Genomic DNA, 144,179 nt, shown 5'->3' on the forward strand with positions numbered 1-144,179 from the left:
TTAGTAAAAGGCTTCTAACTCACCCTTTTACAATGCTGCGCTATTGGCTGCCAGTGCGGTAATGCTCACACAGCCCATTCAAAGTGAATGGGCTGTCGTCGGCATTTGCAAAAGGGGGTGGGGGTGGGGGAGTTTGATGTTCTGTGCTGAAAATCAATGTCAAATGTCCTACTCTTTCTCCTTTACCCTACCTGTTATGCTGTACCCTGTAGTCAACCATATTGCGTAGCCCACTGTTCTCTCTGAAAAAGTACCCACAGATAATAACATTTATAATCCCAGAAAACTGACCAAGACCAACATGGGACTATAAACTCTCACTTAACATGACGAAAATAAAAACCATAAATTTGGAGCTCGTTCTACAGGTACTGAGCTTTCTATCATAGACAAAAATAACAATAATAAAATACATTATAAAAGAAGGGGTAGAGGCTTTCCGACTCTTTAATTTCCATTGTCTGAACAAAGTTAGCCATGGCATTAACAAAACCACAGAACTAAATTGTAATCCTGCCAGCTAAGTACACTTCGGCCACACTCAACATGGCTGCAGTGTGCTTCCGCCAACGTGAACGTGTGCTACAACTCCCTTACGAGCCTCCGTAGATCATTCTCTAGGAGTTGTGAGGTTGAGAGCGTGAACGGCGGTAATCATGAGTTTGTTCCGGAATACATTGCGTGTAACTGGATGGTTGTGCACCACTTTCACACAGCCTATCCGTATTGTGCCGAGCTTTGTTTTGGATGTGGGGACAGCGGCAGATCGGACCTCGAGACGACCCTGCAGCGCCAGCTTTCTGCCCCGTTTGGGAGATGCATTCCAGCAGCAACCGTTGCAGAGCTTCTTGAGTAGGTTGGAGGAAGCGGGGCCTCGGCTAGGGGGCGGTGGTGGCTCGCGCTTGCGGCTGCACGAACTGCTCTTGCTGGTGCAGCGGATGAGGGCTAGAGAGCGCGAGGTGCGCGAACTCGACGGACTGATGCAGACAGGTGAGAGCCTGGAAGTGGATGGTGCGTTCACCTACTTTCACCGCATGCGTTGTTTTCCTGTTTCTGTCTGTCTTGTGTTTGGTAGGAAGAGTACCTGCAGACAACTGCAGTAGCTGTCCTCTGTTTTGAAGAAAGTGATGAGTCGCTGCTGTGGCCGAGTTTTGGCTAAGATCAAAAGTACAATATAGGTTGAACGATGGTCTGTTCTTGACTGATACTGCTACTACTATTTAGCATTTCTATAGCGCTACAAGGCGTACGCAGCGCTGCACAAACATAGAAGAAAGACAGTCCCTGCTCAAAGAGCTTCCAATCTAATAGACAAAAAAAGAAAGTAATCAAATCAATTAATGTGTACAGGAAGGAGGAGAGGAGGGTAGGTGGAGGCGAGTGGTTACGAGTCAAAAGCAATGTTAAAGAGGTGGGCTTTCAGCCTAGATTTAAAGGTGACCAAGGATGGGGGCAAGACATAGGGGCTCAGGAAGTTTATTCCAGGCGTAGGGTGCAGCGAGACAGAAGGCACGAAGTCTGGAGTTGGCAGTAGTGGAGAAGGGAACAGATAAGAAGGATTTATTCATGGAGCGGAGTGCACGGGAAGGGGTGTAGGAAAGGACGAGTGTGGAGAGATACTGGGGAGCAGCAGAGTGAGGACATTTATAGGTTAGTAGAAGAAGTTTGAACAGGAGATCTGCAATTATTTTTTTTTATGGGGGTAGGCGAGGTTATGTTAAGTTAACCTGATCTCACACAGTGGGACAGTGTTTTTTTTTGTTTCTGAGGCAAAAGGTGCTGCTATTTTAAATGTCAGGCCATCCTTTGGGGGTAATCATTGAGGAACCCACTCCACAATAGCCAGGCCCCCTGCAACTAGCCACATAACCTATGAAAAGGCTGAATTGGTGTGCAGAGCCTGAACTTTTTCAATAATATTGGGACCAAGGGTCAATTTTAGCAGGCAAAGGTGCCAGTATTCAGTATCAGTACCCCTGAGCATCCTGAAGAAATTCCCTGCATTAACTTTAGGACATTGGCCAAAATGAGGGTTTTTAAACAGAAAAATGTAGCCTACTCCTCTAAAAATATTTGCATTCCTGCTTTTTCTTAATTGTAACATAATAAGTGATGGCTGTTCTGCCCCCATTGAATGGGGCAGCTTGTGATATATGTGTGTGACAGGTTGTAGGTTTGTATATTTACTAAGTTGTGTATATGAATGAGATCCCTGCTTTTTTGCACTCTATGATATATGAACACATGAGTTTTGCTCTCGCGGGAAGAGATGCTCAAAACTCCTGCGCTGTACAGAGAGCAGTGCCGAAAAATAACTACTTAATGCTTGATGCCAATAGTATGCAAACGATATGTGCTTTGTTAGCGTAGATCATTAGAAAGTTAAGGGAGAGGATTGTGCCTGGGGCGTGCGCAGAAGAGCAGTGTGGTAAGCAAAGTTATTGTGCTCATGCCCAGTCAAATGGGGGGAGACGCAGTGTGACCACAGAGCTTCAGTTCAAGTATTAAACATTAGAGATTTTTTATTGAGATCCTAGCCATGCAGTCAAGCTGTTATAATGGAAAGCTCTCTTCTTTATCCTAAGCTTTAAAAAAGGAGCAACTGCGAAAAGTGGCACGTTTCCTCTTGTGCAGATTCAACTTTCCTGCTTTTTATTTATCCGAGGTAGAGGTAGGAGAGAGAAAATGTGGCAGATTTCGAGCAAAAGAAAGGTGGGAATCCTTTCTTCAAAAACCCCAATGCCTTCTCTGAGCTGGCGCTAAGTTTTCTGCGGTAAGGGTGCCCTTCTTCAGGGCTATGTTTTCTGAGCATCGGAGGGAAAAGGAAAAGACCTCATTTAAATCCTTTTGTCTACATTAGTATGCTATTTGTGCTGCACTGTCCAGTCAGTCCAACGAGGCTGGAGCTGCACATGTCACTCCATGCAGGTTACACTCTTTCCTGATTAAATATTGGCAATACAAACAGGGCAGTCAGCAATTTGTTTATATATTCTATTTATTGATTTTTCATTACATTTACATCATAAACATAAATGGCATTACAAAAGTCTAATTTTCATAGACATATATCCAGAAAGGAAAAGAAAAGGAAAAAACAATATATTATATTAGACCACATATTATTGATCCAAGATATAGGTACATATTTAAACTCAAAAGAATAGGTTTTAACAGGAAAGGGCAAGAACTCAAGTCAGGGCAGCCGATAATTACAATTCAAGTTAGCGCCAAATTACTCCTTGCTAGCAATAAATATTTTAAGTTTTTCAGGTTCGAAAAAAATATAATTAGTAGATTGTAAGGAAATACAGCATTTACATGGAAACTTGAGATTAAAGGTCCCACCCAATTGTAGGACTCTTGCTTTTAATAATAAAAAGTCTTTCCTTTTTCTTTGTGTCTCTCGAGAGAGATCAGGAAATACCTGAATTTTCGAACCCAAAAAGGGTGTAGAAATATGGCGGAAAAACAACCTAAAGATATTATTGCGGTCCAGTTCCAGAGCAAAAGCTACCAGGAGTGTCGTCCTCTCTGTGATAACCTCCATTGAATTTTCGAGGAACTGAGTTAAATTTAGCTGACCCAGAGATGTAAAGAACTCGAGTTAATGGAGGAAAAGCTTCTGAGGGAATCCCCAGAATTTCAATGAAATACTTTTTCAACATCTCTTTGGCAGGGATTAATGGGGACTTGGGGAAATTCAAAAACCGAAGGTTATTTCTCCTCTGCTGGTTCTCCATATATTCAATTTTTTTCCTTTGAACATTATTGTCCTTCATTATAGCTTGAATAAAGTTCTTATTAGAGTTTACCTCAGTTTCAGTGGAGTCCACCCTAGATGTTTGCTCAGTCACCTTTCCGGATATCTCAATCTGAGCCTGTGACAACTTCTCCATAGAACCTGCTACCTGGAGTAGCGTGGCGTTTAACCCTTGAATTGCCTCCCAAATGGAGTCCATGGTGATAACCGCTGGTTTCACTATCTCCCGATTTCCCACAGAGGGTTCGTCCCGATTCCATACAGGCTGAGAGGCCTTCGGCATCAAGCCTGCCTGCAATGATGTTCCGATCGGAGACGAAGTAGCTACGGGGTCTCCACTGCCAACCAAAGGGGTCACACTTCCGGATACCACCTTCGGCTGGTTCTCCGTCTCCAACAAAATTCCTCCGGGTCTCAAGGGGGTTATCCTCAGAGGGGGGCTCAGTGACACTCCCTCTGTGCTAAGGTCCAAGATCTCCGTTTGACCGCTCGAAGCGCCAGCTTGAATCCTCTGAACAACCAGACCTGACTGCTCTAGCGTCGTTTGACGAGCGGCTGGGGGATTCGCCTGACCCGTGGAGCAGGGTATTCCAAGCTTCCCCTTTCTCTTACCCATTGTAAAATAGGTAAGTTATCCGCTTGAAATTTCGCAACGGGCAGCAGGAGCTGGCGTTCATGCGACCTTCACAAACGCCATCTTGGATCAGAGTCGCAGTCAGCAATTTGTCACTTGCCAGCCACATATAGCGACGATACTTACCTGTAGCAGGTATTCTCTGAGAACAGTAGGCTTCTTATTCTCACAGATGGGTAGACGCCGTTCCTGCGTTGGCCGGCAAAATTGCCACAGTAGAAGATAGAGCTTTGAGAAGCACGAGCTGTGCTCCAGTGTGCATGCACCAGTGCCTTCCCGCCCGTCGAGTGAACGCGCAGGTTCAGTTTAATACAAAAGCTAAAAAAAAACTAAATGAAAATGTCTAAAAGACAACTCCAAGGGGAGGTGGGCGGAATTGTGCAAATAAGAAGCCTGCTGTCCTCGGAGAATGCCTGCTACAGGTAAGTATCTTTGCTTTCTCCGATGACAAGCAGGATTGCTTATTCTCACAGATGGGGAATCCTTAGCATCCAGTCTCACCCAAATCAACAAATAGTGGTCAATTGGGTCTCGCAACGGCGAGGACTTAACACAAATTAACTTGAAACTTTATACAAACTAGATGAGAGTGCAGCCTGGAACAGAATAAAATGGGCATAGGAGGGTAGAGTTGGATTATAGACCGTCTACACTTCTGGGGTGCCGAATCCCTCGGTGCCCCAGAGCTCCCGGCACCATGCATTGAAGGAGATCATTGTTGGTGCTCCTTGGCCTTCGCCTGATGCACGTCACCCATGCTTCTCGGTGCCGATGAGGATGATGTTGAATCCTCCTGTTGCTTCGGGGTCGTGTCCAACAATGGGCAGTCCCAGGGGGCCTGCATAGCAGAAGGCCTTGAGACAGGTGGAGACCCACTCGGTGCCTCACTGCTCCCAGTGTTACAGGGCCTCAAAGCAGCCATCCCTACCTGGGCTCCTAATGTCGGTGCAACGCTCGACATTGATACCGACGCCTCCGACCTCAATTCCAATGCTGACGTTGAGAGATCGGACCAGGCTCCAAAAATCTTGATTCATTGAGCCTCTCGGGAAACCTGAGTCCTCTTTTTCATATGAAGGCAGAGGATACATTTGGCCAGGCTATGGTTGGGCCCCTGGCACTGAAGACACCAAGAATGGGTGATGTTCCCCGAGATGGTTTGGTTGTACCGAGTACAATGCTTGAAACCACTGGGAGTCTTCGCAGACATGGAAGGTAGTGATTGATGCCTGAAACTATTTGCCTGGTGGAAGTGGTGGAGTCAAAAACAGTTATGGAATTAAAAATAATGTGGGATAAGCACAAAGGATCTCTATGTAGAAAGAGGATGAAATCAAAGCAAAACTTAAATGGCCACAATTTAAACAGAGCACAGAGATGGGTAACCTGCACGAAACAGCAGGTACAAGTCTAACCACATCATTGGGCAGTCCAGGTGGACCATAGTCTTTACCAAAGCTCGTAATGAACACTACAGTGGTGGAAATAAGTATTTGATCCCTTGCTGATTTTGTAAGTTTGCCCACTGACAAAGACATGAGCAGCCCATAATTGAAGGGTAGGTTATTGGTAACAGTGAGAGATAGCACATCACAAATTAAATCCGGAAAATCACATTGTGGAAAGTATATGAATTTATTTGCATTCTGCAGAGGGAAATAAGTATTTAATCCCTCTGGCAAACAAGACCTAATACTTGGTGGCAAAACCCTTGTTGGCAAGCACAGCGGTCAGACGTCTTCTGTAGTTGATGATGAGGTTTGCACACATGTCAGGAGGAATTTTGGTCCACTCCTCTTTGCAGATCATCTCTAAATCATTAAGAGTTCTGGGCTGTCGCTTGGCAACTCGCAGCTTCAGCTCCCTCCATAAGTTTTCAATGGGATTAAGGTCTGGTGACTGGCTAGGCCACTCCATGACCCTAATGTGCTTCTTCCTGAGCCACTCCTTTGTTGCCTTGGCTGTATGTTTTGGGTCATTGTCGTGCTGGAAGACCCAGCCACGACCCATTTTTAAGGCCCTGGCGGAGGGAAGGAGGTTGTCACTCAGAATTGTACGGTACATGGCCCCATCCATTCTCCCATTGATGCGGTGAAGTAGTCCTGTGCCCTTAGCAGAGAAACACCCCCAAAACATAACATTTCCACCTCCATGCTTGACAGTGGGGACGGTGTTCTTTGGGTCATAGGCAGCATTTCTCTTCCTCCAAACACGGCGAGTTGAGTTCATGCCAAAGAGCTCAATTTTTGTCTCATCTGACCACAGCACCTTCTCCCAATCACTCTCGGCATCATCCAGGTGTTCACTGGCAAACTTCAGACGGGCCGTCACATGTGCCTTCCGGAGCAGGGGGACCTTGCGGGCACTGCAGGATTGCAATCCGTTATGTCGTAATGTGTTACCAATGGTTTTCGTGGTGACAGTGGTCCCAGCTGCCTTGAGATCATTGACACGTTCCCCCCTTGTAGTTGTAGGCTGATTTCTAACCTTCCTCATGATCAAGGATACCCCACGAGGTGAGATTTTGCGTGGAGCCCCAGATCTTTGTCGATTGACAGTCATTTTGTACTTCTTCCATTTTCTTACTATGGCACCAACAGTTGTCTCCTTCTCGCCCAGCGTCTTACTGATGGTTTTGTAGCCCATTCCAGCCTTGTGCAGGTGTATGATCTTGTCCCTGACATCCTTAGACAGCTCCTTGCTCTTGGCCATTTTGTAGAGGTTAGAGTCTGACTGATTCACTGAGTCTGTGGACAGGTGTCTTTCATACAGGTGACCATTGCCGACAGCTGTCTGTCATGCAGGTAACGAGTTGATTTGGAGCATCTACCTGGTCTGTAGGGGCCAGATCTCTTACTGGTTGGTGGGGGATCAAATACTTATTTCCCTCTGCAGAATGCAAATAAATTCATATACTTTCCACAATGTGATTTTCCGGATTTAATTTGTGATGTGCTATCTCTCACTGTTACCAATAACCTACCCTTCAATTATGGGCTGCTCATGTCTTTGTCAGTGGGCAAACTTACAAAATCAGCAAGGGATCAAATACTTATTTCCACCACTGTATATAACTCTTCTTCTTCTCTACGATTCCCTAATGTGTCTGTAACACATGAATTTCATTCGACCATAACATCACTTTGATTTGATTCATTACCGGAGGTGACTAACGCCTCACGGTACCATGTAAGCCACATTGAGCCTGCAAAAAGGTGGGAAAATGTGGGGTACAAATGTAACAAAATTTGCTGTCATTTACTATATTACTTCCTTGACACAAATAAGTTTGGGATCCTCTTTCCAAAAGTTGCGATAGCGTAGCAGGTGGCATGAAGTAGCTGATAAGTTAATAAACATTCTTTATGAGGAAATGTCAAATGCCACCCGGCATTGCAGTACAGAAAGCAGTGACGTGACTACCACATCCTTGCTCAAGATCTCACTGATATTTTCCCTTTCTAGCCTCCAGAATTGAACTATCCCAGGGCAGACTCACCACAAATTACTACTACTACTTAACATTTCTAGAGCGCTACTAGGGTTACGCAGCGCTGTACAATTTAACAAAGAGAGACAGTCCCTGCTCAAAGAGCTTACAATCTAATAGACAAGTGAACGGTCGGTCCGATAAGGGCAGTCAAATTGGGGCAGTCTGGATTCACTGAATGGTAAGGGTTAGGTGCCGAACGCAGCATTGAAGAGGTGGGCTTTAAGCAAAGACTTGAAGACGGGCAGGGAGCGGGCTTGGCGTAAGGGCTCAGGAAGGTTGTTCCAAGCATAGGATGAGGCGAGGCAGAAGGAGCGGAGCCTGGAGTTGGCGGTGGTGGAGAAGGGTACTGAGAGGAGGGATTTATCCTGTGAACGGAGGTTACGGGCGGGAACGTAAGGGGAGATGAGGGTAGAAAGATAGTGAGGGGCAGCAGACTGAGTGCATTTGTAGGTAAGAAGGAGAAGCTTGAATTGAATGCGGTATCTGATCGGAAGCCAGTGAAGTGACCTGAGGAGAGGGGTGATATGAGTATATCGGTTCAGGCGGAATATGAGACGTGCAGCAGAGTTCTGAACAGATTGAAGGGGGGATAGATGGCTAAGTGGGAGGCCGGTGAGGAGTAAGTTGCAGTAGTCAAGGCGAGAGGTAATGAGAGCGTGGACTAGAGTTCGGGTGGTGTGTTCAGAGAGAGGAAAGGGCGAATTTTGCTGATGTTAAAGAGGAAGAAGCGACAGGTCTTGGCTATGCTGGATATGCGCAGAGAAGGAGAGGGAGGAGTCAAAGATGACTCCGAGGTTGCGGGCAGATGAGACGGGGAGGATGAGGGTGTTATCAACTGAGATAGAAAGTGGAGGAAGAGGAGAAGTGGGTTTTGGTGGAAAGACGATAAGCTCGGTCTTGGACATGTCCAGTTTCAGGTGGCGGTTGGACATCCAGGCAGCAATGTCGGATAAGCAGGCCGATACCTTTGCCTGGGTCTCCGCGGGGATGTCTGGGTTGGAGAGATACAGTTGGGTGTCATCAGCATAGAGATGATACTGGAAACCATGAGATGAGATCAGGGAGCCCAGGGAAGAGGTGTAGATTGAGAAGAGAAGGGGTCCTAGGACAGATCCCTGGGGAACACCAACAGATAAGGGGATGGGGATGGAGGAAGATCCATGAGAGTGAACTTTGAAGGTGCGGTGTGAGAGATAGGAGGAGAACCAGGAGAGGACAGAGCCCTGGAACCCAAATGAAGACAGTGTGGCAAGAAGTAAGTCATGATTGACAGTGTCAAATGCGGCGGATAGGATGAGGATGGAGTAGTGGCCTCTGGATTTGGCAAGGAACAGGTCATTACAGACTTTAGAGAGTGTTGTTTCTGTCGAGTGAAGAGGGCAAAAACCGGATTGAAGCGGATCGAGGATGACATGAGAGGAGAGAAAATCAAGGCAGCGGCTGTGGACTGCGCGCTCAAGTATCTTGGAGAGGAAGGGTAGGAGGGAGATGGGGCGGTAGTTGGAGGGACAGGTAGGGTCTAGTGATGGTTTTTTGAGGAGTGGCGTGACTACGGCATGCTTGAAGGTGTCGGGGACAGTTGCAGTGGAGAGAGAGAGGTTGAGGATATGACAGATGGAGGGGGTGATAGTAGGAGAGATGGTGTTAAGTAAGTTGGTGGGATTGGGATCAGAGGAACAAGTGGTGCATTTCGAGGAGGAAAGAAGGCGGACGGTTTCCTCCTCGGTGATATCAGGAAAGGAGGAGAAAGACGCCTGGGTTGGTTGGTTGAGGGAGAGGGTTGAAGGGTGAAGGTGATTTCCAGGGAAACCACAGCCATGCCAACATAACCCCTTTTCTATAGAAGTATTTTTGAGAGTGTGACAAAACAATGGGTTTCTAAGCCTGTGAGCTATAGTAAATCAACCTATGCATCCAGTTTCTCCTATTTAGGCACACAAATGTGGACTGCACTACCAAAGACTGTGAAAACAATTTATGACCATCTTAACTTCAGGAGATCATTAAAGACTTACCTGTTTTGCAAGGCCTATCCCACTGACCCTACTTAAATGCATCAACTCTGCAACACAACATAACCTTAGATCGTATTGGACATTATATATTCCTTATTATCGTTGACCCTTATTGTACCTTATACCCTAACCTTACCTGACCCCTATTTCAATCTATATTTGTTTACCCTACCGTACTTGGCATTCGCCTTTACAGTATTTTGTAAGCCACACTGAGCCTGCTAATGGGTGAGAAAATGTGGGATACAAATGTTACAAATAAATATTATCTCTATATATAAAAGGCACCACCAACGTTCTAAATGAAGCCTCCAGCCGGAAGTGTGAAGGGGGAGAGAGATCCGGTTTCCCCATGAATGTCTGCCCCGCCCTCGCTCTCTCTCTAACACAAACAGTGAAGGAAAACACAGCAAAGCACGAAATCAAATCGCTCTCTCTGTAACAGTGAAGGACTCAGAGGGGGGGGGGGGGGAAAGAAGGCAGAAGCCCTCACTATCTCTGTAACACAAACACATCAGGAAACTTAACACTGAAGGACTTGACGACTCCGAGGGGGGAGGGGACAGAGAGCACAGGGGAAGGGAGAGAGGGCAGGGACACACACACTCCCACATGCACACAGAAGAAAACCTTGCTAGCCCCCGTTTCATTTGCATCAGAAACGGGGCTTTTTTACTAGTTATTATTATTAGCATTTGTATAGCGCTACCAGACACATGCAGCGCTGAACACCTTAATAAATATTAATTATTTTATGAAGCATATTTCTCCTAATTGGCCAGCAAATGGTGTTTGTTTTGTGTTTTAAAGCTGTTATTTTCCTGAAATTCCCCAGGTGCTACCCAGTTTTTAATATTGATCCTTATTCAGTTACCTGCTATTGCTTATTTTTCCACCTGGTTTTCAAGCATTCACTGTTCTATAAATCTGTTAGTTTATTGGCTCTGTTGTTCTGGACTAAGAATCCTGGTAGTTTGTGTGTTGAGTCAGTTGGTGCTTTCCAGGAACTGTGGGGACCCCTATGGGTATAGCCCCAGTAACCTAGAAATCACTGGGAAATAACTTGAAAGTGGGAGACTTGCCTAGAGGCAAGTGGAACCCAGTTGGTGGGAGGAGGGGGCTAGTATAGAGCATGTGCCCAAGTTCAGGTGGGCTTGAGCAGTGCTGGGGACAAACCCTCTAAGTGACCACAGGGATAGCCCCAGGTGGGTGCTAGGCATTTCGTGACAGGGAAATAGACTTGGTATGTTTGTTTCATGGTTGAGCAGTTCGAAACCGGGGAATTGAATCCGCATAGTAACTACCCTTTTACTAAATGCTTGTTAAAATGCAGAGATTGGGCTCCTCTAAGGTTGCTGGAAGAATCCATTCATAAGGGCCATATTTTTGAATAGAGAACTCTTCCTCTGACAGCTGTTTTAATAACTACAGTTTCCCAGTTGGATTCTCCAGTCTGAAGTTTCTGGATACAATATTAATTGTATTAAAAAGGAGGGGATTTTGAATGCAGATATTGTAATAGTAATAATTCTTTAGTAGGTTCAGTTGAATTCCTAAATAATTGTCTTCGGCTTTGCCATTTGCTTGGCTTTTCCACAGTTTTTGTGGGTGACTGACTTTTTCCCCCTTATGCAGTTGTACATTTAGGGGGTACTTTAATACAGATGTTTTCTTTGATCATCTATTAACATTATGGACTCATCTTTTTCTAGATGAAAGTGAAGATCTAAGAAAACTTGCAGAAGATGAAAAAGTATCTTGCCAAGAAGAGATAATCAAACTGAAAGAGCAAGTAAGAGTGTTACATATATTGGGAAGGAACAAGTGTGGGTTTTCCTGCTGCTGTGTCCACTGTAAACAGCACCACCTTTTCTGTAATTCTGGGGATTGGAAGTTTTGAACGTGCCATGCTTTCTGTTTTTTTCTGATTAGATAAGAAATGAACCAACACAATAAAGCAAACTAACAAGTTTTTTTAGGTTAAAAGAAAAGCACTGTTAAACAATTTTTATACCCCAGACCCTACAATATAATCTGAAAGCATAAGATCATTACTAAAACTGCATTGCCCTCTGATAAGGTTCTGTCTTTTTGACCAGTTTAAGCTTTTAGAGGACAATTTTGTAACAGGACCCCCTAGGTTAGAAGGACAAATATGCTCCTGTGTTAAACCTATTTTTTAAAGACAGGTCTATTACATCACCAAAGGATCAGTCCAGACTAATGGGTTATGCCCATCTGCCAGCAGGCAGAGATAGAGAGCATCAATTATTTGTGCTGCAACCAGCCTTAGCCAGTATTCTCTATCTCCAGCTGGCAGATAGGCACTCCTGTTCAGCTCTGTGACTGATTCTGTGGTGGGTCCTTCTGGAAATGTTTTGGATCTTGAGGTCTGAGTTGCTGAAAAGCTAGGGTTTAAACCTGGTGGTCCAGGTCCCTCCCTTCTCCCCCTTCACCGCATAGCTGCTGCCTTCCTCTGTCTTCAGTCTCATGCCTCCTCTGCAAAAAAAAAAAAAAAAAAATTATTAATTCCACTTGGCGTTTCTGGAGGATAAAGTATGGAGTTAAGGGAGCTCTTCCCTTGTGCCTTGGACTTTTCAGCTCAGCAGTTTGCTCTTGATCTGTGAGTAGCAGCTTGCTGGGGGGTGTTTTTGTTACCTTGATCCCGTTGGCAGCAGAACATGTGAAATAATGTTCCCGGTGTGGGAGTCAGAGAACTGCTTCAGGGGAGTGTTCCATATGTGCAACCCCTGCGGAACCGGAGTCGGGTCCTAACTCAGTGCAAACGGCGTAGGCCGACACGGCAGTTTTGGCGGGCTCTCTTGCAGCAGCCGTGACTCGCAATGCTGCTGTGACCATTTTGAATACCATGGTAGTGTCTTCACTCACTCCATCTGGTTCGGGGGGATTCTCCTCCTTTGCTGGTGCCTAATCTCTCTTCGTGGGGAGATCCCATTTTTCTCCCCTAAGTTTGTGGTATTACTTCATCAGAGTTTTTGCTCAAAAGGCAACAACTGACTGACCGGCTCCTTCCCTTTCAGGAGGTACAGCAACCTAAGAGGAGGAGAGTGGACCCACTTAGGCAGCTGGAGGACTTTTCCCCTCCTTCTCATGGATTGGAGGGTCCTGTGGGGTTCCCGTGGAAGTGCAGGCAAGCCTTCCCTTTCACCTCCCTGCCTCAGGGCGTCCTCGTCGCCTCAGGGCGCCCACCCTGAACGTATCTCAATGCACCCTGGTGGTCTAGTGGCCTCTTTGCGGCAGGAAAGATCCCCCCCTCTTTCCTGCCCACTGCTGCTGATCCGTTTGCTGCTGCGACTTCATCAAAATGGTTGCTGAAACTTCAAGCGGCGGCCTCACGAGACTTCCCGGAAATCTTTCGAGGCCACAGCTTGAAGTCTCGGCAGCCATTTTGATGAAGTGGCGGCAGCAAACGGATCAGCAGCAGTGGGCAGGAAAGAGGGGGGATCTTTCCTGCCCCAAAGAGGCGGGCTCATTCTACGAGGCATATAGTAACATCCTGGGTGGAGACTACCTTACTGCTTTGCGGATATTTGCAAGATGGCAATATGGTCGATACTGCATACCTTTGCCAAGCACTACAGGGTGGATATTGCGGCGCACTCAGAAACTAGTTTTGGGGCATTGATTCTTAGGGCGGCGGCGGCGACAGGATCCCACCCACCCTAGGGATTGCTTTTAAACATCCCACAGGTTCTGGAATAGTGGGAAGCTATGTAATAGAAGGAGAAAGTATGGTGTTTTGGCTATGGGCTTATTAGGGCCCTACCATTAAGAGTCGCTGCTTTGGTATTTTCCAAATGTCTGGATCGGTTTGGAGGGATGATAAGGAAGGAGAAATTAAGTTTTACCTTACCTGCTAATTTTCTTTCCTTTAGTCCCTCCAGACTACCACCCATCATCCAAGGGCAGGTTCTGGACCAGTCTGTGTAATTCTTAGTTTGGGGAAGAGAGTGACAGTAAATGTGGCAGAAGATTTTAGAACTAATAACATATTTTGAGAATTCAAGGATTGTTTTCTTTACCTGTTGCCAATGTCCAAATGTTAAAAAAATAAATAAAAAAAACGACAACGAACTCAGAGAAAACACAGAGGTACAAAGGGAGAAACAGGTTTAGTTCTTTTCATTTGACTTTGGAACAGATATACAACTGCACAGGGTGCCTATAGGATTGTCAGAAGTCAAAGGTTATCAATCTCCTTCTGCTGGTGAGAATGCATAACCCAAGCATCTGGACTGGTCTGGAGGGACTGAAGGAAAGAAAATTAGCAGGTAAGACCTAATTCATCACTCATCTGAGAAGTGGTGCCCTCAAAAACTGCTTTAAAAAGCATATTGGTTTAGGCACAAGTGTGGAAGAAATTTGCAATATGAGCTTCTCTACCTCCTGTAGACTTTTTCCAGTACATAACAAGTGAAGCGTACATAACAAGTGAAGCTACTTGTTACATTGTCATATGATTGATTTCTCTAGAGAAAAGGGAAAGGGGGAAATGGGACTTGATATACCGCCTTTCTGAGGTTTTTGCAACTACATTCAAAGCGGTTTACATATATTCAGGTACTTATTTTGTACCAGGGGCAATGGAGGGTTAAGTGACTTGCCCAGAGTCACAAGGAGCTGCAGTGAGAATCGAACTCAGTTCCCCAGGATCAAAGTCCACTGCACTAACCATAGGCTACTCCTCCACTCTAACAGTTCTAACAGCTTAGAAATGAATTCTGTGATTCTGCAAGACTATTCCAGATATTGTGCCACCTTTCTAGCAGATGATGATAGAGAACCACAATGTTTCCACCGATGATATCACTGCTGTAAGAAGCTGTGCAGCTTGTAAGTTAGTATCATCTGTTTCCAGCAGATAGTGGCATGTTCTTGAATGTTGCACCAAGATTTCAGACTAGACTACGAGGAAACAGCTTGAGAGCTGTTTGGTGGAGTTCAAGCAGAGGTCAAATATAGCCCAGAGGACTAGATGGTGGGGCTCAAATCACCAAATCACCAGCTGTCTCACCTCCCTTTCGTAAATAAGAAGCAGGAAACTTAATTTAAACTATTGAAAGCTTGAGAGAGCCAGTCAAATGGCAGGTTTTAAACCAGGGGGAGGGGGGTATATAAAGGAGAGGCAGCCGCAGTAGCTGTCTAGAGACCATGGTTCTAAAGCATCTGTGTACTCCCTCCTCCTCCCCCCCCCCCCCCCCCCCCACACCACAGGCCAGTGAGGTAATGTCTTGAGTGTTGCAGGCTGGCTCATTTTGGCCAAAATGTGATGGCCTCTTCTGCAGTTCATGAAGATATTCCTGAACAAATGCAGGTACTGTGGGGGGGGAAGTCTGTGTGGCAGACAGGTTTGTAGAAGATCTGGTCACACTATCCTGTTAGGAACAGAAACCAGAGCAGACCAGGAGTCCAGAGAAACCTTTTTTGAAAAAGACCCGACGTGGCCACATTTTGCCAAATAGGCTGCATCAGGGGTTTTACAACACACTATTAAATTAAGCGTACATATAAAATAAAATATTTTTTAAATACTATAAAAATAGTTAAAATATAAAATTAAAATACATGTGCATATATGCAAAAAAACTCAGAAACATGCAACAATAATGCATAAAATCATAATAACTAAAAGGTGTATAAAACCAAAACTTAAAAAGCAGCAAAGCATATACAAATGGGTGCCAAACAAGTGAAGATACACCAAATATACGAGCAGCAAATCAATATGAAAGCACTACCTATTGTAAACATTATTAGTATTTATAACATAACATGGTGTGGATAATATGAGTGAGAAAATCTATGTTTAAACACCTTAGTGAGTACTTGTAAATCGAAGCTGATTATCAACCCAAAAGGACACATACCTAACTAGGGGTTAAGACAGTGCCTCCCCTATAACAACACTGGTAGATTTCAGAAACACCCACGCCCCTCCTATGGCCAATATGCGACTTAGAATTTAAGCGCACCATGTTACAAAACAAGCACTTCCTCATCCTAGCAGGTTAGTCCAGAGTACAGCAGGAGAATACAGAACTGAAGCTGCATACTTCATAAGTCACACATACATGCGTACTTTTCTGTAGACCTGCACATAGGGGGCAATTCTATAAGTTGGCACCTCCATGTAGGTACCCAGTGCTGCGTGGTGAGAGCCTATTCTATAACAGCATCTGGGCACTTGGATTTTGTTAGATACTAGAGTAATCTGGCATTTAAATGTCTGCAGTTAACATCAGTCATAGACCCGTGTGTTTTATTGTAATCTACCTAGGTATAGGTGGACTATAAATGATAAATTTAATAAAATAAACACAGCAAGGATTTGCGTAAGATTACCTGCAAAAAAGTGCTAATATACTGTAATTTTACACATGCAGATAAATGTAGGCACCTTGTTATAGAATTGCTTTCATAAATACCCCCACCCGACACACACCCATATACATAGGATCCGTATACTACATCAAGCCCCACCTTGTGCCCTACACATACTCACTTTCCCCCTTACGTAAATACACACAGTCACTAATTCCCCCTTCTCATCTTCAGCAGAGGGTAGTGATAGAGAATTTGTAGTAGGTTGTACATTTCTCTTCTGCCAGTCTTGTGGATAAGGGGGTGTAACAGGCTCTGAGATGAGAAGGAGGAGGAGTGATTGTGAATAAATAATTTTCAATGTTGTTTTCCTAATTGCTGTTCTTCAAATAAATACCAAGCCATTACTGTACTTAACTGCTCCCTGTATGAAAATCATGTTTCTTGTCCTTTGAAATTTAGTTGTACTGAAGATTTGTTTTTATTTTGTTTAAAACAAAAATAATTATTTATTCTGTCGTAATGTAGGGCATGCATGGTATGGGCAGGATACATCTTTTTTTTTTTTTTTTAATTTTCTGTGAATTCTGCTCTAGAGAGTTGCACGGGAACAGAAATTTCACCCATCCCCACTGGAGCCTCCTCCATCCCCGCCCATCTCCTATGCTAAAATAACCCAACTTAACAGTAGCCCATGTTGATAACTTCCCCTTTTGGTGCTTATGGGGATTTCAATGCTATCGATCATTTCCATTAATTTTTTTAGTGCTATAATTGCCATGGCACAAGGAAAGGATAGGTAATTTGCCATGCAGCTCTCTATTCTACTCCTTTTAAGAGCTCCAATGGGCCAAGACCATATAAAAATGTCACATTGCTTCTTGGATTGAATATCCTCTGAGATTATCTATCAATTTCAAAACAAATTTTAAACTGTAGCTCTTTTGACTATTTATATCACAAGATTTGTATTCTTCACTGTCTCTGTCATTCTAGGCAGAGAACAATCCAACATGTGTAATTCCAGTGTTATATGACCTATACTAGTAAAAACAAAAATAAAATAACAATATTATGACACATTTAAAACAATAAAAAACAATCAAACCATAAAATACATGCATAAGACAAATAACCTAAGCTGCCAGTATATGGACTGATACTTCTGTTACTGTACACCATACCAGATAACATTCAAGCCAGCTGGTAAGCTTGGTGAAATAAAGTAAGGCAGTCTTAAAATCTTTCAGCTCTCTTAATGATCATACGTTGGGAGGCAACACATTCCAAAGTGTTGGGCCCACTATGTAAAATATTGAGGACCTGTATTCTTCAAGATGTATCATTTTATAAGAAGGCACGTCCAGTAAATTAGCTGTAGAAGACTGCAGTGAATGGGAGGGCTGGTGCAGGTGCAAGGAGACAGGAACCACTGAAGCAACAGTGTTGATCAGTACTTTAAATACCATCATTAAAATTTTGTAGTGGATCCAGTAGTCAATTGGCAACCAGTGCAATGTTACTAGAGTCGCAGTTATATGATCATACCTAGATAGCCCTAAATCACACGTGACAGCATTTTGGGCGATCTGTAAGGATCTTAAGTAGCACTTTGGAGTACCTATCAATAAACCGTTACAATAATCAAAATAAGGCATGATGGTACTTTGCACTACCATTGTAGTTAAAAAAAAAATATTTCAATTACCTAACAACTTTCAGTTTGTAAAATACAGTCCTAATTATTTTACTGACCTGGTCAGGCATAGTTAGAGCTGAGTCAAGCATAGCACCTTAACATCTAATCTTGTGCACAAACCAAATTTCCACACCAGCAATCATACAAGACTTTGGAAAAGCCAACACTGGGTAGCTAGAAAAAAATCGTGATTTCAGTCTTACTCATATTCAACTTTAAACATTAACCTTCATCCATTGGTTTACTATCCAGTGACATTCAAATGCTACTTAATTCAACAGAAACAGCTTCTAAAGTCTACAAAATTATACGAGATGCAGAGCCTCACTCCAGTAGCACACTTGAAGTCAACCTGGACTTCATGTGAACAAAACCTGGACATTTCCCCCAACTCAATAAATTGGTAGGAATTATGGTTCAAAACACTTAGACCAACTTTATCAGTGGCTTTCACACAATCATCATTCTTCACTATGCATAAAGCTTACTGGACACCCACAAAACTGTCCAGGCTTCCTAATGTAACGTAAGAATGTTCTATTCCTGTACATTGTTTAATTTGTTGTAATTTTAAAATTTCTGATTATAAAGATTTTAAAAAAAAAATCTAAGGACTTAGAGTAAGGGTGCCCCAACCTAAAAAAGAACTGAATGTCTTTTTAGTATAAATTCTATAGTCTAATCCCACAGTACTCAGTAAACCACATAGAGGCATATTTTCAAAGCACTTAGCCTTCCAAAGTTCCATAGAAACCTATGGAACTTTGGAAGGCTAAGTGCTTTGAAAATATGCCTCACAGGCTTTTAAAAGATATTAAACAATATATCCTACAGGGCAGACCTGAGAGACTTTCCATCAGTGCAGAATGGTCTCATCCTCTCATAACACAGAATTGTCTTATGGATAGAAAAGAAGCAAACCAGTGGAGTATGGTCTGGGTAATCCCTATGCCTGGAGACGTCACAGTCAGATGTTATGATTAATAGTGTCTAAAGCAGCCGAAATATTTAAAGATACCAACAAAAAACTGGAACCTTCATCAAAACCAGCACAAACTAAATCCAGCATCTAGATCAACAAAGTTTCAGTATTGTGTTCTGAATGAAAACCATATTGGAATTTATCCAATCAAGAAAATCAGTCAATTAGTCATGTACAATCTCTTCAATAATTAGAAATCGACTGATAATTATTTGGTAAGCTAGCATCTAATGTGGAATTTTGTAATAATGCTCTTACTGATGTCTTTTTTTTAAAGTAGAGGACAACATGCCTTCAGATAATTCCTTTCACATGGGGAATAGTTGGCAACCTGTTAATATTGTGTAAACATTTCTACAGTTAAGTGAGATTATAGGGAACAAAAAGTCTTGTTACTTAAATGTTTCATGAAAGACATTTCTATAATTAGGCTCTTACGGGTACATGTCCCTATGCGCATGGAAATGTAGAAAAAATGAGCACTTCTGCGCTTAAGTGCCATTCTATGAGAGTGCATGCAAGTGCTATAGTGTACAATTACAAGGCATGCATACACGGAGGAGCGTGGGCAAGGCTTCCAGAAATGCGTGTAACTTACAAAATGCATATACATGGTATAGCTGCAGGTACTATGGTGCATCGGTGCCCGTTTATGCTCGTATTCTATAATGGAGTCTGGCAGTCCAGATGCTGTTATAGAATAGACCGTCACCATGTGGCATCAGAGTGCTTAAAAGGAGGCACCCACTTGTAGAATTGCCACCATAATGCATAAAAATGCCATATTTTTGTTATGCAAAGACTCTTTAAAGGTTCTGCCCTGTCACTTTGTGCATGCCTAGATCCTCTCGCTTTTGATCCCTCCTAATGAAGCTGATGACAGTGATTTGATCTTGGAGTTGACAGCTGGAGTGGGAGGACAGGAAGCCATGCTCTTCACTGCAGAGATGTTCACCATGTATGAGCAATATGCTGCCTACAGAAACTGGAACTTTGAAATCCTGGAGTATTTTCCCAGTGAACTAGGTCAGTAAATCAGGATTAGCTTCATTTAAAGTTGGGAGTGCAAGGTGGACTCAAGCAGGCGCTGGGTAACAGGTGAGTCAAACATGCATAACTTGAGCTTGCTGATGTGTTCCAAAGTAAAGGTAAAATTAGTTCTTACCTGATAATTTTCTTTCCATTAGTCCCAACAGATCAATCCAGAGACTTGTCATTATGTCCCTCTGCCAGCAGGTGGAGAAAGAGAGAACTTCAGAGGTTCGGCATATATGTTTATGTGCAGCCAGCTTAACCTCAATATGGTCGATACTAAAGCAGTGGAAGAAAAGAAATCCAACCATCAACCCTTTCCTGCCTCCAGAAATCCAAGTGAACATCTCAACTGCTCTCGCGGGAGATAACACACCAGCATTGCACTCTGTAAGAAGTATATCCCAACTTGGAGCTGTGTGTTTGTTTTTTTTGAAACACAGACCAAATGAAGGGACCTGTCTGAAACCAAAACCCCAAATCATAAACCATTCCTAACAATAAAACAGGGTAGCATGGAATGAAGGGTGGGCCTCTGGATCGATCTGTTGGGACTAATGGAAAGAAAATTATTTGTAAGGACTAATTTTACCTTCCACAGCATCCTACAGATCAATCCAGAGACTTGTGGGATGTACCAAAGCAGCCCTCAAGAAGGGCGGGACTGTGCCACCCCCAAAGTGAGGACTGAGGCTCCAAAGGCTGCATCCTGATGTGCTACCATGTCCAATCTGTAGTGTTTGGTAAAGGTATGACCCAAAGCCCATGTGGTTGCTCTGCAAATGTCCTCCAATGACATCAAGTGACACTCAGCAGCAGAAGTAGCTTGTGCTCGTGTAGAATGTGCCTGCACCCACAAGGGGGAGACTGACCCATGGCAATGTAAGCCGAACTAACTGCATCCCAAAGCCACCAAGCTACCATGGCCTTTGATACCATCTCTCCCTATTTTTGTTCTGCAAAGAGGACAAAAAGGTGATCCGAATGACAGAAGTTATTTGTGAACTCTAAGTAACAAAGGAGAACTCGGTGCTCGGAAGTTGGAAGATAGTCTTCCCGACGAAATGCTGGTAGGACCAGAGACTGATTAAGATGAAAACGCGACACTACCTTGAGTAAAAAGGATGGAACCATCTGAATGGAAACACCCACCTCCTTAAAATGGAGAAAAGGATCCCTGCAGGACAAAGCCTGCGACACCCTCCTGGCGGAGGCGATTGCAACCAAGAAAACTGTCTTCACTGTAAGGTTCTTAGGGACAAACGACCCAAAGGCTCAAACGGAGGCCTTTGCAGCCCTTGCATTACCAGCTTCATGTTCTAAGATGGAAGAACAGGCAACCGTGGGGGCTACAGATGGTTCACCCCCCCCCCAAAGAAAACTTACAATATCTGGGTACGCAGCAATCGAGGAGCCCTGAAGGTGGCCCCCAAAAGGCAAGGATGGATGCTGAAACACCCGCCGAAGAACACCAAGATTCAAAGGTGTGCCAAACTCGAGCGTACACAACAGAATTAGAGTGTTTCTGCGCCTGCAGCATAGTAGTAGTAACTTTGTCAGGGTACTTCGTCCTCCTTAAATGTGCCCTCTCAAGGGCCAAGCCATAAGACCAAAGGGGGAGGGATCTTCAATTATGATGGATCCCTGACTGAGAAGACCGTGCTACAGAGACGGGCGCAGCGGTCAATTGTCCAGGAGCCTGACGAGATCTGCGTACCACGGACACCGGGGCCAGTCCAGAGCCACCAGAATCACAAGACCTGGATGCCTGGCACTCCGCCCCACTACTCTCTCTATCATGGGCTACGGGAGAAAACATATACAGGAGACCCGGGGGCCACATGTGGAGAAGGGCATCGATCCCGACTGACCTGAACTCCCTGCCTCTGTTGAAAAAGCAAGGAACTTCCGCGTTGGCCCTTCTGGCCATCAGATCGAACACCGGAACTCCCCAGCATTCCATAGTCTGAGCAAACACCTTGCTGCGAGAGCTCCTACTCTCCCGGATCCAGCTGGGTCCGACTGAGGAAATCTACGTGCACATTGGAATCTCCCACAATGTGCGCTTCTGAGAGCAGGGACAAGTGGTTCTCCGCCCAAAGACAGAGCAGAGCTGCCTCCGCCAGAGGAGCACTCCTTTTGCCCCCTTGTCTGTTGACCACCACCATTGCATTGTCCGAAAGGACCCATAGGGGACAACTGCAAGATGAGAAGAAAATTCCCAATCGCCAAGGGAATCACTCGCAACTCCAAGCAGTTAATTGACCAGGACGCCTCCACTGTGGACCAAGTCCCTTGGATTGTCTGACTGAGGCAATGCGCTCCCCAACTGGAGAGGCTGGTGTCCGTGGTAACAACCATCCAATCCTGCACCGCAAGGGGAGCACCCCTTGCCAGGTTCTGAGAGGTCAACCACCAGCACATGGCCAAATGGGCATGTGAAGTCCACGGAATCTGAAACTGGTAATCCTCCAACAGAGGAGACCAATGGCTGAGTAGAAGCGCCTTCAGGGGCTGCATATGGGACCTGGTCCAGAGCACCACGTCCAACGTGGCTGCCATGGAGCACAATACCTGCACAAAATCCCATGCCCAGGGGCCAGAACTCGCAGTTGCCTCTCCAGCTGACTTTGGAGCCACAGCCAGCTCGCTGCTGAAAGGGACACCGCCCTTGTGTGTCAAAAGTCACTCCCAGGTATTCCAAAGACTGCGAGGGAGACAGGTGACATTTGTTCAGGTTGATCACCCAACCGAGGGAGTGCAGCAGCCCAACCACTCTGTTGTCCATTTACTCTCCTCATAAGATGGCGCCCGAATGAGCCAGTCATCGAGATAAGGATGGACCTGAACGCCCTCCTTTCTGAGGAAGGCTGCCACGACCACGATGACCCTGGAGAATGTCCTGGATGCCAAAGAGGACATAGCCTAGAACTGGAAGTGCTGACTGAGCACTGCAAAATGAAGAAAACGCTGATGAGGAGGCCAAATAGGATTATGCAAATACACCTCCTTGAGATTGAGGGTGGTCAAGAACTCTCTCGGCTGAAACGCCGTAATGACCAACTGCAACGTTTCCATCTGAAAGTGGCGAACCCACAAGGCTTTGTTTACGCCCTTGACATCGAGGATCAGACGAGAGAAGCCGGCCTTCTTGGGCACCATGAAGTAAATGGAATAATGACTGAGGCCTAACTCCGATTGTGGTACAGGCTGAAATGCTCCTAGATGCAGCAAGTTGGCAAGGGTCTCCCTGATTGCCACCCCTTTGACGGCAGTCTTGCAGGGCGACACCAAAAAAAAAATCCACCAGAGGATGGGCAAACTAGAGTTTGTAGCTATCTCGGATGACCTCCAAGACTCGGTCGTCTGAAATTACCCTGATCCATTCCCCCAGAAAACGGAACAGCTATCCCCCATTTATTAACTGAGGATGGACCAGGGCCCCATCATTGGAAAGCTCTAGAAGTCGGCTGTGCTGTAGATCCGGAGGTAGTCAAGTGGCTTTCTCTTCAAAAGGACTGTGACTTTGGCGCAAAACGAGGCCTCTGGAAGGCTCCAGAATGGCCAGGCTGGTACTTTTCCAAATCTTCTCCGAAGTGCAGCTTCCTCCAAAAAGTCAATCTCGCAAGGCATGATTTAGAAGCCACATCAGCCGCCTAATGTCTCAGCCAGATCCAGTAGCGAGCTGTGAGAGCTCGAAGCAGATCATAAAGCAGATCTGCCAAGTAAGCCAAGCCCAACTCCAGGGCCGGCAAGAAACTAACAAGTTCCTCTGCGGAAGAAGCCTTTTGAACCCATGAAAGGCAGGCATGTGCGGCATACGACCCACATACGGATGCCTGGAGACTGAGCACCACCACCTCAAAACACACTTTGAAGGAAGACTACAACTTATGGTCCTTCGGGTCTTTAAGAGCCATGTTAAATAGTAGTAGTAGTATGTCCCCCTCCACTGGAAGCGTGGTTTTTTTTAGTGACCACAGTGATCAGGGAATCCACCATGGGGAATCTCAGGGACTCCAAATCCGATTCAGGAAGAGCGTAAAGGCGCGATGTCGTGCGTGCCACCCTCAGGCCACATCCTGACATGTCCCACTGTGTTGAAATGAGGACTTTCATAGCCTCATGAACGTGGAACAACTTAGGGAGGCTTTTGGTTCCTGACATGATAGAAGTGGTGCATGGGGGACTGACCGCAGAAACTGGGGAAGAAATATTTAAAACTTCAAGCACTTGGACAATAAGGGCAGGAAGCTCGTCTTTCCGAAAAAGAGACACCGCTGTGGGGGTCATCCCCCTCCGGCGGTACTTCACCCTCTTCCAAGACATCTGAGGTCTCAGTAGTGGAATTCCCAGAGAGAAGTCCGTCATATGCATCTAAGACAATGGAAACCACATCCAAATCGCAGTCTCTTGAGCAAAGGGGGCTGCTGAAAAGGCAGTGCTTCTGGCACAGGAGAAAAATCAGAAAGCTGGGGAGCCCCTGAGCGCTTCAACAACAAGGCTTTGTGCATTAGAAGCACAAATTCTGGGGAAACCGGGACCCCCATCTCCCCCTGCACACTCAGATGGCTCCCCCTGCACTCTGGACTCTTCCAGGGCAGGAAAGTGCTCACCCTGTGGCTGCTCTGCTGCCACGTGCGAAGCCAGCATAGGCAGGGGGAAAATGGTGTGTGCTGAAGTAAGGGCCAAGGCTCCCGCCAAAACGGGACCTGATGCTGCTGATTGATCACCCGAACTCGGGCTTCCCCCCACCGCTGATCATGGCAAATCCACCACGGCTTGGTTTGCACAAGGCTCGCACCCTCCAGATGCTGCTCTCCGGCTCCCACACCGGGAGCAGCACTTCACTTCTGATGCTGACATGAGAAGCGTTGAAGAGAAAACAACCCCCCCCCCCCCCCCCCACGCCGATCCTAACGCCAAACAGTGCTGCCTTGCTTGGTCCCCCCTTTTTTTTTTTTTTTAAATACACTACTTTGAGTTTGCCAATCTCTACAGTCGCTTACCTGTTTTTATGGGGATACAGGAGGCAGGAGAGCCGGCTGGAGACAGAAATCCATTGGCAGGGCATGAAAGAAACTCAAGAAGAGCTAAGGGAGATCGAGGGGGTCGGTTGGGGTAGGAAAGGAGGGACCTGGCCCCATCAGGTATACCCTGAACACCCAAGACAGGGAACCTGAACTCCAATCCAGGCTCTACTGAACCTGAGAGATGAGCCAGGAGCCAAATCAAACCAGAGCTGCACATTATATACCCTCCACCTGTTAGAGAGAATACTGAGGTTAAGCTGGCTGCACATTACCATATATGCCAAACCTCTGAAATTCTCTGTTTCTCCACCTGCTGGCAGAGGGACTTAACCACAAGTGTCCGGATTGATCTGTGGTATGCTATGGAAAGAGTTCTTGGATCCAGCCTGACATCTTTGCTTTCTTGTAGCATTCCTTCCCTCAGGAATCAGGAAAACAAAAGTTAGAAAGTGAAGCAGCTGGTTGAAATTGTCACTAATTCACAGCATTAAATTTACAGCATGAAAAAATTAATACACTATCAAGCTCATTTTCAAAGCACTTAGCCTCCCAAAGTTCCATAGAAACCTATGGAACTTAGCCTCCCAAAGTGCTTTGAAAATATGCCTCTTGGTGGTCTATGTGTGACTTAAAGCTTACTTAGGAGACTGTTTTTGTAAAACTGTATTCCACCAATCTGTGAAAAAAAAAAATCTTTTATACATAAGGTGCTTGATAAGCAAATAGATCAAGAACTGAAAATGAAGCAATGCTATGATATTAACAGTCAATATCATTCAAGAACCTCCAACATCGTATAGGGTTTAGATGGGGGATAGATTTACTTATAGCCAGATTTCACCACTACATCCAGTCTTTGGACCATGATCTCCTGAATTGTCATATGTGAATGAAGATAAGGGCTTTTTTAAACAAATTTCAACACGATTCATTTATTGCAGGTATCCATAGAGCTCATTGTACTTTGGAGTCTGGGAAGGATTTGAGTGGGGTAGGACAAAGATGGGAATTGGATATAGGCAAAGGGCTGGAGGATTGGAAAAATTGTTGAATAATATTAAAGGTTTGCCTGGGTTTATCACTAGTACTGAGCTCCGAGAGTGTTACTTTCAAATGCTCTGCAGAGCATTTTTTTTTTTTTGTTACATTTGTACCCCGTGCTTTCCCACTCACGGCAGGCTCATTTTACGCAAATGCAGTTATTCAAATCGGGTGGGATTGGGTCCCCAATGTGTGTTAAGTGCCATAATACAGAGAATACCTTTTATCATTCTTTTTGGGAATGTACAGAGACTCATTGTTTCTGGATTTCAGTGGTGAGGTATATGACTAACATTCTGGGGTGGCGTGGGTTCCCCGGAACAGCTATTTTTATTTATTTATTTATTTGGTTCACTTGTATCCCACATTTCCCCAGCTTTTGTGGGCTTAATGTGGCTAACAAAGTTACAAGAAAATTACATAATACAGCAGGATGTAATAGTTATTTAAAAAGTAACAAATACAATAACGTAAGCAACTAAATAAGAGAATACGGATGGGAAAACAGGAGCAACAAAAGGGAAGCAGACATAAGGCAAAAAGCAGGTAATCAAAAATAACAGAAATAGGGGTTTAAAGAGTATTGTGGTCTTTGGGATAGGCTTTACTAAACAAATACGTTTTTTAAATATTGGGTGATCCGTTGTCTCTTTCAGACAAGACAAGGGCTTTTTGTGGAAAGGATAAAGGGGACACACTTTTGTTTCATAAAATAAGCCTTGTAGCATGAAAGGGCATTCTTTTTTTTCTTGGAACATTGCCTGAGCCCCTTTCTTATTGGTGATGGTGAAGTCAGATGCATCTCCTTCTGACTTCTAAAGTGAGGGAGGCTAGAGGTTTTTTCAAGCGGGAAAAAAAAGTATTTTTTTTGGCTACCTGGGATGCCTCTTTGCACCATATGACAGCACAAGAGAGAGGTTTTCCACTAAAAATTGTTTAAAGTTAAAAGCTATTAACAGTTAATTGGAGGGTAACTTTATATAACGCTGCACCTAGGCAGGGCTAGCATATAGGCTTGTACATTGTGCTAATTATTTTTAAGCAACTTCCTTTTTTTTTTTTGTCTCTGCTAGACCAATCCAGACAAGTGGTTTGAGTCTACCTATCAACAGATGGATGTAGAAATAATGAACTATTCCAGTGACATCACCAGTATAAGGACTGATGCAACATGGAATTCTCCAGTATTTCTCTACCTCTAGCAGATAGGGTAAGCCTGATGTGGTAAAGCAGGTCCTTTCCATAGGCCTGGCTCCCCAAGACTCATTCCAGGGCTTTGTTCTTGAGGCTGCATCCTTTTTCCCCCTCAGCAAACACATCAGTTCCTATTGAGTCTGCAAATAGGTGGAAAAATGTGGGATACAAATGCAACAAATAAATAACTAAATTTTGCACCCTACATATACTGCCCTATCCCTCTTACATAAACATATAGACACTTGATAATTCTTCCTTCTCATGTTAAACAGAGGATAGTTTCTGTATGCTACTTTTAACACATGTACATACCTTGGCAATTATATAAGAGCGTACTTGAGCATATAAAACACTACATGCTCAAGCCTCTTATAAAATACGCATCTGTATCGACCATGGGGGTAATTCTTTAAAGAGGACGCTAATGTTACATCATAGGGGTCGATATTAAAAATAGTTTAAACAGCCAGTAACATCTCCTGGCTGTTTATATCGCATGTCTGGAGCTAACTGCGAATATTCATCAGTACTTATCCAGATAGTGCCACTGAATATACCCAGTTAGTGCTTAAGCTGTAACTGGCTATTTTGTGGGTAGTCCAGGGGCAAATTCAGCTCTTAACTGGATAAAGTAACTGTATAATTAGGACCACATAAAACACAGGCCTGTCTTTTTGTTATTTGCCTTAACCAGTTAAGTTCTGAATATTGCGCTGAACCAGATAAGTTTTATCCGGCAGTGTATGCCCAGATATTCAATGCCAGTGCCTGGACATTGCCCAGCATTGTATATCCAGGGATAAAGCTGGAGAAGGTCAGCAAAACGCTGACCACCACTGGCTGAATATCTACCGCCATATGTGACTAAAATACCAGCACATATATATGTGTATGTGTGCACATATGCATGTAAATGCTGAAAATCCACTTATGCACTATTCTGTAATTGCATGCATATCTTACATATGTTTTTACAGGTGGGTTTAGGGCAGGGCTTGGGCGAGACTCACTTGTAACTTACAGAACGCTATAAGTTACATGCATATCTTCAGCATCTAGGCACAAGCATTTACATCAGCACTATGGCTGGCATAAGTAGTGTCGCCTAGCCACATACATTATGAGGCATATTTTCAAAGCACTTAGCCTTCCAAAGTTCCATAGGTTTCTATGGAACTGTGGAAGGCTAAGTGCTTTGAAAATATGCCTCTATATTTTTTTTTATTATTTACATTTGTACCCCGCACTTTCCCACTCATAGCAGGCTCAATGCGGCTTACATATTATATACAGGTACTTATTTGTACCTGGGGCAATGGAGGGTTAAGTGACTTGCCCAGAGTCACAAGGAGCTGCCTGTGCCTGCAGTGGAAATCGAACCCAGTTCCCCAGGACCAAAGTCCACCACTCTAACCACTAGGCCACTATATATACTCAGTGGTGGTACTAGCCTATAAAGGAAAGTAGACACCTACTTTTTCTTTATAGAATAGCCTTCCTTGTATCTGCTAGATGCTTCTAATTTGTGTGTGGGTGAGAGGACCTCCCTTCTGTCCATCTCTTCCCTCCCTAATATAGAAATTTTTTTTTCTGATGTAGTTATTTTCAAACAGTGTATTATATTAATTTAAAATATTACAGGTGAAGATTTTCCTTCTGGTCATTCTGTACTTAGGTGGTTTGCGGCGAGCTGCTGCTAGTATAGGGGGCTGTGAAGCCTATAAGAATTTGAAATATGAAGGGGGAGTACATCGTGTTCAGCGAGTGCCAAAGACCGAAAAGCAAGGCCGTATTCACACCAGTACAATGACTGTAGCAATACTGCCCCAACCCAGTGAGGTAAGTCACTATATTTTGTTCATGAACCACAAGCCTGAATTTTTGGGACACTGAGTTTGAGAGAATTAAACATTGATGTGATTGATTGTTCTTTTATGTGTCTCTTTTTTTATGTCTTTATTTTTGTTTAAAATAAGCAGCAATCCAAATCAGCAGAATAAACTCATGTATATTTATTTTGAACCCCCTTTCCTGCTCTATCTCTGTCTTTGCTGCTCTTAAGACATCAAACCCAAAACCAAACTCCAACCACAAGACTGAAACAACCTTAAAACAGAACATCTTTTTGACTACTGTGTTTACTGGTCTGTTACTGTTTCTAAGGCAGACTGCCCTGTGTCTGAAACATTTTCTAGTAATTGCCAAGATTTGAAAAATCTGCTTGCCTGGAGTGACTGGATTTTTTTTCCCCACAATCGGATGATAGGTCTAGGAGGACATAGAAGGCTGCAGCAGATGGTAACTGACATGGGTCTAGTGTTGCCAGATGGTGAAAATAGCCAGATATTAATATAAATATTAATAAGGTAAACATAATTATTAATAAGATCAATATGAATATTAAAAGGTTGATGTGAATATTGATATTGTAATCAGCAGCATAATCTTAGTTGGCACCATCAGCAGCATTATCATAAACAGCATAATCATCAGCATAATATTATTTTCAAAAAAAGATGTTAAATTCTCCCAGGTTTCAACCTAATTAATGTTTTTTTAAAAATTGTACTTATAAATAGTAAGTCTGATTGTTAAGCACCTGATCAAATAAAAATGCTACCAACACTAAAGAACAATGTGGATAGAACTACTGGTCCGGACTCGGAGTGGAGGAAGAGGAGGGGGGGTCAGGCTGTGGGACATGAGAGGAGAGGTTCAAAAAAAATGCTTGTTAGCCTAGGGAGGGGGCCATGGTGGGTGCCTGCAATGAACGAGTCCAGCGGGCACAGTCCACAGTCTCCCACCTGCCGGCCACCACAGCACAGACACCACCGGCGTCCGTCCACCACGAGTGTCTAGTCTACTGAGCGAGCGCGCCGATGTGGTGCGTGGGCAGCCATTTGTACAAGGACCAGATCCCACCTCCTTCGCCCTCCTATTGGTTCAGTTTGAAGGGGGGAGAGCAGCCCACAGCCGCGATGGCAAAAAAGCACCGCAGCCGCGGGGATAAAAGGCACCCAAAACCCCACAACCCGCGGCTTTCAAAAACAAATCCCACAGGCGATCACGGGAACCTGTCCAATTTGGCGGGAATACCGCCCAGTGGCAACTTTGCAAGGGTCCCATGCAGACTGGCTTATTTCTGGCTTGTCCTTGATATTCATTAACTAGTCAGATGTTTATGTAGCAAGTACCTGATTGACTGGCCAGTAAGGTGGGCTGGGAAGGAGCAACTTGGCAGGGCTGGATAAAGGGGAGAAGGTAAGAACAGTGGTAATCAAAGAGAGTTAAGTGGGCTTGTTTTGTTGAGAAGGATGGTGGAGAGGAGGCATGAAAGGGCTGGGGAGATACAGAAAACGAAGAAGAATTGTGAGGTGTTTGGACTAGAGGTGGCAAGATCAGGATTGTACCCTAAAAGGGATTGTGTTTAGTTGCCTGAGAAGATGTGCACACTTCATCCTAACCAGACCAGTCCAGTATAGATTGTGCTTGTCAGTCATCAGATGAGGACAGAGTACTATGAGCTGCAAGTTGTGCACTCACTATAAAAGGCACTGAGCAGCCACAGTTCATCAGTATTCTCTGTGTACCGAAAATGATGAAGAGCATTCCATACAGCTAAGACCTGGGCTGGTGAGGTAGCTCCTTGGCCCAGATGGAAAACTGATCACCCAGTTGAGCTTTGATGGACAAGAATGCAGGGCATCCTTTACTTGGGGTATATCTGGAGGAGTCCAGGTCCCTCCCCTACCATAGTAGTTCGCCTCCATCAGTGTTGATTTGCCCTCCTTTTGTTTAAAAAAAAACCCAAAGGATTTCTGAGGAATAATTATTTTTGTGAATTTCTATTCAGTCTGCATATGAGGGAGTTTTTGAGCAGGAAGGCGCTCCTTAACCAACCTATAATTTTAACATCCCCTTCCCGCCTCTGGGAGTAATGCATTTAGAAGCTGTATTTTTTTTTTCAGTTTTCAGTTACAGCTCTGGACTGCACCTGGAAACTTTGCAGCTTTTTTTATTTTTCTTAGTAAGTTGCAGTTATCCGCAGGCCGTAGTCAGGCCTAGCATACTGCAGTGAAAGGCACTTTATTTATTTTATTTGCACTTAGCTTACACCTTTCTGTTGCTGCTGTTCCCACCTTAATTTCTTTTGTACTGACAATAGCATGGCCTTGGTATGTTGCAACCTGGCTCTGTTTTGATTTGGGGGTTTTTTTGACAACTGAACTCCAGAAGGAGGTGAGAGTGGTGATTCATTTTCAAATGCCAGTGACAGTTTTGGAATTGATAACACTCTGCTCTAAATGTAGAGCCAACTCCAGCCATGCCTCAGGACAGTACAGTGCCTAATGTGGGCACTTTGCTGTAAGGGGGCAACTCCGGAAGGACCTATATGGGGAATGATTTGTCTCTTTATCCCTTGGGGAGCAAAAGGGATGGAGCAAACTATAAAATGAAAGGAAAATTGGTCGTATCCTTTTGTCAGCAGTCTGGCAGGAGGGCAGTATATTCTTTCTTTCTGTCACTTCAGAGAATCTCTTTTTTTTTTTTTGCTTGGGCTCTTCCTCTCCATGTGGCAGTGGAAGGAGATGATCCCACAGCAGTATGTCTTTTCCACAGAGAGGAACTCACAGGGATGACCTTGCAAGTATTGGAAGCACTGAGTATTGTGGAGCCTTTTGTGCCAGAGTCGGGTTTCTCTGGAGATCCTATTCTTGAAGGGATTCAAAGACCCACCAAGGCTTTTACTATTCATCCAGAAATTCAAGTGGAGTAGGACTATCCTGAGGCAGGCCTTTGTGTGGGAAGAGTTGTACCTAAGCTTTATCTTCTACCTGAGTAAAAAGAAAAAATGAAATTACTAAAGGTAGATACTCTAGTGCCAGTGATCATCCTGGTGGAAGGTGGTATGGCCCTTATAGGATTGTAAACTTGAGTCTATTGTCAAACAGTCCTTTGAAGTCACTGCCTTGAGTCTGCAGATGGCGATTTGTGGTGCATACATGTTTGTAATGGATTTAGTGAGCTGGGGACATTGTCAAAAGATCAAAGCCCAAAGGCTTGCCTGGAATCTGGTATGGCCTATGTGGCTGATGGCTATGTGCTATCATCAGGACTTCAGCAATGTTGATGACAGTCTCCGTCTCTGCTAGAAGAATCCTGTGGTTGCATAATTGGTCAGTGAATACTGCCTCCAAGACTCACCTGATCAGAGAAACCACCTTTTAAGGGTAGAATTTGGAAAATATTACCATCTGGCAGAGATGAAGCCACATACGTTACTAGAGGATTGGCCACCTGAGTGCAGCAAGTTAGCACTTCGAAGAGGCAAGAAGGTACAGATCAGACAGGTCAGTTTTTTTCTTAGTAATCTTGGCCATAGAATAGGAATTTATTCTTTTCTGTCAGTAATTGGCAAGGTTTCCAGGATCAGAAGACTGCAAGAACATCTAGTGGTCCCCAATAAAATGTTGAGTCACTTCTCAACAGAGAAGTGTCCTCATTTGCCAAGGAGTGGGCTCAGATCACTTCTGACCTATGGGTTCTAGTTGTTGTGAGAAGAGGGTACAAGTTAAGAGTTTTTTTTCCTTGCAGATGTTTCTTTGGTTTCCCTGTGTTGAGCACCAGCCAAAAAGATAGAACCTTTTAAACTAGAAATGTGGATTCGGGCGACCCAGAGCTCTCGGTGCCGATACGGGAAGGGGACCGGTGTCGATGCTTCTTCGACTTCTTGGGACGAAGCATGTCACCGGAGCTTCCCGGCACCGATGAGGAGGACGTAGAATCCAGCCGTCGCTTCCTCGGGGCCGAGGCCGAAGAAGGTCGGTCTCGGGGGGGGCTGTACCGCAGGAGCCCTCAGGGTAGGGGGAGACCCACCCGAAGGCTCACCGCCACCAGCATGGGAATGGACAGCCCTCACCTGCACTCCAGTCAAAGCATCACCGTCCGACGACATCAGCAGAAGTGGAGGTCCCGGTACCACCGACGCCGACGCAGCCTTCCGATGTCTCAGCCCCGATACAGAGGGTCGATGCACTCGATGCAGTCGCGGCCGAGGACGGAGGTCTAGACGCTGCCGACGTCGATGCACTCGATACTCCCGGTGCCGATGCCGACGAAGAGCCCGAGAACAAAACGTTCCACTGGGCCAATCTCGCTACCTGAGTCCGCTTTTGTAAAAGGGCGCACAGACTACAGGCCTGCGGGCGATGCCCAGCCCCCAGACACTGAAGACACGACGCGTGCCTGTCAGTGAGTGAGATTACCCGGGCGCACTGGGTGCACTTCTTGAAGCCGCTGGGAGACTTCTATGACATGGGCGGAAAAATCATGCCGGCGAAATCAAAACTCGTATTTGCGGTAGGTACCAAAAAGAGGGGAAGAAAAAAATTCGACCCAAGGCCTGAAAAGGGCCTACCCCGAAGACGAAAGAAAACTTACGGGAGATAGCGGAAAGGGAAAAAGACCGAAAAGGTCCTTTTCCAAAATCCTTTTTTTTTTTTTAGTTAGCGAAAGTCAAAAAGAGACGCGCGAGGTCGACTTAAGGGGCGCGAACGGCGTAACACGACCATACTGAGCGCGGACAAAAGAAGACTGGCCGGCACGAGCCGGTTTCGGGCGGGAAGACGGCCGCACATGCACGGTGCGCATGGGCGCGCGAGGACTAGCAAAGGCCTTTGCTAGTGAAGATTCCGATTGGAGGGGCTGCCGTGGACGTCACCCATCAGTGAGAACAAGCAGCCTGCTTGTCCTCGGAGAATGTTAGGTATTATTAGGAAAGGAACGGAAAACAAAATGCCTTTGTAACACTTCATGGTGCAACCACACTTCAAATATTGTGTTCAAGTTCTGGTCACCGCGTCTCAAAAAAGATATAGTAGAATTAGAAAAGGTACAGAGAAGGGCGACGAAATGATAAAGGGGATGGGATGACTTCCCTATGAGGAAAGTCTAAAGCACCTAGGGCTCTTCAGCTTGGAGAAAAGACGTCTGAGGGGTGATATGATAAAGGTCTATAAAATAATGAGTGGAGTGGAACAGGTAGACCTAAATCGCTTGCTTACTGTTTCCAAAAATACTAGGACTAGGGGGCACACAATGAAGCTACAAAGTAGTAAATTTAAAATGAATCGGAGAAAGTTTTTCTTCACTCAACATGTAATTAAACTGTGGAATTTGTTGCCAGAGAATGTAGTAAAAGCAGTTAGCTTAGCGGGGTTTAAAAAAGGTTTGGATGACTTTCTAAAGGAAAAGTCCGTAGATCATTATTAAAATGGACTTGGGTAAAATCCACTGCTTATTTCTAGGATAAGCAGCATAAAATGTACTGTTTTGGGATCTTGCCAGGCACTTGTAACCTGGATTGGCCACTGTTGGAAAGAGGATGTTGGGCTTGATGGACCTTTGGTCTGTCCCAGTATGGCAATACTTATGTAGGGGGAAATTCTACAAAGGCTGGCCAAATCTGAGTGCTAAAATGTAGAGTGCAAATTCTATAATGGCATCTGGGCACCCAGATTCCATTATAGAATAGAGCGCAAGTTGACATTTGCATGCTATCATTTAGACACTATCAAGTATTCAGTGTAAAAGGGAGGCTTAAGTGTTGATTTTAGCATGTAACATAGTATTCTTTAAATTATGCACTTATGTGTGGGCCTTACCCATTCTCCACCCACACACGTCTCCCTCAGACATAAGCCTCCCCCCCCCCACCCCCTCCTTTGCCATTGCACACTTATAGGGTTGCATTCTAAGTTTCTGGAATACCACCTAGTTGCCAGCCGTCACATGAGTGAATCTTACATTCACGCACATAAGTTTTAGTATTCTGTAATCTTAGCATGCAAGTGGCACTTAGGGCCTTATTCTATAAAGGTTATTCTCCTAAATTTTATGCTCCTAGTTTACGAGCGTAATCTATGCTTGTAAATTTAGGAACATTTATAGAATAAGGCCCTTACACCTGGATTCTATATAGTACGCCTAGAGTTCTGCGCCATAATTGGCACGGATTCTATAACAATGCACAAAACTTAACAAGCTAATGAGTGCTGATAACAGCACTTAACAAGCAAATAATAAGCATTAATTTGCACTGATTAGAATTTAGGCGCACAACTCACTACGCGCATTCTGTAATTCAGTGCACCTAACTTCTAATGTGCATAGGCAAAAAGGGGCATGGTTATGGGCGTTTCGTGGGTTTTTAAAAATGTACGTATCTAGTTATAGAATATGGCGAAGTGTGCCTAAATCTAAGCGCAGCGATTTACACCAAGTTTTCATTTGTGTAAAATGGATGCGCATAGATTTAGGCACTGAAATATGAACTAAGTGTATTCTATAATCGGCGCCTAAATGTAGTCACCGATTGTAGAATACGCTTAATCGGAACTGAATTCAGCAATGATTTTTTAGGCACCATATATAGAATCTCCTCCTTAGCGCCTAAATGTAAGATTATAGAATGAGGTTGTGTGTGTGCAGTTAAGTTATTTATCACATGGTTTAAAACCAGAAAATGTTTTATAAAATTACCTTGGAATTTTGACACTTTGGGCTAGACACTGACTGATAAATATGCCCATAAAGTGTTAATCCAGTATCAATATTGACTTGTATTATTTTTGTTTACTCTGAGCTTAATGATATCTATAGTTGACTTTTATTTTTTATCCTTGTTAGATTAATTTAATAATTAACCCTAAAGATTTGCGAATTGAAACCAAAAGAGCTAGTGGAGCCGGAGGTCAGCATGTGAATACCACAGATAGTGCAGTGCGAATCACTCACATTCCAACAGGTAACACCTTCTACCTCACCCTCTCCATTATATTTCAAGTGCATTTATTCTTCATTTGCTGTTTGTACACAGTGCAGTAGGCAGCAGTGAATCTTCAGTTTTCAGATCAGGGGTTTGCTGAGATATTATTGTAGAGTGGGCAAAGAGGGCATCCAGATTCCCTCACCTGTAGACGTCACTTTGGTGTGTTCTTTGTCGAATTGTAGCTGCAGTCATCCCCCAGTCCTGTTTATTGCTCTGGAAGAATTCACTGCATGGTCAGTGATCCAGTCTGTAGTCTTTTGATCTAGGGTGGACAATCACATTTTAATAAACATACAGTAGATTATTCAAAACCTACTCCATGTATGTAATGGGAATTTCAGTGTGTTCCTTGCCCATCTCTTGTCCTTAATAAAAAGGGTATTAACACAAAATATTTTAAAATGCAGGTTTTAATAAAACCAAACAGGAATTTACAACTGTACTTTAGGTTTTTGTTTTGAGGACTCTTAAGGCTCCGACCCTCCCAAGTGCACAGAATAGGAAAATCTTGGTGCTGAGCTTTGTGAACAGGGGATTTTGAAAAATAAACCAAATTACTTTTAACAGAGAAGCTTTACCAGTAAAACAATGGCTGGCTAGCATGAGATACTTTGAACACAGCTCTCAACACTTCTATGCTTTATGTAAAAATTTAAATTAGCTGAAGTACAAGATCAGAAAACTGCAGAGTGGATCATGAGCATGTACTGGACCTTATAGACTTTTCCTCTAGAAACTTCTCAGAACTTTTCTTTTTAATATGAGCTAGGCCAAGTACCTTTTACCTCGTCCTCTGGCAACTAATTCCAGAACATAATTATGCAATAAGGAGAAATATATATTTTATCTGATTTCTTTTAAATACAGTAACATAGAAAGTGGCAGCAGTTGAAGACTAATATGGCCCATCTGCCCACTAAGGTGCTACTTCTCTCTATGTCCTTGTTTGGGGTTGTATCTTCTGCTCTGTGCAGGTTACACCACTTCATGCTTTGAAAAGTGAAGGTGATTGAAGTTTTACATTTATTCCATCCTTTTTGCTATATAGAGATCCTCTGCACTTATTCCATGCCATCTTGAATTCCGTCACTGTTTTTATCCCCACCAGCTCCACTGGGAGGGCATTCCAGGCCTCTACCACCCTTTCTGTGAAAAATATTTTCTCATATTTCCTTTTTTTCCTCCATGCAACTTCAGTTCATATCCTCTAGTTCTACAGCTTCACCATCTCTTTATAAAAAAGTGTTTATTAATACATTTCAAGTATTTAAATGTCATCTGTTTCTATTACATAGCTTCCTACTATTCCAGAACCTGTGGTATAGTTTTGTCCATCAGCCAGCAAGTGGCGATATAGAACTAAAAACTGAGCTGAGACATAGCTTTCTTGGTGTCCAGTATTTTGTATCTCCAGCAGATTGATGGACACATTTTTCAGCTTCTGGTTATGAGTGCTCTGGGCCTGGTCCAGTTGGTCAGCTGGTCCCCAGATGAGCTTTGCAGGTGGCTTGAGTCTGCTAAGTGAGATCTGGAGGTCTCCAGATCCCTGTCTCTGGTACCCCACGAATTTACTTCTTCCATCTCTTCACCTCTCCCCTGTTTCCCGTGGAGCTCTGCTTTCCAGCACAACAAGTGTGGTACAGAGTATCAATTCTGGTTCTGTCTCATGCGGGGTAAGACTTGTAGAGACTGTGAGTTTGGGGGAAGGAGCCGGCAGTGGTAAGTCCGACTAGAGTTTGACTCAGAACCACATGGAGGGCTGCAAGTTCTATTTGATGCAGGGGAGGGATTCTTACTCGCTACTTGGGACCGCATGATGTGGTGCTTGTGACAGTTGAGGTGAATGGAGACTCCTGTGGAGGCAGTTAAGCAGTGTTCCTGCTGTGGGACCCACCGGCTGGCATCGGGGTATTGTAATGCGTGCAGGGTGGGAATCCTGCGGGATGAGGAGGAAAAGGTTGGCAGCACCACATCTTTGGATTTGGTGCAGCATTCGAATATGCTGGGGATTTTAGGCTGTCTGGCAGGGCTGGTGTGCAGTTTGATGCAAGTGAGTATGGGGACAGGTACCAATTTGTCAGGGCTGACTGGCAGTGAGGAGCAGCCCTGGATGATCATGCATGGAGCACAGCTGCCATTTTACAACCTCAGGGCCCGACAGAGAATTCAGCTGCATCTGGACCTTTGTTTTCTCCAGAGTTTATATTGCTCTTACACCAGGCCTATTGACTGAAGCAGGAACAGTCAGAGTTGCTGCAGGGTGCTTTAGTTTCTCACCCCGCTGCCCCTCCGGCTCCTAAGAGATCTTGTTTAGACCTCCAGGATTGGGCAGATAAGGCTCTCTGCTTCCCTTTTTATCTGATGTTACCTCGGTCTATTCAGAGGAGCCATCATTGAATGAGCTATTAGAGGAGTGAGAACTGCCTCCTAAAGAGGGGGAATGACCCATAAATACTGAGTTGGTTTCATTTCTCTTATTTCTGAGGCTCTGGCAGGGCTTTCCCTTGAGGATGCTTGTGCTTCGGCATCAGGAGTTCCATCTTCGTTGATCGTGAGGGGGCTTGGAGGTTCTTCTAAGGCCTTCCCGATGCATCCTGACATTCAGAATGGGTCTCACCAGATGCGAGGCTGAGAGTGGGAAGAGACATGGCTCACCTCTGCCCGTTGGTTCTGGAGGAAAAAGATAAATTGCAGCTTCCCAGGGTGGACTCCCTGGTTACAGCGGTACTAAGAAGTCTACCTTGCTGGTGGAAGGGGGCATTGCCCTAAAAGACCTACAGGATAGGAAGCTAGAAGGCTCACTGAAACAAGCCTTTGAAGTGGCCTGTTTGGGCCTTCAGTGACAGTGTGCAGCTTGTTCTGTGGCAAGAGCATGCCTGAAGTGGCATCAGCAGTCTGCAGTACAAGACGGGTGCCATAATGTCCAGCTGGAAGAGAGGTTGGCTATGTATGACATGTTATGGATTATGGCCCACAGTATGTCTTTGGCTGTCATGGCACATTGGCAGCTCTGGTTGTGGCATTGGGCAGCAGATGCAGCATCAGTCACATCTAGTTAAACTGCCCTTTCGGTGCAAGTGACGATTTGGAGAAGATCATCTCAGTAACTTGGTGAAAACTGGGAGAAACTAAGTCACAGCAGTTGCTGGAGGATAAGCCAAAAGCCTCTAGTCATCTGTCTTCAGTGGGCTCTCAATCTCGATTTTAAGACAACAGACGGTACCAGCCAGGTCGTTGGCAATATGATCAGAAGTCCGGCTTTCAGGCATGCCAGTCTTCCTTTCACATGGACAGGAAGTCCTCCTCTCAGTCAGCTAGGGCACCCAATGCCTCCCAAGCTTTGCAATGATGTGAGGCTGGTCTATTCTTCTCTTCCTTTGGTGTAAGCTCCTTTGAGCAGGGACTGTCCTTCAATGTTAAATTGTACAGTGCTGCATAACCCTAGTAGCGCTTTAGAAATGTCAAGTAGTAGTAGTGAAAGGACATCTTCAGGAGTTTCTGGAGGTGTGGGCCAAAATCATGTCAGACCAGTGGGTTCTGGATATTCTTACAGAAAGTTACAAGTTGGAGTTCTCCCATCCGGTGTCTCCTCTCTTCTTGTAGTCTCCTTGTGAAAAGGGAACCAAGAAGGTCTTACAGTGGTGGAAATAAGTATTTGATCCCTTGCTGATTTTGTAAGTTTGCCCACTGACAAAGACATGAGCAGCCCATAATTGAAGGGTAGGTTATTGGTAACAGTGAGAGATAGCACATCACAAATTAAATCCGGAAAATCACATTGTGGAAAGTATATGAATTTATTTGCATTCTGCAGAGGGAAATAAGTATTTGATCCCCCACCAACCAGTAAGAGATCTGGCCCCTACAGACCAGGTAGATGCTCCAAATCAACTCGTTACCTGCATGACAGACAGCTGTCGGCAATGGTCACCTGTATGAAAGACACCTGTCCACAGACTCAGTGAATCAGTCAGACTCTAACCTCTACAAAATGGCCAAGAGCAAGGAGCTGTCTAAGGATGTCAGGGACAAGATCATACACCTGCACAAGGCTGGAATGGGCTACAAAACCATCAGTAAGACGCTGGGCGAGAAGGAGACAACTGTTGGTGCCATAGTAAGAAGATGGAAGAAGTACAAAATGACTGTCAATCGACAAAGATCTGGGGCTCCACGCAAAATCTCACCTCGTGGGGTATCCTTGATCACGAGGAAGGTTAGAAATCAGCCTACAACTACAAGGGGGGAACTTGTCAATGATCTCAAGGCAGCTGGGACCACTGTCACCACGAAAACCATTGGTAACACATTACGACATAACGGATTGCAATCCTGCAGTGCCCGCAAGGTCCCCCTGCTCCGGAAGGCACATGTGACGGCCCGTCTGAAGTTTGCCAGTGAACACCTGGATGATGCCGAGAGTGATTGGGAGAAGGTGCTGTGGTCAGATGAGACAAAAATTGAGCTCTTTGGCATGAACTCAACTCGCCGTGTTTGGAGGAAGAGAAATGCTGCCTATGACCCAAAGAACACCGTCCCCACTGTCAAGCATGGAGGTGGAAATGTTATGTTTTGGGGGTGTTTCTCTGCTAAGGGCACAGGACTACTTCACCGCATCAATGGGAGAATGGATGGGGCCATGTACCGTACAATTCTGAGTGACAACCTCCTTCCCTCCGCCAGGGCCTTAAAAATGGGTCGTGGCTGGGTCTTCCAGCACGACAATGACCCAAAACATACAGCCAAGGCAACAAAGGAGTGGCTCAGGAAGAAGCACATTAGGGTCATGGAGTGGCCTAGCCAGTCACCAGACCTTAATCCCATTGAAAACTTATGGAGGGAGCTGAAGCTGCGAGTTGCCAAGCGACAGCCCAGAACTCTTAATGATTTAGAGATGATCTGCAAAGAGGAGTGGACCAAAATTCCTCCTGACATGTGTGCAAACCTCATCATCAACTACAGAAGACGTCTGACCGCTGTGCTTGCCAACAAGGGTTTTGCCACCAAGTATTAGGTCTTGTTTGCCAGAGGGATTAAATACTTATTTCCCTCTGCAGAATGCAAATAAATTCATATACTTTCCACAATGTGATTTTCCGGATTTAATTTGTGATGTGCTATCTCTCACTGTTACCAATAACCTACCCTTCAATTATGGGCTGCTCATGTCTTTGTCAGTGGGCAAACTTACAAAATCAGCAAGGGATCAAATACTTATTTCCACCACTGTATATTCTGGAAAAGATACAGAGCCTTATCCAATGCTTGCCTTCTGAAGGGAACTATTCCTACCTTCAGCCATGGGTCCTCCTTTTTCAACTTAGCACAAGGGTAACCTCCGCCCCTCCCCATCCCCAGCTAAATCATTGAGACAGGGCTCCCCCCTTAGTGGCCTCTTCAAAATAACACAAGGGCCTCCACCATTAGAATGCCCTCTAGTGGTTGCTGCCCATCTAAGTAGGCTTCTACTCCTGAGTGCTGTCTACACTTAGATTGTGAGCGCTCCAGGAGCAGGGAAATATCCAGTGTATCTGAATGTAACTCACCTTGAGCTACTATTGAAAAACGTGTGAGCAAAATTCAAATAAATAAATAAACAAATCCATGGTGTGTGTGAGGGTGTGGATGATGTTCGAGGGCTGATATTCTGGGCATAGACTTTCTCCCTTTTCTGCTGAGATCGCGCACATTCTAGTAGTGTTTCTCCAGTCAGGCTTTCAGAATTAAACATAGAAAAATGTAGCTAGATAAAGATCATATGGCCTACCCAGTCTGCCCATCCATGCCACCTATTCTCCATATCACTTCCTTAGAGATCCTATGTACTTGTCCCAAGCTCTCTTGAATTCAGATACTGTTTTAATCTCCACCACTTCCACCAATAGGTCGTTCCACAAATTCACCACCCTTTCCATGAAGAAGTATTTCCTCAGGTTACTTCTGAGTCTATCCCCTTTCACCTTCATCCTGTGCCCTCTCATTCCAGAGCTTTCTTTCAATCGAAAGAGACTTGCCTCCTGTGCATTTATGCCACATAGGTATTTAAATTGTCTCTTTCATATCTCCTCTCTCTTGCCTTTCTTCCAAAGTATTGAGATCTTTAAGTCTGACTCCATACGCTTTATGATGACCACTCACTAATTTAGTAGCCGCCATCTGGATAGACTCCATCCTGTTTATATCTGCTTGAAGGTGCGGTCTCTGGAATTGTACACAGTATTCTAAATGAGGTCTCACCAGAGTCTTATACAGGGGCATCATCACTTCCTTTTTCCTACTGGCCATTGCTCTCCCTATTCACCCAAGCATCCTTCTAATTTTCGCCATCACCTTTTCTATCTGTTTGGCCACATTATGTGTGATTATATGTGATGATCTTTAAGTCCTGCTTCTCTTCTGTGCACAAAGTTCATCACCTAAACTGTACTGGGTTTTGCAGCTCAAATGCATGACGCTGCATTTTTTAGCATTAAATCTAAACTCCAAATTCCAGACCATTCCTCTAGCTTCATTAAGTCCTTCCTCATGTTATCCACACCATCAAGAGTGTCTACCCTATTGCAGATTTTAGTATCAGCTGCAAAGAGGCAAACCTTACCAGACAGCCTTCAGCAATATCGCTTACAAAAATGTTAAAAAGAGCCAGTTTAAGAACTGAACCTTGCAGCACACTACTGGTAACATCCTTTTCCTTAGAATGAGTTACATTTACCCCTACCCTCTGTTGGGTTCCACTCAACCGGTTCCTAACTCAGTCACTCACTTTAGGGCCCATACCAAGGGCATTCAGCTTATAGTTTGGATTATTCTTACCTCTGCACTTGTTTACTAGCCAGAGAAGACCCAATAACAATATGTCCTCTGGATACTTTTCAGACAGAGTCCAGAAATAGATGTCCTTGGTTGGCTGTGTTTCTCAATCAAGACAGAGTAAATTGTGGGATAAGTCTTTCTGGTGTAGCAAAACCAGTTACAACCCAAGACACTGGCTTCCTAACTAGTAATTGCATAACTTCCAAATGCTCACTTTCCAAAAATTCTAGGACTAGGGGGCATGTAATGAAGCTACAAAGTAGTAAATTTAAAACAAATCGGAGAAAATATTTTTTCACTGAACATGTAATTAAACTCTGGAATTTGTTGCCAGAGAATGTAGTAAAATCAGTTAGGTTAGAGGGTTTAAAAAAGGTTTGTATAGCTTCCTAAAAGAGAAGCCATTATTAAAATGACTTGGGGAAAATCCACTCCATTTCTAGGATAAGCAGCATAAAATGTATTGTACTGTTTTGGGTTCTTACCAGGTACTTGTGACCTAGATTGGACACAGGATGCTAGACTTCATATACTTTTGGTCTGTCCCAGTATGGCAATGCTTATGTACTAATGTAATATTACAGCTTCCTGGAGAAAGCCAGGAACTGCCGGTATTATGAGTCAAAGGGGCAGTGTTAACCCTTTCTCAGTCCTGCCTAACACATAGAAGAGCCTTACAACTGCTAGGTATTGCACAACACTGGCAAGATCTGGAGGTCACTGGTATATTAACTATGAGTTTGCATTGGTGTTCTCACTGCAGGAAAGCAAAAGTTCCAGAGCAAAGCAAGGAATAGCAGTGCATATAAAAATCCTTACTTTGCACAATGCACATCACTGTTATAATATAATCTGTAGGGGTGGGCAACGATTTAAAATTGTAATCGACAGTTGGAAAAGCATACATTTTGGCCCATAAAATGTAATTCCAACAAAATGAAACTTAACTTTCAGAAGTGCCATATGCCTTTACAACATGCAATACTGAAACTAAAGTGAAATGGAATGAAGAGAGAGAATAAAAATGTTAAAAAAAATTTAAAAAGCAGCAAAATATATTTCTGCAACCTGAGAAGTTTCTGATCCTGATTGCACTTAACATTGATTTTTAAATCTACTGATACAGTTGTAGAAGGGAAAACGTGTTAAGGGAGAGGGTAATAAAATATCCCATTTGGGAATACTATATGAAGTTCCAGTATCTATGGGTAAAACAGGCATGCATGTATCATGCAAACAGTGCAAGGGTGGAGATTGGCTCATTCTCAGCAAAGACAGAATTAGTTGGTGATATTCAGTCACCATCAGAGAGCTATGCAGACATTAACAGGACAGCAAAAAGCCTGTCTTACCTTAAACCGCTGAGCTATCCAGAAATTGCCACTATATGCTAGTGCTAGTCACCCAAGTAATGCTCAGCATGGCTGCTGCCGGGCTCAATTGAAAGGGAAGTTGGGGAAGTCTCAAGATTTCAAGTCCCGTGAGACTTCTCCCAACTTCCTGCACAGCGTGGTTCAGGTATCTGCGAAGCCCGGCAGTGCAGGGGAAGACAAAGACTTTGAGGCAGTGAGGAAGGTGAAAAATCCAGAGCCCAGCTGTAAAGGTAAATGTGGGGGCGGGGGTGAATGCGTTAAAAATGTTGCGGCATTAAAATGAACTTGGCACATTAAAAAATTAACACTTTATTCGCGTTATTAATGTGTTAATTGTCCACCCCTAGTAACATGTGATTCACTAGTATGCTTTTGCATGCTTATTTGCTTTGTTCTGGAGATTTGGTTCTCAAAACTAATCAACAAATAGCCAGTCCAATTAAAAAAAAAATTTTGCCCCTCCGAAGGGACACCACCTTGCAAGTGGTGGAGGGGCTTCCATGTTTCAATGACTCAGAGGGCTATGCTGTAGGGTTACCCATATCAGACAGGCCTCTGAGGAGAAACCAGACAGAGTGTCCCAACCTGGAGGATCCAAGATGGCATTGAGGGAGGACGTACGCTAGTTGAGTTCCCGTTTTACACCAGAATGCCTGAAGAAGAAGGCGCGCTCCCCAGAGAATGGGGAAGAGAAAAGGCAAAGCCGTGGTGCTGTCCTCCTCGAACATGGCTGGGGTTCCCACCACCTCTGTCTATTTTGGAGAGATTCGGGGTCATAACATCGGGGATATCTGTTCTTGCTTCGGGAAACAGCAAGGCTTTATTGCCGAATCTCAGTGGAGGGAGTGACTTTGAGTCCCCCTATTGGCACGACCCCTCCAAAACCCGGAAATAGTAATGCTTCGCTATGGAGGTCAATAATGGAAACGCCAGAAGTGGATTAGGATTTTCATGTGACCTGAGGAGGTCCTGGTGCAGCATCGACTCCGGATAATAAACCAACTGGGGGATTGGAGAGTGAGCTCTTCCCCCCCAAAGATATCTGGAGCGGTTTCTGTGGAGAAATTGGACTTGGTGAAGCCAATAATGTCATAAAGGACATACTATAGGAACTGCAGCAGAATGTCTTCTTCAGATGTTTAAAATTTTTTCACTATGTGAGTTAAAGAATTTATATTAATACTTATCTAACAAAGTGGAAGTCCAAGATATAAAAAGAGACTTTGATTTCGGAAATGGCTTCTCTATGAAAATTAGATAATTTGGTAATGAATAGTTATTTTTCTTGTAAAAACTGGAATTTCTGGAGAACCAATTAAGGGAAAATAACTTGAGTGATAAATTTACCTATAATATCCTATATATTAGCTACTGAATTCTTGAAGAAATATTTCTCTGATACTTTGCTAATACCTTCTGATAGCCACCTTTTGGTGACTAAAATTATATTTCCTTTAAAATCTTCTTTCAGAGAAAAGAGATGTGTTTAACTGACATTTTGGAAAATTCAGAAGTTATAGATAGAGTTATATTATTCTCCGAGGACAAGCAGGCTGCTTGTTCTCACGACTGGGTGACGTCCGCGTCAGCCCCCACCAACCGGAAGAAGCTTCGCGGGCGGTCCGCACGCAGGGCACACCCACCGCGCAGGCGCGGCCGTCTTCCCGCCCGTGCGCGACCGTTCCCGCCAGTCTTTTCTTTTCCGCGCCTGGAGAGAGTCGTGCCGTCGCCGCTCTCTCTTCGCAGCCCAGGAAAGACCGTCGCGTTTACGCGATTTTGTTTAAATTTCGTTTATTTTCTGTTGCCGCGCGCTCTAGTTTCCTTTTCTAAAAAAAAAAAAAAGAGGAGAGCACGCGCTCCTTTTCCCTCGTTTTCTAGCGAGGGCGTCGCGTTGCGGCCTTGTGGCCGCGCGATCGATTTATTTTTTCGAGGTGTGATTTCCGCAACCATCGACGACTTTAACTTGGCCGACGCGATTTTTCCGTCGATGTCCTCGAAGGTCCCAAGTGGATTTAAGAAGTGTGGTCGGTGCGGCCGGCCGATCTCGCAGACCGACACCCACGCTTGGTGCCTCCAGTGCCTCGGGCCGGAGCACAATATCAAGTCGTGTTCTCTGTGTCTCGGTCTCCGGAAACGGACTCAGGTTGCGAGGCAAGTTCTGCGGGACCGTCTTTTTGGAACTTGCGCCGGCCCCTCGACGTCGACCTCGACGGCATCGGTATCGACGACCGGTCCTTCGGTACCGGTATCGATGCCCGAGAAATCGGCATCGACCCCAGGAGAACAGGTCCCGTCGGCCCGCCGGTCCTCCGGTGAGGGTAGGGGTGAGAGGCCGCGTGGGCAGTCGGCCCCGGTCACTCCCTCAGCCCGTGGCCCTCGGGACCGAACCCTGTCTGACCCGGTTCCTCGGGACCAAGGGGGATCGACCTCCTCCTCCTCCATACCACCTGGCACCGGTGACGGGCATCGCAAGAAGGCTAAGAAGCACCGTCACCGGTCGCCCTCGAATCCGGCTCTCGGTACCGGGGAGGAGTCGACGCCGAAGCGTCCGCGTCGAGAGGACAGGTCCCCCTCGGTGGTGGAGGTACCGACACGTCAGGGTCCCAGCACTTCGGTGCAGTCTCCTGGACCCGAGCAGCTTCCGGCACCGATGCCTCTACCAGCCCCCCCGTCTTTCCCGGCAGCGGGCCTGGACGAGTGCCTCCGAGCCATCCTTCCGGGGATCCTGGAAGGGCTGATGCGCCAGGCTGTGCCGGCGCAGGGGGTGCTTGCGCCCTCGGCACCGATGACTGTGGCGCCGGCGAGCTCTAGCCCGGTGCCGAGGCCGTCGACGCCGACGCCGCTTGCGGCGCCGGTCTCGACCGCCACGCAGGTGGAGTCCCCGTCGACGTCGATGGAGGGAGCTTCGTCCCCGCCGGCGCGGGAGTCCACCGCTCGACGACACCGAGGCCTCGGTGCCTCGACGTCGAGCCGGGCCTGGTTCAGGACTCAGCTACATGAGCTTATGTCCGATACCGAGGATGAGGCCTCATGGGGGGAAGAGGAGGACCCCAGATATTTCTCCTCAGAGGAGTCTGCGGGTCTTCCCTCGGATCCCACGCCTTCACCAGAGAGGAAGCTCTCGCCTCCTGAGAGTCTCTCTTTTTGCCTCTTTTGTACGGGATATGTCTATTTGCATTCCCTTTCCCGTGGTCTCTGTGGATGAGCCGAGGGCTGAGATGCTCGAGGTCCTCGACTATCCATCACCACCTAGAGAGTCCTCCACGGTGCCGTTGCACAATGTCCTCAAAGAGACACTGCTTCGGAACTGGATGAGACCGCTATCTAATCCCAACATCCCCAAGAAAGCGGAATCCCAGTACAGAATCCACTCTGACCCAGAGTTAATGCGGCCCCAATTGCCCCATGACTCGGCGGTCGTGGATTCTGCTCTCAAGAGGGCACGGAGTTCGAGGGATACCGCCTCGGCGCCCCCGGGGCGGGAGTCTCGCACTCTGGACTCGTTTGGGAGGAAGGCCTACCAATCCTCCATGCTCATGACCCGCATCCAGTCATACCAGCTCTATACGAGCATCCACATGCGGAACAATGTGAAGCAGCTGGCGGACCTGGTCGATAAGCTCCCGCCGGAGCAGTCCAGGCCTTATCAGGAGGTGGTCAGGCAGCTGAAGGCGTGCAGAAAGTTCCTGTCCAGGAGTATCTATGACACCTGTGACGTGGCATCTCGTGCTGCGGCCCAAGGTATAGTGATGCACAGGCTCTCATGGCTGCGTGCCTCTGACCTGGACAACCGCACCCAGCAGAGACTGGCCGACGTCCCTTGCTGGGGGGATAATATTTTTGGTGAGAAGGTCGAGCAGCTGGTGGACCAACTGCATCAGCGGGAAACCGCCCTCGACAAGCTCTCCCACCGGGCACCTTCAGCATCCACCTCAGCAGGTGGACGTTTTTCCCGGGCCCGGCAGGCTGCACCCTATTCTTTTGCAAAGCGTAGGTACACCCAGCCGGCCCGAAGGCCTCGTCAGGCACAGGGACAGCCCCAGCGCGCTCGTTCTCATCAACAGCGTGCGCCTAAGCAGCCCCCTGCGCCTCCACAGCAAAAGCCGGGGACGGGCTTTTGACTGGATCCACGGGAACATAGCCGCCCTCAAAGTGTCCGTACCGGACGATCTGCCGGTCGGGGGGAGTTTAAAATTTTTTCACCAAAGGTGGCCTCATAACCTCCGACCAGTGGGTTCTCCAAATAGTGCGGTGCGGATACGCCCTGAATTTGGCCTCCCTGCCACCAAATTGTCCTCCGGGAGCTCAATCTTTCAGCTCCCATCACAAGCAGGTACTTGCAGAGGAACTCTCCGCCCTTCTCAGCGCCAATGCGGTCGAGCCCGTACCACCCGGGCAGGAAGGGCAGGGATTCTATTCCAGGTACTTCCTTGTGGAAAAGAAAACAGGGGGGATGCGTCCCATCCTAGACCTGAGAGACCTGAACAAATTCCTGGTCAAAGAAAAGTTCAGGATGCTTTCCTTGGGCACCCTTCTGCCAATGATTCAGAAAAACGATTGGCTATGTTCCCTGGATTTAAAGGACGCATACACTCACATCCCGATACTGCCAGCTCACAGACAGTATCTCAGATTCCGCCTGGGCGCACGGCACTTTCAGTATTGTGTGCTGCCCTTTGGGCTCGCCTCTGCCCCACGAGTGTTTACAAAGTGCCTCGTGGTGGTGGCGGCGTATCTACGCAAGCTGGGAGTGCACGTGTTCCCATATCTCGACGATTGGCTGGTCAAGAACACCTCGGAGGCAGGAGCCCTCCGGTCCATGCAGTGCACTATTCAACTCCTGGAGCTGCTGGGGTTTGTGATAAATTACCCAAAGTCCCATCTCCAGCCAACCCAGTCTCTGGAATTCATAGGAGCTCTGCTGAATACCCAGACGGCTCAGGCCTTCCTTCCCGAAGCGAGGGCCAACAACCTCCTGTCCCTTGCTTCGCGGACCAGAGCGTCTCAGCAGGTCACAGCTCGGCAGATGTTGAGACTTCTGGGTCATATGGCCTCCACAGTTCATGTGACTCCCATGGCTCGTCTTCACATGAGATCTGCTCAGTGGACCCTAGCCTCTCAGTGGTTCCAAGCCACCGGGAATCTAGAAGATGTCATCCGCCTCTCCACCAGTTGCCGCACTTCACTGCTCTGGTGGACCATTCGGACCAATTTGACCCTGGGACGTCCATTCCAAATTCCGCAGCCCACGAAAGTGTTGACGACGGATGCATCTCGCCTGGGGTGGGGAGCTCATGTCGATGGGCTCCACACCCAGGGTCTGTGGTCCCTCCAGGAAAAGGATCTGCAGATCAACCTCCTGGAGCTCCGAGCGATCTGGAACGCACTGAAGGCTTTCAGAGATCGGCTGTCCTGCCAAATTATCCAAATTCGGACAGACAATCAGGTTGCAATGTATTACACAAACAAGCCAGGGGGGCACCGGATCTCGCCCCCTGTGTCAGGAAGCCGTCGGGATGTGGAGTTGGGCCCGCCGGTTCGGCATGCTTCTCCAAGCCACATACCTGGCAGGCGTAAACAACAGTCTGGCCGACAGACTGAGCAGAGTCTTGCAACCGCACGAGTGGTCGCTTCATTCCAGAGTGGTACGCAAGATCTTCCGAGAGTGGGGCACCCCCTCGGTGGACCTTTTCGCCTCTCAGACCAACCACAAGCTGCCTCTGTTCTGTTCCAGACTACAGGCACACGGCAGGCTAGCGTCGGATGCCTTTCTCCTCCATTGGGGGACCGGCCTCCTGTATGCTTATCCTCCCATACCTTTGGTGGGGAAGACCTTACTGAAGCTCAAGCAAGACCACGGAACCATGATTCTGATAGCGCCCTTTTGGCCCCGTCAGATCTGGTTCCCTCTTCTTCTGGAGTTGTCCTCAGAAGAACCGTGGAGATTGGAGTGTTTTCCGACTCTCATCTCGCAGAACGACGGAGCGTTGCTGCACCCCAACCTTCAGTCCCTGGCTCTCACGGCCTGGATGTTGAGGGCGTAGACTTCACTGCGTTGGGTCTGTCTGAGGGTGTCTCCCGTGTCTTGCTTGCCTCTAGGAAGGATTCCACTAAAAAGAGTTACTTTTTCAAGTGGAGGAGGTTTGTCGTTTGGTGTGAGAGCAAGGCCCTAGAACCTCGTTCTTGCCCTGCACAGAACCTGCTTGAATACCTTCTGCACTTGTCAGAGTCTGGCCTCAAGACCAACTCAGTAAGGAATCACCTTAGTGCGATTAGTGCTTACCATTATCGTGTGGAAGGTAAAGCCATCTCTGCAGAGCCTTTAGTCGTTCGATTCATGAGAGGCTTGCTTTTGTCAAAGCCCCCTATCAAGCCTCCTACAGTGTCATGGGATCTCAACGTCGTCCTCACCCAGCTGATGAAACCTCCTTTTGAGCCACTGAATACCTGCCATCTGAAGTACTTGACCTGGAAGGTCATTTTCTTGGTGGCAGTTACTTCAGCTCGTAGGGTCAGTGAGCTTCAAGCCCTGGTAGCTCATGCTCCTTATACCAAATTTCATCACAACAGAGTAGTGCTCCGCACCCACCCAAAGTTCCTGCCGAAGGTGGTGTCGGAGTTCCATCTTAACCAGTCAATTGTCTTGCCAACATTCTTTCCCAGGCCGCATACCCGCCCTGCTGAACGTCAGTTGCACACATTGGACTGCAAGAGAGCATTGGCCTTCTACTTGGAGCGGACACAGCCCCACAGACAGTCCGCCCAATTGTTTGTTTCTTTCGACCCTAACAGGCTAGGGGTCGCTGTCGGGAAACACACCATCTCCAATTGGCTAGCAGATTGCTTTTCCTTCACTTACGCCCAGGCTGGGCTGGCTCTTGAGGGTCATGTCACGGCTCATAGTGTTAGAGCCATGGCAGCGTCAGTGGCCCACCTGAAGTCAGCCACTGGGCTGCAAGGCTGCGACGTGGTCATCTGTCCACACATTCACATTACATTACTGCCTCCAGCAGGATACCCGACGCGACAGTCGGTTCGGGCAGTCGGTGCTGCAGAATCTGTTTGGGGTGTAAATCCAACTCCACCCTCCAGGACCCGCATTTATTCTGGTCAGGCTGCACTCTCAGTTAGTTGTTCTTCGTAGGTCAATTTTCTGTTGTACCCTCGCCGTTGCGAGGTTCAATTGACCTGGGTTATTGTTTTGAGTGAGCCTGAGAGCTAGGGATACCCCAGTCGTGAGAACAAGTAGCCTGCTTGTCCTCGGAGAAAGTGAATGATACATACCTGTAGCAGGTGTTCTCCGAGGACAGCAGGCTGATTGTTCTCACCTACCCTCCCTCCTCCCCTTTGGAGTTGCGTTTTCATCTTTTGCTTGTCATTCAACTGGCGGGAACGGTCGCGCACGGGCGGGAAGACGGCCGCGCATGCGCGGTGGGCGTGCCCTGCGTGCGGACCGCCCGCGAAGCTTCTTCCGGTTGGTGGGGGCTGACGCGGACGTCACCCAGTCGTGAGAACAATCAGCCTGCTGTCCTCGGAGAACACCTGCTACAGGTATGTATCATTCACTTTAGTGACTTTCGTCTTTGATTAGATAGGAACAACGTTTTGAAATTGTATTTCCGATATATGGTTGATAGTTTTTTGGGTTCAAAGATGAATATATTTCCTGACACAACAAGGGAATCGCAGACTGGGAGGTGTGAAGTCTTGGCTTTTCAGCCAGGAATCATTGCCCCAGGTGGGACCTTCCTAGCACGATTCCCTTGTAAGTGTTTTATTTTCCTTTTATTTATTTGTTTGAACCTAAGAAATTATAGAGTTTGTGGAAACAGATGAAGAATCCTCTGCAGCAACTTCCTTCAGTTACCACTGCACCGGCTGCAATAACCGATTAACCTTCCTCCCTCAGAAAATGTGAAGTGTAAGATTAACCATTTTGAGTTTTTCTTATTTTCTTTAAGATAGTTTTCCTGATCTTGGATCTTCCAATTGTGGACAATTATGTAAATATATATTGTTGAGAGAAAATGTTTTCCTTTTTATATTAATTTCTGTATTTCCTTACATTTATGTGATAAATGTGAATGTAATTGAGTAAAATGATAAAATTAAAAAAAAAAAAAAAAAAATTTTGATCAAACAAAACAGCACTATGAGGTCCTATTACTAAGGCACGTGCTAAATGATAGGATGCCTATTATATTCTTATGGGCATCTTCATCATTTAGCGTGCACTAATTGTTAGCACGCACTAAATCTGTTAACATGCCTTAGTAAAAGGACCCCTATTGTGTGTGTAGATATCTGTATGTATATTTATTTACTTACTAATTTCTAGGCGGGTTACAATAACAACATATAACATATCACATCACAAACAGATAAGACAACCTACTTCATCTGCCACAACCTAATACTAAAAACTTTCATTATCCCCTCTAAGCGAGGTTTTCAACTGCTTTCTAGAGCTGAGGAAATCTGAAAACAATTGTAATTTTTTCTGTCAGCTTATTCCATAGCATAAGGCCTGCAATATACTTAAATAATTGACCTTTATTTCTGCTTTTTTGTTTTTTAAGTAATGTCAAGAAGCTTCTGTGTTCTTTTTATGCTTTGTTGTACTTAAGGATTCTTGGCCCAGTGTACATTGTAGGCAAGTAAAAACCTCATTGCAAACTTTGAGAGCTGGTGTATGCTTCCTTTCCTTCTTTATCAATCACACTTACATCCCACATTCTATGAAATCTGAGCAGGTTACAGAAGAATAAAAGGTATCTTTTACTTTCCCACATAGAGTGGATTTACATGCCAGATATGAAACAATCCACTTAGACAATTTTTTAAAAATTCTATTCTTAAATAATCAGTATCTGACTTGTTTATGGTATTAGTTCAGAAGGGCATACCCCACCAACCCAACATAAAAAACCTGGACATCTGCGACACAACTTAACCAAAGATCGTAACGACAACTAATAAAAATCCACACATCACCAAACACAGCCCCATACCAAAATATTCAAGTGAGATACACAAACGCCAGATCAGTAGTCAACAAAACAATAACCATAGCAGATTGGATTATAACAGACAACCTTGATCTACTAATTATCAGCGAAACATGGATCCACGACCAAAAAGATCCCATAATTTTGGAACTTTGCCCCCCAGGCTACAAAATTACCCACTGGACAAGGAAAGAAAAAAGAGGAGGAGGCCTAGCACTAATCTACAGATCTCACTTTACTATAATAACAACTACTGCTGAGTCTATTACACCGAAACATGAAATCGCTTCAGTTAGAATTAACCATAATGACCTGATTGACAACTTAAATGTTGTCTTGTTCTACAGACCACCAGGCAATTGGCAAGAATGCCAACCACACTTTATGGATTTTATATCGAATACCTGTGTATCGAACTCCAACCTAATCATAATTGGGGACATAAATATACACCTAGAAGACCCTAATGCAACCAATGTACGTGATTGCAAGGACTTCCTCCAGCTATGGGACCTTAGCTGGCCTAGCATGAAAGCCACCCATGTCAAAGGACACACAATTGACCTCATCACATACAGATTATCCTCAGACCTAAACCTTACACTAACAGATACAAAATGGACAGAGATACCATGGTCAGACCATTACAAACTGAACTGTACCCTACAGTGGCGGAAAAAAGGTACACACCTCAAGCAGGAATCCATAACCTACACGACGAGAGGCCAAATCGACCCTGTACTATTCTGGCAAGAGATCTACAATAATGAATGGACAGCACAAACAGATTCCAAACACTTTCTACTAAACTGGGACAACAGATGTAGGGACACGCTAGACAAAATTGCACCATTACAAAAAAGGACAACACGAAGAAAAAAACTCAATACCTTAGTTCAATGAAGAACTGAAACTACTAAAAACACAGGTTAGGAGACTTGAACGAGCATGGAAGAAAATGAAAGATGAACAGACACTTAATGCGTGGAAACAACTACAAAGAAAATACAAATACTTGATAAGACAAACTAAAAGAGCATACTACAAAAACAAAATAGGACCTGACTATAAAGACGCACACAAACTCTACCAACTAGTGAACAAACTAATAGACACCACACCAGTCACCAAAACCAGCACAGACACCCCATCGGCAGATAACCTTGCCAAATACTTCAATGAAAAAATTATAAAACTACAATCCATGCTACCACTTAATACTACTGATCATGAAAAATTTATGGATTGCCTAGACCCAAATCCCGACGAATATCCAGCAGATCGAATCTGGATTAACTTCGACCTACTAACTGAAGAAACCATCAATCAAGCAATCAACAAATTCTCCAAAACCCACTCCAACTTGGATATATGTCCCAGCAATCTAATAAGATCCGCCCCCAAAATGCTTCATAACAGATCTCACATCACACCTGAACTACATGCTACAATACGGTCTCTTCCCCAAGGACAAAGGAAACATATTACTCACACCTATACCCAAAGACTTAAAGAAAAAATTAAACGACACAACCAACTATCGACCAGTAGCATCCATCCCCTTGATTGTCAAACTAATGGAAAGTATGGTAACCAACTACTTAAACAAATTCACAATATTACATGAATCACAGTCAGGATTTCGATCTAACCATAGTATTAAAACAGTGCTAACCACGCTCATAACCAAATTCAAACAATTAATTGCAACCGGAAACAATGTGCTGCTCCTACAATTCAACATGTCCAGTGCGTTCGATATGGTCAGCCACCAAATACTCTCAAACATCCTAGATTATTTCGGGATTGAAGGAAACATACTAAGATGGTTTGAAGGCTTTTTAACAGCAAGAACTTATCAAGTGATCTCAAAATCAAAAACGTCAACACCATGGAAACCCGAATGTGGAGTACCACAAGGATCACCACTCTCACCAACCCTTTTTAACTTGATGACACCTTTAGCCAAATCACTATCCAACCAAGGACTCAACCCATACATCTATGCAGACGATGTCACGATATATATCCCGTTCAAACATGATCTAACCGAAATCGCAAATGAAATCAAACACAGCTTCCAAATAATGAATTCATGGGCGGACGCATTCCAACTGAAGCTAAACGCAGAAAAGACACAATGTCTCGTCCTATCTTCACAATACAATACAAATATACACAATACCATAAACACCCCAGACTACACACTTCTGGTCTCTAACAGTCTAAAAATTCTGGGAGTCACAATCGACCGGAATCTCACACTCGAAGACCATGCGAAAAATACAGCAAAGAAAATGTTCTACTCAGTGTGGAAACTTAAAAGGATCAAACCATACTTCCCAAGGGAAATATTCCACAGCCTGGTACAATCAATGGTGCTAAGCCACCTAGATTACTGTAATGCCATTTATGCCGCATGCAAAGAACAAATCATTAAGAAGCTTCAAACCGCTCAAAACACAGCAGCCAGACTCATATTTGGAAAAGCAAAATATGAAAGCGCCAAACCCCTAAGAGAAAAGCTACATTGGCTTCCATTAAAAGAACGAATTGCGTTCAAAGTTTGCACCCTGGTCCACAAAATTATACATGGGGAAGCCCCGACCTATATGTCAGACCTTATAGACCTACCAGCAAGGAACGCAAAAAGATCAACACACACATTCCTCAACCTACACTACCCCAACTGCAAAGGACTAAAATACAAATCCACATACGCAACCAGTTTCTCCTACATCTGCACGCAACTATGGAACGCATTACCGAAGGCCATAAAAACAACACAAGACCTAGCTATCTTCCGAAGGCTACGGAAAACTGATCTATTCAAGAAGGCATACCACAAACAACCATCCTAATTACTAAATAATAAGATTGATCATGAACTAGACAGTACCAAACTCTTACCACCTGTCCGACTAACCACATTGCTATTAATGAACAAGTACCATTACTTGAATCTCATGTCGAAAATGATTTCTTTGTAATTGATGACCTAACATAAGTTACAATCCAACCTACTACCATAACGAATTCTTATTTAAAATGTATGAATGCACCTTAATGCAATACCCTTTAGTAACTATGTCAAATAGACCAAGCTATCACACACGAACCTATATGCAATATCATAATGTATTCTTCTTTACCATGTATGCACGCACCTTAATGCAATACCATTTGTAATTTTGTTAACCGGAAATGGCAATCGCCACTACGGCAAATGTAAGCCACATTGAGCCTGCAAATTGGTGGGAAAATGTGGGATACAAATGCTACAAATAAATAAATAAATAACTCTTCCTTTCCCTTTCTAAGTTCTCCCCAATTGTCTTTACCATACATGTATCTCACTGTACCATAATATCACCTTGATATTAATCGCAACCTGCATTTGTTCATTCCAATATCGGTAAACTCCGATTACGGTACCATGTAAGCCACATTGAGCCTGCAAAAAGGTGGGAAAATGTGGGATACAAATGAAACAAATAAATAAATAAATTACATTTGTGGTGTTTCAGTTATTTTTTATACTGTTCTGTATCCAAACATGGTTAGTATGCTGGATAAATGTTTTTCTTTTTTTTAATACCTGAATAAAAATATCAAAATTAAAACAAAAATTGCTGCATACTAGATATAAAGAATAGATATTTGAGGGTAGTAGCATAATTGAGCTTTTGGGGGGTCTGCTAAAATTAGGAGCATTTTGTGATTAAGTTTGATGAGGAATCTTGTATTGGAGGACTGCTTCAGTGCTATAAATTTTAAAACCAACGTAATGTCCTTTGGCATGATAACCAGGTGTGGTGTCTGAATGTCAACAAGAGAGATCACAGCTTAGGAATAGGGAGAAGGCTCTGCAGATTCTACGTGCCAAAATGTATAGCATCAAACTTGAAGAAGAAACAAGCAGAAGAGAGAATACTAGAAAGATTCAGGTAAGGATTCCTCTGTAGATAAATTAGTGCTGTCATGTTAATGACAGGAGTGCCTTCCACTCATGACTCAAATTTGCTATGAATTAGCACATAAAACTATTCATAAGTTAGGAAGTTGAATTCTCAGAAATAGACAATGCTTAAGGAAAACAAAACAAGTGGGGAAAGCATTTAGAGGTGTGATATTGAGCATGCTTTCATTCCAACATAGATTTGTAGAACGAATTGGTACAGTTCTTACATGAAATATTGAGGACAGTTTTCAGAAGTAGGTATGCAAGTGAGTTGCATTTTACACATGCAGACCTGGTGTTTGAAAAAATATACATATGTATATAGATAGATATAGATATGGCCGTCTTCAAATCTAAGCTAAAAGCCCACCTTTTTGATGCTGCTTTTAATTCCTAACCCTTATTCACTTGTTCAGAACCCTTATTTTATCATCCTCACTTTAATATTCCCTTATCTCTTGTTTGTCCTGTTTTTGTGTCCTAATTAGATTGCAAGCTCTGTGAAGCAGGGGCTGTCTCCTCATATTCAAGTGTACAGCGCTGCGTATGTCTAGTAGCACTATAGAAATGATTAGTAGTAGTAGTAGTATGCATAGATATATAGATATGTTATGAATAATAGGGGAAGCATATCCAGAGGTAGGTTTTGGCAGGATAAAAAAATAATGGGAATAGATTGTATTTTCAACTGTATGGGGCCCTTTACTAAAGTGTGTTAAGCTGTTAATGCATGGTTTGGTGCATAGTAACAACTAACACACATGTGTTACATCTTATGTGGTATTTTTACTGTTAGTGCGTAGTAAGTCGCACGTGAAGGGCCATTTTTTTGGAAGGGGCTTGGGTGGAGAATGGGTATGGAGAGTGTTTGGCTCTTAGCACACGTTAAGTGCAGTGCGTTAATGCGCAGTTAGCATGAGACCACTAACCGCTTCCTAATAGGAAGCACTAAGTGGTTCCGCATTAACTGCTGCCTCAGTATCACATGCTAATACGGACATTTTATTGTGGGATCTGTATGTGAAATGTTGGGCACGCCCCCCAATAATCACCACATGGAACACCATTTAGCCTTCGGTATCCATTAACTACATTCATTTGCAGATATAAGAAAGATTACCCCCAAATAAAAAGAAAAGCAATCTGTCCCTCTCTCCCAAAATAACAAAACTACGAGTCCCCCCACGAACCCTCTCCCCCCCCTGACAATAGCACTATCAACATCAAATTGAACAAATGGAGCAAAGTGCACAAATTTAGCAGAGTCAACATAGAACAGAGTCAACACAAAACCATTCAACTTTTAGAATGACTAACCTGACTGCTTCTCCCCTGTCTTCACCCACTCAGAATTAAGATAATCCCACATTTGCCTATAATAATGTAGCTTATTCTGATGTAGTGCCAAAAGACAGCGACTCTCACGTAATCGTATCCAGGTTTAGCCCCAGATTCTGAAGCAGATGTTCATAATGTGTCTGACATTTTGGAAACCTGACATTGGTTGTTTCCTTGGCATTGCCGTCAGATCATGAATAGGATGGTTTGAATGGAGTGTTTGCCATTTATTTGGTTCGGAAGGAACAGCAACATGAACCAAACCTGAGATAGAGCTCTACAGTGAGATTGTACTGCCTGCTGGAGATAGATACTGAATGGAACCTAGTGCACAGCAGCCTTATATAGCAAAGTTATAATTTGCTTTCTATCTCTACCTGCTGGTAGATGGCACAACACACATCTATAGACTAATCCTTTGGAGATGCTAAGGAAATTCATTTTTTATCACACTCGTGTACATTGAGTTACATATCAATCAAACATGAAATTTTTCGTTTCAATTTTTCATCTCATTAAAATCTCTAATCTCCAGCACTGCACGGTGCCTACCTATTTTTGATTCTGCAGAGTGTAGCGTTTTTAGTTTGTTTCTGTATAGACTATGAAAAGATGCAGGGATGGAACTGTTGTTCCAGGGCTCAATTTCTGTCTGAACAGTCTGGAATGCTGATCTAGTAGCTTTTTCAGTATCTAGCAAAAAGTATGAGTGCTATAGCAAAAATGATTGCGTATAAGTTGATTCCAATGAATTCAACCACCTCCCCCCTCTCACTTTACCTGAGGAAGCAAAGCAGAGCTTGCTGTGTGGATTGATTCTGAGCCATATCTCGTGAGAAGGCAAAGGGCATAGGTCTGTGTGAATTAGATAAGAGGAAGAAGGTAGCAGTATCAGCATGTGCCCAGGGTGAGACTGCAGCTTCACAGGTCTGAGAGAAAAATAGGCATAGGTTGAAATATTTATTTATTTATTTTACATATTTATATCCCACTTTTTTCCACAGGGATGCAGACTCAAAGTGGCTTACAATGTTGTACAAATACAATTACATGAAACAGGAGAGAAGAAACAGGGAAAGGGAAGAGAGACTATCTGAAGATGGCAGTCAGAGATAGGCTGGTCTTCGTTAGACTCCAGATGTTGAGACGGCTCAGAATAGCTAGGACAACTGTCTGCATGGCAGTCCATGATGGAGAGCTGGTGAAATACCTATCCAGGCCAAGAGAAAGAAGCAGGCCACGAATAGAATCGGGGAAGGCTGGAAAAGATGTGGCCGGACTGGCCAAACCGGAACAACATGGTGCAAGTTGTGTTGAAAACTGCTTCGGTACTGACCACCAGCACCCTAAACGAGTGGAGCAGCGACCAGGAGATGAGGTGCTGGAGGGCCAACGGTGCTGCAGCGATGAACAATGGCTGGTGAACGGGCTGAGTACCAGAAGCAGGAGCGGCCCGGAAAGATGAAATGGGAACCGGGGGAGGTCCAGCTGGAGGTCATCAATCTTGGGAGAGAGAGCATATTTGTATGGGTGTGCAGTTGGTTGAGGGTGGGCGTTGAGCTGAGACTGGGAAGAATGTGGGACAGGCGAGAGTGTTGATTTGGGGTTGATTGAAGGAGAATATATGGGTGCATATCATTCAGGGGTAAGGGAGAAGAGGGAGGACTAGAATTGTCTCTTATTGAGGAAAATGATTGGCTGTGCTCTCTGGACTTGAAGATGCATATACACATATCCCGATACTTCCAGCTCACAGGAAGTATCTTCGGTTTCGGCTGGGAACACATCACTTTCAGTACTGCATGTTGCAATATCGCTACGCAGACTAGGAGTGCATGTGTTCCCTTATCTCAATGATTGGCTGGTGAAGAACACCTCGGAGGACGATGCGCAGGAGTCCATGCGAAAGACTATTCAGGTGCTCGAGCTACTAGGGTTCATAATAAGCTACCCTAAGTCTCATCTCTCCCCTGTCCAGCAATTGGAATTCATAGGAGCCCTGTTCGATACGTGGACTGTTCGAGCCTATCTCGCAGAGATGCGTCGGACAACATTCTGTCCCTCGCATCCAAGGTTCTGACATTGCAGCAAGTCACAGCTCGGCAGATGTTGAGGTTGTTGGGCCACATGGCTTCCACAGTACATGTTATACCCATGGCACATCTTCACATGAGATCTGCTCAGTGAAGCCTGGCTTCTCAGGCATATCAAGCCGCAGGGCTCCTAGAAGATGTCATCTGAGTGTCCCATGATCTGGTACGCTCTCTTCAGTGGTGGACAATTTGATCCAATCTGACCTTGGGACTTCCATTTCAAATTCCTCAGCCATAAAAAGTTCTGATGATGGATGCATCTCTCCTGGGGTAGGTGGCTCATGTAGATGGGCTTCACATTCAGGGAGCCTGGTCAACACAGGAGACATCTTCAGATCAACCTCCTGGAACTTCGAGTGATCTGGAACGCTCTAAAGGCTTTCAGAAATCTGCTGTCCAACCAAATTATCATAATTCAAACAGACAATCAGGTTGCGATGTATTACACAAGCAAGCAGGGGGGCACCGGATCTTGTCCTCTGTGTCAGGAAGCCGTTCAGGTGTGGCTCTGGGCTCGCCGTCATGGCATGTTTCTACAAACCACTTATCTGGCAGGTGTAAACAATAGTCTGGCTGACAGACTGAGCAGGATAATGCAACCTCACGAGTGGTTGCTGAATATGGGTGTAGCCCGCAAGATCTTCCGATCATGGTGCACCCCCTCGGTGGATCTTTTTGCCACTCAAATCAATCACAAAGTCCCACAGTTCTATTCCAGGCTTCAGGCCCACGACAGACTAGCGTCAGATGCCTTTCTCCTACATTGGGGAACAGGCCTTCTGTATGTATATCCTCCCATACCTCTGGTGGGGAAGACTTTACTGAAACTCAAGCAAGACCACGGAACCATGATTCTGATTGCGCCCTACTAGCCACTTCAGATATGGTTTCCTCTTCTTCTGGAATTGTCCTCCAAAGACCCGTGGCGATTGGAGTATTTTCCGACCCTCATCACTCAGAAGGGGTTGCTTCCACATCCCAGAATCCAGTCTCTGGCTCTCACGGCCTGGATGTTGAGAGCCTAGAATTTGTTTCCTTGAGTCTTTCGGAGGGTGTCTCCTGGGTCTTGCTGGCTTCCAGGAAAGATTCCACTAAGAGGTGTTACTCTTTTAAATGGAGGAGGTTTGCTATCTGGTGTGAGAGCAAGGCCATAGATCCCCTTTCTTGTCCTACACAGACCCTGCTTGAATACCTTCTGCGCTTCTTAGAGTCTGGTCTCAAGCACAACTCCGTAATGGTTCACCTTAGTGCAATTAGTGCGTATCATCAGCGTGTAGAAGGTAAGCCTATCTCTGGACAGCCACTAGTTGTTCGCTTCATGAGAGGTTTGCTTTTGGCAAAGCCCCCTGTCAAAGCTCCAACAGTGTCATGGGATCTCAACGTCATTCTCACCCAGCTGATGAAAGCTCCTTTTGAACCACTGAATTCCTGCCATCTGAAGTACTTGATCTGGAAGGTCGTTTTCTTGGTGGCTGTTACTTCAGCTCGTAGGGTCAGTGAACTTCAGGCCTTAGTAGTGCATGCACCTTATACTAAGTTTACTCACAACAGAGTAGTCCTCCGCATGCACCCTAAGTTCCTATTGAAGGTGGTGTCGGAGTTCCATCTGAACCAGTCAATTGTCTTGCCAACATTTTTTCCCAATCCTCATGCCCACCCTGACGAAAGCAGCTTGCACACCTTGGACTGCAAGAGAGCATTGGCCTTTTACGTGGAGCGGACGAGGCCCTTCAGACAGTCCGCCCAGTTGTTTGTCTCCTTTGATCTCAACAGGAGGGGAGTCGCCATCGGTAAACGCACCATTTCCAATTGGCTAGTAGATTGCACTTCCTTCGCTTATGCCTAAGCTGGGCTGACTTTAGAGGGCCATGTCACGGCTCATAATGTCAGAGCCATGGCTGCGTCGGTAGCTCATTTAAAGTCAGCCTCCATTGAAGAGATTTGCAAAGCTGCAACGTGGTCCTCAGTCCACACATTCACATCTCACTACTGCCTAGAGCAGGATACCCGACACAACAGTCCGTTTGGGCAATCAGTGTTGCAGAATCTGTTTGGGGTCTAGAATCCAATTCCACCCTCCTAGGCCCGTTTTTATTCTGTTCCAGTTTGCATTCTCAGCTAGTTTTATATAGTTTCAGGTTGATCTCAGTTATGTCCTCGCTGTTGCGATTCCAAATTGACCAAGTTTTATTGTTTTGGTTGAGCCTGGATGCCTGGGATACCTCACTTGTGAGAATGAACCAGCCTGCTTGTCCATTTGACTAACTCCCTCGGTTCTAATCCTTGACTTCTCTTCGCCATGCTGAACTCTCTTCTCAAAGTACCTCCGTCTCCTATTCCCCCTTCTCTTTCTCCACAGACTCTAGCTGATTACTTCCATGATAAAATCCGTAAGATCAACCTTGAATTTTCATCCAAACCCTCCCCACCTCTCTCTCCCTTAGTCTTCACCCCCTACTCTCCTCCCTCTCCTTCTTTCTCCTCCTTCTCAGAAGTTTCTACTGAAGAAACTGCCCTTCTTTCCTCCTCTAAATGTACTACCTGTTCCTCTGATCCCATCCCCACTTACCTACTTAACACTATCTCTCCTACTATCATCCATGTCATCTGTCACATCCTTAATCTTTCACTCTCCACTGCAACTGTTCCTACGACCTTCAAACATGCTATTGTCACTCCACTCCTTGAAAAACCCTCACTTGACCCTACCTGTCCCCCCAACTATCGCCCCATCTCCCTTTCCTCTCCAAATTACTGGAACGCGTCGTTCACCGCCGTTGCCTTGACTTTCTCTCTTCTCAACCTATTCTTGACCCACTTCAATCCGGATCTCGCCCTCTTCACTCTACTGAAACTGCACTTACTAAAGTCTCTAATGATCTGCTTCTGGCTAAATCCAGAGGTCTCTATTCCATCCTCATCCTTCTTGACCTATCTGCTGCTTTCAGCACTGTTGACCACACCTTACTCCTCGATACGCTGTCCTCGCCTGGATTCCAGGGCCCTGTTCTTTCCTGGTTCTCCTCCTACCTCTCACTCCGTACTTTCAGTTTTCATTCTGGTGGATCCTCTTCAACTTCCCTCCCGTTTTCAGTAGGTGTGCCTCAGGGTTCTGTCCTTGGACCACCCCTTTTCTCCATCTATACCTCCTCCCTTGGTGCCCTGATCTCATCCCATGGTTTTCATTACCATCTTTATGCTGATGACTCGCATATCTACATCTCCACCCCTGAAATCTCAGCCTTAATCCAGGACAAAATCTCTGCCTGCTTCTCTGACATTGCTGCCTGGATGTCCCAACGCCATCTCAAATTAAACATGGCTAAACCTGAACTTCTCATTTTTCCCCCTAAACTCTCCTCCCCTCTTCCCCCATTCTCTGTCTCTGTCTCTGTTAATGGCTCTCATATCCTCCCTGTCTCCTCGGCTCGTAACCTTGGAGTCATCTTCGACTCCTCTCTCTCCTTCTCTGCTCATATTCAACAAATGGCCAAAACCTGTCGCTTTTTTATCTTCAACATTAGCAAAATTTGCCCCTTCCTTTCTGAACACGCCACCAAAACCCTTATTCACACCCTTGTTACTTTCTGCTTGGACTATTGCAATTTACTTCTCACTGGTCTTCCGCTCAATCATCTTTCTCCTCTCCAATCTGTCCAGAATTCTGCAGCTCAACTTATTTTCCGCCAGAATCGTTTTGCCCACACTAGCCCTCTCCTCAAGTCACTTCACTGGCTCCCTGTCCGCTTCCGTATACAGTTCAAACTCCTCTTGCTGACCTTTAAATGCATCCACTCTATGACCCCTCACTACCTCTCCTCTCTCATCTCTGCCTACATTCCTCCCCGTGAACTCCACTCTGAACAGATCTCTCTTGTCGTCCCCCTTCTCCTCCACCGCTAACTCCAGACTTCGTTCCTTTTGTCTTGCGGCACCTTATGCCTGGAACCGTCTTCCTGAACCCATACGTCTAGCTCCATCTCCACCTGTTTTTAAATCTATGCTGAAAGCTCACCTTTTCACTATTGCCTTTGACTCCTAACCACTCATTTGCCCTCCTTCTCCCTGTTCCTCTTTACTCTGTAATTCCCTTGCTCCTAACCGCTACTCATTTGCCCTCCTCCTCCCTGTTCCTCTTTACCCTGTAATTTCCCTTGCCCGTAATGTCTTGTCTGTCCGTTTTACCTAGATTGTAAGCTTTTTGAGCAGGGACTGTCTCTCTATGTCAAGTGTTCAGCGCTGCGTGCGTCTGGTAGCGCTATATAAATGCTAGTAGTAGTAGTAGTAGAAAGCAAAGTTACTTACCTGTAGCAGGTATTCTCTGAGGACAGTAGGCTGATCATTCTCACAATCCCGCCCACCTCCCCTTGGAGTTGTCTCTTTTTATTTTTCTTTATGCTTTTTTATTAAACTGAGGAGCGCGGGCGGGAAGGCACTCCGCACATGTGCAGTTGAGCAAGGAGCATGTGTCACAAGGCTGTAGCAAATTTTTTGCTATTTATTATGCTGGTTCCCGGGCCAACGCAGAACGTCGACCGACTTTTGAGAATGATCAGCCTGCTGTCCTTGGAGAATACCTGCTACAGGTAAGTAACTTTGCTTTATCTGGAAATATTTTGAAGAAATTCCTTATCTGCATAGAAAAAGAAAATGTATTGAGTTTAAGTGGAGCAAGTAGGAAGTTCAGGACCTAGTTGAAAAAATTAAACATAATAATGAAAACTGCTTATCGAGAGAAAATGATGTGGGTGTATCTGAAGAACAGTGTGGATCAACTTGTTAGTAATTTGCAATACATTGTTCTTCAAAACTCTTTACATTCTTGTATTTAATATGTAAATTCCAAACATATTTTAGTTGATTGCATGCACCATTGTGTAATAAATATGTGTAGTAGTATCAGTGGGAAATATAATTATAGGACATATTTACCCTTTTAATTTCCATTCCTTGAATCCTGCTACACCAGTTCAGTCAGATGGTTTCTGTCTCCTGTCAGCAAATTAGGGCAGAGACTTAAAGATTCTGATGACATCAACAAAACAGGTGGTGCAGCCAGGAATATTCCCAATATATTGATATCAAAGCTAAGAATTAACTAAAGGAAACTATATACATGGCAGAACCCGCTACAGATCTCAGAACATTAAAGAAAACTGTGTATAATGAATAAGAAAGGCCACCTTGAAGCTGAGAACTACCATGGATCCGCCGCCTTCTCAGGTAATTCCTGGACTCAAGGAAAGGAAATATCAGGTAAGAGTAAATTTCTCTTTTTTTTTTTTTTAATCAATCTGCTAGATTAGTCCAGACTGACAGGATGTATCAAAACTTTAGCCTGCTGGGTTGGAGAAAGACAAGACACTGTGCAACACAGCTCTGCCAAAGGCAGAATCTCCTGTGGCTTGAACGTCAATTTTGTAATATTTCACAAAAGAAGCAGTGGGGACTGAGTGGCTGCTCTGCAGTTACCCTCAGGGCTGACAACTCAAACTTCCATCCAAGAAGTTGCCTGAGCTCTAGTCGTGTGAGCTCCGAGACCCACTGGAATCTGTTTGTCATTGAGGTGTTAAATAGCTCCTATGGTTTCCTTAATTCATTGAGCAGTGCTACAAAACATTTTTTCCTGATCTGATTTGCAGCACTTGATTGAAGTTTGGAGAGCAGCAGCTGAGGCAAGTGTGCCTATGGCAGGATCACTAACATTGCTTGATATAGAATCCAACAACTCTAAAGGCATTAGATTCCTGATGCAGGCCAGTTGGCCAAAACACAGGTCCATGTTGAGTCGTGCCTTGTTTTGATTAAAGTAGTGACAGCACCATTACTGACTTTGTGTAGTTTTGTTGTCATCTTCGCTGTGTTTGATCATCTGTGTTGGTTTGTGAGGATTTGTTCTGTTTTGCTGTTGAAAAGTATTGATCGCCACCGAAACCTGCTCTTTCCTGTTGCTGAAGAACTACAGACACTTTGTTGTGAAGAAGAAATGCAGACACTTTGTTGTGGCATTCCTCACTTCAGTCTTATGGTGTCCAGCCAGAACGCAATCTTCTATTATCTGAAAAGCCAAAGGACTCTCCCCAGGCCTAGGGGGTGCCTGCTGAGAAAATCCACTTGAGTATCGTCTACTCCTGCTATGTGATCCCCAACTCCAAACTGGAGAGTGGGCAATTGCATCCCCCACAGAAGAGCTTTGGCCATATAACTGCTATAGACAGAAGCCTGTATGCCCAGAGCTGAAGCATTAAAGGCTTGTTGAAGACATTGATACATGTGGTGGTTGTTGCACCAGATTTAAAAAGGAGTTCCTTATTATCACCGTAAGACCACTGGGTCTCAAGAATTTATGAGATTTTGATGACCCCTGAAGCAAGCTTCATCCGCAACTTGGCCAAGTCGGGTCTTTTCTCAATAAATTTGGCTTTTCATCAAGCACATTGCTCTAGTGGCTCCTTGCTCCTTTTGTTAACCTCCTGCTCAAGCTGGCTTTGAAAGGTATGCAGCCTGGACTACTGGGATAGAGGATGCGAGGTACCAAGTGTGGGCAGCCTCTTAGCATAGACTTAGTTATCCTGAACCATAAAACATGGCAATTTGATTGTGTGCCAAATTTAGGGCATGAAAGCCTGCATGGCATAGAAAATTGCTCTGAATTGGAGGCTTTTTCCTCTAAAGGGACCACTGACCTTGAATCTGTAGGTGCAACATATACGTACCCCGTCCCAGCAGGGAAGTATTGGTCACCAATGTTATCTGCAGCTGTGGAGGTTAAAAGGGCATTCTGTACTCAAACTTTCCATTGGAAGGACTGCTTGAGGGCAGACGTAATTAGAGTGGTTTGGAGAGAGGCTGCTGTTTCTGGTCCCAGTAGAGTTTGAAATACCACAGTGAGAGAGTCACATCTGTAATCTTTCTAGCATGTCAACATGAACAGTGGCCACCATGGTTCCCAGCAAACAGAAAAGTATGAGCAGATCTATTGACTTTTGTAGAGGCAGTTGCATTCTTCTCAGTGGCAAGTATGCCTTGCTGCTCAAGTGTCCAGGTTGGTGCCAATGAACATTAGAGACTATGCTGATGTTTTCAAAATTGATCAGGAATCCCAGTACTTGGTGAACTTCTATGGTAACTCTTAGAGTACCAAAGGCCTGGTCCTTGGAGCTCTAATGAGCCACTCATCAAGACAGGGAAACATGAAATGACTGCCTTGTGGAAGTACGCTGCTGCCACTGCTAGGCACTTTGCGAATACCCTGGATGCTGACGAGACCAAAAGGGAAGCACCTGGTACTGGTAATGTATGTTGATGAACATGAACCACAGATATTTTCAGTGGTTTAGTTGAATGGGAATGTTTGTGTAAACATTTTTGAAGTTGAGAGAGTCTAACCAGTCATTGAGACTAAGCAGCAAAAGAATTATAGCAAGAGAATTCTTCCTGAATTTATCTTTTGAGAAAGAGATTGCATTGCTGAAGATCGACAGTCGGTTTGAGAACTCCAAACTCCTTTGGAATAAGGAAGAAGTCGGAGTAGAATCTGGTCATCTAGTGAGAAGGAAGCACCTCTTCCATTGCTCTGCTGCATATTAATGAATTGAGGTCAGCAGCCAGGGTGGAAATGTGATGGAAGAGGATTTTTGATGATTGATTACTGGGGCCTGCAAGTAGGGAGGTGGTGGATAAAATTCAGCATGTATCCCTGGCTAATGAATCTTAAGACCAAGTGATCAGCAGTGACTGCATGCCAGGCTTCTCTGAAGTGGAGACGCCTGCTTCCTAGTGGCCAAGGTCAAAAAGCAGATATAGGCTTAATGGTAGCAGTAGATATTGTAATGGGCTGCTTACACATGCATGGCCTCTGTTTCTAAGCATAGAACTACACAGGCTGTCTCTGTGAAACAGGTCTAGCGTGTGTCTGGAAATATCTGCTTGGGTAGAATTGCTGAAAAAACTGATGATGGTATGATCATCTATAGCTGATTTGAGGTAATCTGTGATGGGAAGACAACATCAAGCAATTATGTTTAATTTATTAAATGGCATCCTTAACTTTGTCTTCAAAAAGGTTATCTCTAAGACAGGAAGCATTGGCTAGTCTGTCATGCAAGTCTTCATGAAGCCCTGCCACCCTAAGCCATGCTGTTTGTCGGGGACTGATTGACACCACAGCTCATTGTGATTGTATGTATAATATGTGAACTAAATGACGGTGTCTAGAATTCTTTTTCCAAATGTCATAATAAGGTGAGATCTGGAAGTCAGACTTTTTGACAGCTGTTTCAGAAACAAATGAGTGGTGCAGCAGTTGTGGTCGGTCATGACTTGGAGTCTTATAGACCCTATACTTCACAGGAATGGACATAGGTGTTTGCCAATTCGTAAATGAAGATCTTGAAGGACCTGATGCACCAGGATGGCTTTGACTTCAATAGGTGCTCTACAGGATTGCTTGGAAGTTTCATGGATTGCTAGGCATCTGGGCAAAGCCTAACTCCAGCATCCTAGATATTTTCTGTAGATAGCAAGAGTAGGTGTAATCTTCCATTCACCCTCTGTCCTTTTGCATGGGAGCAGGCAGTGGCGAGGAGGGGCTAAGAGGATGGAGGGAAGCGTCATCCTCTTGTAAGTTACCCCGTGTAAACACTCAGGAGTTACCCTGGCTAGAGAATGCATGGTGACAAGGAGAGGAGTAAGTGCAGAAGGGTGAGGACCATGTCTCGGGTTCCAGTTCAGATGGAGGTTTATGACCTGCAAGGAAGGTAGGCTAAACTCTGGTGAAGGAGCTGAGATGGATAAGCTCAGCTGAGCACTGTACAGGGTGATGGAGCTATCCGCAATATATTTCTGCATCAGAAGAAGAAAAGCCCTGCCAGCCTCTGTGCCATTGGGACCCACAAGGGGATTTCAGGTTCAGGAGTGAGCAGTATCATTGGGGTAATCATCTTTGCCAGTGGGGCCTCAGGGTTCTGTACAGTAGGAGACAGGCCCCACTTAGAAGACTCAAGTGAGGAATTACTATGCTATAGCTTGTCTTTGGCCTTTTTCCCTTCTTTCAGCACCAGCTATAGGGATCTGTTGTCTGCCAATGTCTGAGCAGCCTTAGGAAGCGGAACTTTTTTATGTAGTTTATTGCTGATTGTTTTAATACTGGTGCTGAGCTGGGTCTTCTGCGGTCAGGCTTCTTTTGATATAGCCATAGTTGGCAGTTGGTGCTATTGTGAGTTTCAGCAGGGTGGGGGGGTGGAGCAACAGTCTGGTTTTTGATGGCCATGTGCTCCTGCACTGGGGCCTGGCCACTGGTATATTCATGGCATCCAGGCGGGCAGGGGAGCTGAAGAGAACCTGCAATGAAGACTTCCCTGATGGTGCCAGAACCTTCCCTGTCACAAATGGGGCAGTAGGAGCTGGTTGTGCTACTAACATGCTGGCTTCCATGTACCCTGCAGTGTCTGCCTCCAGGCATGAACACTGCCTAACAAAGAACCCCCCACTGAGGAAAAAGTAATTAACAGCAGTCTTGGAGCCTACCAAGAGCCTGCCCTAGTCATCCTTCTGCCTGCCTGTTTAAATTAACAAGTGGTATCCACATCAACACTTTGCTTTTTTTTTTTGTAAGTTGAAACAAACAGGGAAAGCTGATAGAAAAATAATACACCCTATTTCTGTATTTTCATGCATATAACGTGCTTGTTAGTTTGGCAACTAGCACGTTTTAGAAAAATAAACTGGTTTAGCAAGCTATACCATTTTAAAAATAAAGCTATACCATTTTATTTTTAAACAGACTCACAGTTTACGTGTGTTATATGTGTAAAAATACAGTACATTTTTTTTAAGTCTACAGGGGGGTTCCAGGGGATAAAGCATGGTAGAAGGGAGGGGAATACTGCTCACCCCTGCTGGAAGAAGTCCCTTAGGACCAGCTGGTCTCACAAGTGAAGACAATGGGCCAGAACTTGGAGCCCTGGAGGAAAAGGTACCTCTGCACTCAACCAGAGGAAGATCAGTGGACCAGTTCCTGGGAGCAGTGCCTAGGCCGAGGCTCAGCTTCAAGGGCTGCAGGCTATGGGCTGCACCCAGGGGGCAAAAAGAAAACCTGTTGCATTTGCACCATATGTTGGAGGCAAAGAAATACTGGGAATATTCCTGGCTGCACCACCTGTTATACTGATGATATCATAGAAATCTTCAAGTCTCTGTGCCCATCCACTGATAGGAAGAAATAAGTTAGTCTGGACTGGTCTAACAGGATAAGGAAATTATGATTTTCACTTGATGACAATTGTCTTAATATTGATTGATCCCAAGTGCTGCTATAAACCACCTCTCTCTGTCCCACCCAATATTGAGAGCAGAGTGGGTATTCAATTACAGCACTGCCTTCTGCTCCCACTCAAAATCTGTCTGGATGTTCCTGCAGAATTTCTGTGGTGATTTATCAGTTCCACAAACAGGACCAGATTTTGTGGTCCCTCTCTCAGAATTGCAGGAGACAGATAGCCCTGCCCATACAAAAGCTACATTTTACCCTTGTCAAACAGGAAACTTCATGAAAGGAAGGGGTATGTGCCATCTTGTAAGTCTGCAATGAATGGAATCTCAGTGCCAAATCTGACAGAGGTGAATAGGTTACTGCTCTCTGTTCAGTGTGCTAATCTGTTTATAGGTGCATCTATTATCTCAAGCCAAGGACACCACTTGGTATTTTGTGAGCTTGCAAGAGGATGTGATTCTAAAGTGTTGTAAACCACCATTTTTGTTGCATGTTTGACAGATTGGAAGCAAAGGAAGATCTGAGAAGATCAGGACATACAACTTTCCCCAGGACCGGATCACTGACCACAGAATTGGCAGGTCACTGCATGGCATTGACCTATTTATGTATGGGGAAGAGTTGCTACATGAAATGATACAGTGTTTGAAAGAGTGTGCAGATTATGAATCTCTCATAGAATCTCTTTCAGAAAATGCAGACTGATTTCTGACCTCTGTGTTTGGGGAATGTGTTGAAATACACATATTTTATACAAGAAAGGAGGGGAAAAAAAAGCCCACCAGAATTGTGGCAGAAATAGCTGATGGTTACAACTCACAGGATTCAATAATTTATACTTGTATTTTTCAAGTTTGGAAGAAATATTTAAAAAACAAATGCTGTTAAGGAATGGTTGTTAGTAGATGTTTAAATCTTTTTCTTAGTAGCTGCCAGATTATAATCTGAACAGATACTCATTTCTGGCAACTGGAATCTGGAGAGATTTGATCACTGCTGCAATTCTTTGGTGACTTCAAGCTCATATTACTCTTGCCCTAGGACAACACATAGAGGCTGCTACTAGGACTGACATTTTACAGGGGCCTGGAGCACAGACAGTTAAAGGGAATCTTGAACAGCTTCCCTGCAAGACGGCTACAAAACAAACAGAAGACCATTGCAATTAAGGAATAATTAATGTATGTCAAGTCTTTTCAGAAGAATTCATATTTTGCTAGAAGTAAAAACAAAACAAAAACATTAAAAATTAAGGTACAGCTATTGTGGAAATATGTTATAGCAGTTTCTGGAAATTAACTATGAAAACACAAACGTTTACAAAAAACAACCTGCTATAAAAAAATTATAGATTTTTAGCACCAAATTAATTTCATTAGTATATACATACCATCATTGTGTGTATCTCCTCCATCAGTTAATTAAATATTTTTGCCTAGGCTTTTTTCTTTTTCTTTTTTTTTTTAAATAGCATTGGAAGTCTTATTTTATGATTGTACCAGCACTCCTGCTATTCAAGAGGGACATTTTTATGTCAGGATTCCTTTAATTTCAGCGTCAATCTGACTTTTGTTCTGATATGAAAGATCAGCATGAAACTTTCTACAGAGGAGCTATACTAGAAAAAGATATGACTATTTTCTTGAGCAAGAGAATCCAACTGGGACACAGCTCAACCAAAGGCAAGCAATCTGTTTTTCACTTTCATAAAACTTTTTTTTAAATCTTGTAACTTTATTATGGGCGGTAGATGTGACACTTTCACCAAACAGATAACCGAAGAATTTCAGTTATATCAAGACAGATAAGTCTAGAAATGCTAATTCCCTGGAAATTTTGAATAAAGAGGAAAACAAAAATCAAATATTAAAATGAAAGATTAGAAAATTATACTAATTGTACTTAACATGGTTTATAGATATTAAGGGCCCAATATTCAAAATGAAGCTCTTGGCTGTTTAAATTGGCTGTTCAGGGCTAAATGGGTATTTTTAGTGGCGCTTAACCAGATAATGCCCAACCTGAAAGCAGCTATTTTGAGGGTGTGCCGGAGCGGTGTCAGTTCTTAGCCAGTTAAGTTCTGATTTTAAATGCTCCCAGGTTTCAACCTAATTCATGTTTAATGTGGGATATAAATTCCATAAATAAGTAAATAGATAGATGGATAGAAACTCTGAATGTTGAGCACCTGATTCTCATAACATGATGTCTGCTTTAGGAGCCCTTTACTAGGAGAAACAAATCTCTGCACAAATATAACAGTACTAGGATGTCCCTTTAACCAGCCCCTCCAAATGACACACTGATTACTATTTATAATAAATTACTACTGTACTTATAAAAAGTTATTCCATTATTATACTTCCTCTGCGAACATCCATATGCACAAGCCAGCATGTTTGAAAATCAAAGTGAAATTAGATAAAAATTCCACCAACAATAAAAAACGACAACGTGGATGCAGTAGCTCATAGGTTTTTTTGCTTTGTTTTGAGTGCGCAAGGATCCGGTGAGGAAGGTGTTTTTTTTTTTTTTTTTTTAACAGTATCTTCCCTCCCTCACATATTCCAGACCTCTTCTCCAGCCCTAGGTGCCCTCCCGGCACATACCTTACGCCACCCTGGTGGTCTAGTGGATTCTTTGGAGCAGGAAAGATCCCCAGCCTTTCCTGGCCGCTGCCCCTCTTGCGGCCGCATCTTCTTTAAAATGGCTGCCGAGACTTTCAGCGGTGGCCTTGCAAAACTTCAGTGGAAGTCTTGGTAGCCATTTTAAAAAAGCAATGCAGCAACAAGAGGGTCAGCAGCAGCGGGCAGGAAAGACTGTGGATCTATCCTGCCCCGAATAATCCACTAGACCACCAGGGTGGCTTGAGGTATGTGCTGGGGGGGGCACCCTGCGGCTCAGGGAAGGAGAGGCAAAGCTCAGATTGTCGTGCAGGGCCCCCTCAAGACCTGGGTCCATCCTTGCGGGATCCCTGCGAACCAGGTTCATCTCCGTGGGATCCCTGCAGCCCTGGAGGGGATTCCGCTCCCGTACATCTCTTTAATTTAGGCTTGGGGAGAGGGAGGGAGTTGTTGAAGTGATAAGCCACCTTCTCACCCTCTTCTTGCTACCAGAATGTCTGTAGAAAAGCGAGGTAAAGCTCAGCAGGTAAGTCACAGGTGCTATAACATGGCAGCCAGTGCAGTTGGCCTAGCTTGTGAGCAGGCAAGTAAAAGATGAATGTCAGCTAAAGCAGAATTACATTTAGATACAGTAGATGTTTTCTTAGCCACAGAATCTTACAACCAAAGTTTGTACCTGAGTAAATGAAGTGTTAAGTAACTTGCCCCAGATCATAAGGAGTCGGGGGGGGGGGGGGGGGGAGATTTGAACTTTGTCTTGGTTTTCAGCTCACTACTGTAACCATTAGGCTACTTTTCCACTAGATTGTGCTCTAACCCCTATGGTGGTGGACATTGCTGTGTGGTGCCTGGAGCAAGACCTGTTTTGGTGGAATCGGCAGCCATTTTACTGCTGCTTCATGCCAAAATGTGTAAGTTAAATGTGAAAAAAAACAGCTTTAAATCTGCTCTTTATAGCAAAGTGTATGTCTTGTACTATTGGGACGCTGTTTTTGTTTTCACATTTACATAAGTACATAAGTAATGCCACACTGGGAAAAGACCAAGGGTCCATCGAGCCCAGCATCCTGTCCATGACAGCGGCCAATCCAGGCCAAGGGCATTGCTCATTGCAGTACCCCCATCTATCAAAAGGTCATTAAAGTAGTTGTCTTATTAATTGGAAAATGTGTAAGTTAGGCATACCGGGCTATCTCCATTTTTCCCTCTACAAGATTAATTGGAAACTAAATATATTTCCTAAGCTATGGCAGAACCTTCAGTACTCCAGTTGTTTTTTTTTACTGTCATCAGGCAATCTCACAGGCGTGTCACAACTCCACTCTTCCTTCACACCCCACCTTGGGGATCATCAGCAGGAATCGTCTGTATTGAAGCTTCCCAGAGTGCCATAAGATTAATACATCTTGAGAACTTAAAAAAAAAAATTAGTGGATGGTCCTGCTCAGGCAGTACTGTCAGATTCTGGCTTGAGCCTTTCTTAGCTCTAATCCTTGTCCTTGTAAGGAAGGAACTAGAGGTTGACCTTGGCAGTGTTGGGGGTGCTACAGTACTCCACTACCTAATACAGACTGTCAGTAATTTAGATCATATAGATCATACATCCTTCACCCCCTCTTCCTTTAGTCCTTCCATTACCTCCTTTGACAGATGTACGACACTCACATATTCCCTCGACATCCACCCATTGTTCTAGTCCAGCTCACACCGAGTATGCTGTCCTGCCACCGGTTTTAACCCCAATGGCTGCAGCAGAAATTGGTGCGGCAGACTGGCCACGCATGGGGGCCCGTCCTAAGCCTCAAATTAAGCATCCCCCTCATCCTCAGTCCGCACCTTCACTCCCTGCCTTACCTGCAGGCAGTTTGCCTCCTCCTGTCCATATAAAGGAATTACTCGATCACCCCCCTCTGAGACACTCTGATCCACAGGTTGTACCCATATCTGTACAGAAGTCATCTGGTCAAAAGGATAAGATAATTCAGCAGTCAGGGGGATTATGCCTTGATGAGGCTGTTCAGGAGAGAACAGCAGGTAACCTTTATTTTCCAGGATATATGATCTCCCAGTAGCTCCTGAATGAGCCATGAGAGACAATAAGTTGCAAGGGTATTCCTAGGTTCTCATGGGCTGCCACCTCCTTCCTTAAATGCTCATTACATCTGATAGCTGGAGTTGGGATCTCCTTGGGATGAGAGACTTGATTCCAGTTTTAAAGTAGCCAATACTATGAGGGATTTTTATTTCCTTCCCAGTGAAGAGAAGGATAAGGTGTTGGGTCACCTGAGGGCAGCAGGAAAGTCATCCTTGCTTGTAAAATCAGTTAGTTGGAGGGAAGCTCAGCATTCAAGGACCCTCATGGGAAAAAGACTGAACCTCTGTTTAAACAGTTTTTCTATTTGTTAATAGTCTTGCCACATAGCTATATGCAGTGGCTCCATGACTTGAGCCCTACTGATGAATCCAGCATCCCCTGGATGGGGCCATGGTGATCCTCCTGTAATTAATAATATGTAGAGGAGGTAGGTCTTGAATGTTCCTGTGCAGAAACCAACAGCTCCTGGTTCGATTTGCAACTGGCGAGTCTCACAAAATTGAGGTAAGTGATGCTTGGAGCGTCTTCAGTTGGCTCTCTCATATGGCCTGATTGGGACTGACTCAAGACAGGGCTACAAGGTTAATGACTATACTTCTCAAAAGCTCCCCCACCAGAACAGTAATCACAGCAAGCTTGAATTTGTGTAATTTCACTTTCTCTATATATGTGATATGTTTTTGGAACATTATGTACCAAGTTAATGACAAACACTTCTCAAGTAGCTCCCTCCCTTCTTTGGGAAGATAGTCCTGAACATTTGGTTCAGTTGGGGTGAACCCTCTTTATTGCAAGCTCTGTTCTTTTAGTGCTTCTTCATGGCGATACTTGAAGTCTTACGTGGTCAGACACTACCCAAGAGGGATTTTCCGTTGCCTTCAGTATAGGCTTCGAGGACAATATTAGGCTGGTTTGGTCATTAGGAGGTGCATAGTACAATTTATTTCATGTTTCCCCTCCAAAAAATAAAATAAAAATCAATCTACCTATTCTTGGGTTCTCATGTGAAACAGTAGACCTTTTCAGACTGGTCCCTGCAGGGGTACACAGGACATTCCCTTCAAGGGTTACCACCAGATATTTCCCAGATTCGTATCCTGGATACTCTGTGGACAGCTTTATGTTGTTACCTTGTCTGTTGGTCAGGGGACAGTGAAGGCCTCCCTGTGCAGGAAAAGAATCTTCTTCCACCTTCAGATACCTGGTTATTCAGAGTTGACTCAGTCAAGTTGTTTGGCTGCAGATATGCTTTTGCATTAGATGGAAGCCTTAGACTGATGATTATCTTGAAAGGTGATTTAATCCATCCCCTTCTCTTCAGTATAATGGAACTGTCTTGTCTCTAAAGAAGAAAAATGGCCTTATGGTCTCTGATGTCCTCAAGATCTCACTCTGTGTACGGATCTCTTGTTTCCATATCCACCACCGAATGGTCCTTTCTGCAAGTCCTAAGCTCTAAGCAGTAGACCTGTATTGAGCCCATAGCCATCTCTCCTAATTCAAATGCCTCGCCGACAGTCTCCATGATGAGTATCACAAGACTGCTTTTCCTCTCAGGTCTGAGCAGGTGGCTTATTATAGTTGTCTCTGGTAGGGGATAGTAGAACCCCATGATTATTTTGCACTATAGAAGTGATCCTCACAGACTTGGAGGGGTTGTAGTCCAAGGCAGCTGAAGAGAGGACCTACAGGAGAAACAGCATATCCAGGTATAGGTTAAAGACCATTGCTAGCTGTCTGATGTTCTAGCAGTCCCTGGCCTCAAGCATGGGAGAAAATAGTTCAAGTAGCTTATGGGAACAAATTAGGGAAACCAGTAGCACTCAGGTGCCCTGGTGCTTCAGATTTGATCAGGGATTGAGTTCCCCTTTAAGACCTAGCAGCAGCTCACGTGGCTACCACCATCGAGATTTTTTTTTTTTTTAGCAGATTCAAAATTGGCAGAAGCATTTGATGACTCACTAGAGATCAGATGGCGCACATATGCAAGTAGACATTAGCTTGACCCAATGACAAATTTTTCAGCTGAAAACAGTAACATAGTAGATGACGGCAAAAAAAAGACCTGCACGATCCATCTAGTCTGCCCAACAAGATAAACTCATATGTGCTACTTCTTGTGTATACCTTACCTTGATTTGTATCTGCCATTTTCAGGGCAAAGACTGTAGAAGTCTTGCCCAGCACTAGCCCCACCTCCCAATCTCGGCTAAGCTTCTGAGGATCCATTCCTTCTGAACAGGATTCCTTTGTGTTTATCCCACGCATGCTTGAATTCCGCTACTGTTTTCATCACCACCTCCTGCGGGAGGGCATTCCAAGTATCTACCACTCTCTCCGTGAAAAAATACTTCCAGACATTTTTCTTGAGTCTGCCCCCCTTCAATCTCATATCATGTCCTCTAGTTCTACCGCCTTCCCATCTACGGAAAAGGTTCGTTTGCGGATTAATACCTTTCAAATATTTGAACGTCTGTATCATATCACCCCTGTTTCTCCTTTCCTTCAGGGTATACAAGTTCAGGTCAGCAAGTCTCTTCTCATACGTCTTGTAACGCAAATCCCATACCATTCTCGTAGCTTTTCTTTGCACCGCTTCAATTCTTTTTACATCCTTAGCAAGGTATGGCCTCCAACACTGAACACAATATTGAAAGCAATACACAAAACTGAAAGCAAGAATCAGGGGGCTGAAGATCCCGTTAGAATTAGAATGACATTCTGTTTAAATGTGTTTCCACTGGGAGCCAGGATACTCCCTGGACAGATTTCTGAAAATAATCATGGGTACCTCACTTAGGGGCCTTTTTACTAAGCTATGGCAAAAAGTGGCCTGCGGCAGTGCAAGTGTGTTTTGGGTGCCTTCCGGACCAGTTTTTGTTGCGTCCTGGGAATAGGGCCTTTGTTTAAGGGGCTTTAAAATGTACGAGTGGCAAAATAAAAACCAGCACCCGTCCATTTTCTGCCTGAGACCTTACCTGCCACCCATTGACGTGGTAAGGTCTCATATGCGATCTGGGCAGTAGGTATGCAGCACTCATCCACTGCCGTTTACTGCTGGGTAAGCGCCACACAGTAGAAAATAGAAAATATTTTCTGGCGCACACCAGATTCAGAATTATCACCCAGGGCACATAGTACCCAGGCAGTAATGCTGATTTGGCACGCGCTGAACGCATGTAGGGCCTTTATGCACCTTTGTAAAAGGGGCCCCCTTAATACTCTAGTCTGAACATTTCTTCCTGGAAGAACCCGACATGATCAAACAGACACCCACACATGCACGCATGTGTGAGCGTCTGACGTGTCCACTAGCCGTTCGCTGGTATCGAGTTTTTGACTACTTGCTGTAGCTGAGTGAAAGACCCTTGAAGATGCTTTATGGCTTGTTGAGCAGTTGATTAAAGTTGGACATACTCGTCAGGCTTAGTCCTGAGTATGTGGATCCTGGGTTTGAGTTCAACTATAATAGTTTGCAGCCACCTCATGGATTGAACCGTGATAGCACTGTGTGTGCGTGCTCATCATTAAAGATTCATTTCATCGTGAGTCTACATGGACTTAAAGATTATGGGAAGGTTTATTACCTGAACATATTGATGAATAGATGCCATCTCACTGGACATTGAGTTGAGAGATAGTGTGTACTACACAGTATAGGAGAGGCTGATTTATTCAGTGAGGATAGTGCTGGATTGTTTTATGTATATTATATGTTGGGTGAATGTGAGTGTATGAATGTGGTAGATTTATGACGTGTATTGTAAACAATTTTTTGATTAAAATGTGATAGATATTTAATAAAGATTCTAAGTGTTTGATAAAGATTTTAACGGTTTGATCATTTACATTGTATTTTTTTTTTGTTACATTTGTACCCCACGCTTTCCCACTCATGGCAGGCTCAATGTGGCTTACATGGGGCAATTGAGGGTTAAGTGACTTGCCCAGAGTCATAAGGAGCTGCCTTTGCCTGAAGTGGGAATCGAACTCGGTTCCCCAGGACCAAAGTCCACCACCTAACCACTAGGCCACTCCTCCACCCATGATAAATGCAACCATTAATGGTGTTTGAACCTTGCTTGTAATTTTATATATATACAATGCACGCCATTTAAGTGCATGTCGGATAAGTACATGCTCTGTTTAACTGCATGCCGTACTTCGGTCCTGTTTTTGGCGCCATCAATTTCTATGGGGACAAACTTCGGTTTAGCGCAACACTGATAAGTGCAAGATTCGCTTATATGCATGGTTTAAGACCGCTCCTCTGCAGGAAAGAGTCCGCATAAGCGCACGCAAGGAATATGGAAGCAGATTGGTGCTTGACAAAGGGGAGGTAAATTTGAAATCTCGGTTAACTGCCACAGGCAGAAGAATCTAAAGAATGTTATTAGAGTATACACTGGAGTCGTCGTCGCGCAACTATAAGACTTTAACACTGGCTGAACGAATAGAAGTTCTTAAAAAATTAGAAAACAAACAAAGTCAAGTATCTATTGCTAAAGAATATGGTGTCATTCCCAGTCAAATTTTACGTATCTTGAAGCAGAAAGACCAGCTTCTGGAAGACTGGCAAAACAATACAAATCCACACCAGAAACTTAAACGGGCGGGAAAAGCTGAAGATGTAGAAGATGCTCTTTGGTGGTTTTCTGAAGTCAGGAGCAGACAGTTTCCTGTCAGTGGTCCACTGCTTATTGAGAAAGCTAATCAGCTAGCTGAACGTCTTGGACTAACTTAATTCAAAGCCACTGTTGGATGGTTGGAAAGATGGAAGGAGAGTAGCAACATAAAATTCAAGAAACAGCATGCTGAAAAACAAGACGTTGAGGACTTTGGTGCTGAAAATTGGGTTGTTTAAGTTCTTCCTACCATCTTGAACGAGTTTGCACCTCGTGACATTTTCAATGCTGACGAAAACGGTCTCTACTGGCGAGCGATTCCTGATGGAACACTTGCATTCAAACAAGCCAATACTACAGGAAGTAAAACGTTGAAGGACCGACTGATGATCCTCCTTTGCTGCAATATGGATGGGAGTGAGAAGTTGGAACCACTCGTCATTTGGAAAAGCAAGCAGCCCCGTTGCTTCAAGAATATTAAGCGACTTCCTGTGTCATATGAGGCTAACACAAATTCATGGATGACTGGGGAAATTTGGAAGCAGTGGCTAAAGAAGTTACACTAGAATGTGGGCACAAAAGCATCAGATTTGTTGCTTTGTGATAATTGTGCTGCACACAGTGTTGATGTCAGGCTGCCTAACGTCAAGGTGGTCTTCCTGCCACCAAACACTACCTCTCTGATCCAACCTATGGATCAAGGCATAATAGCCAATTTCAAAGAACATTATTGGGCTCTTATGCTACATCGTCTGATAAGCTTTATGGATGACCAGACTGGCAAGGATAAACGTGCTGTTGAACAGGTGGATGTGAAGCGTCTGTTCACGCTTTCCAAAAATACTAGGACTAGGGGGCATGCGATGAAACTACAGTGTAGTAAATTTAAAACAAATCGGAGAAAAGTTTTCTTCACCCAACGCTTAATTAAACTCTGGAATTCGTTGCCGGAGAACATGGTGAAGGCGGTTAGCTTGGCAAAGTTTAAAAAGGGGTTAGACGGTTTACAAGTCCATAAACCACTACTAAATGGACTTGGGAAAAATCCACAGTTCCAGGAATAACATGTATAGAATGTTTGTACGTTTGGGAAGCTTGCCAGGTGCCCTTGGCCTGGATTAGCTGCTGTCGTGGACAGGATGCTGGGCTCGATGGACCCTTGGTCTTTTCCCAGTGTGGCATTACTTATGTACTTATGATGGGTTGGTGACAAGTCTCCACGATTAGCTTCTCGCCTTGGATACAACTCTGAAATGTTGCAGAGCCCAAACAGTGGACAAAAGTGCTTTCTCACAGTCTGAATACTTCTTTTCCACATCGGATAGGCCTTTAATGGCATAGGCCACGACCCACTTATCAGAATCATATTTCTGATATAAGACAGCGTTCATGGAGTGCTTGGAGTATCCCAGGTCAACATAGAACTCACGACCCCACTCAGGGTACGCGAGACATGGAAAGCGGCTAAGCTGGTCTTTCAACTCCTGCATAGCAGATTCCTGCTCTGGACCCCAAGCCCAGGGCACATCTTTCTTCAATAACTTGACCAGGGGTCGGTTGATCTCTGCATACTCATCTATGAACTGTCAGGAATAATTGCATATTCCCAAAAAGGAATAAAGTTCTGTGAGATTGGTGGGTTGTTTCAGCTGTTGTAAGGCCTGCATTCGCTTCTTTTATTGCTTCATCCCCACTCCCCCAGCACAGACTCGCCTCTTGCTTCCTCCTGCTTATCCTCCCCCAGTGGCATATATACCTGCCACTCACCCCTCCCCCCGTGGAGTGCACAGAGACCTCTTGCTCCCTTCTCCGGCATGCAGACACCCACCTTTTACTTCTTTCTACTCCCCCCCCCCCCCGCCCTCTTCATGGCACACAGACATCCACCTCTCACTCCCACACCTCCACCCAGTACTGATGAGAAGTGAAAGAAGAGCAGCCACAGCTGTCTCCCCTGCCACTTTAGGGCTAAATACTAAACTTGAACCACATAGTTCAATTTTATATTCTCAGTACCAAGTGGCAGTGACTTGAGGCACAGCTTTGGTAGAGAGGAGGGAACAGTACAGATGATGGTACTGCTTGCTGTCGCTTTACACAGCCCTGTCCTTAATGTCCATATGCTCAAGGCTGCAAACTTTAGGCACCAGTTCCTGTTTTTTTTGTCACAGTGGTAGCTGGGATTTGAGGAGTCCTGGCCTAAAGCATCCTATATCCTTGGAGGCACCTAGCTAGTTGTGTTCTCATGCACATTTTCTTCTGGCAGGCAGGCTTGAAAACCATTGTAGCTCAGTGTTCTACTACTACTACTATTTAGCATTTCTATAGCGCTACAAGGTGTTCCTTTGCAGAGGATTGAGAAGCACTGCTTTATCTGACTTTAAGGGTGCTACTATCCTATAGAAGCTTAAAAACATAAGCTTTTTGAATTCCAATCAAGCTGGCATAACACCCTCACCCTGGGTGTGAGTAGGAATAAGAGTTTATGACCTACTTTCTCCTACTACAGTGATATCACTCAGTTTCTACACCCTACCCTGCACATTCGTACAGGGCTGCAGAGAGGCCGGGCCTGGGGCAAGGCCACCCCCGGGCCACCGCCCCCCCCCCCCATCCGTCACTGGGCCAGGCCCCCTGCATTGAAATCACAGCGCCTCTCACCTCCGTGTGAAAGCGCTGCAGGCAGCAGCAGATCGCCTCCCTTCGGGCCTCCTTCCCTCCTTGTATCCCGCCCTTGCGAAAGTTATGTCAGACGCTGTGATTTCAATGCGGTGGCAGACGGTCAACGACGGAGCCGAGGGCAGGCGGGCGGGTGGGACTGTGGCACCACACCCCACTTGGAGGCCCGGGCCTGGGGAATTTTGTCCCCCCTGCCCCCCCCCCTCTCGGCAGCCCTGCATTCGTATTCTCTATACGCCATCCTCCTCCCTAAATTTAGCTATAAGATACTACCATTCATTTTAACTTAGACATGAATGTTATTGTGGTATGATAATGCTTTAAATGCTCACATTTAAGCTCATTATATTCTTGGGGATCCTGCTTGTATCCCCGCCCAGCTTTGTCCCCCTACTTGTATCCCTGCCCACCTTTGTCCTCCTACTTGTGGTTTTCTCACATAATAAATAATGGTAGCTCAGTTTAATTAATCCCCATCTACTCTCTCTAACCTTTTTGGTTTTCTCTTTTGGGCTACAGGAGCATGCAAATTCCCGTATGAAGGCAACAGAGATTTTCCACCTAGCTCCTCAGTCAACCCCTTTCCTCCCCAATTAATCCAGAAGTTTGGTTTAGTTACTAGTGGTTATCTTTTTGCGTGTTCTCCACTACCTACCCGTGCCAGAGAAAGGGTCTCAGCAGCAGTGTAGCTAGAAAAGGGGGCTCTCAATTGAATGGTAGGAAAGGCGCACTAGCGCTTACTTCTCTGGCGCAAGTTTGGAGAAACAACATAGAGCCCAGATAAAAACAGAAAGGGCGATCAGAAATGCGCGGGCTTAGGTTTAAAACTACAAAGAATAACTTCGGAGGGAAAAATAATGTAGCAATCGACACTAAGCAGCAGCTGTCTGTGCATATAACAGATATAGTTTGGAGTGAAGTAGGGTGGAGTGGGGCCTCCATTATTGTGAGCGGCAATGTTGAATTGCCCCCTCCCGGTCAATATATTATGATAGGCTTCATGTTTGACGCCCCCACCAAACTATACATATGATTGCAAAGTCCGAGAACCTTTAAAAATATATATATATAAATAAAAAATAAACGTGAACTTCACCTTAGCTTTATATGCTTGAAAAATATAACTCTTACTCTATCAGCTAGCCTGTTCAAAACTACCAAAAATATTCCAGCGTTTAGTAGCTATAGAAATAAAGTAACATCTTTTTATCTGTTGAGATAAATTTACCACACAATATACCGATCAAGCTCAGTGGGCCCGGTTCTTCTGATCCACATCTCATGAGTTGCCAGATGGCAAAAAATTTTCCAGCCCAATTTGTGGCGAAAAATAGCCCAATATTAATATTTATATTAATTAGGTGCACATGAATATTAATGAGGTACATATGAATGTTTATGAGGCACAAATGAATATATATTTTTGAACTAGTTTTCTTTATGAGTAGACTAGACTGTGTAAGGAAGCACTTAGCTTAAGTATCAAGATCCTGACAGGAAATGCTGAGGCAATAGGAACAGAAAGAATGCCAACTAAGGCAGGAACAGAACACCTGAAACAGAACACAAACAGGAACGGAACCAGGACCAGAAACACCAAGGCAGGCCCAAAACAGAACACAAACAGGAATGCTCGCTGACTGAGGTAGGCCCAGGCCAGGAACACAACGCTGAGGCAGGCTTAGAATAGTACACACTGACGCCTGCCCAGGAATAGGAACAGGACCAGGAACACCAAGGCAGGCCCGAAACAGAACACAAACAGGAACGCTCGCTAACTGAGGTAGGCCCAGGCCAGGAACAGAGTACACACTGACAAGTGCCTCAGCTTTAGATTATAAGCTCTCTTGAGCAGGGACTGTCCTTCCCCATGTTTAAACTTGTACAGCGCTGCATAACCCTGGCAGCGCTATAGAAATGCTAAGTAGTAGTAGTAGTCTTCTAGTTCCTGGAACTGCTGCAGCCAAGCACACAACCCTCTGGCTCTCTTGATGTAGCTAGGCAAAGGAACCCTCTGACTGAGGAAGAAACAGGAGGGAATCTGGGATTACTCCTCCAGTGGTCACTAACCCCCCCCCCCCCCCCCCAGTCCCCACCATCCCTCCAAAAATGTGAACTAAAAATAGTACTCACCACTGCTCTGACAGCCTTGGATGTTACACTGCAGGAACGCTGGACTCTCCAACGCAGTGTTCAGTATAGAACTGTCTGGTTTTGCAGAGATCAGCCAGCTTTGTATATGTAACTTAGGGCCAGATGCACTAAACCTTAACGACCCTCTAACAACCCTTTAACGAAGGAAATTCCTAACCGTTGCATGCATTAAAGGCCTTTTTCCTACGAAGCAAGCAGCTTATGAAAACGGAATGCAAACGAGAAACTACCATTGAAATGTAGACAATTCGCAATGCACTAACAATACCGACGATTGCAACGATTCATCTACCGTCTGAAATTTAACGTGAGCTCAGACCTGTCGTTAAGGCCTGAGCTGTCATCTCCCCGCTGGCCCCTGCACCTAAAAATCCAAGCTGGCATGTTAAAAAAAAAAAGATAAAACAACAAACAGGTAGCTCCCCACTTCCCCCTGCACTAACCAAAACAAACAAAAAAATTCAAATACAGCGGGAGGGGGCGAAGGCACTCGTCAGGAGCATCCTGTATGGGCGCCCTTGCCCCCCCCTCCATTGACGTCAGTTATCTACGTAGATAACTAACGTCAATGGAGGGCGGGCCCAGGAACAACAGACTGACATCGGAGGAGGGAGAAGCCATTGGCGATCTGTTTTATCCCGTGCAGCGCCTTCACATACAGGTGAGAGGCGCTGCATGGGACGGTAATGCGGAGGGGGAGTCCGGTGGAGGGTGGGAGCAGCGGCGACGACCCCGGGGGGGCGGGGCAGGGGATGGCGGGAGGTGGAGCCCTGAAGGACAGGAGACACAGGAAGGGAGGGGGAGCGGGGCTGAGAAAATTTAGAAAGATTTGTTTTTATTAAAAACGGCTGAAGCGGGGAACAGCGCGATCTCGGGGGGGGGGGGAGCCCATACAGGACGCTCCTGACGAGCGCCTTCGCCCCCTCCTGATCTATTTGGATTTTTTGTTTGTTTTGGTTAGTGCAGGGGGAAGTGGGGAGCCACGTGTTTGTGTTGTGGTTTTTTTGGACGTTTGTGGCATGCGCAGAGTAGCCAGCATAACGCTTGGCTGCTCTGCGCATGATTTAGGGGCTGATTACCGACGGGGATTACGATTCATTGATACATTGTACTTCTTGATAACGTTACAAACATGTTTGACCTGTTTTTTTGGTGCATGCTTCGGTTTTTCGAAATCGTTAAGGATTTTAATGTTTTGGATTTTTTTACGTTTGTTTGATGCATCTGGGCCTTATTTCCTTACCTATGAACTACAGCTATAGCCTGTGTCTCCTTGGCCTTTTCAGGGACAAGTTAACAGACAGGCTTGCTTGGCCTAAAATAATGGGCCATGAACTTGAAAGCCTCTGTTTCAAACAGGCTCTGAACTTATACAGAGACACTCTTTCAGTGAAGGAAATATGAGTGTTAAGATAGGGAGATTTGGGGTTGCAAAGGGCAAATGATGGATAATTGGAAAAAATACCAAAGCAGCAGAATTATGTGAAGGTGACCTTAGAGGTCAGAGTTGAAGAATACCAGATAAGAGAGAAAATATAAGGCATTAAGTAATTGGACAAAATTAAGCTTCCGTTATCTGACAAGCTTGTGACAGTCAGATTTGTTAAGCTTCCAGGGAAATACTACTACTACTACTTATCATTTCTATAGCGCTACCGGACGTACGCAGCGCTTCACACTTGAACATGGAAAGACAGTCCCTGCTCGATAGAGCTTACAATCTAATTATGACAGACAGGACAAGTAAGGGATAAGGGTTAGGACAGACAGGACGTATCAGGGATAGGGGACAGTTGAAGGGTTAGGTTTAGGAGTTAAAAGCATTATCAAAGAGGTGGGTTTTTAGCTTAGATTTGAAGATGGCCAAAGATGAGGCTTGGCGTACCGGCTCAGAAAGTTTATTCCAGGCATACGGTGCAGCAAGATAGAAGGAACGGAGTCTGGAGTTAGCGGTGGAGGAGAAGGTTGCAGATAAGAGAGATTTGCCCAGTGAGCGGAGTTCCCGTGGAGGAGTGTAGGGAGAGATGAGAGTGGAGAGGTACTGAGGAGCTGCTAGTCCACAGAAAGACCAGATAGAGATTTTATTCAAAGCGGTTTACATATATTCAAGCACTTATTTTGTACCAGGGGCAATGGAGGGTTAAGTGACTTGCCCAGAGTCACAAGGAGCTGCAGTGGGAAATGAACTCAGTTCCCCAGGATCAAAGTCCACTGCACTAATCACTAGGCTTCTCCACATGCATGGAGGATACAGGGAGGTACACTTAGGAGTAATATCATGAAATACTTTTTCACAGAGAGGGTAGTGAATGCCCTTCGAGGAGAGATGGTACAGTCAAAAACAGTGAGTTAAAAATGATTGGGAAAAGCCCACAGGATACCTAAATAGAAAGAGGATAGAAACTCTGTTGAGGTGTGGTGTTAGGCAAGAGTAGTGTTTACTAAGGCTAATGTTGGACAGACTTCTACGGGTTCTGTCTCGCAAATGGCAAAATACAGGTGAAGTTTGGCAACTCCAGTATTCTAGACCACTTTATTGTCACATGCAGTGAGGAAGGATGCTGTGCAGCTGAGGGAGCAGGGGGAGACATGTCAGCAATACTAGGGGTCAATATGTGGTTATAAAGAAGACTCCATCATGTTTGGCTGCCTATGTGGTTGGCATGGTAGATACTTGACAACCAGTGTTTAAGCATGGGTGATTGGGGCCCGCGCAGCGTGGCAGATGTGGCTCTATCCACCTTTATTTGGGCAGAGTGGACTGTGTGGCTCTTTATCTGCCCTCATTTACTGTGTTACTATGTTTTAATTCCTAGTTCCCACGTTGTTAACACCTGAACTAGCTGCCCCTTCTTAATCTGCATTTCATTTTTGAACTCTTACGCCAGACCATCACCCATCTTTTCTTAATACTAGTTCAAGTAATAGGACTGGGAACAACAATTGTAAAGGGTCATGGATTTGATATACTGCTTTTCTGTGGGTACAAAGCAAGTTTACATTTATTACAAGTGCTTTCTCTGTCCAGGGTAAGGGATGGTGTGACTTGCCAAGAGTCACAAGGAGCTGCAGTGAGAATTGAGCCCAGTCCCCCAGTTCTCAGCCCACTGTGATAACCAGACACCACTTGAAGTCATACAAAGGCTGCGATATGCTTTTCTCATTCTGAAGTGGCCCACAGTCCTGTGTGCTCTGAAAGACTTTCTGTGACATGCCCTAAGCCAGGAGATGGAATCATACAGAAATACGCCATACAGAAGTTTGTGAGTTGCAAGGTGGTGAAAGAGAGCTGACATTTCAAAAGGAAAAAAAATAGGTGGAAAATAAGCTATTAACTCATCAACCACACAAAACTAGGATGCCAAAAACAAATACCTACAAATTTTGATACAAATAAAACAAACCATTCTCCCATATTCACAGGACGTCATGACAATGGAACTGAAATAACTATGGCACTTGGAAGCGTCTAGCATTTATCACAATGAAAATATTTACAGTAACATTGTTAATAAATAACTCTGCAACATTTTCTTCTGCTTGGATGTTTATATCCAGGTAAGTACAACCAAGAGTAACTTAAATCTGTGGAACTTGTTTGTTTTATTATTAACTGCATGACTCTGAATTTGTGGTGTTTGTTTTGTAATATACTAGTATGTATGTTTATGTTCTCCACTTAAAATGTTCTAGGTATCTGAGTTATAAAGTTTATTTTATTTTAATTATTTAGAGCTATGCAGGAACAGGCCAGGTAAGGGTAGTCTAGTAGTTTGAGCAGCTGCAGATTCAGGTGAGCAGAAGTTCAAAAAAAATTTTTTCCCACTAACGCACCATGTACCCCTTGGCAAGTCACTTCACTCCCTTTTTTATAGGTATCCACCATCCATATTACACGCAGCAACCCTGTACACAAGCTAATCATTACCCCTGCGTACGTCTAGTAGCACTATAGAAATGTTAAGTAATAGTAGTAAAGTATGAACTCTCATTAAATCTAATTATGGAGCACTAAAGAATCTGTTTTCAGCAGAAAGCTGAGGAGCCAGGATTCAGATCCCACAGAAGCTCCATGTGTTCTTGGACAAGACCTTAACCCTCTATCGCCTAAGTGCACATTTAGATCGCAAAACCTTGGGGTACAGGAAAATACTTAAAAAATAGGAACCAAATTCAGGCCTGTTCCTTCTGAAGGCAGATACTAATCTTATTGACATATTTAGAATATTTGCTCACTTTTAACTTCCTGCAGCATTTTTTATGTGGAATAGCTGAACAAAATGCATCATAAAAAAATCTCTTGATTTTCTGCAACAAAGCTGGAACTTGATCCAACAAATGCTGCACAGAAGCCCCTTTCTCACTGGGACCAGTCTGCACAGTTCTGTAGCTGAATAGCCTCTGCCCCAAACTAATCTTTTTCACATATTTACAATTTTTCCTCAATTTTAACTTTCTGCTGCATTTTTTATGCGTAATAGCTGAACAAAATACATCATGAAAAACTTATGATTTTGTACTCCAAAGCTGGAACTTGATCCTGCAAAAGCTGCACAGAAGCCCCTTCTGAAGGCTGATACTACTCTTATTCACATATTTTAGAATTTTTCCTCAATTTTAACTTTCTACGGCATTTTTAATGTGGAATAGGTGAACAAAATGCATAAGAATCTAAGATTTTCTGCTAGAGAGCTGGTACTTCATCTAGCAAATGCTGCACAAAAGCCCCTTTGTCACTGGAACCAGTCTGCACAATTCTGTAGCTAAATAGCCTCTGCCCCAAACTAATCTTTTTCACATATTTAGAAGTTTGCCCTCAATTTTAACTTTCTACAGTATTTTTTATGTGGAATAGCTGAACAAAATGTATGATAAAAACCTATGACTTTCTGCTCCAAGACTGGAATTTGAGCCAGCAAATGCTGCACAGAAGCCCTTTGCTCACTGGGACCAGTCTGCACAATTCTGTAGCCTAATAGCCTCTGCCCTAAACTACTGATACTAATCTTTTTCACATATTTAGAATTTTTCATGTGGAATGGCTGAACAAAATGTATCATTAAAAAACTATGATTGTCTGCTCCAAAGCTGGAACTTGATCCAGCAAATGCAGAAGCTCCTTTCTCACCAGTCTGCACCCAAATAGTTTTGGCCAAAACTGCTGCTAAACGCATCCCTGTGCAAGATGAAAGTTCGGAATCTGTGCTGGCGCCATTTCTAACTATTGTGTTACTTTACTTTTACTTTACTTTTTTCCCCCCTTTCTTTCTGAGCCTGAGAGCTACCTACCCGCGACCTCCTCCCCACTCCTTTCCCCGCCCGAAAAACCAAGACGCCACGCCTTCTAGGCATGCCTACGCCAGCTACGGCGCTGATGCTGTAGACGTAAGTAGTGGCACGTCGACCGCTGATTGGTTGATGCAGTTCCGCCTTCTTCCTGTTGGTGGCTTCAGACCGGCCGCCGGCTCATGATTGGCTGGAAGGAATTTGGATACGAAATTCAAAGTGTTTTAAAACCACTCAGCTGGCGCCCTTTGCTTGAGTTGGTTCTGTAAAATAGTAATTCATGGAGGGCTGTGGCTACTGTATACTAAAATGAAAATCGAACTGAGAAGAGAGAGTGAAGCAGGAAGAAGCTTTAATAAGAGACGAGGAGGGAAGTAATAGTTCACCAAAAAAGATATCAAGTTAATTCGAAGACCTACCGGGAGTTAGTGCTGCTTCCTGAAGACAGTAAGTGCTGTGTAGCCTGAGAGGGAAACCAGAACACGATTGGAAAAGTGGACTTCACTTTGTTTGCTGTAATCAAGCAGACTAGTGAGAAAAATACCTGTAGAGCGACCATAGAGTTATTTGTTTGTTGTAATTTCTAGAAGGATTCGTATAATCCAGTAATGTGGTAGGGGCTGTGGTAGTCTGTACCCCCCCCCCCCCCCCATCCCAAAATTAGTAACTTTAACGTACATAAATGGTTTCTCTATCTGTTTTTGAATATTTCTGCCTTGACCCCAGAATTTAAGGACCCGCCAAAAGTTTCTAGTAATTGCTGAGAGCCTCGCGTTTCTGATATAACGATGTACGATATTAATGCTGCTGGACTGATAGCTGGGCAGTTCACCCCCTTAGAAACCACGGGGTTTTTTTTCTCCCCCTTATTTCTATTGCGGTATAAAGTGAAGGTCCTGAGAAGGTTTTCCTCACGTTCCGGGTGCTGGTTGGCGGGAGCTTATAGGGCGCCTTCAGCCTCTGCCTAAATAAGAGCAGTCTGTGAGGGCAAGGCCTGTGTAAACGATGATGGCGGCAATATATGGATGATATTGATATATTTATGTTTGTAGCTATAACAATCTTTTGATAGTAGGTTACAGGACCTGAGTAGAGTGGAGCACGGTGTTTGGAAGTGTACAAATCCAGATGTCCTCATACACGAATAATGTTTGTATATATAATATATCCGATTGATAGGATGACTTCTCAGATTGAAACTGAAATTCGTTATTTTGTGTGTGTATGTATATATATATATATATATATATATATACACACACACACACAAATCCAGTATGCCTGAAGCTATCCCAAAATGTTAAAAGGTGGACTCTAATCACCGAGAAAGATGTGAGGAGGTGGGAGGCTGGTATATAATCCAGTCTATGCTGCTTTTTTTTTTTTTTATATATCTATAACACATTGCTATTTTAAAATATTTGATAGTAGATAAATTGCTTTAATAAATTCTAATACAGGCTTAATTTTCATAAACCATATCGTGCATTTATGACTACTAAAGTACCTGTCATAAAGCATTTTTATCTAGGTTTCCGTACTAGGAGGTTTAGTAGCTTGGGATCTGGCACAGAAGGGTGGATGCAGAAAACTACTACGAACCTTACCATAGGATGTTACTGGCCGAGCAATATAGAGAGGGGTTGAGCATGGGTATTGACTTGAATGGAAGACCCTGCGCACAGTGCAGTGATGTAGATGATAGGGAGGCCATTGAGCATTCTTTTGGAATGCAGAGAAAAAAAGGTGCTTCTAATGTGTATAACCCAAATTCCCATATGTGGCAGACTGACTCCATCTGGTGCATCCCAGGATGCACCACACAAGGTTGTTCGATGCCATTTTTTTTTTTTTAAAGATGTTAATGACGGAGGCAGGAGCAAATGGGCATCACTCCTGTTCTCTTTAAGGTATAAAGGGGGGAAGGGGATTGTACTAAACAGCAGGGGATTCATATTACAAATAAAATAATTAAAAAAAAAGGTTCAAGGAGGTTGAAGAGTGGAGTAGGGGTGCAGTAGACACCAGTGAGTGGTTGGTTAGGGCATGGGTTGGGGAGGAAGCCCATGTAGACAGCAGCAGATGAATCCAAGAACTGGTGGGTTGTATCCGCCTACTAGCAGGCGGAGATAGAGAACAGTGAAGAGAAATCAGTGACCCTGGACGTCCAGCTCCCTGCCACTTCAGTATATCTCTAATCTCCAGCAGGTGGTGGATAGATTCCTTCTAGCTCCTGGGTACTTCTGCCAGTCAAACTTGGGGGTGTCTGGCTGAGGGTGATGGACTTGACACGTACTTGTGTGACATGTCCCTTTCCTACCCCAGTTCCCCCGGCTCTCTGTGATCTCCCTTTTATGGCTGCTTTAAAAAAAACAATAATCCTCAGCTTCTGGCAATCTTAAGTTAGCGAGCATGTGGAAACCCTCTAAGGCCTTTCCTATGCATGAATCCATTCAGGAGTTACTCTGCTCAGTGGGTTTAAAGTGGCTAGGGCTATGGCGTGTCTTTATCCAGTAACTGCTGCTACGCTGGACTCTTTCCTTACCTAAGGTGGATGCCTTAGTCACTGCTGTCAGTAAGAAAACCACTCTGTCGGTTGAAGGTGGAGTTGCGCTTAAGTACGTGCAGGATAGGCGTTTTGAAGCTTCTCTTAAACGTCCTTTGATGTGGCTGCTTTAGCTTTACAAGCTTCCATTTCTAGTTCCTATGCTGCCAGAGCTTGTCTTTCTACTACTACTACTACTATTTAGCATTTCTATAGCGCTACAAGGCATACGCAGCGCTGTACAAACATAGAAGAAAGACAGTCCCTGCTCAAAGAGCTTACAATCTTTCCTGGTTTCAGTAGAGCTTGGAACAGGATCACGATTCGTCTTCTATAAGTCGGTGGCTGGAGTTCTGATGGGATTGGCTGTCTCCTACCTGGCTGATGCCCTCTATGACTTGGTCAGGGCTTTGTCCAAGCAGATGGCTCTGGTAGTGTTGGCTCAGCGTCTTCTTTGGTTGCGTCACTGGTCGGCTGACATGGCTTCCAAGCAGCGTCTTGAGGTTTCCCTTTCGAGGGACATTTACTTTTTGTTGAGGATCTAGAAAAGATGGTTAAAGATTTGGGAGACTCAAAGTCCCAGCGTTTTCCAGAAGATAAGCCTAGAGTTAATTCTAGACAAGGTCCTTCTAAACCTCACTATCGCGATGTTCGCCGGTATAGACCTGGTTGTAGTTCCTCTTTTCAATGTCCTAGATTTCAACAGAAGTCTTTTGGAACGATAAGCGTTTGGGATCTGTATCCAGACCTCAGGCTTCAGGTTGTGCTACCCAATGATGGGTCGCAGGTCCGATCTTCGACTTCTGTCGTAGGGGGTCGGCTGACCCTCTTTTACAAAGATTGGGCCAAGATTACTTCAGACCAGTGGGTCTTAGATCTCATCAGAGAAGGATACAGGCTAGAATTGGCACTGCCTGTCTGAGCATCGTTTTTGGAATCTCATTGAACCACAGTGTCCAGAAGACAGGCAGTATTGCCTACGTTGCTGGATCTCGGGGCAGTGATGCTGGTTCCTCAGACCGAGTTACACACCGGCCGCTACTCAATTTACTTTGTAGTTCCTCGGAAAGGAGGATCTTTCAAGCCTATTCTTGATCTCAGGAAGGTAAACGGGTGCCTCCGGGTTTGGCACTTTCGCATGGAGACCGTGCGGTCAGTGGTAGTGTTGGTTCAGCTGGGGGAGTTTCTCCCGGCTTTGGATTTGAAAGAGGCATATTTACACGTTCCCATTTGGCCGCCTCATGTTTACTGTGTTAGGCCGTCATTTTCAATTTTGTGCTGTGCCCTTTGGCCTAGCTACGTTTCCTTGTACCTTTTCTAGTTTAATATCTTTTATTGGATTTTATCATAATACAATACAAGCAAGAGCGCACCACAGTTCAACAAACAGTTACAAACATGGCAAAACTGGAGCTCACATTCAAAAAACAACTATCCACAACTAGAAAAGGGGGGGGATCAGAATTCATCTGTATCTCGACGATTGGTTGATCCAAACAGATTCGGAATTGGACAGTCGAGCTGCCACCTCTCAAGTTCTGGATTTCCTGCAATCCCTCGGTTAGGTGATCAATCTTTCCAAAAGCCGAATAGTTCCTTCCCAGTCTCTGTAATATCTGGGAGTGCTCTTCGATACGGCTCAGGGTTGTGTCTTTTTGCCAGAAAACAGGAGACTCAAAATGTTCTCAGGTTCGCAGCCTGTTGCATTCCTATCGACCTCGAGCCTGGGATTATGTACAGGTTCTGGGTTCTATGACGGCCACTCGAGGTAGTGCCTTGGGCGAGGGTATATATGCGGCTCCTCCAGCGTGCTTTGTTGAGTCGTTGGTCTCCGGTGTCCCAGGATTATCCGTGTCGCCTCACCTGGCTTCCCAGCACGTGAGGCAGCATGATTTGGTGGCTATCTCCTCCTAATCTGCGGAGGGAAATTTGACGTCCCCTTGGTGGGTGATGGTAGACACAGATTCCAGCCTCTGGGGGTGGGGAGCGAAGTGTTCCATCATCAGACTAGAACTGAGAGCAGTGAGGATGACCCTCAGGACCTTTCAAGATCTGGAAGGTCTGGCAGTTCGAGTCCTCTTGGACAACACCTCAGCGGTAGCTTACATCTATCGTCAAGGGGGGACTCAGAGCGCAGCATTGGCCTTGGAAGCATCCGGTCTGGGCGCAGACTCATCTCTGTCTCTCAGTAGCTCAAACTGCGGGCCAGACCGCTATTCAAGATGACTATCTCAGCTGTCATCTCCTGGATTTGGCGGAATGGGAGCTAGCGGCTGAGGCCTTCATCTGATCTGTCGACGGTGGGGTACGCCGGTGATGGCATTGATGGCGACCAGCTGCAGCACAAAAGTTCACAAGTTCAGCAGAAGAGGTCGATTCTGCAGGTCTAGACGTTCTTTTGCAGCCCTGGCCAACATTGGGTCTGCTCTACGCTTTCCTCCTTGGCCCTTGATCGGCCATCTGTTACATCGAATCAGATTTCATCAGGGTCTTGTAGTGTTGGTAGTTCAGGACTGGTCACGCCAGCCTTGGTATACGGATCTAGTACGTCTTCTAGTGGAGCCTCCTTTCCGGCTCCCAGTCTTGCCCGGTCTTCTGCATCAAGGTCCGGTACAGATGGAGGACATCTCCCACTTTGGCCTTTCGGCTTGGCTCTTGAGAGAGAGAGACTAAGAAAGGCTATAATGATGATTCTGTCATCGCCACCTTACGGCGCACTCAGAAGTGGTCCACCACTGCAGCTTATGGCAGTGTGTGGCACGCTTTTGAGGCATAGTGTGCTGAACGTGCTTGGTCTCCTCTTACATCGTCTTTCCCAGATCTTGACCTTTCTTCAGGACGGTTTACAGAAGGGGTTGTTATAGAACTCTCTGAGTTCAAGTGGCGGCTCTAGCCTGTTTCCGAGGATGTGTGACCGACACTTCCCATGCCCTTCAGATGTGACACGGTTTTTGAAAGTTGCTCTTCATCTTTGTCCTCTGCTTCAGTGACCGTGTCTTTCTTAGAAGTTGAATTTGGTCCTTAGTGCTTTACAAGGTGCGCCCTTTGAAACGTTTAGCTTCAGAAAGATCTTACTCTGAAGACAGTGTTTTTTATGATTGCTGTTGCCTCTGCACGCCGAGTTTCTGAACTATAGGCCCTCTCGTGTTGAGAACCCTTTCTTCAGTTTTCAAAATCAGGCGTTACTCTGCGGACGGTTCCTTCTTTTTTGCCTAAGGTCTTGTCGGCCTTTCACTTGAACCAGACCCTTTTTCTTCCCTCCTTTCAGAAGTCGGAGTTTCCGGAGAATCTTTTGCTTCTGCATTTTTTGGATGTTCATCACTCTCTTCTCTGGTATCCTCAGATGTCAGATGAATTCAGTTGCTCGGATTATCAGTTTGTACTTCTGTCTGATCCCAGACGCAGTAGTGGCTTAAGAAAGCCATTATTTCTGCTTACATGGTGTAGGGTACAGTTCCTCCTGCTGATTTGCGTGCTCATTTGACCCGAGCGCAGACTAGTTCCTGGGTGGAAACGGGTGTGCTTTCCTTGGACATTTGCCGAGCAGCTACCTGGGCCTCTTGACATTCCTTTGTTAAACACTACAGGTTTGATGTAGCAGCGGGGGGGGGGGGGGCACATTTTGGGGCAACCGTATATATAAATATGCTTTTGCTTACAACTTTGCAAGTGGGTATGGCGATGTGTTGATTTATCTGGATAATTTCTTTTTTGTATGTATTGTATTTATTAATATTTTGTTTATATATTTACATTTTTAATATAATGAGTGATCTACGTCTGTTTTATATATATTTTATATGCGCACACAATACATTGTTTTTATATTTGTAATTTCATGTGTTTGTCTATTTCAGCCCCTGACGCAGCCCCTTTGGGCGAAACACGGCCTGTGTCGGGCAACTTCCTGATATATGGTATCATTAATAAAATCCTTTTGATTATATTTATTTGCTGCAACTAAAGGAAAGAAAATTATCAGGTAAGACATAATTTTACTATCACTGGTCAGGCACTGACAGAAAACGTGACATTTTCCAATGAATTGTGAATTTGCAGCAGTAATTTCCATACTTATTGCTTACTGTACGGCTGTAGAATTTCTGAACATTAAGTTTGTATTAGAACAAGTGCGTTGAGCTGACTTTACCAAGTGTCTGTCTGCATCGGCCTCAGAGTAAAGTAGGCTGTCGCAGATTGATCCAGCCTAATGGTTTGGCAGTGGTAAGTGCTGTGCACTACAGTGAAACATTGCTTGTACTCACACTTTTATTGTATGGATCCAGATTATGTGCGACTGCAACATGCCACCCATTGATGCCGTGTTTGTACAAAGGACTCATTTGTATGTGGTGCTCTATTCCTTGATGTTTGTGGGGTTTTGTGTGTGTTTTAATTGGTGGCCTCCCACCTGCTTCTGGAGTTGTCTTACAAAAGTTGCCAAAGAAGCACGGACACAACTCTGGAGACAGATTCGCTTATATGTGCACCAATAGTACGCGGTTCCAAGATATGTGCCTCCCATGTACTGCATACTATTGGTGCTCCACTGTACTATCCTACTAGAGACCTGGGTTTGTGGTTGGAGAATTGTTTTGGTTTTTTTTTTTCAAGCAGTATTCCCAGCTCTTGAACAGGGAGGTAGTCCTAGCCACTGCTTTATGGTGACACATAACAGCTGGAATTGGTGAATGTGGGCTGGGATACGGTAGGGAGTAAGGAATCAGGATTCAGGTTTTAGTATAATCTGCAAGAGCTAGGATAGAGTAGGTTGCAAATTAGGGGGGGGGGGGGGAGTACCATTGGTAATTTTTAGTATAAACATGATTCAAGTTCATCTCAAAGGAAAAGGAAGAAATCAGTGGGTTGTATTATAGCTGCTGTGCTGTGATCCCAAGATGTTTTTAAAATGCCTCTAAAAGAGTTTGTGCCATGTTACCTTGTGAATGATTGTGATTATTTATTGAAAGGAATGCTGTTAGAGTTTTGCTTTTTTGTCTCCCCCCCCCCCCCCCCCCCCATTCTTAGTTTATGAGGGAAGAACAGGTCTTTGGAATATATCCTTTCACTATCTTGTGCGGTCTCTGACCCAATTGTAAACATCTAATCTAGAACAGGGATTCTCAACCTAGTCTTTTGGACACATCCAGCCACTGCCTTCATTATATACATACCTATTGTATGCAATTCATTGTGTGTCTCCTTAAAACCTGACTGCTGGGTTTGTCCCAATGACTGGTTTGAGAACCACTGGTCAAGCGCTGTAATAGTTATCTCTGCTGGGTTTGATGTAACTTTTATTTCATTCTTTCTATTCAGGGCACATACATAAAACAGAATTCCTTGTACTGCCAAAATGAAGTCCCACTTTGAATGTAAACAGGCCAGTTCCAGTTTATCACCATCAAAGCATGAGGCAGCAAAAATACAACTCAAAGACCACTGTACCCCAAAGTATGAAGATGAGTTCTGCAAAAGCTGCTTGAAAGGACAGCAGATACAATCCCTACACAGTAACTTGCAAATTACAAACATAGAAAATGTACACTCTAAAACTGAAGATAGGTCCATCCATAACAAGGAAAATGAAGATATGTCACCAAAACTGACTGACTGGGACCATGAGGTACAGCACTTGAAATGCAGTGAACTCCAGGAAGACAGTGGATACTTCTCTCCCCAGCTAAACCGTGAATCCATCTATGTATCTGAGCAGCACAGTGACCTAATAATTTGTGAATCACCAACAGGGTTCTCGTTAGAAAGCCAAGCTCTATCGCAAATAGAAAAAGAGAGCCTGCTACCTGTTCTTTGTTTTGAGGAAGTTGTTTGTTCCACTTTAAAGAAGAGTTCAAAGAGAAATCCAAAAGTATATTGCAATATTATAGACAAAGTAATTTTGAAAAAAAAATTTCCACATCTGATTGGCAAACGAATGGGTCTGGACCGGCTGGATATTCTAGGTGAACTTTTCCAAAGATCATTCATACACCTCTTGGCAAAAATTTTGAGACATCTTAGTGACAGAGACTTGATAAAGTGAGTGCAAATAAATATAGTTGTTTTAGATATTTCTGTGATTATTTTTTTCTCTTGGTACTGTACTAATTTTTGAGGAGCTATTTGTTTTTTGTTCACATGTAATCAGTTTCTAAATTGATGCAAACACTACTCTGGGTACAAAATTGGTGTAGCTGATGTGTTATAGAGAAGATATTTAAATGATCCTGTCATAGCCTTCATTAGGGGAAGTAGTTTCAGTAATAGAATGTATAGAATGTTTGTACGTTTGGGAAGCTTGCCAGGTGCCCTTGGCCTGGATTGGCCGGTGCCATGGACAGGATGCTGGGCTCGATGGACCCTTGGTCTTTTCCCTGTGTGGCATTACTTATGTATTTATGTAGGAGAGTCCAATGCCAAGAAATAGTGTCTATTTTCCTATATACATTTCCAGAGTCTTAAATATGGAGTGCTAGCTCAGTCACACAGTGAGTCCTGTAGGGGGTTTTCCTGCTATTTCACCTTTGCTGGTCTGAGGCCTGGTTAGGCCTGAACCATCTTTTCTGAACCAATTTGGATTCTGCAGCCTCGGTTCTCAATACAACATGAGCCTGCTTTCCCATGTAATTTGGAAAACATCTGCTTTAGTTTGTACTGTGTATTTCAAGGATCAGTAGTTCAAATCTAGGCCCTTTCACAAACCTTAAGGACTTGAAGTTCGTGAAAAGGTCTAGGTTTTTAGGTAAATCAAAATGTATACATTCTGTTTTAAACTTGCAGAAGCTGTTGTTTGCCATGGATTGCTTTCACAGAAGAAACGCAGTGAAGGACCCAACGGGTGAACCAAGATTTCATCAAGGATTGTCCTTTTTTTATTCTGCTCAGGGTTAATAATTGTAGTGAGACAACAGTACCCCACTAGGACACTGTTGTTTCACTACAGTTATTAATACTGAGCAGACTTGCTCCACTGCTGAAGAAAGGACAAGCCTTGATGAAATCCTGGTTCACCCGTTGGGTCCTTCCCACGGTTTCTTCTGTGTTCACATTGTGTGGGATTTACTTGGTTTTATTATATCTTTGTGGTTCATTTTTATTTATAATCCATTGTACACTACTTTGATCGGAATCTAACAATAGATGTTAAAGCCATACCTGTTTGGCTTTTAAGCTCATCTAGAGCAGGGATGGGTAACATGCAGTCCGCCATTTAATTTTATGTGGCCTGTGAGGCTATAGAAAGTATTCACAGAAACCAGCCCACACATGTCATTAACCAGAGTTTTGTTGTCATTGGTACTGTTGAAGGATACATCAGCACAAGACTTGTTGACAAACATTAGCAGCTATTTGGAAAGACACAGAAGTGTACAGTAACAAACTATTCTGATGGTAATTTCATTCAGTCATCACATTGAGTTTTGTTGGCAGTGAATTATATAGAGCACTTGTTAATTTTCTGTGTGGCCTGGTAGGGATAGTACTGACATTCACACAGCATTCTGTGTATGTTACCCAACCCTGATTTAGATGATATTGGAAAAATTTAGAAGTTCTTTCAGAGGAAGCCCTACCAAGTTGACTTCCACCACAGATAAAACAGTAGCAAAAACTTATGCTGTTGGCTTTTTTTTTTTTTAAACAGTTTCGCAAGAGTGAGCAAAACATGGAAGAAAATCATTGAAAAAGACAGATGGGCTTTCCAGATGTACAGCACTGCACTGAGATCAGTAAGTTTTTGGTCTTCCTATTTCTGACCGAGGGGCCGATGCATAAAGCCTCAAGGTAGAGCAAGCTCAGCGTGTAACTACTGCAAAATTAGTTACTGCTGTGTTTAAAATTGTCACAAAATATATAAACAAATATGAATGCAATTCTTTTTTATAAAGTGAAGTGGAGTCTCATATTTTACACGAAAAAAGTTTTTTTTTTTCCACTCAGTGCGTGAATGGCTAATTCGTGTATGTTGTTTAATCATTGACTCGACCTCCACCAACCTTTGCTTGTCACTAATTAATAACTTTTGTCAGTCCAACTCTCTCAATTCAATCGTAATAATCAAGATATACACAGCACTTAGCTTTGGCAAGTTGGTGCGCTCACAAACCCCGACAGGTCCCCGTTTCGTAATAACTTTATCAAGGGGGAGCCACCAATTCTGTTGTATAAAAGAGAAAAAAGGACTATAAGTTTCTTTAAAACATTATATTGTGCATTCGTGCTATATCGCTAATGGCTTACCCGGTAACTGCCTCAGATGCGTGTTTAAAATTGTGGCAGTAATAAGCAGTTCATTGTGAAATGTCACCCTTCCTTTCAGTGCCCAAGTGGCAATTGGCTCGTGATTTTTAAAGGAAGAAAAAGGTTGCCAGCAGTCTATTGCACACACACATACACATGCACGTTTAAAAAAAAAAAATCCCTGGTGACTAGGCATAGATATCGCTTCTGACTCATTTAAGGTATGGTTCTGATCAGGCAGGTGAAAGGGGTGGCACTAGATGTGAGGGCAATTTTTCGATAGCTTAAGTTGGGGAGGAAGGGAGTGTATCAGGACAAGGGCATAATTATAAATTTTGGTGGGGCAGGGGCCTGGCAGAAGAGAAGGAGGTAAGGGTGATGCAGACTGGGGGAATTCTACACTGCCTCCTATCTACTATAGATTTGTCCATATGGGTTCACTGTAGCATTATTTCTGCAATAATTATTTTGTAGGTCTTGGATTTTTCACAGTGACTTCTGCCCCACCAATAAATACATTGGTTCAGGTAGTTTGAGATACCAATGGGAAGTGACTTATTTTTTGCAATCGTAAATATTAAAGCAGATTAAGAGGTACTTTTTGATGGTAATTGTCATGCCTAGTAAGTGACTTTATAAAATGGGCACTTGAATGTACTAGTACATTCTTAATATATAAAATACCAGCCTGTGTGCAGAAGAGTGCATACATGTAGGCACTACCAATATTTGTGTGAGCCCTGGAGCTGGTCTTAACACTGTTCTGCATGTATGTGTATAACCTATGGAATTGAGTGCTGACTGCTCAAACATTGTGTCCACATTAAAAGTACACATATGCAAGTAATTTAATGGTAGTGTTTTTGTAAGAGATCTATGCACATAAATGACTAAAATATCAGCATTTATGTGCATGCCTTTTTATAATACTACCTCCAAAATGTGTAAGTTCAGCTTATTTGTATGATCAACTTTTTTGTTTTTGTTATGCAGACTTGATACCTTGAAACCATTCAATACAATGTGTGTTCCTTTTTCTTTTATTTTCTCTCTCTCCCCCTCCATCCTACCACACAGGACTTGGAAGCAAGACCATCCAGTGTTGGCACAAAGGAATATGTTCTCCGTCGAACAGCCTTGGCTTCCATTCAGAAAGCAGCTGTTCCTGTTCCAGGTTCATCCAAAAAGTCAACTAAAACTTCTAACCATCTTAAGGAGGACATTGCACCTCGCAGTCGCCATGCAGAGTTCACAGAGGCAAGACCTGCTTTATTGTTTGTCCACAACTCATGTCAGCACGTTCACTGACTGTCAGCAGTGGCTAGTGAAATGTCTGATAAAAGCAGTGGTTCCCATGTAGGCATTTTTCATGATGGACTGAGTTTGCAAGAAGAACTATAGATTGCCTTTCCAGTCTCCAAAGGGAAAAACTTGCGTGGTCAGTGCTAATACTTGACTGCATAAGTGTTTTTAATAGTTACCTTTTATCCCCCAGATTCTATATAATTGAAGCACATTTCATAACAATGCACGGAACTTAGATAACAAGTCTAATCGGTCTTGATAATTGGATGTTATTAGAATTTACATGCACTACCCCAATAAGCGTATTCTGCAGAGCAGTGCGCATAAATTGTAATGCGCGCTGATTAGAAGAGGGTGTGGAATGGGCGGGTTGTGGGCATTTGGCAAACCGCGCAGGGTTATAGAATACACCTGCTCTGTGCCTAACTTACATATCCGTATATAACACCCAAGTTTTACTTGACATAAATGGCCCCGCTGTCACGGCAATCTGCATATTCTATATACCACGCAGAAATTTAGGCTTATTCTAAAGTGCACCTAAATTAAGTCATACTGTATAGAATGCTCTTAGGTGAATTTCATTTTGGTGCAGAAATTTTAGGCTTGATATACAGAATCTAGTCCTATGTGCATAATTTTATGTTTCTCTGAGGACAAGCAGGCTGCTTGTTCTCACTGATGGGTGACCTCCATGGCACCCCAGGTCCAGAAAATCTTCCTAGCAACAAAGTTTGCTAGAGTCTTCGAGCGTGCAACCGCGCATGCGCGGCCATCCATCGTTCGAGAACCCCACTTTAGTCTCTTTTTTTTTTTTCCACGGTTAAGGATGGCTGTTTTTCGGTCGCTCTGGTGCCTCAGGAGAGAGTGTTTTTGAGCGGCTTTCAGCTGTTTATTTTTTGTTTTAAAAAAAAAAAGTTCCTTTATTTCTACCTTTTTCCTGTCTAAGTTTCATTTCGTGGTCGAACGTGGCCTTTTTGGCTGCCCGTGCGGTTTTCCTCCCTTTTTCTGCTTATAATTAGGCTTATTCACGAGTTTTGATTTCACCGCCATTTTTCTGTCGATGACATCGAGGATTGCCAGCGGCTTCAAGAAGTGCACTCGATGCAACCGGGCAATCTCGGGTACCGATCCCCATGCGTGGTGTATCCAGTGCCTTGGGCCCAACCATCGCCCAGACGCCTGTAAGTTGTGTCTTAGCCTTAAAAAGCGGACACAGGCGTCGAGACAGGCACAGCGGGAACGTCTGTTTGGAGCTTTGCCTGGTGCGTCAACGTCAACAGCGGTACCGAGGTCGGCAGCGTCGATGTCGGCACCGGAGAAAGCATCGACGTCAGGAGCACAGGTAATGGCTGTCCAGGGTCCATCTCACGCTGGCAGCAGTGAGCCATCGAGTGGGTCTCCACCTGCCTCGATGGGACGGGTTGCAGAAGGACTTGGCCTGGAGTGGCCTAGTGGTTAGGGTGGTGGACTTGGGTCCTGGGGAACTGAGGAAGTGGGTTCGATTCCCACTTCAGGCACAGGCAGCTCCTTGTGACTCTGGGCAAGTCATTTAACCCTCCATTGCGTCATGTAAGCCACATTGAGCCTGCCATGAGTGGGAAAGCGCGGGGTACAAATGTAACAAAAACAAAATGATCTGGGTGCAGGTCGCAGCCTTGATTTGTTTTTGGGGCCGGGTGTCGGGGGCTTCTCTTGCAGTTCAGTTGGATGTGGTACGGTTTTGAGAGGCTCTCTGCACTTTAATCCTCCCGTTCGCCATCCGTGTCCTCCTTTCAAGTTGAACCTGGTGCTGGGTGTGCTGCAGGGCGCACCATTCAAACCGTTGCATCTGGCTTCTGCCAAGGATCTTACACTGAAGGCAGTCTTTTTGGTGGCTATTACGTCCACGCATCAGGCATTGTCATTCGGGAGCCATTTCTTCAATTTTCAGAGTCTGGAGTGATCTTATGGACCGTGCCTTCATTTGTTTTGCCGAAGTGGTGTCAGCATTTCATTTGAATAGGCCGCTTTTTTCTTTCCTCCTTTCAGAGGGAGGATTTTCTGGAGAAATTTTCCTCAGCTCCAGCTTTTGGGATGTTCATTGGACTCTCTTCCAGTATTTGCAGATGTCTAACGAATTCCATTGTTCGAATCATCTTTTTGTACTTTTGTCAGGGCCCAGGTGAGGGTATGCTGCTTCCAAGGCAATGATTGCTCAGCAGCTCAAGGAAGCCATTGTCTCAGAGTATCTCTTGAGAGCTCTGGCTTCTCCAGAGGCATTGCGGGCTCATTAGACTCCAGTGCAGGTATCCTCTTGGGCAGAAACTGGTGTCCTTTTCGTTGTATGAAATTTGTCAGGCAGCTACTTGGGCTTCCCAGCATTCTTTCGTTAAGCACTGCAGATTTGATATGGCAGTGTTTCTCAGGGAGCAGCGACTTCCCATCCAAAGATTACTTTGGTACATCCCACCAGTTGCTGGATTCATCTGCTTCTGAGGCTAAGGAAGAAAAAATTCTTACCTGACTTATTGTCGCAGCTGATGAATCCAGGATCCCTTCTCCTTTTTTGCTTCTGCCGTGTTCCAGATTCTTAGATTTTGGATACAGACTTTTCAATGCATTCTTAAAAAAAAAAAAAACACACACAAAAGAGAAGACAACGATGGGCAATTACAATTGAGATTTCTACAAGTCCGTGTTCGTTTGGTTGGCTGTTGCCATGTTGTTTTTTTCATGCTTATCTCCACCTGCTGGTAAGCGGATACAACCCACCAGTTACTGGATTCATCTGCTGCGACTAAAGGAAAGAAAATTATCAGTAAGACATAATTTTTCCTTCTGGGACCAATTCTTTTTATGAATGATCTGGAAATAGAATCAGCAAGTGAGGGAATAGTTTGTGTCATCTGCAGATTGGATCACAAGTTGTCACTTGTGGACTGTAGAAAATTGCAGGAGAATCTTTACTGGAGGACTGGGCATCCAAATAGCCAGAATCAAGAAGTGGGGAAATAGTTTGTGTCGTCTGCAGATTGGATGAAAAGTTGTTAAAATCACTTGTGGTCTGTGGAATATTGCAGGAGAACCTTTGAGACTGGAGGACTGGGCATCTAAATAGCAGGTGAAATTTTAATGTGGATCAGTGTAAAGAAGAATAACCCAAATTTATAGGTACATGATGCTAGGTTCCACATTAGGAGTACCCTAATACCCAAGCAAAAGAAGTTGTTATACCTCTATTGCTCAATGGTACAATCTCACCTTGAGTATTGTGTACAATTCTGGTTGCCACATCTCAAGATATATATATAGCGGAATTAGAAAAGGTACAAAAGAAGAGTGACCAAAATGATTAAGGGGATGAAACTCCTCTCCTTTGAGGAAAGAATTAAGAGCTTAAGGCTCTTCAGCATGAAGACACAGCCGAGGGGAGATACGATAGAGATCTACAAAATCCTGTGTGAAGTTGAATGGGTAAATGATTGGTTAACTCATTTTCAAGACTAAGGCAGGGTTTCTCATGTCAAGTATCTCTTAAATAAAGTTCAGCTGAATATAGTATGATTCAGATTATCCAGACTATCTTCAGCAGAGGGGTGGTCCAGATAATCGTAAATCTAGATGAATGGACATTTCTATAGTGCACAATAGAACGTTGTATATTTGTGTGCTGGGAAAATGGAGACAGGGAGATGGTGCGCTGCTACTGTTACCACTCTGGCCCACCCGTATATACAGTGCTCCGTTGAGTGCCGGTCTGAATAATTGGATAGCCGGTTAATCGGCATCCTACTGTACCCCTGAGCTCTGATCAACAGAGTTTGAAATGCGCATTCTAAGAACTTACACGTTCTAATCATGAAATAGAAAATAAAATTACTTTTTCTACTTCTGTTTGGTCGTTTTATTTTTCTAATTGTGTTGGTCCGAGTTCTGGTATCTACTTTCCTCCATCTTAATTCTTGTCATTTTTTCCTCTCAGCTTTCTACAGTTTATTTTCTGGCTCTTTGTCCAGATTTAATTCCTTATGATGTAATCTCTTTCCATCTTTCCCTAACTGTCCTTCTTCCCCCCCCCCCCTCCTTTCTATCTTGCATCTTCTCCCCCCCCCCCCAAATGATGTAATCTCTTTGCATCTTTTCCTCACCCTCTCCTATACCCCTTCCTTTTATTCCCTAGTCTTTTTCCCTAACTGTCCTTCTTCCCCCCCCTTTCTATCTTGCATCTTCTCCCCCCCAATGATGTAATATCTTTCCATTTTTCCCTGTCTTTCTTCCCCCCCCCTTTCTATCTTGCATCTTCTCCCCCCCCCCCCCCCCAATGATGTAATATCTTTCCATCTTTCCCTCACCCTCTCCTATACCCCTTCCTTTTATTCCCTAGTCTTTTTCCCTAACTCTGTCCTTCTTCCCCCCCTTTCTATCTTAAATCTTCTCCCCCCCCCCCCCCCAAAAAAAAAAAAAAAAACTCATCTGGAGGAGAAGTAGCAGTAGCCCAGTAGTGGATGAACAAAAAAAATTTTTTTTAAAGAGTGCAGGGCCATATTATTCAGGCATTCACTGTTGGCTCTGATGGTCCCTTGCCATGGAGCAGGAAATTTGGCGTTGGAGGAAGCAGAGAACAAGTAGAGCTGACAGTGTGCTTAAAGACTTCAACCATGTGACTGATGATGTTTAACCATTGCTGGTCTGGAGAAGCAGTAGCAGCAGCAGCAGCAATGGGGGATGGTGGTGGGAGGGATGTTTTTTCCCTTGCTGTTCTGCATGTTGAGAACCTATGGACCAGGGGACAAAATGCAGTTACATAGTAGTAAATTTTAAAACAAAACATTTTTTACGTTCAACAAATAGTTTAGCTCTGAAACTTGTCAGAGGATGTTGTAAAAGCAGTTAGCATAGGTGAAATTTAAAAAAGGGTTGGATAAGTTCCTGAAGTTGAAGTCCATAAACTCTTAAGATAGACCTGAGGAAAATGACTGCTTATCGCTGGAGGTCAGTAGTATGAAATCTTGTTGCTTCATAGTATTCTTCCTGGTACTTGTTACCTGGTGAACTAGGTGCACCTTTAGTCTGATCAAGTATGGCAGTACTTATGTTCTTTTATATTGTGGCTTTTGGGAAAGTAAGGCAACATAGCAAGGATAATTAATATCAGGTGATCTTTGGTGGTACACCACATAATAGGCTTATGTTTGTTTGAAGTATCTATGGGTTCAGGTTTCTCTCTCCCCCCCCCCCCCCCCCCCCCAATGCCTTTGGTGGTGACCGGGGGGGGGGGGGGATGCAATTGTTTCCCTTGATCTGTTTCTTCAGTTTACAAAGAGCAGAGTCTGGCTGTAGGACACCGAGTCACAGAAGCTGCTTCAATCCTCTTGGAATGGGATATCTTCCTCTGGGACATCAAGAATGCAAGACCACTTTGGAAGCTAGATTTAGTCCTGAGGGCTCAGTCCTCCCATCTCAAGCCTTGCAGGTTCTCTTGGTTTTGGGGCAGAGATTGATCTCCTTGAATAATTTTAAAGGAAAGGGTATCTATGTGCCCAGTACTCTCTTCCTTCTGAGGTAAATGTTCTTTAACTGCTCACTACATGCTCCCACAGTTGCTGTCTGAGATAAATCTTTGCGCAAATGTTCAATATTAGCTGCATTGGACTGAATACAAGCATTCCATTCATAGCAGCAAACTTCCTTTAAAGGGCCTTACCCAGGTCTGAAACTACAGTCCAAATAACTTCCAATGTGAAGACTTGAAGGCCTCTGATCTGAATTACAAGACCCGTCAAAGAAACGCCTCTTTCCATAGCAGCACAAGCCGACCCAGACTCCGCCAGTTCCTCCTGATGTACCATCCAGGAAAGGTTGACCCAGAAGTGAAAGACGCCCCAGTGCTGCCCTGGGAAACCTTCCCTCTCGACAGAAGCAACCACCGGATCACCAAGGTATTCTGCCAAGTTGTCTCCAAAGCTCTGAGTGCCAGGCTGCAGCAGGGGAGATCACAAATCCAGGGTAAGAGAGATGTCAAAACCAAAGCCTGACGCCGATCCTCCTGGTACCAACATCAGGGAAGCCGGCAAACCTCCTTCCCCTAATCCTGGAGATCAAGGAGCCCCTCAAGTCACAAAGCTATACATGGGACCAGCAGAAACGGAGGAGAGAAGAGACGGGTTCAGAAGGAATCTTCACCAATATACAATAAAACATGAAAAAATGTAGGCAGATAGAGACCATATGGCCTATCCAGTCTGCCCACCTATGCCATCTACTCTCCCTTAGAGATCCTATGTACTTATCCCAAGCTCTCTTGAATTCAGATACTGTTTTCGTCTCCACCGCTTCCACCAGGAGGCCGTTCCACAAATTCCCCACCCTTTCCATGAAGTATTTCCTTAGGTTACTTCTGAATCTGTCCCCTTGCACTTTCATCCTATGCCTCCTTGTTCCAGAGTTTCCTTTCAATTGAAATACTTGCTTCCTCGGCCATCTATCCCCCCTTCAATCAGTTCAGTTCGCTGCGGCACGTCTTATATTCCGCCAAAACCGATATACTCATATCACCCCTCTCCTCAAATCACTTCATTGGCTTCCGATCAGATATCGCATACAATTCAAGCTCCTCCTCCTTACCTACAAGTGCACTCAGTCTGCGGCTCCTCACTACCTCTCCACCCTCATCTCCCCCTATGTTCCCGCCCGTAACCTCCGCTCACAGGACAAAGCCCTTCTCTCAGTACCCTTCTCCACCACTGCCAACTCCAGGCTCCGCTCATTCTGCCTTGCTTCACCCTATGCCTGGAACAATCTTCCTTTACCCATACGCCATGCCCCCTCCCTACCCATCTTCAAATCTCTGCTTAAAACTCACCTCTTCAATGCTGTCTTCGGCGCCTAACCGCTCGAGATAGATAGAATGCCCCAATCTATCCACCCTATCAGATTAACTGTTTACTCGTCCTCTAGATTGTTCACTTGTCTTTAGATTGTTCTCTTGTCTTTAGATTGTAAGCTCTTTGAGCAGGGACCGTCCTTCTATGTTTAAATTGTACAGCGCTGCGTAACCCTAGTAGCGCTTTAGAAATGCTAGCTAGTAGTAGTAGTAGTAGTATTTATACCACATAGGATAAAGACATTTAAATACCCTTCTCACCTCCCGCCTTTCTTCCAACATAAACATATTGAGATATTAAGTCTGTCCTCGTATGTTTTATGACCAAGACCATTGACCGTTTTAGTAGCTGCTCTCTGGACTGACTCCATCCTGTTATTGTTTTTGAAAGCTGTGGTCAGAATTGTGCACAATATTCTAAATGAGGTCTCACCAGAGTTTTATACAGGGGCATCATCACCTCCTTTTTCCTGCTGGCCATTCCTCTACACCCAAGCGTCTTTCTAGCTTTCAGTGTTGCTTTTTCTACCTGTTTGGCCATCTTGAGATCATCATATATGATCACACCTAAGTCCTGCTCCTGTGTCCTGGACAAAAGTTCATTTCCCCTTAAACTCTACCGTTCCCTTGGGTTTTTGCAACCCAAAGGCAGACTGAATAGGCCATATGGTCTTTATCTGCCTACATTTTTCTATGTAAATGCATGACCCTGCATTTTTTAGCATTAAGTTTTTGCTGCTAAATTCTAGACCATTTCTCTAGCTTGGCTAAGTCCTTCCTCTTGTTATCCACTCTATCAGGGGTGTCTACCCTATTGAAGATTTTGCTCTCCTCTGCAAAGAGGCAAACCTTACCAAACAGCCCTTCAGAGATATCGCTTACAAGAAATGTTAAAGAACCAGCCCAAGAAACGACCCTTGCAGCTCACCACTGGTAACATCCCTTTTCCTCAGAATGACAGCCAAAGAAGTCAACTTTAACACCTGAGTCTCAATAGTTAGAGATACTGTTAACAGTGGTTAGCCTGCCCTCTTGTTATGAAGTTTTCATTGAGGATATCTCCAGTGAAATTACAGAGTTGAGTTAACAAACCATTCTAAGGTTATTCCATTCTATTAACTATTTTTTATTTATTTGGATTTTTTTTATTTATTGTTAATACCTCTTTCAATGCAGGCTCGGATAATAGATCAGAAGGACCGTTAACTAGGACTGGCAAAGGCAATTTCTTCTCGGTTGTACTATCAGAAGCAATGGGAGAAGCACCACCTGAAAGGGAAATACTAATAGCAGGATCAGAGCTGCCATTCTTGGAGGACTCTAGCTTACCCTTCAACATAACAGGGGTGGGGTTTGCTCACCCAATCTGAGAAGCTTCCGGTATGGAAACTATGGGTGACTTTTATAAAAGCACACTAGTGTTTTTTTAGCTTGTGCTAATGATAGCATTTGCTAAATGCTAGGAATATATGGGCGTCTCTAGCATGTAGCGCACACTTATTTTTAGCATGCACTAAAAACGCTAGTTTGCCTTTGTATAAGGAGCCCTATATTAGCAGTTGGTTCTTTACTCTCATTTTGAGCTTTTACATTTTGATCCATTGGTCCGCAGACAACAGTTGCTTCAGTCTGGAACTCTTTTTCCCAATCTTGCACTTAACCATATTAAAGGAAAAGGAAAGAAAAATGTGAAAAGTCCAGAGCTCCTGGCTCCTAACTCCAAGGGCACAACCTGCTCCTTTGCTCATTCCCCTTCGGTCATGCGATTGCATTCAGCAGTAGGGTTCTATTATAGGTAAGGTCCTTGCAGATGATATCTGCAGCTTTGCCTGCACTCTGGCAAGAAGTCACGTTCCGGAAAAGCACTTCTGAGGAAGCATCTAGTAAATCATTCTAAAGTTGTTTGGTGTATGGAATTTTATCTTGTTCTGAATACAGCAGTTTTGGCTTTGGGGTTGAATTAGAAAACCAAAACATAAGAATTATCTTTTGGTTGTCTTAACTGTGACAGAACACTGAAAAGCTGAAGGCAGCACTAGCTTCTTTATAAGGGGAGTAAAGTCTGCTCTGAGCTGGTTCTCTGAGCCTATCTGCAGGCAGGTGAATATAACCTACTCATCCGGACTGGTCGGGCAGGACTCAAGGGAAGGAAATTAAAAGTCCAAACTTCCCCCATCTCTAAAATATTGTATGTTACTGGACATGGCATCCATAGGGTTTGACAGTAGATCTTCTTGCATTCTTACGTTCACGTTTTTTTTTTTTTTTTTTATTATAACTAGGCTTAATGCTTGCTGGTGCCTACTGTAAATAGGTTTAGAAGAATTAGTCTTCATATGTTTAGCATAGATCTTGCACTTTTAGACAAAATAGTGGCATGAATGTAAAATGTTTGTGTGATATTTGAGATTCCCCCAAAATATTACTTTTATATTGATTAAAATGATTTTCCAGGGTTTTAAAGTCTGTTTGGGAAAAAAGGAAGGTTGGTCCTGGTATGATGAAATGGCGGTCTAGCAGTGATGTTAATCTGTGCTTCCATTTTAAAGTTTACCATCTTATTTGCTTAACAGATTGCCAAAACATTGAAGAATGATGAGAGTCTCAAAGTCTGCAGTCACTGTGGCTCGCCTGCAAAATTTGACTCCTATCTTCAAAGAGCCGTGTGTGGACGGGAGAGCTGTGGGTTTGATTTTTGCACTAGATGCTTGTGTGACTATCACTTTTCTAGAGGGTGTACAAGTACCCAACTTTCCAAATCGGGTACCAAACTGGGGCCGCTTCCTGGAAGCAGAAAAAGCAAACAGAACTTGCGAAGGTTATGATAACTCACTGACCACAGTGGAAAAGCAATGTTTAGGGAGTTTTGTTTTAATATTTTTAAAGTGACATCAGTAACAACTTAAACATGTTGAATATGTGTTTTTTTAAATCAATTCTATCTTGACATAAGTTAGCAGGACCTGAATTATTTTGAAACAGTTTAATCCCCTTTTTTATAACTGAAAGCTTTAATGAATTTTGATTCATTAGCCACTTTTTAAAAAAAAAATACATTTTTGATGGTGCGGGAGACTGTTTCAGAAAACTGCTCGAGTGGATTATTAAAAAAAATGTTTTCAGTTGGATTTAAACAATTTTAGGAGTTCAACCTTTGCTTTTAGAGTAAGTGCCTATTCTAGAAATTCCTTACAAGTATACTTTTTTAACAAACTTGCATTTAGTCTGTTTTTGTCCTTAAATTATTTTAGCCTGTTTTAAGTGTAAAGTTAAGCCCTATGTCAGCATAAGAATTGGAAGCTGCTGTCACATATGTATAAAAGCATCCCAAAACAGGATTATCCTAAACAAAGCCTAATGAATTTCCCTTGCTCCTTTTATAATTCAAAACCAAGTGAAATGGAACCTAAAACTTGTTTGACCAAAACTTGTTACTAAAGATGTCATTAGCATGTGAGAACCTTAGCCTCAACATGCACTAAAAAAAAAAAAAAAAAGAGAAACCAAGGCCTTCCACCAGTCAGCATAAAGTCAAAATTGCATCCATAAAGATGTTTTATCAAAGTTCTATGTAAAATACAGGAAAATACATATGTTCATGAATATACAGACTCAGAAAGCTTTTTACAACAAGACAATTCAGGAAAAAAAAATTTAATAGTTTTGTTTTAAACATGCTCTTAAAAGTCAGTGTATATAAAATCAGATTTGGCCAAGATTTGAAATCTACATTGAATTCAGATTCTTGTTTGAAAATGGTAAACAAAGCCATTTCCACCAACCCATAATGTGTCAGTTTCACTTGCTTTGAAAATCATTTAATATAAATGGTGCCTGAGCCCATAAGCTATGTGAATAGCTCAAATTCTAGCCAGTCATCAGCAAATCAGATAGTTAAGTGCAATAACCGATCCTAGCTATTACATCATTCTCTGAATTACTCAATTTTCTGCAGCATAAAGTTTAAGTGGATATTTGAGAACTATTAAATATTCAGTATGTTGCCTTGAGGAAATTTTTAAATTTAAGAGCCCTGTTTACTAAGCCATGCTATAGGCATGCTAACGCTGAAGACACCCTTAGGAAAGTATGGGTGTGTCTAGCATTAGAGCACCTACTGCGTGGCTTAAAGAGGGCCCTAATCTTTTCTTCCTTTTTTTTTTGACAGCTTATCTGAACAAAAATAGGAAAATAAATGGTTAACATATTTCTGGATATAATTTTGAGCTGATGGAAAGCATTATCGAAATCTTTGGTGCACTTGCTTTGTTGAAATGCTTCCAACTTGTGTTACTAAGCTTGTTAGTAAGAAGTTTTTGTTCAAATAAGTTTTGGCTTCCATTTCCGTTAATGTGAAAAAATAAAATCGGCATTGGACGCCTGAGTCGCAGGAATACTGCTGACTCTTCAGTGTTCTTGCTAGAGATGTACATTTCTAAATATATCTTAGAAGAATAGGTTTTTGTATATAGCTGTAAATAGATATGTCTGAAAACGTCAGTCTTTTTTTTTTGTACTGTAAAAATGTTTAATATGTTCAACTTTGACCTTTTTCAGTATGCAATATTTTTTGCACCCCATGAAAATAATAAATTATTGAAACACATGTAGTTTAAATGTGAGTGTGCTTTTTAATTGGCTGTTGGAAGCTGAGGTTTTACACCACAAGTTCCAGTCTATACCCATTGCAGTTCACTGTAGTAAAGATGATTACCTCTTCATCCTAGCTAGGCTAATCCAGGGGAAAAGTGGATGGGATTTGATATACCACATTTTTGTGGTTGCAGTCAAAGAACTTTACAGGTACTTATTTTGTCCCTGGGCTAATGGAGAGTTGTCTTGCCCAGAGTCACAGGGAGCTGCAGTGGGAATTGAACCAGGCTGGGTGGTGGGAGTGTGGAGATCAAGCTTTGGGGATTTGCAGTGGTGGTGGACACCGGGGAGGAGTTGGGGAGCCTTGTGGACTGTGCATTGGGGTGTTTTGGCAGAGCGCGGGACCTGTGGTGTTTGGGCTGGAGACGGTCATTGATTGTTGCTCAGCGGTCTTGGGTTCTGTGATAGAGTAATGCAGTCTGTTCAATCTGTTCAGAACTCTGCTGCACATCTCATATTCCGCCAGAACCGATATACTCATATCACCCCTCTCCTCAGGTCACTTCAGTAGCTTCCGATCAGATACCGCATTCAATTCAAGCTTCTCCTTCTTACCTACAAATGCACTCAGTCTGCTGCCCCTCACTATCTTTCTACCCTCATCTCCCCTTACATTCCCGCACGTAACCTCTGTTCACAGGATAAATCCCTCCTCTCAGTACCCTTCTCCACTACCGCCAACTCCAGGCTCCGCTCATTCTGCCTCGCCTCACCCTATGCTTGGAACAACCTTCCTGAGCCCTTATGCCAAGCCCCCTCCCTGCCCGTCTTCAAGTCTTTGCTTAAAGCCCACCTCTTCAATGCTGCGTTTGGCACCTAACCCTTACCGTTCAGTGAATCCAGACTGCCCCAATTTGACTGCCCCTATCGGACCGACCGTTCACTTGTCTATTAGATTGTAAGCTCTTTGAGCAGGGACTGTCTCTCTTTGTTAAATTGTACAGCGCTGTGTAACCCTAGTAGCGCTCTAGAAATGTTAAGTAGTAGTAGTAGTTGTCAGGCTGCTACTCCTCTCCTTGCTGCCTTATCAGCAAATGTAGGCAGCAAACAGTGCCAGTATCACCCTGTATAAGCTTCCAGTATTTTCCCTGTAGCAGGGTGGCTGGTTCTGTGCAACTGAGAGGGTGCCAGTTAAGCTGAAGAGGAATCTGTGCAAGGGGCTCCCAGGGCAACAATCCTTTTTGAAGATCTCTGTTTATCAGGCAGATGGGACAGAAGTTTCCACTTAATTTTAATTTAGAGGTTACCCTTTGTCATGGGAGGCAAGGACCTGTTGCATTCCCTGCTCCTGCCCTCAAGGCTTTTTGGTGCCTCTGCCTAAAGGCTCCTTATGGTTTCAGGAGCATGTTTCACTGAGGACTAGCAGGACACAATATTTCCAAATATATTTTGGTCGATATCATCCAACAGAGCCCAGGCAGAACACTTCCCAGTATCTTCCAGAAGTGTTTGGAAGATCACCCATGCGTCCATATGCACTTATTTGCCGCCATTGCACAGGATCAGACAGTCTCCATCTGCAGATTAGTGAAGATATTCTGTGCCATTCACACCTCAGCTCACATCGGAGTTTGGCTTTCGCTGCCTTTCTTGTTTTTCCCCTTTAGTTTTGTTAACTTATAAATGCTCCAGTCGGGTCAGATATTTTTTTTTTTTTTTTTTTAATTTTTAACCACTGAGCCCTTTGATTTCACTTTGGCCATTTTCCTTGATGTGCCAAATACCCTTTGGTGTTAAGTGCTCCCAATGTGCCAGGACTATGTGGCGTTTAAAAAGGACATAGAGCAGCTTTTAAACTAGAGACTGGAGGAAGGCCGACAGTCGCTCAAAAGTGCACGGTTTGGAGTAAGGTATCTTTTAGCACCAAAACAGGGAAGATAGGGGTATCCCGATAGTGAGGTTGCAAAAGAGACCGTAGTAGGTCAGGTGTCCTTAAATAAAAGTCAGACAAAAGATTGCAATTTTAATACAGTCAAGTACTGAACATGATGTAATAGGAACAACAAACATAGTTTGAAATGTCTGTATGTGAATGCCAGAAGCCTAAGAAATAAGATGGGAGAGTTAGAATATCTTACACTAAATGAAAAATTAATTATAATAGGAATCTGAGATCTGGTGGAAAGAGGATAACCAGTGACACACTGTCATACCGGGGTACAGATTATATCGTAGTGATAGGGTGGATCGAATTGGTGGAGGGGGTAGCATTGTATGTTAAGGAAAGCCTTGTATCAAATAACCTCTTATAGCTTGGATGTTGAGAGGTTAAATTGATTCTCTCCAACTGCATTAGGGTTTTTCCCATGTCCTGCTTGCTTCCAGAAAAGATTCTACTAAGAGGTCATATAATTGCAAATGAAGGCGAATTGCTGTCTGATGTGAGAGCAGGGCCCTAGATCCTTTTTCCTATCCTACACAAAAACTGCTCGAGTACCTTCTACACTTAACAGAGTCTGACAGTTGGGCTCAAGACCAACTCTGTTTGTGTCAATTACATTGAAGTGAATCCTTGCCTTTAACATGTAGAAGATAAGCCCATCTCTAAAGCCCCAAGTAGTCTGCTTCGTGAAAGGCTTGCTATTACTCAGATCCCTAGTCAAGCCTCCCATGGCATTATGAGATCTCAATGTCATTCTCACCCATCTGCTGAAAGCCCCATTTGGGCCACTTGATATTGTCATCTGAAGTTGGAAAATCTTATTCTTGAGGGCAGTTACTTCAGGCCGCAGGGTCAATGAGCTCCAGGCTTTAGTAGCTGATCCACCTTACACAAGATCACAGCGTAGTTCTCTAGATGCATCCTAAGTTCCTTTCTAAGGTAGTGTTGGAGTTCATTTTAAGCAGTCAATTATTCTGTGATCTTTCTTTCCAAAACTCTATGCCCATCCTGGTGAGAGCACACTGCACACTTTGTACTGCAAGAGAGCCTTGGCTTACCTGCAGCTGACTAAAGCCCATACAGTCCACCCAGCCTTTTGTTTCTTTTCACGCTAACAGGATGAGGAAAGCCATCAGTCAATGCACATTAAACAGTTGGCTAGCAGATTAAATCTTTTACTTATGCCCAAGCTGGGCTGACTTTGGAAGGTTATATCAGAGCCTCTGTGTTGGTAGCCCAATTGAAGTCCGCCTCCACAGAGAATTTTCAAAGCTGCAATGTAGTCATAACATTCATCGCTCACTACTGTCTTGACCAAGACTCCCAATGTGACAGCTGGCTTGGTCAGTCAGTCCTTCAGAATCTATTTGGGGTGTAGAATGTAACTCCTATCTGCCTAGACCCACTTTTTTCTTATGTTCAGGCTAGTACATTGTGTGTGCATATATTATTGTTGTTTAATGTTCTAGACCTTATCAGTGTTCTCTTCCCCCCCCCCCCCCCCCCCCCAATATTTTTTGTTTATTTCAAACATCTTGGTAGCTAGGGCTTCCCATCTGTGGAAATACGGTGTCCTGCTTTTCCTTGGAGAAAAGTTATTCACTTGTAGCAGATGTTCTCTGAGGACAGTAGGACATATACCTATTCTCCTCCCCTAGGAGTTGTATTCTGTCAGCTTTCATATTAGAATGCCTGGCCACCCATATGTGGGAATGTTGCACTATCCTCATAACTCCTGCCTCAGGTGAGTAACGTCTCTTTACTAGAGAGAAACTTCTTTAGGCATTCTTTGCTTTAGTGCAGTGCCTTCAGGATCCTCCCAGAGCCCTTTCTGTGCCCCCTGCACAAAGGCCCTAAAGGTTATTCTTGATATTTGGGGTGTTAGTGTTCTGAATTGTCAGAGTTGGTTGGCAAGAGAAGCAGGAGGTTGAGAGAGTGTAGCTGTCTCGGTGGGGAGGTTGAGAGAGGGCTGCTGGTGGCCTCCATTCTTCAGGGCATGAACTCCTAGTAGCTCTTATATAGGCCATGAGATGATCTGTAGGGTACTATATTCCTGACAGGATATGGGATTGAGTCACCTGGGGAGACATGTTATGTAAAACCACAATCTGAGCAAAGCAGAGTTCACAGACCCAGAGTAAAAAAAAAAAAAAATGTTTAAACACAGCTTGTTTTTCTATAGTCTGTCTCTAGACAGCTGTATAGAATGGTCCATGACTTAAGTACTATGTTGGGTTCAACATACCCCAGATGGGATCCTGCTGTTTCTCCTTGCAGGTAACAGTATGTAGAGGAAGGAAATCTCAGGTGTCCTACAGGGACCTAACAGCTCATGGATTCACAGATGGAGGTAGGCAATGTAAGCAGCTCCTTTTTTGGATCCCTCATGTAGCTTGATAAGGGCTAGTTCAAGAAAGCTACAATGGTTATGATCATGCTTCTTGAGAGCTCCCTTACAGAGTGGCAGTTGCTATAAAATTGACGTGATAGTTTCATTCTCTATGAAGTAATTGTCTTAAGTCCTGGAACTTTATGCCTTCAGAGGCTGGCAAGAAATGCTTATAGTAGATTCCCAACTCCCCTCCACCCCCCCCCCCCCAAAAAAAAAAAAAATCTGTTTTGGTCTGGTTATGGAGGCTATGAGCAATTCTCAAGCAGCTTCCTTGGAAAGGTAGTCTTTTACAGTTGGCTTGGCCTTTGGATGGCAAGAGTCAAGTTTATTGAAAAGCTTACTACCCAACCTATTGAATGAATGTCTAGGCAGTGTATAGTCTAATATTAAAGGTAAGGGGGAGGAGTGTAAAAAAACAGGGTAGGAGGGAGGAACTTCAATATTGATAGGAAAAGGGTAAACACAGGGTCAATTGTAGAATCCAGGAGTCTAAAACACTAATATTGTGTCCAGATCTTCTGTTTTCCACAACTAACCTGAGGATGGTCCTGTTCTAAAAGTCTAGAATCTAGGCTAATGAACCCTTCCTTAACATCCCTCTATATCAGTCCAGATGCATGGGTTTATGCACATCTGCCAGCAGATGGAGAGTGAGAACTACTTGTTTCAAAGTGACTAAGACGCTGCAGCCCACACCCAACCAGTATTTCTCAGTCTCCAGTATATGGTAGCATCCACCACAGGTAGAAGGTAAGCCAGATCAGTTGGGGTTAAGCCCTAAGGATCTGGGGTTTGGAAAAGGATGGGTCAGTGCAGACTGATGCCTGCCCTGGGGGGTGCCTGGTAGTCGGGTCCCTCACTCCTACCTCTCTGACTGGGGCACAGAGTGAGACCATGTGCCTTGGCATCTTAACTCCTAGTCCTAGGGTAGGAAGCTTGAAAGCCAAACCAGGCAATTAGCAGCAGACAAAAAAAGTCAGCTGCAAAGTGGTTTGTAGGAAGTAACTTTATTGGGTCCTCAATAGTTGCTTCCTACACCCCACTTTGTGGCCAAGTTCACTTGTTTCTTTTGTTGTTGATCCCCTCTGCCTTTAAAAAAAAAAAAAAAAAAAAGGTCTGTGAATTCTGTTTGCCTGTGGTGCTTCTTTTTCTGGTCTTCCCAGTAGCAGGTGAGGAAGGGGGGGAGCATAGAGTGACTGGCTCAGTAGTTTAGTGTGCTGTGGGTCACAGCTCTCGGGCCTGAGAGTGGAGAAGCAGAGATTCTGTACAACATGTGGTTACGATAGGGGTGATGCAGCTTGGGGTAGCTGTAAACTGGAGGTGGAGTAATGAGAGCAGAGGCAACACTGATGTTCAAGAGCAGGACTGTCCTGAAGAACATTGGAGTGTAGTTCAGGCAGTGGTTCTGAATTTAGTGTGTGAACTGCTGCTACATTGGAGTTGGCAGGCTTGAAGAGGATTCCTCTGCATCTAGAGCCAATAGGCCTGCTGCTGCTTACAGGGTATGTTGAGAGGGGGGAGGGACTTCTTACCCCCCCCCCCTTTTTCCTCAAGCAGGTTGAGCCAGCTGGGGAGGACCTGTGTGGAGGGGGGGGGGGGGAGGTGGTGATTCCTAAGAGGCAGAGAATTGACGGGTTGGGAGAGAATGAATCCATGAACTTCAAACCTTTGGGAGGCTTGGGAAAATTCATGGGGAAGAGGTGCCCCCAGGAGAAAATGATTAGTGATGTGTGGGGTGTTTGTTTTTTTAATAGGTAAGAGCAGCAATACTTGATTTCTCAGGTGGTGAATGTCCTGACAGTGTCAGAGCAAATCCTGAGCAACAGCAGTCAAGCGGTGGATTCTTTGCAGGGGATCTGAAAGCCTTCCAAATCCTTCCCCATGCACCCAACAGTTAGAAATGATTTTAGTGAAATGGGAGAGCCAAGAGATGAGGATTAAAATTAGTCATTCTATAGGAAGGCTTTATCTCCTGCATATTGAAGAGGGGAGCCTGCAGCTTAAGGTGGCTGTGGTGGTAACAAAGACCATCATTGTGGTGGAAGAGGGTACTACCTTGAAGGACCCTCAGGACCCATTTGATACTTTGGCCCTAGCTCTACGGGCTGTAGTTTTTGGGAGTTACGTGGTTATTCCCCCCCCCCCCCCAGCTATTCAGAGTAATTTAAACAGGCAGGAGAAGCTTACTACATCAAGCTTTTGAATTGAATTTTGCACTTTCCCTGATAGTCCCTGACTCAAACCACTACTGCAACAAGGTGATGTTACTTCCCCCGTGACTATTTGTGTAATTCCGCAGCAAGGCACTTGTGCCAAAGGATTATGACAAAGGAGCAGGTCATGCTCCTTGTGTGGTCCTTGGGGGTGCCACGCTCTGCCCTATTTTATCTTTATTAATTACATTTTTACTCTCTCACTAGGTTCCCCTCATTGATATGCCCCCCACCAACTTCCCTTCTTCCCTATCTTCAGTACTGGTTCTGATTTGTCCATGTCCTGCTTCTTCCCTTCACACCCCTATTGCTTTCTTCTGTTTCTACATCCTGGCCCTTGGCCTCCTGCCCCAGCACCTGCCTTCCCAAATAGTCCCTGAAAATTGACCTTAATGTATGGTTGCTCAGGCACAAGGCTTTCCTTGTTGCTGACCTCATTTCTCTGCATTCTTTTGACGTTTTCTGCATCACTGAAATGTGGCCGTGTTCAGGGGACGGAGCAGCCTTACTTTACACCTGTCTGTCTTTCCTCCCGCCCCCCCCCCCCCCCCCCCCCCCCGGCTTTCTCTCCTTTTACATTCCACCTCCTTCATGTTGTGGTGGCGGTGTTGCCTATTTCTATTCAGGTAACAGTCTGTCTGTTCAAACCATTTTATATCTCTGAAGCTTTAATTCTCTGTCTTACTTTCTTCCTTGCACCTTTTCGTAACCCTAATATATCACTCTCCTCCCCCGACTTCTCTTTTTATTGAAGAATTACTTGCCTTCACATCACCCTCTATCATCCCCTTCTACTTCTTGGTGACTTTAATCTTCCTTCTTTGGATACCTGCTTGTTCTTTTTCTCATTTCTAATGCCAATCTCACCCAACATGTCTCAGTTCCCACTCGGCTGGCAACCCTCTAGACTTCATTTTCAGTTCATCTCACTTGATGATTCCACATGTTCCATTTCCACCTTGGTCAGACCACCACCTCAGTTTCTCTCTACCCCTTTTCCCTCCCTGTCTCCCCACTGCACTCTCGTCCCCTTAATGATATTTCCATTTCCAGAATTTCTAATACCCTATTATGCTTTAAATTTCAATCTCCTTCCTTGTCCCTCCCTCAACATGTTCATACTTTCAGTCAGACCTTTTTAGCTGACCTCCGGGTTGCTTAAATCATTCTGCACCTCTTAAGTGAAGATATTCAGTAACACTAAACAGCAGAACTGCTGAATATCGTCTCTGACTGCCCATGGCACCAGTGGGCAGGTCATGGATGATACGGGGGGGGGGGGGGGGGGGGACACTGGGTAGGAGCTTATGGTTATGCAGTGTCAGCAGTTTTCAGTATTGGGACTCACATAGCTAGGCCAACTGTGACAGGATGCGACAGCCATTTTCTCTTGGCTACGAGGGGCAGCAATGAGTGGCCTTCGTTACTGCCCCTAACAACCCCACTGCACCACCAGGGATCTCAAATAGGCCTGGGGGCCTACCGTAAGGGAGTGGGAAGGCGTTTCTGACACTGTCTGGGGAGGAGGGGAAAAACAGGGGGGGGGGGGGGGATCGGGGCTATGCAGGTCTGTCAGGCTAACACAGTTTACCTCGCTTCCAGCAGAGGACAGGTAATTAGGGAATGTAAATTCTTAGTATAAATGATTATAAGTTAGCACTCTGGTATGGAAAAGTATGTAATTCGGAAAACAATTGTGTTCACTTACAGATATGGATTCAAAGCCTAAATATAATGATAGAACTGACAAAGGCCCAAGTACATTATAAAAATAAATAGCTTCTTTATTTACAATCAGCAGAAACAATAGCACAAATGGAAGGATAAGAACATAAGAATAGCCATACTGCGTCAGACCAATGGTTCATCTAGCCCAGTATCCTGCTTCCACCAGTGGCCAATCCAGGTCACAAAGGAAACCTAATTAGTAGCAACATTTCATACTACCAATGCCAGGGCAAGCAGTGGCTTCCCCCATATCCATCTCAATAACAAACTATGGACTTTTTCTCCAGGAGCTTGTCAAAACCTTTTTTTTTTTAAACCTAGATACGCTAACAGCCTTTATCACATGCTCCGGCAGCGAGTTTATTTATTTGTAGCATTTGTATCCCACATTTTCCCATCTATTTGCAGGCTCAATGTGGCTTACATTATTCCGTAATGGCGATCACCAATTCCGGAGTGAGAAATACATATTTGAAATGTATTTCCTAGTAATTTCTTTGAGTGTCCCCTAGTCTTTGTATTTTTTGAAAGTGAAAAATTGATTCATTTTTACCTGTTCTATAACTGGATTTTATAGATCTCAATCATATCCCCCCTCAGCTGCCTCTTATCCAAGTGGAAGAGCCCAAACCTCTAGCCTTTCCTCATGTGGGAGAAGTTTCATCCCCTTTATCATTGTGGTCGCTCTTCTTTGAACCTTTTTTAATTCCACTATCTTTTTTGAGGTAGTGACCATAATTGACTGCAATACTCAAGGTAAAGTTGTACCATGGAGCAATACAAAGGCATTATAATATTCTTTGTCTTAGTTTGCATCCCTTTCCTAATAATTCCTAGCATTCTGTTTGTTTTTTTGGCTGCTGCCACATACTGGGCAGAAGATTTCAGCATATTGTCTACAATGATACGTAGATTTTTTTTTTTTTTAAGAGTGCTGACTCCTAAGGTAGACCCTAGCATCAGTTAACTATGATTCAGATTATTCTTCCCAATATGCATCACTTTGCATTTGTCCACATTAAATTTCATCTGCCATTTGGATATCTAGTCTTCTTGTTTCCTAAAATATTCCTGCAGTTTTCATAATCTGCATGTGTTTTGACAACTTTGAATAGTTTTGTGTCATCTGCAAATTTAATCACCTTGCTCATTGTTCCATTTTCCAGATCATTTATAAATGTTAAATAGCACTAGTCCCAGTACAGATCCCTGTAGCACTTTACTATTCACCCTTCTCCAATGAGAAAAATGGCCATTTAACCTTACCCTCTATTTTCTGTCCAATAACCAATTCCTAATCCATAGAAGGACATGCCTCCTATCCCATGACTTTAATTTTCTCAGGAGTCTCTGATGAGGATCTTTGTCAAAAGCTTTCTGAAAATCTAGATACACTACGTCAAATGGCTCACATATATCCACGTTTATTCACACCTTCAAAGAAAAGCAAATTGGTGAGGCAGGTCTTCCCTTGGCACAGATACAGTTCACAGTTGTATAGGCAAATTAGTCTCTATCTCCTCTGAGCGAGCACTGTACACCCGGCAATCTTCTCTTCTCATTCTCCTTCTCTCAGGCCCAGCCTTGGCATTTCTCTGGGTCAGGTGACACATGGACCAATCACCAACCGTGTATCTCTGTCCTGCAAACTACCCACAGTCATGACAATGAGGGGTCTTGTGAGCTTCCAACAAGAATGTTATACACAAGCCAGACAGTAGCAAACTCCCCTCCATGGTTCACAGATATACTGGGGACTTTGTGAGAACCGCGCCTTCCCAGGAAATAAACAGGAGGCTAGGTTGAAATAAACAACATGTCCTTGGATGAAATCAGCAGCACAGCTATGCCAGGAATTATTTTTCCTTGACAAAGGCTAGTTTCTGTTGTATTCAGGCCTCAAGCTGCAGAATCCATATTGGTGCAGGAAAATACCAGCAAAGGTGAGACAGCAGGAAAAGACCCCTACAGAATCTAACAAGTATATGCAATGGAATTGTTGCAGGAATTACCACTATTGTTAGCAGAATCTGTGGTACTTCAGGAGTCAAACAGCACACACCAGAATGAGAGAGAAATCTTCTTTATTTGCCAGCAAACAAAGTAGGACATCAGCACTAAGTCTCTTCTTCTCTTTCTCAGCTCTCTGTGTCTTGTGGCTTCTGTCTGTCCTCTTCAGCTCTCTTCTCTCCTTCTTCTCAGCTCCTTCTGACGTAAACTGCTTCTGCTCCCAGTTATATACAGTTTTAACCCCCTCCTAGCCCCCCTTACTTTCCAGATGGTAAGGAATAGATTGATTACCCTGTCTGAACCAATCATCTGTATACATTTATTCCAAAATATCAGTTACATAGGTTTGAGATATTTCCTAAACTGACCTATGACCTGGGGCCTCTCACGCTAGACAATGTGGCACCTATCTCTTGGCATTTTATTATTATTCACATAATCCCAGTCATAGCTTAAACTGGGTTCATTTAGGGGCTAAGGGGCCAGTCTTGCTTAATGGCATACAGTCCTACATTTTGCTATAATCCATCAAGGAAGTAAGTTGACTTTTTCTGACCTCTTTCACCTATTAGCTTCATACATTGAACTAGCTAGGACTGTGGATAATTCAAACCAGATGATGACCTTTTCAACTGTAGTCTTACTTGAAAAGTCAGGCAAAGATATAACACTGGATTGAAAAGATATTCTACATAGAATTATTAATTACACAGAATAAAACATACTCTAAAATAAGCAGAAATCAAATTCCTTATAAGACATAATCTACATATCAAGAACTTCTAAAATCTAACTATTTTCTTCTAAGCAGCATTTTAAACTAATCCTTTTAAAACTACAATATGCCTGGCTCATAATGGTATCCATATGTGGTAAACTAATTACTTCTCTCTGACCTTTCTAACCTTTAGCCTAGCAAAAGCTAGATTTCTAAGTAATTAAAACCATATGGCATTCCTCCATCACTTGCAAGACAAAAAAGTTAAATACCATATAATTTCTCTGCCCATGCTGTCTCATTCCCCCCTTTGAGACTAAAATCATCTTATGCAGAGATAAGTCTCACAACTCAAACTCTGGAGACTATAGTGGTCCCAACTCCATACCTCCTCCTGGGGCATAACTTCTAGGAATAGGCTTGTGAATCACCATTACCCTACTCGTTAAGGTCCGACGGCATACTGCCGAAGCACATGAGGCCAGGAAACAAAACAACAACCCTGCTAAAACTAAGACTATTAGGGAAATGAACAAGGGACGTATCCATGAGGTCAATGACCACCACCAGGAGGTAAGGTCTAATCCTCCTCGGTAATCCTCCACATTAAGACTAGCCAACTGTAGGACTTTATCCATAGCATGCCTAACTACATGCGTCCTATTTATGACAATGGTACAGCACTCTGAAGAATTTAGCACTGTGCAGAGGCCACCCTGGGCTGCAAAGAGGTAGTCAAGGCCCATACGGTTATACCGAAAAACTACACTTAATTCATTAATTTGATCCTGCAATGCATTGACTACCACGTTCAGCTCATGAACTAAAACATGGAGTAGGGACTGAAGTCGCCGGGTAGCCATGCCTAGTTCAGTGATACCCGCTACCGGGCCCCCAATTGGAATAGGCCGTGGCAGAAAGGGCCACAAGTCTCTTTTTAGTCAGAGGATAAGTAGAGTTGATGTACTGGAGGGCTAATTCAATCGCCTCATCCTCTGTGGCAATGGAGGAAGGTAAGGACAAGGCCTCTCGCTTAGAGCGGTGCGGGGATGATGGCCTGAGAAGAGGAATAACTTTAGGAAAATAATTCAAGGTTACCAATACACAAAAATCATACATGGGGGAAAGAATCATGTGGAGGACATTATCACAGAGCCAGTAATGGCCAAGGAGAGGGTGAGGGAAATTCCCAATAAATGTTGGCTCAGGCTGGACAAGGTACTTAGGATGCCCATAATGCGAGCCCCTATCCCAGGGGGAACGAAGACGAAATGGAGACTTTGCACACCATAGGTGCCAATCCCCAATTGTGACAGGCTGCTCATTTGTTATAAACTCTTCATACCCCGGGGACTTATGAAAGTAGAAAATAAGCTTGGACACTATAGTCTTCTTAGTGGTACGGTTAGGAGCCAGATAATCACCTGGGTCATAATCTGCAGGTACGGTAGTAGGGCACATAGGAGTACCTGGAGAGACTACCCACACAGATTCCCCCTTCTCTGGGAGAACATTGGTATAGTTACAGGAAATGGGAAGAACAGTTGAGATGTTTCTTGTTAAACAAAACACTCCAGAAGCTGGATAGGGAGACGTAAAGGCTGGCCTTAGAGAAGATTCAGAGGGGGAGGTAGCATTATAAAAGGACCACCAAGTATAATCCTGGCTCCAAGGGCCTGAACTCGAAAAGTAGGGAGGTATAAGAGCTGTAAGCGGCACAGGGACAGGAACAGCTGGGACATCTGTGGTGTAAGGAGAAAATCGGGAACACACAATACAAGGGGAAGCAATCTTTGCCTGGCTAATTAGTTCCTGGACAGAATGTAGCCAAATGTTGGAGCGAGTTGGGGTATTAGGAACAAGGAAGCAAGGAGTAGAAAACAACAAAAGCGCCCAAACTACTAACATTTTCTTTTTCCCTAATCTAAAACAAATACAGCAAACTAATTAAGCAATAATATTCCAACAGTCTGTGCTAGTCACAGATTACTCTAATATAGTGTTCTCAGTCTTTGAGTTCTTATACCAGTTGGGATAGAACCTCAACTGACAAGGATTAAGCTCTCAAATTCCAGGAAAGCCAGAATCAGGGCAAGAAAGAGTCTCAGTATGAAGCCAAAGTCCAGCAGCTCCTGCAGTATGCAGTTGACCCTTCTTTTCAGCTAGTAGATTCTTTGGTTCGGGTCAAGCGCAACTTCAATGGCTCCGCAGGATCACTTTCTGCTCTCCACTGTTTAGGCTCCGTCTGATCCGTGCTGGGCTCAGTCTGGTCAGCAGACTTGATTCGAGACCAATGGACCCATGGAGTTATCCCTGCGACCTTCACAGCTGTAGGGGTAGAAAGCAAAACAGTAAAAGGTCCTTTCCATCGGGGCCCCAAAGGCTGGAGCCTCCAGTCTTTCACCCAAACTCTATCCCCTGGCAGGAAGGAATGTACCTGAGCCTGGAAGGGGACAGGGTTTATTTCTCTCACATAAGACTGAAGCTCAAAAATTATCCTGCCCAAGAGGGCTACCTGCTCCTGCACCTGGGCAGACCCTAAAGTCCCTATGTCTCCCTTAATTCCCTGCAAAATGGCTGGGGGCTTCCCATACACAATTTCAAAGGGAGAGAGGGCTGTTCCTTTAGTTGGGGTGCATCGGAGGCGGAAGAGGACTAGTGGCAGTGCCTGTGGCCATTTCAGTTGGGTTTCCTGACAAATCTTTGCTAGGCTATTTTTCAAGGTTCTGTTTGCCTGCTCAACCTGCCCTGAACTCTGGGGACGGTAAGCACAATGCAATTTCCAGGTAATGCGCAATGCGCTGGACAGGGCCTGAAGTGTGGCTTCAACAAAGGCGGGACCATTATCTGAGCCTATGGCAAGGGGCAGTCCATACCTGGGGATGACATCCCTAAGGAGGGCTCGAGCTACTTCTGTGGCTTTCTCAGTGACTGTAGGATATGCTTCCACCCACCCAGAGAAAGTGCAGACCATGACCAAGAGGTATCGGAGCCTACCGCTCCTGGGCATTTCTGTGAAGTCTATGACTAGGGACTCAAAGGGTGTTAGTCCTCTGGACTGAACTCCTGGTGGAATACGGGGTCCCTGACGAGCATTATTCTGGGCACAGAGAGTACATCGGGCAGAGGCAGTGGCAACCAGACTATCCAATCCTTCCAAGACCACTACTCGACTGAGTAGACGGGCTAGTGCTGTTTTCCCTAAGTGTGACAGGTCATGAGCTTGAGACACTACAGGCCAAGCTAGGTGGTGTGGCACCAGAACTCTGGTATCAGGGAGATGTAACCAGCCATCAGGTCTCCTTACTGCCCCTTCCTCTTGAGCCCATTTCTCTTCCGTTTGGGTGTACATAGGTGTCCATTCTTGCAGTCGAATTTGGAACAGGGGGGTCAGAGTACTTGCTGGGGGTCCTCGAGCAGCTTCCTTGGCCACCCGATCAGCATGGCGGTTCCCTCGGGCCACTGGAGTATCTATCCTTTGGTGTCCCCTCCAGTGATTGACAGCTACCTTCTTAGGGGCCCAAACAGCCTCTAGCAACTGAAGTATTTCAGGTCCATACTTAACAGGTTGGCCTGCGGCATTTATGAGTCCCTTTTCCTTATACAAAGCTCCATGAGCATGTAGAGTTGTGAAGGCATACTTGGAATCAGTATAAATGTTGGTCACCAGTCCTGCTGCTAGCTCCAGAGCTCGTATGAGGGCCACAAGTTCTGCTTTCTGGGCTGAAGTTCCTTGGGGCAGGGCCCTTGCTTCTATCACCTTGTCCTCTGTCACCACAGCATAGCCTGCCAATCGCTTGGAGTTCTCCACGTAACTGCTTCCATCTGTGAAATAAATTACATCTGGGTCCCTCCAAGGAACATCTTTGAGATCTGGTCGACTGGAGTACACTTCATCCATGGTCTGGATACAGTCATGATCCGGTGGTCCCTCAGATGCTGGCAAAAGAGTGGCGGGATTGAATGTAGCCACTGTTTCCAGGTGTATCCGTGGATTCTCACATAAGCTGGCTTGGTACTTAACCATGCGGCTATTTGTAAACCAGTGATTGCCCTTGTACTCCATGAGGGTGAGAACTGCGTGGGGGACTTTAACAACCAGTTCTTGCCCCAAGGTCAACTTATCAGCTTCCTGGACCAGTAAGGCTGTTGCTGCAATAGCCCTCATGCAGGCTGGCCATCCTTTAGCCACTCCATCCAGCTGTTTAGACAGGTATGCAACAGGCCTCTGCTAGGATCCCATCATCTGGGTCAGCACACCCAGAGCAACCCCCTGTCGCTCGTGGACATACAGTGAGAAAGGTTTCTCCACATCAGGAAGGCCTAACGCAGGGGCTTGGAGTAGGGCTTTCTTTATGGCGAGGAAGGATTGTTGAGCTATAGGTCCCCATTCAAATGGTTCCTTTTCACCCTCCTTTGTGGCCTGGTAAAGGGGTTTCGCCATCAGTGCAAAATTTGGAATCCAAATTCTGCAGAATCCGGCTGCTCCCAGAAATTCCCTAACTTCCCTTCTGGACTTGGGTTGGGGAATTGCAGCAACCGCTTGTTTCCTACTGACATCCAGTCTCCGACTTCCCTGGGAAATGCAGAAGCCCAGATACTTCACTTCTGACTGACAGAGTTGGGCCTTTGAGCGTGAGACCTTATAACCCGCATCCAAGAGTAACTCCAGCAATTCTCTGGTAGCCTCGAAACACTCTTCCTGGGTCACTGCTGCAATCAGGAGGTCATCTACATACTGGAGTAAAACTCGCCTGGAAGGCTCAGATTTAAAAGTCTTAAGGTCTTGTCCTAGGGCAGTCCCAAAAATGGTGGGGGAGTTCTTGAACCCCTGTGGCAGGCGGGTCCATGTATACTGAAGCTTCTGTCCTGTTACTGGGTTTTCCCATTGAAAGGCGAAAAGCAGTTGACTGGCGGGGGCCACCCGAATACAAAAGAAGGCATCTTTTAGGTCCAGTGTCGTGAAATGGGTAGCTCCAGAAGGTATCAATCCCAGTAGGACATATGGATTAGGCACTACAGGGTGTAATGAAATAGTGGATTTGTTGACCACTCGTAAGTCTTGGACTGGCCGGTAGTCCTCAGTCCCTGGCTTCTGGACTGGCAACAGTGGCGTATTCCATGGAGACTGGCAAGGTCGAATAATTCCATGGGATAACAGACAATTCAGATGTGCTTGAATCCCTTCCAGAGCCTTTCGGGGAATTGGGTATTGACGAAGATGGATTGGCCGGGCACTTGGAAGTAAATCTACATGGACAGGAGGAATATTTCGGGCCAACCCTGGGGGATTATCTTCTGCCCATACTCCATTGACCTGGAAGCTGTCGGCCAGGGGTAGGTCAACTTGGCCCTGCGACTGATGCAGCCGCCATTCTTCTTCAAGGGGGCAGCAGAAACTCAATATACCCTTAGGGCTGGATGTCGGGGGCCGAAAGGAGACTGAAGTCTGGCCATCAGAGTCAAAGGAAATTTGGGCCCTAAGCTTGGACAGCAGGTCCCGGCCTAACAAAGGGATTGGACAGTCTGGCATATACAGGAATTCATGAGTGACTGTGTGTGAGCCTAATTGGCATCTACGGGTCGTCAGGAAGGGCCTCCGGTTCTGCACCCCCGTGGCTCCCACCACTCGGACAGTTTTTCCAGACACAGGCGCTAATCGCTCCGTCACAACAGAATGTTCAGCTCCTGTATCAATCATGAATGGAATTGAGCGGCTCCCTATGGTTAACTTGACCATGGGTTCCTGGGAGCCCAGTTTGTAGGAACCCGGTCTGTCCTATTCATCCCATTCTGCCATCTCGGCTATCCCAATGATGTCAGATTCAGGAGGCTCCTACCTTCCCTCTCGAACTCGGCCTCGGCTTCCTCGATCTCCTGGTCCCCTTCTCAGTCCCTGGCGCCTCTGGGGGCATTCATCTTTCCAGTGCCCTCTTTCCTTACAGTAGGCGCACTGATCCCTCTCCAATCGTGGTCTGGGATTCTCCCCTCGTGGCCGGGATTGATTGAAGGAATCTCGGGGCCTGGCTGGCGGTCCGGGGTCCCACTTTGGCTTCCCATTAGCTAGAGGTCGACCTCGGTTAAGGGTGGAATTAGTAATGGCTGCCGCCAAAAGGTCGGCCTTCTTCTGCATCTTCCGGTCAGCCTCTCGGCGCATCTCCTGATCCCTATTAACGAAAACCTTTGTTGCGATCTCAATTAGCTGGGTGGTATTCATCCCTGCGAATCCCTCCTGACGCTGCAGCTTCTTCCGGATATCTGGCATACTCTGGGCCACCAATGCACTATTCACCATTCTCTGGTTTTCTAGTGCCGCAGGGTCAAATGGGGGTGTATGTTCTGTAGGCTTCAATGAGTCGCTCTAAAAAGGCCCCAGGGGATTCAGTTGCCCCTTGGAGAATTTCAGAGACCTTTGCCAGATTAATGGGCCTCTTTATACCTTTCTTCATACCTTCCAGCAAGTCCCGGCAATAGCCAGACAACAGTTCATAGTGCTGCCCATTATTTGGATCCCAAGCTGGAGCTGCGCGAGGGAACCGAGTTCTAACCCATTCTTCTAGGTCCAGTGTCCCCTCGGGAGCACGCGCTCGCGTGATGGCCTCAGCATTTTGTAAAATCTTCCGCCTCTCCTCAGTTGTGAAGAGGGTCAGGAGAAGTTGTTGACAATCAGTCCAGGTTGGGTTATGAGTGGCCATAATGCTAGCCACTAGGTCCACCACTGCCTGAGGCTTTTCAGTATAAGAGGGGTAATGCGTCTTCCAATTCAGGAGATCAGTGGTTGTAAAGGGTACATACTGGTAGGCCTGTGCCTGCATAACCTGACCCTGATTATTAGGATCCGGTCGAGTGGTGGTTACCCGACGCAGGGGCAGAACTCTCGAGGAGGTGGGAATGGAACTTGAGGTAGAGCTAGGACCTACCCCCCTATCATGCTCAAAGGTGATTGCAGCGGGTCTAACCCATGGAGGCGTGTTGAACCCCTGAGGGATGGGGAGGGGTACTCATAGACTGAGAGGTGATCACAGGAGATTCAGTCCATTGAAAGGGATGATGAGCCCCTGATGAGTGGGGAGGGGTATTAGAGGGAGAGGCTGGGCTGTCGGGAGTTGAGGAGTCAGGGAGTGGAGCCCAAAGCGGGTCTTTGGAGGTTAACAGGGGAGAATGTGGCACAGAAGGGTAGAGGCTGGGTGAAAAGTCCAACCTAGGATGTGGCGGGGTTCGCACAGAAGGGGAGGAACTATCCGGAGAAGCCTGTGCTGGAGAGGCTTGGGCTGGACGCCGTGGATCTCTGGGGGTGGCACGGAACCCCAACAATGGACCATAAGGTGGTGGCTCAAGATCTGAGGGGTCATCAGAGAGTATGGGTTTCTCGGACAGGGTAGGGGCGGAAGCCACCGATTGGATGGTAGGCTTCCTGGGGCTCTTTCCCTCTTCCAGTTTAGATTTTCTAATAATCTTTCTTTGAACGCGGCCCAACATGAACTTTACTGGGGATCCCATATAAGTTTTCAACCAAGAGGGAGGGTCAGTGACAAGGCTGTCCCAGGAATCTATATAGGGGAGTTGTTCAGAATATTCTGGTTCTCCTACAATTATGCTGTAGACCTTCCGGATTACTTCAATATCTAAGCTGCCACTAGGGGGCCACCCCACTCCCATAGATGGCCACTCAACTTCACACAAAGTTCTTAGAGTACTTAAGCTTAAAGTCTGTCCATAATCATTAATTAAAAATCCTTTCTTAAAGTTCTTAAGCATACAATCTAGGGGAGTAGCAATTTGTCTAGATGATGTCCCTCCCATAATGCTTACAATTACAACACACAAAAAGGGAGGGAATTTTTGGAATTGTGGTAAGGGGTCCACAAATCCAGAGACAAAAAGGTAAACAAACAACAATCGCTTCCTTCCGTCGCTGGCCAATTGAACTCGCGTTAACTGGAACCGCAGCTATAAGAAGTCCACACTCATTTAATCATTCATGCATCACACACATTCTGCACAAAAAATCCCACCCAACAATTTCAGATTTCTCAGATACAGATAAGCTCAGGCGGTTTCCCTACTAGTCCCCACGACTAGAAGCTACTAAGGCCTTCGCTGAGAGTTGATCAGACTCCCCTTCCCTCAATTTTTGAGGGGCTGGTTTACAGTTTCCTAGCTAGGATTACAATACAGAATACAAAATACATACCCGGCTAATGTTCCTCAGGCAGTTGGGTGCCAGAAATTGATGCAGGGTTCAGGATCCCACCGCTGCCACCAAGAATTGTTGCAGGAATTACCACTATTGTTAGCAGAATCTGTGGTACTTCAGGAGTCAAACAGCACACACCAGAATGAGAGAGAAATCTTCTTTATTTGCCAGCAAACAAAGTAGGACATCAGCACTAAGTCTCTTCTTCTCTTTCTCAGCTCTCTGTGTCTTGTGGCTTCTGTCTGTCCTCTTCAGCTCTCTTCTCTCCTTCTTCTCAGCTCCTTCTGACATAAACTGCTTCTGCTCCCAGTTATATACAGTTTTAACCCCCTCCTAGCCCCCCTTACTTTCCAGATGGTAAGGAATAGATTGATTACCCTGTCTGAACCAATCATCTGTATACATTTATTCCAAAATATCAGTTACATAGGTTTGAGATATTTCCTAAACTGACCTATGACCTGGGGCCTCTCACGCTAGACAATGTGGCACCTATCTCTTGGCATTTTATTATTATTCACATAATCCCAGTCATAGTTTAAACTGGGTTCATTTAGGGGCTAAGGGGCCAGTCTTGCTTAATGGCATACAGTCCTACATTTTGCTATAATCCATCAAGGAAGTAAGTTGACTTTTTCTGACCTCTTTCACCTATTAGCTTCATACATTGAACTAGCTAGGACTGTGGATAATTCAAACCAGATGATGACCTTTTCAACTGTAGTCTTACTTGAAAAGTCAGGCAAAGATATAACACTGGATTGAAAAGATATTCTACATAGAATTATTAATTACACAGAATAAAACATATTCTAAAATAAGCAGAAATCAAATTCCTTATAAGACATAATCTACATATCAAGAACTTCTAAAATCTAACTATTTTCTTCTAAGCAGCATTTTAAACTAATCCTTCTAAAACTACAATATGCCTGGCTCATAATGGTATCCATATGTGGTAAACTAATTACTTCTCTCTGACCTTTCTAACCTTTAGCCTAGCAAAAGCTAGATTTCTAAGTAATTAAAACCATATGGCATTCCTCCATCACTTGCAAGACTAAAAAGTTAAATACCATATAATTTCTCTGCCCATGCTGTCTCAGAATATGAAAACAATCTGTGTGTGTGTCATATGAAAGCAAAGTAAGCCTTTCTACTAACTAGTAGTGACTACATATATGTGACCTAACATTAAAAAAACCTTTAGTGAAAAAACTAAGGAAAACATAGGCAAAGACATATATGTAAGTATAATACTTAAAAACAGGTGCTAATGGGTTTGTGTAACTAAGCTTACCTGTGGTGGTGATGGGTATATATTCATTCCAGTATTTATATACCACTTAGACCTAAACAGTTTACAGTTTCATTTTAGAGGTACTGGGTCTGTCCCTAGTGGGCTCACAATTTAAGTAGTATATTGTACTGCTGTTATACCTGGGACAATGGAGGGCTGAGTGACTTGCTCAGGGTCACCTAGAGCTGCAGAGGGAATTGAACCTGGTTCCCCAGGATCTCAACCCACTGTTGACCATCAAGCAGCAGTAGGAATTGAACCCAGATCCACAACCCACTGCACTAACCATTAGGCCACTCCTCCACTCCACTCTCTAATATAGAAAGGAAACGGTACCCACTAATACTACTTATCATTTCTAAAGCGCTACTAGACTTACGCAGCGCTGTACACTTGAACATGAAGAGACAAACCCTGCTCGACAGAGCTTACAATCTAATTATGTCTGTCTTCATTTGGGAGGGAATGTATGTACATATACATTTATGATAGGAGATGTTCTCATCAACTTTAGAGTTCAGTATGTGAAGTCAAATTTGAAATGCATGCAAATGAATTTGGATTTGAATTTAACTCTAAAAGGTGAACCACATCTCTAAAGATAAGCAAATTTATTTATTGTATTGTGCCTTAAGGTATAAGTCATGACTTAATTTATTTGCTAGCAAGATCATAAAGCAAAAGACCATAGATAAAAGCAAATAAGTATTAAACCATGATTTTTTTTTCTGGTGATCACACTCCTGGTAAGAATAACAATTAAAATGGTAAAAAGGGTGCCTCTTGGCACAGATTAGTTTTGTGGTTGTGTTATGAATCCTTGACACAAGCACTATCTCTCAAAAATTGTGTGAAATGTTGCTTTAATATTGTTTCTGCAAAAGGTTGGACAGTACAAAGAGCCTCAACACAAAACCAACAAGGGAAAAAGAAAACAATTAGGCTGTTCGCAAAGGTTTAGGACACTAATCAGTATTATTACTGGGTGTTACTTATGCCCACTTATAAACCGACATAGGATACGCCTGTTTTTCTTTGGGCTTAAACTTATTAGTAGGTTAGACTCCCCAACCCTTGTAACACGAATTTGATAACCTATAGGTGACACTTTATCAGGTAAGGGCCATTCCAACTGGCTAAAAGCGTACAAGCTTTGGCCTTTTCCTTTCTATAATTATACTAGAAGGCCCAGTTACCAACTTGATACTCCCTTGCAACTCTTTTAGATCATAATAAGCTTTCTGTCCCCTAGATGACTTCTCAAGATTCTTCTGGGCAAAGGCAAATGCTTTCTAAATGGGTGATATAGGTGGTAGTGGCGCTAGTGTGATTTACATCCTGTGTTCTGTATAGCAAGTGAATGAGTAGAGTCATTTCCTTACCCATCATCTCAAATAGTGACTGCCCCATAGAACAGTGAGGTGTTGCTCTAATGGCCATTAATACCAACAGTAACTTTACATTCCATTCTCTGTCAGAGGTGGAGACATACTTCTTCAATATATTAACAACTGTCTGATTTACCCTTTCTACCTGACCTGAGGACTGGGGATGGTAAGCGATATGATATCTATTCTCAATATCTAAGATTTTCCACATATGTTGGATTACTTTATATGTAAAATGGGGTCCCTGGCTGGAGTCTACCTACATTGGTAGACCCCATCGGCTAAAGACATGTTTGATAAGAAGAGTAGCCAAAGTTTCAGCTGTGCAATTGGGAGCTGGTAAACACTCAAGCAATTTGGTGACCGCACAAACAATGGTGAGCATGTATTGGTTTCCATAGGTGGACCGAATCACTGGTCCTGTCCAGTCAATTTGTATGTTAAACTAGGACATGGTTATGCCCTTGTTCCTGAGGGGAGCCTGGTGGGACAGAGCCTAGGGTTGAAACCTGCAACAGGTTAGACAGCCTCAAGTATTGAGTTTTACATCTTGATACATGTGGGGCCAGTAGGCCACTTGTCTTATGGCTTCATAACTTGATTTCCATGATGTCCAACACAGGGCTCATCATGTATATGTTGCAACATAAGACTGAGGTACCACCCATTGGTTGACTCCTTCATGGCTTGTATGCACCAGCAGTCCTTTGTTCATTTGAAATATTCCTTGTGAGGCACATAATATCCTCAGCAATTCATTGCTCTTAGTTTCCGCTTGGGTGGTATGTTGTAGACCCTGAGAAAAAACCCCAATGGCTGGGTCCTCCTTTTGTGCTGTGGCTAGATTGAACAAGGGTTTATGAGTACCACTGCAACACAGTGTTGTTTCCAGGTCCCGGCTGATATTCAGCCGGGCCCGGGGGCCCATTGGTTACTTAAGGCTCAATATCAGCCTGGGTGTGTTTATGCTGCTCAGAGCAGGTGTTTTATGATCCTGGGGAGACCCTGGTAGTGTAGGCCCATGAGTTGAGTAAAGAAGATACAGCCTTCCTTACAGATGCTTTGTATGACCTTACTAGAGCTGCAGTGAAGGAAATAGTACTTTTCATAGTGGCACACAGGGATTTGTAGTTGCTTAGTTGGTCTGCAGAGGCAGCATCTAAAACAAAGTTGAGTAGACTCTCTCCTTTCAAGGTAAGCTGTTCTTCAAAGAAGACCTAGAGAAGCTGGTCAAGAATTTAGGAGAATTGGTCACATTGTGCTGACCAAGGATTGGTGACTGAGGGTCATTTTAGAGATGCCTGGTGCTATTGTCCTGGAAGGTACAGTGGTTCTTTACATGGTATGTTCCCCCCCCCCCCCCCAAAGAAGTCATTCATTTTGAGGTGGCCATTACACTAGTTCAGCTACCCCAGGGCAGGCCAGAGAAAATCAGTGAAGTTATGGGGGTCCATCTGCTCTCTTGTGTGGAGTGAAGCTTGTTCATGATGGGGAGGGGGGTTTTGTCTGACCTCTGCTCTGCCCTGCCCTGCCCTAAATGGTTCCCAAGGAGGATTAATGAGTCCTCCTTGAACCAGGGCTAGTGGGGACTTTTACCCTCTTTGCCCAAGGGTGAACTCTCATAATCTTGGTCTGTGGATCCTGGAAGTTGTGCATAATCGCTATGCCTTGGGAATTTGCAGAATATATTTCAGGTGCCTTTATGGTGTCTCCTTGCATCTGTTCCCTCAAGCACTAGGTGATGGAGGAGACCCCAGCTCATCTGCTTCAGCTGAGGGTAGTGGAAGGGCTCCTCCCCTCCCCCCAGCGGAGCATTTTGTGAGATGCTATGCAATCTATTTTTTGGCCCCCAAAGAAAGGAGGCATCTTCTGTCCCATTTTGGACTTAAGGCGTCAATAGCTCCATATGGGTCTCGTGCTTCTGCATGGAAACTTTCTGATTGATAGCCTCCATGGACCCGGGAGAGTTCTTCCTGCCTTCCTTGGATCTCAAGGCCTATTGTCAGATTCCCATCAGACAAGTGCAAAAGCAGTACCTGTGTTTCTATGTCTTGGACAATTACTGCTTGTTCTGGTCTCTCCTGTTTTGGACTAGCCACCATACCCTAGATGTTCACAAAGGTTATGGATGTAGTTGCATCCTTACATCACAAGGAAGGTGTGTGGGTGCACTTTTATTTGGATGACTGGCTGCCACATAGAGAGTCATCCAGTGCTGGAGAGCTTGGGCTGGGTGATCATAATGCAAAGTTATCATGTCCTCACACAGGAGGTGGAGTGTCTGGAAGTCCATATTCTCACCTAGCAGGAGAGAGTATGCCTGATTCTGGAGAGGATATCCAAACCATAGCTCAGCTTTGGGGGCGGGGGATAATATCTAGTGACTGCAGACTGGATGGTGATCATGACTAATGTGTGAGACTGGAAAGCCCACTGCCAGGACCACTTCTTTCAGGGGACATAGTTGACAAAAGAGGCATCCTGGTCTATCAATCAGCTGGAATCAAGGGCAATTCAGCTGGCACTACAAGGACTCCTTCCCTTACTCTGGAAAGGTGATGCAAGTACTCTTCAACAATTTGACAGCAATGGTTTATGTCAACAAGGATGGTGGCACCAGAAGCAAGGCCATGGTCCAAGAGTTCCACTGGTTATGCAGTTGCGTGGAACATGATCTGTCAGCACACTTGGCGATGCACATAGCAGAAGTGGATAATGTGCAAACCAACTATCTTAGTCAATGGGATCTGGACCTGGCAGCCTGGGCCCATGGCAATGCGGCCTTTCAACTTGTTGTGGACCGATGGAGGGGCTTTGAAGTGCAACCTTATGGAAGTGTTGGTGCTTCTTCAGTCATAGGTCAATGGGAATAGACATGCGGGTTTAGAGATGGCCCTCTCAGGTGTCATCTGTGTCCCCTGGCCCCGTTCAACTGAGTACCCATGCAGTACTATGTCTCACCTGTTCCTCATCGTGCTGGTGGCCTCATCGTGCTGGTGGCCTCAGGCTGCTCCAGGCATTTGTGGTATATAGACTTAATCTGACTGTTAGCGGGCAAGCCCCTGCTGTTGTCCAGGTGTTGGGGCCTATTACGGTAAGGCCCAGTAATCAAAGACCCAGATCTTTTTGCTTCAAAATTGCCCTTGGGAGGTGGCACTTAAGGCACAAAGGGTAGCTAGCAGTTGTGGTAGAGACATTGTTGAAAGCTCATGAGCCCTCTACCTCCTTGGTTTACATCAGGGTTTTGGAAAAGGTGTGCCATGGAGCCTCTATAGCCCTGGAAGACCAAGCTGGTCACAGTTCTCTCCTTTCTCGGGTTTAGCCCTGGTAGAGAATAGGTTCTTGGCAGCTCTATAGGATGTGAACTTTTGTTTATTTTAGATTTACTATACTGCCTGGCCTAGCTGGCAAATCCAAGTGGTTTGCAGAGAGTTAAACATCCTTGGCCTCAGGCGGGTGTCTGTATCTTAGTGGGACTTATTGTTGGTTTTCAGAGCATTGGCAGGGCTTCCCTTCAAGCCCCTCATCTTTTCCTCCTTAAAAGGTATTTCTTTGATGATGGCTTTCCTGGGGCAACTTGTTTGGCTCGCTGGATCTCTGAGCTCCAGGCTGCACTCTTTTCATGTGTATCAGGTTGTTTCCTTGCTTGCCTTTTCTCAGGATCCAGGAGTAGCCTAGTGGTTAGTGCAGTGGACTTTGATCCTGGGGAACTGAGTTCAATTCCCAATGCAGCTCCTTGTGACTCTGGGCAAGTCACTTAACCCTCCATTACCCCTGGTACAAAATAAGTACCTGAATATATGTAAACCGCTTTGAATGTATTTGCAAAAACCCCAGAAAGGCAGTATATCAAGTCCCATTTCCCTCCCCTTTATACACTGCACTAGCTAGATTTACTTAGGATCTTGAAGTACCTCATTATTGCCAACAAATTCAGGAGATCAGACTGGCCATTCATTCTTTTTCAGGAATAATCCAAGAGGGAGGCAGCCTCTAGAGCAAAGTGGTCCTTGAGGTGGGCCTACATTTTGGTGAATAAAGTGGTTCTGGTCCCTCCTGGGACTTAGGTGACCACCTGGATAGCGGCTCAGGTGCTTTCTCTGGAGTACATGTTGCTGTGTGGCAACCTGGACCTCCCTTCATGAAGTATTACAACTTTGATATGTGGACTAGAAACAACAGTGCTTTTGGTCATTTTAGGCCATTCTATAGGGCCTAGAAGTATAGAGTTCCTCCTGCCTCGAAGTATAGAGCTCTGGTATATCCCACTAGTTGGTCTAGCTGGACAATATGGAAGATGAGATTTAATTTTTCCTGTCCTGCTTGACTACTCCAGCTTCCCAACAAAAAAGACTGGAGGTTGGGAACCTGCTCGGTAGCCATTCTTGATTTGGAAGCCCTGTTCTGCTTCCTATGCTCCCTTGAGTTATTTTAATTTAAAAGTCCTTATTTAGTTCTCTGGAGGCTTTGGTTATGTTTGGGGTTTTACTGTGTGGTGTGTTAGATGAATACTGACTACATCCAGGTTGCACCTCCTCTTATTCTGGTGAAGTCAATGGAAATTCTTGACTCTCTACCTCCACCTGCTGATCAGGAGCTATAACCCACTTGTTTGGACGGATCTAACAGGACACGTCAAGCCCCCTCCTTGCCCATCTTCAAATCCTTGCTCAAAGCACACCTCTTCAATGTCGCACTTGGCACCTAACCATTATACCTCTATTCAGGAAATCTAGACTGCCCCAACTTGACATTTCGTCCTTTAGATTGTAAGCTCCTTTGCGCAGGGGCTGTCCTTCTTCATTAAACTGTTCAGCGCTGCGTAACCCTAGTAGCACTTTAGAAATGTTAAGTAGTAGTAGTAGGAAAAGAGATTAACAGGTAAGATTAAATTTCACCTTTTGTAAGTAAAAGGGCTTTAAATATAACAACTTCAGGGTTCTTAAGTGTATGTAATGCTAAAATGGTGTGTACTTTTTGTGTGACCTGTATGTAGGTGTGTTGCATGCATGTAAAATAAACTCTCAGTTTTGTGCATGCCTCAGACCAAGTGTAAATTCATATACTTAAAAGTATGCATACACTTTCAATTTTTTTTAAACTTAGTATACGTTATGTACATACCTGCTGCACATGTTAGCTGGCCTGCACAAAATTACCATTTTTTTTGTCTGAAATGCTGAGGATTATCCCACTAAGGACCCAAGTTTCAGTCTTGGATTAAAAAAAATAATAATTCCTGTTTCTCTTTGGTGGCTTACAGGATGGCATGGTAACGTGAATTGGGCTGTGTCTATAAGGATAAGCGATGGGACTATATGGAGAGGGAAGCTGCAAAGTCTTTTTGTTCCAACTGGAACTAAGGATGCATGCAGCTTTCAGCACGACGAGGATGAAGAAGTTAAAGAAGACCGCGGCTGGGCTGGCGGGGGGTTGGGGTCCCCCGCCAGCTGAAGCAATATTTTAAAAAGCTGGCAGGAGGATGCAGACCTCGGGGGTAGGTGACGGCGGTAGGCGGGGGAGGGAGGGAGGGTTAACGGCGGTAGGGGGGTCCGGGGCAAAATCTGCGGGGGCCCAGGCCCCTGTGGCCCCACGCAGATACGCCCCTGGTATAGGTGGTATCTTACTTGTGCCCATTGGCCCACTCTTCCAGGTCTCTCAGACAGATTTTGGAGGCAGTTTGCCCAGCAAGGCACTTTGATCCATATTTGGTGGGAGTGCCCAAAAGCACGAACGTTTTGGAAAGCCTTTTAATTTAGAATAACTTGTCTTGGTTTCCTGCATGAGCAGGTGCCTGGTCTTAAATATATGGGGCATATTGCCTATTCATTCTGAAGGTATGGCATAGGTGGTAGTTGTTCTTTCTGTTTTGGTTGATAACCCAATGACTGTATTCTTTTATATTCTTGTTTGCTATATTGTTAGTGATTGGGCTATAGCTTAGATTGAATTTTGCTTTTCAGGAAAAAAAAAGGTAAAACGGGTGCTATCTCTTGTGACTGTCATCTATATTTGATTGTTTTGTTTTTCCTCTGTACATGTGCTGTATTTCTTTTTTTTAATAAAGATATCACCAAATTAAAAACAATAAAACTACAGCTTCCCCCCAAACCCACCTCCCCACTCCCCCCGTTTTCTATTTCTGTTGATGGCTCTCTCATTCTCCCTGTCTCCTCAGCTCGAAACCTTGGGGTCATCTTTGACTCTTCGCTCTCCTTCTCTGCTCATATCCAGCAGATCGCCAAGACCTGTCATTTCTTTCTTTACAACATCCGTAAAATCCGCCCCTTTCTTTCAGAGCACTCTACCAAAACCCTCATCCACACCTTTGTCACCTCTCGTTTAGACTACTGCAATCTGCTTCTTGCTGGCCTCCCACTTAGTCACCTCTCCCCTCTCCAATCGGTTCAAAACTCTGCTGCCCGTCTCATCTTCCGCCAGGGTCACTTTACTCATACTACCCCTCTCAAGTCGCTTCACTGGCTCCCTCTCCGTTTTCGCATCCTGTTCAAACTTCTTCTACTAACCTATAAATGTACTCACTCTGCTGCTCCCCAGTATCTCTCCACACTCATCCTTCCCTACACCCCTTCACGTGCACTCCGCTCCATGGATAAACCCTTCTTATCTGTTCCCTTCTCCACTACTGCCAACTCCAGACTTTGCGCCTTCTGTCTCGCTGCAACCTACGCCTGGAATAAACTTCCTGAGCCCCTACGTCTTGCCCCATCCTTGGCCACCTTTAAATCTAGACTGAAAGCCCACCTCTTTAACATTGCTTTTGACTCGTAACCACTTGTAATCACTCGCCTCCACCTACCCTCCTCTCCTCCTTCCTGTACACATTAATTGATTTGATTACTTTATTTTTTGTCTATTAGATTGTAAGCTTTTCGAGCAGGGACTGTCTTCTATGTTTGTGCAGCGCTGCGTACGCCTTGTAGCGCTATAGAAATGCTAAATAGTAGTAATAGTAGTAGTACAGCTTACACCCAGAAGATGGCGATCTTGGAACATAAATACATGAAACAATTTCCAGTGCAAGAGCCATTCTTATTACCAACCCAGGAAACAAAAAAGGTTACTTCAGCATGATTTTTATGTTTAGAGTTCATCTTTTGTCTTGTCTCTGCTTTAACTGAACTTCTAGGTTTAGCACAGATGACAGCTACATGGCCCTTTGCTGTATCTTTGGTGATAATGCTGCCAACTTGGCCTGGACTCCAGTTGTTGCTTAAATAACTGTCACTGACATCTGCTATACGGTGTTGGTCCTATATTATTAAAGGGGCTGTTAACACTTTTATCCTGCTTATTAAACCTTAATAAGTAAAAATGTAAGTAGCTGAAGTTATACCAGGAGGGCAGGTAGTGGGCAGATCAAGTTCAGAATTAGGATGTTGGGGGTTTAAATCCCACTTCTACATAAACTGTGCCCTTGGCTGAATCTCTTCACCCTCTGTTGCTTCAGGTACAACTTAAATTGCAACCCTTTTGGGCAGGGAAATGACTTGAATACCTCATGGCTGGATTTGAAAAAAAGGAGAAATCTAAATCCAAGATCAAGTCATAACAGCGTGAAGTGGCATAGTGCAGTGGTTCCCAAATCTGATCCTGGAGGCACCCCAGGTCAGTCAGGTATTCAGAATATCCACATGCCTTATTCATGAGAGAGATTTACATGCACTGCCTCCACTGCATGCAAACCTCTATAATGAATATTCATTGTACACATCCTGAAAACCTGACTAGCCTGGGGTACCTCCAGGACCAGGAGCAAGATGCACTAAAGATGTCGGTAATTCCCGTTCCCTACGGATTCCATAGCGAATCGGTAGGGAACGGGAATGCATCAACGATAGGGAATGCAAATGAGCTACTCGTTGTAGCTCACTTGCATTCTCTATTCCTTCGGTACCTGAGTCGGAGAATCGGGACGTCCCTTTTGATTAGGCTCCTCTTCCTGGTCTCTTCAGCCAATCAGCTCTGATTGGCTGAAGAGACCAGGAAGAGGAGCCTAATCTAAAGGGACGTCCCGATTCTCCGGCAACCAGGAAAATAGAAACATTTTGCTGTGGAGGGGTAAGTGGCGCGGCGAAGACAAAATAGAAGGGGGGAAAAAAACACGAGCGCCGGCAGAGCAAAAAACTGCGAAAAAAACCCCGTCTCTCACAAGCGCAGGGAGGGTACGTCCTTAAAGGACGCCCCTCACATGCGCTCCCTGCTTTTTTTTTCTTTTTTTACCTTTTTTGGGGGGCCCTTTTCCTTTCCGATTCCCTCACAGGAGCCCTAATGAGAGGTGCAGACCTCCCGTTAGGGTTCCTACGGTAAGGGAATCGGAAAAACGGTAGTGCATCTC

General features: G+C 44.5%; 2 protein-coding genes across 3 annotated transcripts; both read left to right on the plus strand.

Annotated features, from left to right (window-relative positions):
• The first annotated feature begins 629 nt into the window (after window positions 1-629).
• Window positions 630-73,030, plus strand: MTRF1L (mitochondrial translational release factor 1 like). 2 transcript variants are annotated; one of them, XM_030195506.1, is made up of 7 exons: window positions 630-1,011; window positions 11,618-11,697; window positions 19,771-19,954; window positions 28,907-29,070; window positions 35,920-36,037; window positions 57,066-57,202; window positions 71,422-73,030. In XM_030195506.1, exons 1-7 carry the CDS (start codon window positions 657-659, stop codon window positions 71,623-71,625), a joined length of 1,242 nt encoding a protein of 413 aa, XP_030051366.1. In that variant the 5' UTR covers window positions 630-656; the 3' UTR covers window positions 71,626-73,030. The 2 variants fall into 2 exon arrangements, with proteins under 2 accessions (XP_030051366.1, XP_030051367.1); XM_030195507.1 differs by having other exon boundaries at window positions 630-990.
• Window positions 73,031-90,669: 17,639 nt separating this feature from the next.
• On the plus strand, window positions 90,670-113,907 carry FBXO5 (F-box protein 5). The gene is made up of 6 exons (XM_030195508.1): window positions 90,670-90,830; window positions 96,786-96,910; window positions 98,248-98,967; window positions 100,574-100,658; window positions 102,247-102,426; window positions 111,913-113,907. The coding sequence occupies exons 3-6, from the start codon at window positions 98,285-98,287 to the stop codon at window positions 112,162-112,164; spliced, it is 1,200 nt and encodes a 399-aa protein (XP_030051368.1). The 5' UTR covers window positions 90,670-90,830; window positions 96,786-96,910; window positions 98,248-98,284; the 3' UTR covers window positions 112,165-113,907.
• The last annotated feature ends 30,272 nt before the right edge of the window (window positions 113,908-144,179 follow it).

Source organism: Microcaecilia unicolor, chromosome 3 (assembly GCF_901765095.1).
Source record: "Microcaecilia unicolor chromosome 3, aMicUni1.1, whole genome shotgun sequence".
Classification (NCBI taxonomy): domain Eukaryota; kingdom Metazoa; phylum Chordata; class Amphibia; order Gymnophiona; family Siphonopidae; genus Microcaecilia; species Microcaecilia unicolor.

Coding starts and splice junctions, on each gene's coding strand:
- MTRF1L (XM_030195506.1), top strand. CDS start 657: ATGAGTTTGTTCCGGAATACATTGCGTGTAACTGGATGGTTGTGCACC. Junction 11,698..19,770: donor TAATCAAACTGAAAGAGCAA/GTAAGAGTGTTA, acceptor GTGCATGCCTAG/ATCCTCTCGCTTTTGATCCC. Junction 57,203..71,421: donor AGAATACTAGAAAGATTCAG/GTAAGGATTCCT, acceptor CATGTTTGACAG/ATTGGAAGCAAAGGAAGATC.
- FBXO5 (XM_030195508.1), top strand. CDS start 98,285: ATGAAGTCCCACTTTGAATGTAAACAGGCCAGTTCCAGTTTATCACCA. Junction 98,968..100,573: donor AGTGACAGAGACTTGATAAA/GTGAGTGCAAAT, acceptor TTTTTTAAACAG/TTTCGCAAGAGTGAGCAAAA. Junction 102,427..111,912: donor GCCATGCAGAGTTCACAGAG/GCAAGACCTGCT, acceptor TTTGCTTAACAG/ATTGCCAAAACATTGAAGAA.